Raw genomic sequence first — 108540 nt, 5'->3', positions numbered from 1 at the left:
ATAATCTTACCTTAGGACAGGGACATCTGGCTGCCTGGACAGTCACCTGAAGTTATTCTGTAATGTTGGTGCTACCAGAAGCAGACATTTCTCACTATCAACAAAAGATTTAAGTTGTTTAAACATTATAAATGCCATATTCTGTAGGTCTTTGAAGTTCGTGAATGTTATCTATTTAGATAGATCTGTTTAGCCTTGAAAACATACTAATATGATTTCAAGTTTGATTATTATAGATGTCTACTAATCTACTAGCATTACATTATAGTGAGTTTAATAAGCAAAGCAGACACCTCAAACAAGAGTAGAAACATTCATAGACTATAAAAAATTAACTTTGATTTGTACGACTGAATGAAAATTCATATCAATACAACTGACTTTGAGATTAATAGTTGTTTGGGGATGGAAATGGTCTCTATCTTTTTATTTCATTATTTCTATATTATGCTCCTCTTTTCCTTTAGAAAGAGATCTTTGAGTTTAACTCTTTTGTTTAGCTTTTTTTCTAGACTATGTACAATAATCATTTGTAAGCAACCCCCTTTAAATAATGACAAATATACATTTTAGGAAATGTGGGCATTATTTTTCCTAGATAGCTTCCTGGTTTCTGGGGGTGTTGGCATCGTTACTCTGAGAAATTTCTCATAGTGATCAAGCCCTGCTGGAATAATCTGTGAGACTACACTCTCTCAGCCAGCAGCCTTGAAGCTCTTCTGGATGCAGGACTCTTGAAGCAAATTCAAGAGAAGCATGCTGAGATGTTGGTTTACCTGGATCATTGATTTATATAGGTATCTGGTCCTTTTGTTCTGAAAATACATAAACTTTCAAAGGTAACATACGTATTTTCATTAATGTAAGTACAGACTGTGTGCTGTATGTAAGTTAGTCAAAGATGATTTTTTTTGCTTTGTGTTTGAGTAGGTAAAATATATATTGTGTCTTGTAGTTTTGCTAGGTTTATTTCTTTATGTCTGTAGCAAGGATTTCATCAGTTATTTCCTCAATCAAACATGACCATATTCAACCTTCAATGAGTCCATCGCCTCACTGGAACAAAAGATAAACCTCCTCCCCAAAGCACTACATCTTTTGGCTTCAATTTTGAAGTCAAGAAGTTTTTGAAATATATATGTTGGTTAATACATATTATTAATTAATTATAATTAATATAATATAATATAATATAATATAATATAATGTAATAGTAGGTTCCAATATCCAAAGCAGTTATGGCTTATACATCAGTAACCAAAAAATTTAGACAACCCAGTAGTTTATGGGATCTCTGTGTGTTCTTATCTTTGTGTGCCTTTTCCTCCTTTATATTAAGTTGTTTTTAAAAAGCCTTTATCATTTTTAAATGATTTTTCTATTACTGTCTATATCCTTTCTCTCCTAAGGCTATGTTCATTTTTAAACACACAGTAACCATTTAGAGGCTTTTCCCCCCATCTTGATCAATCTTTACTATGCATCAGCAATTTTGCTGTCTCCATGAGCAGAACCTTAAATCTGCTGTGTGACTTAGCTAATGACATGTTGGTTGAACTTGCAGTAGGCATCTCAAGTTTGCAGGTAGTGACTGAAAGACGTGTCTCCGTTTTGCAGTTGGCATTCGATTGTGGGACCAGGAAGCCAAGTTTGAGTCTGCTTTTCTGCGTTTTAACATTTTCTTCAGTTTTCTCAGGTTTTATGTGGATATTTGTGGCTGCACTCTAGGTAGACGTCTTTGTCCCAAGAGACTCCTTCAAAATAGCCACACAGAGACTTTTTACTAATTATAATTGGCCAGCTGATGCTGCAGGCTTCCTGCTAACTACCTCTTACATTCAAGTTAACACATGGTTCTTATCTAGCCCCTGCCTCCTGGTGGTGCCCATTGCAGATCACTGTCTCCATCTTGCTTCTCTTCACTTCTGTTGATGCTGTCTTTTTCTACTCTGCTTCCTCTTTCTTCACAAGTCCTGTATAACTTGTGAAGTTATGGACCAGTCATCTCTATATTAACCAGTGAGAGTAATATACATTTGCAGTATACTAAACATAGTTACACAGCATAAACTTTGGGAGCCATCTATTTGTGGGGCTGACTGTCATGCCGGTCAGTTCTGTCCCACCAGCCTGTTCCCTAATGATCACACTTTTGATGTGGGGTGCCCTTCTGTATAGGTTTTGCTTTTATTGGCTAGTGAATAAAGCCACTTCAGCCTATGGTAGGGAAGAACATAACCACAATGGAAGAGACATAGAGAGAGTAGACAGAGTCAAGGAAATATCGTATAGCTGCGAAGGAGATAGATACCTTACTGGCAGGCCACAGCCTCAAGACAAACCACAGAATAATAGAAATGGGCTAATTTAATATGTAAGAGTTAGGTAATAAAAAGCCTGATTTAATAGTCCAAATGGTGTCATAATTAATATAGTTGCTATTTGATTATTGGGGTCTGGGTGGCTGGGAACAAAAGAGCAGTCTTTGAATATACACTGAGACTTATTAATTATACATACTCAGCCATTAGCTTAGACTTGTTAATAACTAGCTCTTACATCGTGAATTAACCCATATCACTCATCTCTACTCTCTCATGTGACAGTTTCATATTTTTAACATGGCATACTTGTCTCTTGCTTTTGCATCCCACTGGCAACTCCTGGTGACTCCTTCCTTCTTCCCAACATCCTCTCAGTTGGGCTCTCCTACCTCACCTCTTCCTGCCTAGCTATTGTCCAGTCATCTCTATATTAAACCAAAGAGAGGAAGACATAGTCACAGTATACAAGAAAGATTACTTCTCAGCACACCTGTGCACCTGCAATGAGTGACATGAGCACCTGTTATGTTCCTTATCCTCCTTTGCCCCGACTTACAGATTTGTTTGTTCTGGCTCCCATTACCTTTAAAAATAATTATTTACGACTAGATCTTGGAACAGTAATGGAATCGTTCATTCATCTGAAGAAAGGACTATGATGTGGGATTCTCCTCTGTATGCTGTGAATATTTTTATTGCTACAGGTTCATAAAGAAGCTGCTTTGGTCTGTGGCAGAGCAGAATGTGGCTAGCTGGGAAAACTATACTGAATGCAGGGCAAGGCCAGTTTGGGCATGCTCTCCTCTATTGCATAGGATCATAGCAGGGTCCATCCTTGTGGACTCCTGGGAATCTCCCCAGTGCCAGGTTTCTTACCAGGACCATAATGGCTCCCTCAAAAAAATTCTCTTTCCTAGCTCCCTTCTCTGTCCTCCCCCCATCTCAACCATTGCTTTCCCTCAAGTTTTCCTTCCCCTTCTCTTCTCCCCTCCCCCTCCCACCTTCCCCCACCCCCATGCTTCCACTTTTGTCAGGCAATCTGTGTATTTCCCCTTTCCAGGTGGATATATGTATGTTTTTCTTAGGGTTCACCATGTTACTTCTCTTGAATCATGAACTATAGGCTCAATATCCTTTGCTTTACAGCTAATATCCATTTATGCATGAGTACATACCACGTTCATCTTTCTGAGTCTGGATTATCTCATTCAGGACTATCTCCTAGTCCCATCCATTTGCATGCAAATCTCAAGATGTCATTGTTTTGTTTGTTTTGTTTTGTTTTCCTCTGAGTAATACTCCAGTGTGAAAATGTGCCACATTTTCATTATCCATTGTTTGGGTGAGGGGCATCTAGGTTGTTTCCAGTTCATGGTTATTACAAATAATGCTGTTATAAACACAGCTGAACAGATGTCCTTGTTGTATGATTGGGCATTTTTATGCCCAGCTCTCTGGTACCAACTTCTGTTTTAATCAGTGTTCTGTTATTGTGTTCGACCTGATGATAGGGCAAGTCTGTTAAAGAAAGCATTGAGTTGGAACTTGCTACCTTGTGAGAAGTTTACCCCCTCATCATCTTGGCAGAGCCATGGAGACATGCAAACAGACATGGTGGTTGAGGAATGGTTTAGAGTTCACAGAATCTGTAGATAGCATAAAGAGTGAAACACTGGACCTAGATTTGGCTTTTGAAACCTTAAAATGACCAGTATGACACACTTCCTTTAATGAGGTCATACTTCTTTTTTTTCATAAAAGTTTATTAATTTATAAAAGTTTCCATTTCTGCCCCTCCTCCCAACACCCTCCCACTACCCCCACTCCCCCTCCTCCTCCCTCTCCATCCCTAAGAGCAGTCAGGGATTCCTGCCCTGTGGGAAGTTCAAGTTCCTCCCCCCTCCCTCCAGGTCCAGAAAGGTGAGCATCCAAACAGACTGGGTCCCAAAAATCCAGTATATGCAGAGGAAACAAGTCCCAGTGTCATTGTCAATGGCTTTTCAGAAAGACCTTGTGCCAGCCACATTCAGAGAATCCGGTCACATTCAGAGAATCTGGTTGGATCACGCTCTCATTCAGTCCCAGTCCAACTGGCCTTGGTGAACTCTCATTAGATCAGTCCCCTTGTATCAGTGGGTGAATGCACTCCTCACGGTCTTGCCTTTCTTGTTCATGTTCTCCCTCCGAGGTCATACTTCTTAATCCTTTTCAAATAGAACCACTCCCAATTGACTAAGTATTCAAATACTGGCATCTTTCTAGTCAATTCTTATTCAAACCACCAAACATGGTGAAATGACTAAGAAAAGAGTTGCTTGAAGCAGGTGGTCATGTTCCGTCCACAGTCAGAAAGCAGGAGACAGAAGAATTATTGTTTTCAGGCAATTTTCTTCCTTATAGCATTCAGGATCTCACCAAACAAATGCTCCCAACCACAATCAACAGGTTTCTGACCTCAGTGAATCAATATAACCTCTGCAAAGGAATGACCAGAAGCTTGCCTATTACATGATTCTACATCCCATTGAGTTAACAGTTGTATCTTAAGCTTTACTTCTCAACCCCTAGTCTACAGGAAACACAAACAGAATATAAAAGAATATTTGAAGTTTATTTTTAATGTGAATGTGTGTGTGTGTGTGTGTGTGTGTGTGTGTGTGTGTGTGTGTACCTAAGCATGGAGGTCAGAGGACACCCTTCAGAGGTAATTCCCTCTTTCTACTGTGAGTACACTGGGGTACAGTTTTTGGTCCTGTTGGAAATCACATTTCCTCCTAAAACCATCATGCTGGCTCCAGCTACATGACTTTAAATTGTAACATCCTTTCCCTTTCTCTACCTTACATTCACCTTGCAAGTAAAATAGGATCAAACTAGAAATTCCCACAACATAGTTCAAGATTCCAAGAGTTAAAAAGTCCCCAAGTAGTCATCTCATGTGAGACTCAGGCAGTTTCTTAACTGTGACTGTGACCTCCTACAACGTTAAAACAAGTGACAGCTTCTACCACACCTTGGCATGGAACGAGCAACTGATCCTAAAACAGAAGAAACACAACACACACAGCAAGGAAGGATCAGCCGAAAATACAGAAGACCAAACACTGCATCTCACAGCTCCAGTTTTGACATCTGGACCGTCTGTTGCACTGGTGCTTCAACTCTTGCAGCTTCACCCGAACACGACATCGTCTGCTAGCTCAGGGGGGCAGAGAAAGCACCCAACTGACCTTTCTCCATAGCCAATAACGCAGAACAATCCCACTCCTATGACATGTCAAACTAGATCCTCAGACTTCCCTTTCTACTTCCTGTGCATCTCTCTACCTGTCCTTCTGACTCCTGCTTACTCTCTATGGTTTAATCCTATGTTCACTTCCTGTGACCTGTTTTCTTGCTCCACTTATTGATGGATAGTTGACTTTATTTAACCCTGTTTACAATATTCAAGGAGAAAGCTCTTGGGTCAACGGTGCTTGTAGTACTTAGCCACATGACAACTACACACAAGTTTTCTGGTAAATAAAGCAATCTCAGGGGAAACAGTGTAATAAAAAAATCCTACAACATTCTTCACCTTCAGTAAATATTTCATGCTATAAAATATAGGTTATGAGGTAAATATATCTAACAAAGTTATTGCCAGAGACATGAGTAGAACATTTCTATGTAACATAAATGCATGGGGGATTAATCAAAATGGAATTTCAATTAAAGGCATTACACATTATTTTTAACTGTAAGTTTTCTCAACAAAGAAAATTTCCTGATATGAAGGTGTATTAAATAACCTACCATTCGTGTCCATAGTAATTACTGGTAGCTATTATTTTCTCATTTTCCATGTGTGTAATTTTGAGTTTCCTTTTTTTTTATAGGATTCCTCTACACTATAATCTTTTTGGTGTTAAATTGCTCCTAAAAAGCAACAAAGTCTTTGTAATAATCTGAGAAACATTGTTTTTTTTTCAGTGTGAATGTTGAGTATGAGTTAGGTAGAAACCACAAAATCTTGTGACATTACCTACAGTATGGAGGTTTCTGTGTTAACTATGGTGTTATGAATAGGTAAAGTCGTGCAATATTCTTTACCCAGTTTGATTTCTATTGTAGTGATCAATGCCAGGACAAAAAACTAATGAGGGGAGCGATGGAAGTCATTTCAGTTCACTGTCAGTATGTCGTCATCCAAGGCAGCCAGGCCAGGAGAACACAGCAGAAATGTAGAGATATTAGGGGAAGTAGAAACCATGGAGGAACGCTGCTTTCTGTCTTCTTCATGCCAGCTTGGGATCAGTCAGCATTTTCATACACCCAGGACATTCTGGCCAAGAGGGACACATGCAAGGTGCTCTGCCAGCATTCAGTGGACTAGATTTTCCCACATCAATTAGCATTAGTAAAATGATCCACAGGCAGGTCCTTGGGACAATCGGATCAAATAATCGACACAATTGAGAATCACACATATCGCTGTGCTGTGTGAAGTTGAGAGCAGAAGCAAATGAGGACATAAACATTTGCATTCTTTCTACTCAATAAATACTCTTTGGTGTTGGTGAAGATGGTTTCTCATATGGATGTGTAGAGTTTTGGGTTGATGAAGAATAGAAATATATTAAGGCTTTTTTGCATTATTTGTGTACACAGTTTTTCTCACTAGTATGAAGTCTCAGAGGGTACTTCCAAAAAAAAAATCAGACAAAAGCCTTGTCATGATCTTATCATTTGTAATGACCTAGGTCACCTAAGACCATCGGATACAAAGATATTTACATTATGATTCATAACAGTAGCAAAATGTTAGGCTATGAAGTAGCAAAGAAAATAATTTTTATGGGTGGAGACACCACAACATGAGGTTCTGTAGAAAGGATGTCAGCATTTGTAGTATGATTGATGGAGACAGAGACAGAGACCCACATTGGAACACTGGACTGAGCTCCCAAGGTCCAAATGAGGAGCAGAAGGAGGGAGAACGTGAGCAAGGAAGTCAGGACCATGAGTGGTGTGTCCACCCACTGAGACGGTGGGACTGATGAGAGCTCACCAAGGCCAGCTGGACTGGGAGTGATGGAGCATGTGATCAAACTGGACACTCTGAATGTGGCTGATAATGAAGGCTGAGAAGCCAAGGACAATGACACTGAGTTTTGATTGTACTACTTGAACTGGCCTTGTGGGAGCCTAGTTTGTTTGGATGCTCACCTTTCTAGACCTGGAGGGGGAATGACCTTGGACTTCCCACAGGGCAGGAAACCCTGACTGCTCTTAGGATTGGAGAGGGAGGGGGAGAGGGAGTGGGGAGAGTGGAAGGGTATCGGGAGGAGGGGAGGAAGTGGAAATTTTTATAAATAAATAAATAAATTTTTTTAAAAAAGAAAAAAGAATGTCAGCATTAGGAAAGTTGGGGTTCACTGGTTGAAGGTATGAGGAGTCCTTAAATCAATGTCACTCCATTAAAAGTTGTGTTGCTTCCCTCTGGGATAAATTCTAAGGTTGAAAAATGTTGGTTGAATGGTAAAGTACATCACTATGTTCTTTACATGCGTATAGGTTCCTTGTACTATAAACTCTTTTGTCTTGGGTAAAATTTGATGATTCCAAAGACCTTATCACATTCGCCCTATTTGTAGGGTTTCTATCCAGAATATTTTTTGATATCCTTTAGGGTCTGAAGAAGTACAAAACATTTTATAACATTTTGATATATGTATTCTTTCATGGAAGTTTGAACTACTTTGTCTTGAGAAACAGTAGAAAGCTTATTAAAGGGCTTTTTCATTTCTGGTGCTGGTGGCATTTCTCTCCAGTATGAACTATCAGGTGTTTCCAGAGTTCTTAGTAAGCGCAAATGGTCAGGCAGTGGTGGCAATGCCTTTAACCCAAGCACTCGGGAGGCAGATGCAGGTGGATCTCTGTGAGTTCGAGGCCAGCCTGCTCTATAGGAGCTAGATCCAGCGAGCTAGATCCAGGACAGGCTTCAAAGCTACAAGGAAATCCTGTCTCCAAAAACCAAAAAACAGTAGTAAGAAATCAGGAAGGTAATGTAGGACTGAGCAACATATGTCCATGACGCTTTCTGAAACTATCCTTCGTAACCCTGCCTGTCATCTAGCGTTTCAGGCACTTAAGACAGAAGAATCAGAAAATAAGGCAAACAAGAACAATTTATGGCAGTGTTATATCTAAACACGATGTAGAAAATGGACAGGGTGGGCTCTCCTAGGGTAGGGGCTGTAACGCTTAGCTATAATGAGGTGGCTTTGCTTTACTACAGTTTGGTTTAAGACACTGGGCTAAAATAGAAATGAAAATAGAGCCAAACTTTGGTGATACTTCATTTATGATCTAATAAATAAAGATTGCCTTAAGATTAGAGTTCCACTGGGCGGTGGTGGTGCATGCCTTTAATTCCAGCACTCGGGAGGCAGAGGCAGGTGAATCTCTGTGAGTTCGAGCCCAGCCTGGTCTACAAGAGCTAGTTCCAGGACAGGCTCCAAAGCTACAGAGAAACCCTATCAAAAAAAAAAAGATTAGAGTTCTAAGTTACACCTTTAATCCCAGCACCCACACTAGTTAGCCATAGAGGCCTGGTGGCATTGGGGCATGCCTTTAATCCCAGCAATTAGGAGGCAGAGGCAGAGGTTCTCTGATAGTTCAAGACTACCCTGAGGAAGGAACAATCATAGGACCAAACTAGTCCCTCTGAATGTGGTTGACAGTTGCATGGCTGGGACAGACTGAGGAGCCACTGGCAGTGGCACCAGGGTTTATCCCTCCTGTATGTACTGGCTTTTTGGGATCCTATTCTCTTTGAATGGATACCTTGCTCAGCCTAGATATAGTAGGGAGGGCCTTGGACCTTCCACAAGGCAATGTGCCTTACCCTCTGTGAGGATTAGATGATGTGGGATGGCAGACTGTGTGGAGGGGATGGGAGGAGGGGAGGGAGTGGAAACTTGAATTGGTAATCTTTTAAAAATCTAATAATTTTTTTAAAGACCCCGAGATATATGAGATTGATCCATTCTAAAAGAGAAACAGAGCTCACACCTCTGATTCCAGCCAGCACTTGGGATCACAGGCCTTTAATCCCAGCACTAACAAGGTGGAAGCAGGAGTGACATCTGGGCAGTCAGTCTGAGGACAGGATTACCCTTTGATCTGAGCCTTGGTAGAAATAAGAACTCTCTAGATTTTGGCTGCCTTGCTTCTCTGATATTTCAGCTTTTCCCCCTAATAGCTGACTCAGGATTTTTATTATTAAGACCTATTAGAATTCATATTACATCTAACCTAAGAAAATGCAGAAATAATTGGTGACTAATTAATATACTTTTGAATGAACAGTGATTCATTGACTATCTCAAACAAAGCTATCTTCATCTGAATTCTTATACTGAAAAGTCCTTAATTTAAATATTAAGTTCCTTAGTAAGTAGTTTAATGACCCAACTCAAAGATATAGAAAAAAAGGATGAGCCTAGTTTAAATACAGCATAGATGAGAACTAATGAATAATAAAAATTAGGATAGAATTTATGAAGTAAAAACTTTAACAAAAGAATTAAGCAAACAGTTGGTTCTTTAATAAGTTGAATGAGATTCCTCAATGCCTAACCAAAGTTAACAGAAAGGGGGTAAACGGGAGACTTGAGTGAAGAGAGACCCAGACTAAATTAATAAAACTCAGTACAGAAGAAAGTGGTTAAATCAGGTTCCATTGAAATCCAGAAGCTCATCAGGATAAACTTTGAAATATTATATTTCAACAAGTTAGGAAATATAGTAAAGAATAAATTACCGAAGACTTATGGATGACTCAAAAAATAGGAAAAAAATCACGCCGAGCAGACACATCACAACTATACTCATCAGACTCGATGTTCCTCTTTTCTACTTCCTGTGCATCTCTTTATCTGTCCTCCTGACTCCCGCTTACTCTCTTTACTTTTGTCCTATGTTCACTTCCTCTCTCCTGTTTTCTTGCTCTGCATTTTGACTTATGGTTGATTTTATTTAACCCTGTTTGTAACATTCAAGGAGAATGCTCTTGAGTTAAGTGGTGTGTGTGTGTGTGTGTGTGTGTGTGTGTGTGTGTGTGTGTGTAGGGTTGAGCCACAATATAACTACGAGCAGGTTTTCCAGTGAATAAGGCAATCTTAGGGTATACAATGTGATCAAGTATCTTGCAACACTCTTCACCTTCACTAAATATTTATGCTATAAGAAATAGGTTATAAGGTGTATATATTGGGCAATGTTACTGATAGAGCCATAAATAGGTTTCTACCTAATACAAATTCACCAGGGGTAAATCAGAATGGAATGTCAATAAAAGGCATTACACAATTTATATCTATAAGTTTTCTCAACAAAGAAAACTTCCTGATATGAAGGTGTGTCATATAACCTATCATTGGTGTTTGAAATAGTTTCCCTTAAATATGATTTTCTCATGTTCCATGTAATCAGATTCTATTTATTTATTTATTTATTTTGTTTTACAGGATTCCTCTCCAGTATGATCTTTTTGGTGTTAAATTGCTGATAAAAAGCAATAGTCTTTGTAATACTCTTTGGAACAGTGGTTTTTGTGTGTGTGTGTGTGTGTGATTGTTAAGGGTGAGGTAAGTTTCAAGAAACTTCAAAGCCTTGTGATACTATCACCAGTAGGGAAGCTTCAGTGTTAACTATTGTACTAAGAAGATGCAAAACCTTGCAACATTCTTTACCCAGTTTGATTTCTATAGTGGTGACCAAAAACTAATTAGGGGAGGATGGTGGGTTATTTCAGTACACTGGCAGAACATCTTCATTCATGGAAGGCAGACCAGAACAGAGCAGAAATCTAAAGGCATTGCGTGAACTAGAAACCATGGAGGAATGCTGTGTTCTGTCTTCTTCAGAACTTGGGATCAGTCAGCATTTTCATAAACCCAGGACATTCTGGTCAAGAGCGGCACATACAAGGTGCAGTGCCAACATCTAATAGTCTAGATTCTCCTACAGCAATTAGCATAAATAAAATGACCCACAGAGATTTCCTTGGAACAATCAGATCAAGGAATCTACACAATTATGATTTACACATATTGCTAGGCTGTGTGAAGTTGAGAGCAGAAGCATATAAGGACATCATCAGCATTTGCATTATTCCTAATTCGGTAAATATTATTTGGTGTTAGTGAAGATTAGAATATTATTGAAGTTTCTTCCATTATTTGGGAGTGTGAAATTATATGTTGATGAAAAATAATATTATTGAAGGCTTTTCAGAATTATTTGGGTATACAGATTTTCTCACAAGTGTGAGGTCTCAGAGGATATTTCCAATATGAAAGTCAGATAAAACCTTGCCATAATCTTATCATCTGTAGTGCCCCTTACCAGTATGAGCCCTACAATGCACATAAAGACATGAAGAAAACCTAAACACCTGGTCATATTCTACATTTGCATGTTCTCTTTCTTTGATGCTCAACAACGGGTGAATGATAAAGAAAAATCTTTTCAGCATTCCTCACATTTCTAGGGATGTTGCTTAGTATGAATATTTTTATTTATGGAAGCAATTATTAAGTTGTGGGTCAAAACCCCTTTTGGGGTCAAAGACCTTTTGCCATGAGTCACCTAAGTCTATCAGATACAAAGATATTTACATCATAATTCACAACAGTAGTAAATTATTAGGTTATGAAGTAGCAAAGAAAATATTTTATGGTTGGAGTCATCACCACATGAGGAATCCTGAAAAGCACTATCACACCTTACAGTCTTATTGTTTCCCTCTGGGATAAATTCTGAAATCAGAAAATGCTGGCTGAATGGTAAGGTATATCACTATAGTCTCCACATGTCTATGGATTTCTTGTACAATGGATTCTTTTGTCTTGGGTAAGGTTTGAATAATTACAAAGGCCTTATCACATACACCCTATTTGTAGTGTTTCTATTCATTCTAATCAGAATACATTTTGATATCTTTTAGGGCTTTGCCCTTCTCCATATTCATGTTTCTCTCCAATATAGTCTGTAGTTAGAACTGCTGTGTAAGTTCTAAAGGTTTGTCACATTCTTTACACTTGTAGGGTTTCTCTCCAAAATGAATTCTTTGGTATCTCTAAGGTTTTAGGTACCTATAATAGAAACACATATAAGAAGGACATCCCACATCATTTCTCCATTTCTGTTTTTTTATAAAGGAAGATTTTTACTTTCATATAGTAATATTACATATAACACAACAGTTATCAAGCAAGAATTACAGTTACAACATTTAGTCTCTTTGTATTAGGCAAAATTAAAGAAAATATTCTATCTTACCTTTGTGAGTTTAAAGTTTTATATCCAGTTTATCTTTCAATAAAATTAAGGCAAACTATAACTATCTGTCTTCAACTCCAAAGATCCTAGAAGAATATAATATTACCTAAGTAAACAAGAAGTGCATTGTAAGCAACTTCCAAAACTCTAGAATTGGCAGGGATATTTCACTGCCTGGACAGTCTTCCAAAGTTTTTCTATAACATTGGAACATCAATCTTGGGTCGATAGGCCTAGCATATCCGACACTTTTCTGTGAAGCAGGATATTTGGTGATCTGTCTTGTCTTGATTGGCAAAGTTCATCAGTTGCTTTCTTCTGTGTCCTGTAGAATGACTGGCAGACTCTTTCAAAAATCAGTCTATCAAGGTTCATTTTGGTGTTAAATCTATTAAATCTTAGATTCCTAAGGTCCAAGTGTAAATAAAATAAATTAACTCAAGCATGTTACTTCTACATATTCTGTAGGTGAAGAACCAGAGAGAAGTTGATCTCCACCAGGTTTTTTGTTTTTTTATACATAGCTTAAAAATCACATAGGCAAAAAATATATATCAACATGCATTTCAAAATCACATAAGGGAAGGTAGATGCTGATAAAGCAGCACTCCAGGAAAAGGAGATTCCACACAGAAAGGGCCAGCATCCAAGAGGGGAAAACCTGACATTTCAAACCATTAGAAAAAAAATCGCTAAACATCCCTGAACCCTGGACTCACCCACTCAGACATCTATTTGTCACTAAGCGTGGGCATGCTATCTTCCTATCTTTGAGAAATTCCTACGTGTTCTATTAGCAAAGGTAATAATTGTGGGGGATGATTTCACGTAGATTTGACTATTAGAAAACAGAGTGAATGTTATCACTCTAAGGCCTCATTGGAAGTTCATTCTGTTGACTGTACAGGAGGAAGTTACCCTGCTGAGGTATTTTGGGAAAGAATCCCATTTTCAAGGGAGAAATGCCATGATTTCACAAAAATTTTACAGAATTGACAGTGATTTATCCAAAAGACAAGTGTTCCTGAAGCTATGCAAAACTGGTCCCCCACAAGTTAAATACTTGTAGGTCTGTCTAAGAATCTGTCAGCTGTACATTTACTGCATAATACTTGGGGCTTCAACATTAGGCAGCCTGATGGACTGTCTTTTGGAAAGTTCAGCAGGTATTTTTCTGTGGGTCCTGCATGTCAATTTTATACAGCATACTGTAAAGCACTCCAGGCAAGAACAGTTTCTTGTCCAAATGGCTAACAAACTCCATAAGGAGTCTCTTTGATGCCCATTGTTCTCTTGAAGTAGAGTGGTACCACCAGAAGCAGACATGTCTCACTGCTGAGAAAAGTCTAAGTTCTTAAAACATTTAAAAGTCATATTCTGTCGGTCTTTGAAGGTTACCTATCGATCTGAAATATATCTTTGTATATCTAGAAAACCTAACATGACTACAACTTTGACTATTATAAATGACTATTAATCTGTAGTTTTAAATGAGCTGTATAAACATAATGCCTTAAATGAGAGTAGAAATATACATATAACAAAATTGACATTAAATTTGTATCAATAAACCAAAGTCCATACCATTGTAAAGTATTCATTTCTATATCATATCCCCTTCTTCTATAGAAAGATATTGAATGTGACCATTAACCATTTACAAACAACCCCCTTTAAATAAAAACAAACATTTATAATCATTAAGAAATTTGGGCATAGTTTTCTCCAAACTGTTTCCTGCTGGTGGTTGGGTAAAGTATTTTTAGGGTTCATAGAGACCTTTGGGGGGGGTCTTGTTCCATTAAACCACATTAGCCTAGAAGGAATACACAGGTTCCAATCTTCTGTGGAAACAAAGCAGAACCTCTTTTCCAAAGTAACATATTCTTAGACTGGAAATTTGAAGTCAACATATTTTAAAATATATATGTTGCTTTAGTTTTGTAGATCCCAGAATCAAATGTCTCTCTGCAGTCAAGGAAATAACAAAAATATACATAATCCCAACTCTTTATTTTCCATCTTTTCATGGCCCATTTTTTATTCTATTATTCCTTTAAAAACCTCAGCTTAATAACCTTAAATTTTTTTTATATATGACTCTACGTTTTATCTTCTCTGTTGTAAGCCCAGGCACATTTATCAAACAAACTTTGGCCCATTTAGAGGCTTTTTTTGTCTGAATGTCTTTACTGTGTAGCTGTAATCTGCTTATGATCAGGAACATTTTTTAAATGCTAAGCAAGGAGGACTAGGACCAATGCTGCGGCTTTGTCTGTTGGCTCCCTCCCACTAAACATGGCAGGGGTTTGTTCACTGTCTCTGGGAGCCTCAACTCCAGGGATGCAGTGGGTCTTTGTCCCCATTAAGTAAATAGTAGCATGCTGTTCGCAAATCCCATTTAAGTGCTCTGTAGCAGGACCTCTGAAATATCCAGAGCCATTTGAGCCATGAGCATCAACCAGGAAGTTATCTATTAATGAACTCACGCCTCTGCTCAAAGCCAGCAAACAGCATCTATCTGAAGAAAAATGCAGCTAACCAAGAAGCTGCAATTGACTTGCTTTTGTGGGTCTAGAAGCATTTGTTAAACTTTCCTCAGGTTTTTGTGGAAGTACTTTGACAAATGTTGGGAGCCATTAAGTAAACAGAAATTGCATTTATTTCCTGGTGGCCCAGGACTCAAATAACCACACAGAAACTACTTTAATTACAACACTGACCAATGGTTCAGGCTTATTTATAACTAAATCTTTTGTGTGTGTCTGTGTTTTGAAAGTATTTTTATTTTTGATTCTTTTTTAAATTGATATTTATTGAGCTCTACATTTTTCTCTGCTCCCCTCTCTGCCTCTTCCCTCCACCTTCAATCCTCCCCCAAGGTCCACATGCTCCCAATTTACTCAGGAGATCTTGTTTTTTTCTACTTTCTACTTCCCATGTAGATTAGATCTATGTAAGTCTCTCTTAGTGTCCTCACTGTTGTCTAAATTCTCTGAGATTGTGGTTTGTAGGATGGCTTACTTGCTTTATGTTTAAAAACCACCTGTGAGTGAGTACATGTGATAATTGTCTTTCTGGTCTGGGATACCTCACTCAAAATAATGTTTTCTAGTTCTATCCATTTACCTGCAAAATTCAAGATGTCGTTATTTTTTTCTGCAGTGTAGTACTCCATCGTATAAATGTACCACATTTTCCTTATTCATTCTTCAGTCAAGGGGCATTTAGGTTGTTTTCAGGTTCTGGCTATAACAAACAAAGCTGCTATGAACATAGTACAGCACATGTTTTTGTGGCACGATTGGGCATGCTTTGGATATATACCCAAAAGTGGTATTACTGGGTCTTGAGAAAGGTTGTTTCCTAATTTTCTAAGAAATTGCCACACTGACATCCAAAGAGGTTATACCAGCTTGTATTCCCACCAGCAATGCAGAAGTGTTCCCTTTACCCACAACCTCTCCAGCATAAGTTGTCATCAATGTTTTGATCTTGGTCATTCTTTCAGGTATAAGATGGAATCTCAGAGTTGTTTTGATTTGCATTTCTCTGATGACTAAGGATGTTGAACATACCCTGAAGTGTTTTTCAGCCATTTTAGATTCCTCTGTTGAGAGGTCTCTGTTTAGGTCTTTACTCCATTTTTTCACTGGATTATGTGTTCATTTGGTGTCCAATTTCTTGAGTTCTTTGTATATTTTGGAGATCATACCTCTGTCTGATGTGGAGTTAGTGAAGATCTTTTCCCATTCTGCTGTCGTTTTGTCTTGTTAACCATGTCCTTTGCTTTACAGAAGCTTTTCAGTTTCAGGAGGTCCCATTTATTGTTTCTCTCAGTGTCTGTGCTGCTGGGGTTATATTTAGGAAGTGGTTCTCTGTGCCAATGCATTCAAGTTACTTCCCACTTTCTCTTCTATAAGGCTCAGTGTGGCTGGCTTTATGTTGAGGTCTTTGATCCATTTGGACTTGAGTTTTGTGCATGTCGATAGATATGGATCTATTTTCATTCTTCTACATGTTGATATCCAGTTATGCCAGCACCACTTGTTAAATGTGCTCTCTTTTTTCCATTTGATATTTTTTGCTTCTTTGTCAAGTATCAGGTGTTCAAATATGTGTGGATTGATATCCAGGTCTTCTATTCAGTTCCATTGGTCCTCCTGTCTGTTCTTATGCCAATACCAGGCTGTTTTCAGTACTGTAGCTCTGTAGTAGAGTTTGAAGTCAGGGATTGTGATGCCCATAACTAACTCTTACATCTTAAATTAACCCATTTCTAATAACCTATGTATTGCCATGAGGCTGTAGCTTACTGGTAATGTTCTGGCATCTTTCTTTTTCAGGGGCTACATAGCACCTCCTCAACTCCACGCACTCTCTCACACTCTTGGTTTACTCTGCTTGGCTTTACTCTGCCAGGCCATTGACCAAAACAGCTTTATTCATCAAGCGGTAAGGGCAACACATATGCAGAAAGACATCCCATATCATCCCAATTGTAGGGTTTTTAGATAGAATATTTTTTATATGTTTTAGGAACTGAGAAAGTATAAAACATTTTATGCATATTGTAACGTTGGTATCATTTCTCTGAAGTTTGAACTACTTTGTCTTGAGAAACACTAGAAAGTTTATTAAAGGGTTTTTTTTTATTAGTGCCATGTTTGGCACTAATGACATTTCTTTCCAGAATGAATTATCAGGTGTTTCAAAAGTTTTTAGTAAGTACAAAAGACCTTGGCATATTCTTCACAGCCTTTCTCTCACAAATAAACTCTTAGAAGTTGTTCAAGACCAGAAGTCAGGGGAAAAGCCTTGCCATTCTCCACAGTCATACTATTTCTCTCCAATATGAATAGACTGGTGTTGAGAATGTGCTATGTAATTTACAAAGTGTTTGCCACATTCTTTACACTTGTAGGGTTTCACTCCAGAATGAATTCTTTGATGTCCCTCAAGGTTTCTGGTACAACTGAGCAGTCTGCCACTCTTCACATTTGTAAGGTTTCCATCCAGTGTGAGTTAATTTGTGCTGAGTAAGGTATGACTTTTTATAGAAGGCTTTCCCACAATCCTTATCATTGCAGGGTTTCTTTCTATTATGGATTATCAAGTGAGAATAAATAATCCAGAAAGTTCTAAAGAACTCACCACATATTTTACATTGCATGGTTTCTCTCCTATATGAATGTACTTGCTTCTGAAAGTAGTAATGGAAAACAGAAAGCTTTTCCACATACTTCTCAGTTAGAGGGTTTCTCTTCTATAGGAAGTCTCTTGTATACTTTAAGTAATGATACAGCATGGATGACCTTGCCACATACGTCAAAACGCTAGGGTTTCTCTCCTGTATGAATTCTCTTGTGTTCAGAAAGTCCTGATAGATGGATGAAGGGTATCCGACACACTCTTCACTTGTAGGGTCTCTCCTGTATGAATATTCATGTGTTTAGATAGTACTGATGGACCAGTAAAGGCCTGGTCACATACTTTACACTTGTATTTTTTCTTTCCTGTATGGGTACTCTTGTGTTTAGAAAGTCCAGAAGGACGAGTAAAGGTCTTGCCACATACATCACATTTGTGGGGTTTCTCTCCTGTATGAATTCTCTTGTGGACAGAAAGTCCAGATGGACTATTGAAGTCTTTTCCACATACTTCACACTTGTAGGGTTTCTCTCCTATATGAATCCTTTTGTGTACAGAAAGTTGTGATGGAATATAGAAGGCCTTATCACATATGTCACACTTGTAGGGTGTCTCTCCTTTATGAATTTTCTTGTGTACACAAAGTCCTGATGGACCTCTGAAGGCTTTGCCACATACTTTACACTTGAAGGGCTTTTCTCCTGTATGAACCATCTTATGTATAGAAAGTCCTGATGAATTACTGAAGGCCTTGTCACATAATTCACACTTGTAGGGTTTCTCTCCTGTGTGAATTTTCCTGTGGACAGAAAGTCCTGTTGGACGTTTAAAGGCTTTGCCACATACGTCACACTCGTAGGGTTTCTCTTCTGTATGGATTTTCTTGTGGACAGAAAGTCCTGAGGAAGTATTGAAGGCCTTGCCACATACTTCACATTTATACGGTTTCTCTCCTGTATGAATCCTTTTGTGTACAAAAAGATGTGATGGAATATAGAAGGCCTTACCACATACATCACACTTATAAGGTTTCTCTCCTGTATGAATTCTCATGTGTTCAGAAACTCGTGATGGAAAACTGAAGGTCTTACCACAAACATCACACTTGTAGGGTTTCTCTCCTGTATGACTGCTCTTGTGTTCAGATAGTACTGATAAACATTTGAAGGACTTCCCACATACTTCACACCTGTAGGGTTTCTCTTCTGTATGAATTCTCTTGTGTACAGTAAGTTGTGATGGAAAACAGAAGGCCTTGCCACATGCTTCACACTTGTAGGGTTTAATTCCTGTATGAATTCTCTTATGATCAGAAAGTCGTGATGGAGTACAGAAGGCCTTGCCACATAATTCACACTTGTAGGTTTTCTCCCCTGTATGAATCATCTTGTGTACAACAAGTCTTGATGGTATGCAGAAGGCCTTTCCACACACTTCACACATGTAGGGCTTTTCTCCAGTATGAATGCTTTTGTGTACAGAAAGTTGTGATGGAACATGAAAGGCCTTGCCACATACTTCACACTTGTAGGGTTTCTCTCCTGTATGGATTTTCTTGTGTATACAAAGTATTGATGGATGTTTGAAGGCTTTGCCACATACTTCACACTTGTAGGGTTTTATTCCTCTATGAATTCTCTTGTGTTCAGTAAGTCGTGATGGAAAACAGAAGGCCTCAGCACATATATTACAACTGTAGGGTTTCTCTCCTGTATGAATTCTCTTGTGTACACAAAGTAACGATGGAAAACGGAAGGCTTTCCCACATTCTTCACACTTATATGGCTTCATTCTTAAGTTAGTTTTCTGGTGACTAATAGGTTGTGAGTTCCAAGGAAGGGTTTTGTCACATTCTTTGCCTGTATAGTATTTGTTTCCTGGTGAGTAAAAGTTAAGAAATGAATGAAAACTGTGCAAAATTCTCTATATTTATGCTTATTTTTAAAACCAGAAATATTGATTCATACCTGTAATTTCCAATATAAATAATGCTACATTCAAATTTCTAAAGCTGTGTTCAGTGTAGCCTAATTTAAAAAACCATAAATTGAAATTATGTAACTTATAGTGAAAGATGAAGACCATGACGACATAGAACATAGAAAAATGAATATTAATCAATGTCAAACATGTAAGGAAGGCATGACATCAACAAGAAAACAAGACTATTATGCTATTGTAAATGAGCCACTTATAGAAATATAGAAACTTTATAACTAGATAAGCACAAAGTATAATATTAGTCAAAGTTGGAAACACATGTTTTTATAGTACATATATATCCTAAATTCAGACTTTTAGTTTTGGAAGGTATGAAAGTTAGGCTGCATAACTAGAAGCCTGTTGTTAACAATATTCAATAATATTTTTCAAGAATTGAAGACAGGAGGATCTCTGCACAGTTTATGAATAAATATCCACTGACCAACTTAGGAAAAATAGATCATGTTCACCTACAAATGTGAGAACTTAGTCACTTACTGTAAACATGAGCCGAGCTGATGGGAGAAGGACTAAGCATAAGAAAATCAAAGTACCATAAACATACTCTTCTCACAGCAAAAGATACAAAAGGAGATCCTTAAAACATTATGTCCATGAAAACACTGTGAGTCAGTGTTCGTGATAAAACCTGGCTTTCTGTTGGATCTCTGACCTCCCCTCGTTTCCTTTGTCCCCTCATTCCTACACACCTGTTTCCATGGCAGCTGCTCCATGTCTCTTCATGTCTGAATGTTCTTGTCTTTGCTCCAGAAATGTGACCAGGGCAGGCTTAGAGGAAGCAAGTCCTGTTTATGGGAAAAGAGAACATTATTAGTTTTTTCTCCGGGGACAGCATGCCATCTCCAGGAGTGTACGTATAAGGAATGAGAAGATATCATCAGGCACTGTAGAGGATTAGATGTTCATGAGTTTCCTGATGGGCACATCAGAATGCTTAGGAAGAACTTAGGATTTGCAGGTCTTTAGCTTCAAGTCCCTCAGTTACAAGGAAAAATATTAAAACTGAAGAGTGTGATATTCTTTTTATCATGAAAGCTTTACACTCATGCCATTTGCTTCATAACATTACCACCAATATAAAGGATACCTCTGTAAAAAGGATGGGAAGGTGCTATGAACATGAGAATAAATAAAATTATTCTAAAATATAGGACTATTCTCTTCAATTTTCCTTAAAACTTGTCCCATAAATTTCATTGTTGCAAGTACAAGCTCCCTTAAGATACTGCAGAGAGCAATCAAGTTTATGCTGACAGTTAATTAAGAGTTCACCATGGAAATTTCCCTCACCCACGTTGTAGAATTTTACTTTAAGCTGTGTTTCTTTTCTTCATGCTCTGAAACATTTGTTTAATGATGCCAATATATGTTACATTTGTTTGAGTAAATAAATTTCACTTGTAGTCAGGATGCTGAGTCAGCAACTAGCTGACAGGAAGTGGGAGGGAGAAGCCAGGTGGAGAAGGGTTTTTAAACAGGGGTGAGGAGAAGAATGAGGGCTTTTTATTAGACATAAGCAAGGAGAGGAGTTAGCTGCTATTCAGCCTCTCTAAGGAGAAGAGTTCCACTTGAGCCTTTGAATCTTGAGTTCTTTAGAAGGCCAGGGATTTCAAGAAGTTCCCTAATAGCTTTGAAAGACTCTCCCTCAGGCTGCAGCTCTTGTGACTTAACCACTGTTGGTAGTGGCAGAATTGCACTTCCTGATCAGAACAGCCATTGGTTAGGCAGCATCAATTAAAAGAAGGACAACACACCCAGGAACACAAGGTTGCTGAAATTCTCCAGCATCACATCCCTGTACAAATTCCACTGATCAGAGTCCAGGTATTCACACTCCTCTGCAGAGAAAACAATGGCCACATCCTTGAATGACAGCATTTCCTGAAACAAATAAGAAAAATGAATGCTAATTAAAACTGCCAGGAAAAACACAAATAACAAGAGGCATATGTACTTCTAGATATTAATCTAAAGGTCACCCAGAGTGAGAAGAGAGCTAGAAGCCCTTCTGACATAGGTATGCAATGTCCTTAACATAAGTCTGATGCAGTGCTGTGATGATACACAGGACTCATCATTAAGGAAAGTGAATGACAGAAGATCCTAGAAACTCCCATGAATATCCTACTTTTAAGAACCATACAGTGGAGAGCGAGTATCCACAAAAGAGTATTGTTGAGGCTGGAGAGATGGTTCGGTAGTAAAAAGCACTGACTGCTCTTCCAAAGCACCTGGAATTGTTTCCCAGCAGCCACATGGCTACTCACAACTATATGTAACTCCAGTTCCAGAGGATCAATCTCTTACACAAGGACACTAGCATTATCACCATGCATACAACATAAATACATACATACTTACATACATAATAAAATTTTGAAATAAAATGTGCATGTTTGTCCCATTCTTATAATACTCCACACATAATGCATATTTCTCACAGTAGATAACCATGGTAATGGAAAGGGTACTGTTCAACCCCATATGAACAATCAAAAATGATAAATAAAATGAAGATGCAGATCTGATTAAGCAACCCTGGGCTGAGGTTTGGCTTCCTGAGAATATACAGAATGATGCAAATGACTGTGTATCAAGGGGCATGAGTTCCCATCAAGGGGAAGATCAATAAACGAACAATTTGTAGATAAAATGTAATCACAAATATTTTAACAAATCTCTGATGAGGCAATTTAGCAATAAGTTCAGTCACTGCGGGGACTTACACTGACTCAACTTTCTCAGATGCCCTGGCAAAAAGACCAAGGGAATGAAGTAGAAGGCACAGCTTACAGAAAGCATTAGAGGAACCAGAATTGTTAGACATGAAGGATATAGTTCTTCAGTCGAAGAAAATGAGTGATGTCTGTTCACTGGAATGGATGTTGTCTAACACCATGGTGATCTTCTGTTAGTCTATGGATCCAACGTCACCCGAATCTCACCTCCACCCCAAATCCTCAGCATTGTTCAGGCTTCCATTCTGAGCTTTGTCTCTCAGTGAGTAAAGCCCTCCTTATGAAAGTGATCCCATGGAATTTGCATTCTCAGTCAATAGAACCCAAGATTATGCTTCTTACAAATCTGTCCTCCTCATGCCCTTACTCTAAACTCTGTTCCTCTGTGAACAGAACCCATTTTAGGGTAAAGGTCACAGGTGCCTCACCAGAGAAATGTACATTTCAATGGAGTTTCAATGTAGCCATGCCCAAAGCTTTGTTGCCATAATTTTAAATAGAAACCTTTTCCTAAAGGTTTTCAGTTAAAAGTTTAACTGTGTTTAAAGGTATAAAAAAAAATAAACTGCTTGGTCAAACCCAAGAAATTTTTGACTCAGTGCTAGCTAATGTAGTGCTGACCCTAGTTTCATTCTTAACTCCATGTTGATATTTTCTGTGACAGCAGTAAAGCTTGGAGGAACAATGACAATGTGCGGCAGGGTCCACACAGAAGTTAAGGAAGTTTTTCTTTCAGTAGAATTCAGGGGCAAACTGACAAAGAACTCACTTAAAAAGAATTCATGATCTTAAATGAGAGAGTGGGATAAATACAGGTTGTTCTCAGGACACGGTGACAGCATTTTACACTTATTGAAATATTTGTTAAGACCCCAAGGAACGAAATACTCAGAGCAATACCTCTTCCCCTTTATACTCATAGGAACTAGGGTAACAAGAGGCCACAAAGGAGGAGAGAAGAATCCTTGTCAATTATTTTTGCAAACCACAAGAAATAGAAACAAACAAAACAATACACAAACACACACAAAACGAACTAACAAAAAACAAATAACATTTTCCCCTCGCTAGACACATCTTGGCACGTCACAGCAAGGCTCAATATACTAAGCAACTGCCTGGCTTCAACAGGTCAGCAATGTTTGTTTAGTCTTCCTGAACAATTTGATTGGAACTCAAAGCCTTCTGGTCATGTGGGCCTTTTCTCCCAATGGGATGCAGAGTGTGGCCTCTATAACACCAAGGTCTAAGAAATGGTGGGCAGGGATCTGCTGCTACAGCTTGAGTCTTCTTGGCTACTGCAGAGCTCAGATTTTGGTGCTGTTGCCATTTGCTCATTCTTGTTACTTCATTTTGTCTTTCCCACAGAGTGGTAATAACTCGGCATGAATTGCTGAATGGTCCCTTCACAGGGAAAAGTTAAAATGTGCACACTTTTTAGTACCAGAAGAATTACAATTAGGACATAAGACAATTAAATCAACACTGTATAAGTTCCTAGAGTTATTAGTCCTGCAATATATGGACAATATTTTCTTCTGCTCGTCTGTCAAATCTATACTTAAATGAGTGCTTAATTTTCATGGTAAATAGACTAAAATAACAAAATGTATAATTTTGTGCTATTTCAACTGGGTAAACACTAATCTATCAATCACTACTAATAATTTGGCTCTGTGCTTTAAGGTGCTTTGTAGTAGGAGGAGCAGCGGGCTGCATCCCGCCACCCGGCTAACTTAACCCCTGAAATAACCACACAGAAATTGTATTAATTGAATCACTGTCTGGCTTATTATCTCTAGCCTCTTATTGGCTAACTCTCACATATTAGTTTAACCCATCTCCATTAATGTGTATTGCCGCCACTTGACTGTGGCTTACCAGCATCCATCTCGGGCAGGAGAACCATGGTGTCTGCCACACTGCCTTCTTCCTCTCAGAATTCAGTTCTGTTTCCGCCTATCTAAGTTATGCCCTACCAAAAGGCCAAGGCAGTTTCTTTATTTAACCAATGAAAGCAACACAAATACAGAAGGACCTCTTACACCATTTCCCCTTTTCTTTTCTGTTTAAACAAAAAAGAAGGACGAAAGACTTTCACTTTAACAAGGTAAAGCTACATAAAACAAAACAGTTATCAAGCAAGAATTACAGTTACAATATTTATATCTATTTTATCCTTTATTATAACAATGGAAAACTATAACTATCTATCTATTCTTCAACTCCATCAAAGACTCCAGAAGGATATAATATTACCCAAGTAAACAAGAAGTAAGCAACTTCCAAAATTCTAGAAATGACAGAGACATCTTGCTGCCTGGACAGTCACCCAAAGTTTTTCTGTATCATTGGGGAAATCCATCTTTAGCCTACAGGCCCATAGTATCCAGCAGACATTTCCATGAAGCAGGAAATTTTAAAGACAGTTCAGTCACTTTCTTCTGTATCTTGCAGAATGTCTCACAGACTCTTTCATTAATCAGGAACCCCAAAGGATCATCTTACCTTTAGGCAAGTTCAGCAGTCCTCTCTCTGTGGGTTCTTTGTGTCCAGTTTATGCAACAGTCCAGGCAAGAGCAATTTCTTGCCCAATAGGCTAGCAAACTCCATAAGGAGCCTCTTCGATGCCCATCTTCCTCTTGAAGTAGATTGGTGCTACCAGGAGCAGATGTGTCTCATTGTCATGAAAAGTTCTAAGTTATTAAAACATTTTAAATGCCATATTCTGTAGTCTTTGAAAGATATGAAGAATGCCTATCTGAAATATATCTCTATATATCTAGAAAATCAAACTAATATGATTACAAGCTTGACTATTATCGATGATTATCCATTAACAACCTGTATTTCCTAATTATACATTACATTTTTAAATGGACTACACAATCACAATGCCTTAATTAAGATCAGAAATACATATACATATAACAAAATTGACCTTAAATTTCTATCAATAAACCAAGATCTATACCAAAGCAAATTATTCATATCTATATCAGTGCATTCTGAAAGCTTTCCTACTAAGAAATATAACACCAGAAATCAAGCAGGTTATTAGCTGGTTAAATAATGTTGTTGGCTAGCTCATAGATTTAATCCCTTACTGGTAAAGAACCTCAGTGATTATAACACCACTAAACAAAATGCAGGATGATTATTTGTTCTGTATTAATAATTGGCAGGTTGCAATATCATCTTACTCAGGATCTATAGATAATCATCACAGTGGTGGTTTGAATAGGTATGGCTCCCATGGATTCTTGTGTTTGAACACTTGGCCCATGGGAAGTGGCACTGTCAGTGTGTCACTGTGGAGTCAGGCTTTGATATATCATTTATGCTCAAGCCAAACCCAATTCTTTCTGCCTGAGGATCAAAATGTAGAACTCTGAGCTCCTTCTCCAGCACCATGCCTGCCTGCATGCCACCCGCAATAATAATAATGGGCTAAAACTCTGGAACCATAACCTCACCCCAAATATGTTTTCCTTTGTAAGAACTGCCATGATCATAGAATCTATTCACAGCACAGAAACCATAACTAAGACAATCATTCTCCAAAGGATACCATTTTAATTTTTTTCAATATCCCATGGGTATTGCCAGAAATTACATCTAAAAATCTTACTGAGATGATTTTCAATGTTTTTATAAATGGCTTTTCAAAAGGACAAGGAGACCACTCTTTATATACAAATTCTGCATACTCACAGAAAATATTTTACCCATTCCTGAGTTGTACAGCTCAGCAGTCTAAAGTTGTTATTAACAATCACCTTTATTAAGTATTTTTCAACCACTGAGTATTTTGACTAACCTCATGTATAAATTAGCACATGATGCCATACTACGCCCACATTCCCAACAAATGGACTGTGGGTATTTTCCTTTGTTTAAAAAAAAAGAAAAGAGGGAAATGATGCGGGAGAATTGTCTGTATTCTGTCAATCATATTTTAATAAAACGCTGATTGGCCGGGCAGGCAGTATAGGTGGGAAAACCAGACAGGAAGTAGAGGTGATGCAATGAGAACAGGAGAATTCTGGGAAGCAAGGCGGTTCCTCAGCCACTCCTGCACAGATCACTGAAGAAGCAACATGTAAGCTGCCCCCGCTGGAAAAGGTACTGAGCCATTATGGCTACCATAGATAATGATAATGGATTAATATAAGTTACAAGGACTAATAAGAAGCCTGACCCAATGGGCCAATCAGTTTATAACCTTATGGAGTCCTGTGTGTAATTTCTCTTTGGGATTTGCCGGCTGTTGGGGTACCGGGCGGGACAGAAGCCCCAACAAGCCGGCCCCCGTCATGTTACATGCATTGAAATATCTCTCTATTCTCTATAAATTCTTAAATTAGGATTAATAAATTCATTCGAAAAGGTAAAGAAAAATAAAAAATTCATTTTAAACTTATAACAATAGGCTGATGGTTAAATCTATAAATAGGTCATTTTAATTTACTGCACTATACTACACACGTGATTCAACTCTTGTTCAGGAAAATGGGTCTACTAGAGAACACTATAAAAACATAGATGTCTTTAGATAGTAGTCAAGTGACTTGCCTCCACTTCGCTGATGACCTCATCAGGATAAAAACAACCATGTGGCTAGCAAGCATCTTTAGAAAGATTAAAGAACACATTTCATGTAATTACACTGTGATTTGAATCAAAATGACCACAGGATATAACCATCTAAGGCAGTACCTATAAAACTTCTTAGTCCATCTGTGCCGTTTATGTATTATTGTATTTTGTTTGTAGACTGATCAGAGAACAGCATGTCTCCAAGGTATTTTACATTAGAATAGATTTTTATATAACATTAAATTCCTCAGGTTATAATGATATATTCAAGCTAACAAAAAAAAATGACTGATAGATGTATGTCCAACAATTTATGTCTTTGTTAACTGTATGTGTAGCCACTTATTTCGTTGTTAACACAAAGCCATGTAACGCACAAAACAATCCCACACCAGTTTGGATTCAAAGAGTTATTTATTTGAGGGGAAAAAACTTGCAGAACACTGTCCTACATGACAGCCAGGAAAGAAGTCTAGTTGCTGGAGCAAGAGAGTGAGTAGAGGGCTGCCGCTGCTTTTACAAAAGAGAGAGAGAGAGAGAGAGACCACGCCCCAGTGGGCTGGTATCTCAGCGGCTATTGCCTGAAGGAGCAGAAGGAGCTCCCACAGCACCTCTCCCTTTTGTTTAAGTAAGAGAGTTCTAAACCTACTACAAAATTATATACAATAAGAATAAATATCCAATTCTAACTAGCTTAAGTCTTGTATAATAAATAACTTGGCCAAGTCATAAGAAGAAAGTAACTACATTTATCTAGTCTTCAACCCCATCAAAGATCTGAGAAGGAAAAAAATGTTACCCGAGTAATTAGGAAGTGCAATCAAACAACTTCCAAAACATGCAACAAATCACAGAAACAATTGGTTACCTGGGCAATCACCCAAAGTCATGTTTGCAGCATTGAAGCAATCAACTTTGGCTAAGGCCTAGAATAACTGACAGATTATTTTTAACAGGCAAGAAATTTTTCAAAACTGTCTTACCCTGTCTTGGCAAGATTTGACAGTTCTGTTTATCCATTTCTGGATACCGTGTATTTGTCAGTAGTTGAGGTATGGGCAGTTCCTTGCCCAGAGGCTGGTTTTTCCAAGAAGACAAGCTCCAAGTGGAGTGTCTTTGGTGCTCAACAATCTCTTGGGAATAGATCGGTGTTGCCAGGAGCGATTGTGTCTCACACCACAGAACTCTAAGATTAAATTAAATGCCATTTTCTACAGCTCTTTGAAGAGTTTGAAGATTATTTATACAGAATATAATCTCTATGTATATAAAGAACCTGATTAACCTAAATAGAAATATGACAAACATATATGACTATTGATTTATAATTCTCAATACCTATCTAACTTGAAGACTAAGAGAATAAACAACTGTGCAATAAATGAGGACAATGACCCCCAAATGTAAACAATGTACAAGTATACATTGTAATATGGTAACTATATATCAATATATAAACAATATATAAGTATCTTAATCAGAAGTAGAAATGCACACTGCAATATGGTAAATATATACATCAACACAATATATATATCTATACATAAAAATGTTTCAAACAGAGGTAGAAGCATGCATGCATACAATATTCAATATAATTTAATTTTGTATCCATACAAAAATCTATGCCAATGTAATTATCTAAAAACAATAACTCACAAATACCAATCTATTATCCCATCATCCAATTTTCCTTTTTTTTTTAAAGAAAAAAGATTCCTGAGCTTATAAAATTCTTCCCCCAACCCTCAACCGTATACTAATTATAATCAACCCCTAAACCCAAGGACAAACTTTACTGGGAGAGGGGACGTCGTCCTCTAGAATAACTTCCAGCTGTCACAGGGGCAACATTCTTTCTAGAGGATCCTGTGAAAGTAAAATGATGGTTAAATTTTAAGATTAATGTCTAGTAAGATTGCAAATAGTCTCTGAGTATTTTGTGGAGGTCTGGCCAGAATGTTGTACAAGATGTGCACCATTTCAGCTAACCAAGTTGGAACTGTCTTGTGCAGCTGGTACCCAAAACAGGCCTTGTAGTAGTGCTATCAGTATCATGATGTCATATCAACCAGGTGGAGTTGTTGTTATGGGGCCCCATCTTCTTCCTGGAAACTTTAAAGATTACTGCAGGAAAATCCATTGTTCATTGTAGAAAACTTAAACATTAATTTTTAATTATATAAACATATACAGACATACATATATTCAATGAAAGGTATGATAGACATATTCAATGAAAAGTATGATAGATATAAAGAAAACAAAGATGTTTTCTAAATTCCTTTTTTCTTTCTGTCCCATATCTTGGCTCTTGACATGAGACAGAAACTCTGGGTTTTTCTCTTAACAGCAGGCTTGGAATTAGAGGGACTGAGCCAGAGTCCAACTCCAAAACCAGCTGTATATACTTATGAATATAAATAAACAAAAAATATTTGTAAACATTATTACTTATGGAACCTATTCAATTTTCTTGGTGATCCACATTGGGTAGTAATTTTTTCCATCGTTCAGTATTCCAGTATCCAGGCTCCCTTAAATCTTTTGAAGATGAGTGCTGTCCTGAAAAAGGTACTGAGCCATGTGGCTAACATAGACTAAAATAATGGGCTAACATAAGTTATAAGAGCTATTACAAAGCCTGAGCTAATGGGCCAATCAGTTTTATAACTTATGGAGATCTCTGTGTGATTTTCTTTGGGGCTTGCTGGTTGTGGGGTACCGGGCAGGACAGAAACCCCAACAAGCCGGCCCTCATGTTACAGCCATGCCCAACTATGATGGTTATGAATCACAGCAATGACCTTCACAGCAAGATAACCCTGTGGGTGCAGTAGTGGCACCCGTGCCACCAACATATTTTTTAACTGGATTAAGATCTGCTCAACAAGAGGAGGAGGATCATTCCTGGTTCAGGAAACCTCGCTGACAACCTAGAGCTAGTGAAGTCAAGGAACTTGGAGGAGAATTTGCAACTACTAGTTTACTAATTCAGCATAATCCCGAACTATATTCTAAAGATTTGTGATTTTACTCACAGGTAAATATAGTAGCCACCCCTTTTCTTTACAACAGGTAGCGACCCATATAGGAAACCACAACCAAACACAATGAAGAATTGTGGGATGTGGACCGCACAGCTCCTACACCTAAGGCATAGCTATCTCTTCAGAAGACGGGGTAGAGAGCTGCTGTGAGAGCCAGAGGAGTTGGGGTTTTTGTTGTGAGACTGTCTCCTCAGGATGAGAGAAGTTATACCCACAGTCTCACCAAATGACTTCAAAGAAGAGCTGAAAAAAGATGATACCAATAAACACAGCAATGCAGAATGGGAGGAATGCGAGAGGGGCCTCAACATTACACAAAGAACTAGAGCCAATGAAGCAATGCTAAGAGAACCAGAAATCGTCTTCCCAAGGTAAGAGCACACTAATTGGTGGTGTGGGAGAATTGTCTATATTCTGTCAATCATTTTTAATAAAACACTGATTGGCCAGGCAGGCAGTATAGGCGGGAAAGCCAGACAGGAAGTAGGGGTGGAGCAAAGAGACTGGGAGTATTCTGGGAAGCAGAAAGCTCCTCCGCAGTTCTGCCCAGACCACCGGAGAGGAAAGATGTAAGCTGCCCAACTGAGAAAGGTACTGAGCCGTGTGGCTAATGTAGATAAGGATAATGGGGTAAGGTAAGTTATAAGAGCTAATAAGTAGGCTGACCTAATGGACCAATCAGCTTTATAACTTATAGAGATCTCTGTGTGATTGATTTTCTCTGGGACTTGCTGGCTGTGGGGTACCAGGTGGAATAGAAACCCCAACAAGCCGGACCTCATGTTACAAATGGCACCCAGATGTGGATAACTGAATCCACAGAAAGCCTGAGAAAGTTTGGGAAAGAATAGAGTAAAGCATGTTTTCTTGGTAGCAGCAATTTCTCAGGTCTGCTCTGCTTGCTAGAGGCAAGCAAGCACTCTCATCTAAGAGAGGCTTCCCGACTCAGCTTTAGCTGCAAAACCCTCCAGCTCTTTTAAGAGGTCCTGCCACGAAACACTTAAATGGTGTTGACGAAAAGCTGAATGCATGCTTTTCGGTTTTCAGTCGTAGCAGGAAAAAGCTGCGCTGTTTTAAAATGCCAGTTTTCTGGGCTGTCCTGCCAGGGCAAACTCTGACTCTTTTAGGCAGGCAGTCTGACTGAGTGTGATCTGTGAGCAGAATACTACAGCTTGCTTGCTAGCAAGGACCTTGAAACGCCATAGAGTTGTGGCAGTGAACACAGCTCTGGCTGGTATCTCAGTCATGAGGCTGGAAAGCAAAGGAATGAGCTGGATCTAGCTGTCAAAGCCACGGCTCTCCATATTGCTTAGTAAATTAAACGCTTATGTAGTCAAAAAAAGAGAGATATACAGTAAAGAGAGATTCAAAGAGGAAGAAAACCTCTAGCTGGTTTACAGTATGTTAAAAATATATGCAGGCTAAAGGTTAAAGTCATTAAAAATAAAAAAGAAGAAAAGGGAGACATAGGGTGTGGTGGTACACACCTTTAATCCCAATGCCTGGGAGGCAAAGGTATATTGACCTTTGTGACTTCAAGGGGCAGAGGTGGATTGACCTCTGTGACTTCAAGGTGTGGTAGTGCACACCTTTAATCCCAATGCCTGGGAGGCAGGGACAGACAGATCTCTGTGAGTTCAAGGACAGCCTGGTCTACAGAGTTATTTCAGGACAAAGATATATACAGAGAACCTGTCTCAAAAAGCCAAAAGTTAAAAGTAAAATAAAAGAAATAGAGGTTGAAATAAAGCTGCATAAAGATGGAAAATAAACAGAGAATCTTGATACTGTGTGTTACTATTCTCTCTTTGAATTGTTTGAATGCTGAGGAAGGAGCAACAGCTGCTAAAAGACTTCTGTTTATAAATGCTGCTGAACTAACCCAAGATAGGTATTTTGGCTTCAAAACTGAAGTCAAAAGGTATGTTACTTTGGAAAAGAGATTTTGCTTTTGTTTCCACAGAAAATGAGAGGCTGTGGATTCATTCTGATTTAAGAAAAATCAGCTTTGATCAAGGGAGGCCACCTGAGAAATCTCCAATAGGAACAGATGGCCTAGATGTCTGAGTTCTACATCCAGAACAGATTCAAGACTGCTGCCTGAGATGATCAAGACTCACAGGATACTCCAGTCAGGACTTGATTATAACTTTAAATTTTCTTTAGGTCCCCATAATATCATCAGCGCCCCCAACCAGCAGGAAGTAGCCTGAAATACTATGCCCACAAACTATGGGTATTTTCCTTTGTCAAAAAAAAAAGAGGGAAATGGTGTGGGAGAATTGTCTATATTCTGTCAATCATATTTTAATAAAACGCTGATTGGCCAGGCAGGCAGTATAGGCGGGAAAGCCAGACAGGAAGTAGGGGTGGAGCAAAGAGACTGGGAGTATTCTGGGAAGCAGGAAGCTCCCTCAGCAGTTCTGCCCAGACCACCGGAGAGGAAAGATGTAAGCTGCCCAGCTGAGAAAGGTACTGAGCCGTGTGGCTAATGTAGATAAGGATAATGGGGTAAGGTAAGTTATAAGAGCTAAGAAGTAGGCTGACCTAATGGGCCAATCAGCTTTATAACTTATAGAGATCTCTGTGTGATTGATTTTTCTTTGGGACTTGCCGGCTGTGGGGTACTGGGCGGGACAGAAACCCCAACAAGCTGGCCCTCATGTTACAAATTGGTTATTTCAATGCTGAACAGTTACATACATGAGTAAGACTGTACACTCCACGCAAATACATACATATGTGTAGGGCTGGGGTCTGCCCCTACTCCTGGGGTTCATCTTGAGGACAGTTTCTGGTCAGCAGGCTAAAACATTCTGTTTGTTCCTGTGCTCCCTCTGCACCACCTGGTGATTAGCTGTAGGGCATTGTTTACTCCATGTTTGGTGTGGTAATTTCCCACCTGCCTGGGGGGAAATCCTTGTGCAGAGGCAAGGTCTATAAGGCTTTCCTTGAGGTTAAATAAACAGCCTTTGGCTGATCTCCTTTTGAATGACCCGGGTCTCTTGTGTGTTCTTTCAATCTCCAGGCCCTTGCCCTTGCCCTGAGGTACAGTGGCTCCCGAATTGTATGGAGAGGGTAACACAGGATCGTGTGTTATGCATATGTGTGTATTCATATATGCATATGTAGTGTATATATATATATATATATGTGCATATGTAGCAACACATATGCATATGTAACAACAGTTAATGAAAGAGACTATGAATGTAAAGTTTAAACACTCAGTATACAGTTACTGATTGTACTTAGCGAATAGAACATGGACTTGAACCTGGAAACAGAAGAACTGACTTCTCTTCCATCTGGCATGTATTTAAATAGTTAGCACAAGAAAGAGAACAATTGAATACGGTTGTTGATAGTCAGTCAGACAAACTGACACACACTCTTACACTCAAAACACGTCATTTCAGTTGGACACTGTCCTTGGAGAAAACTGACCAAAATGTTTTACCGCGAAAGCAGAAAATGACGACAAACTGCTTTTCAGGTGTATTCCTTTGTTTCTGACTCTCAGCTAAACCGGTCCAAAAGACTCTTGTATCTTCTCTACACGGTCTCTGACAGATACACAGCCATCACCAGGAAACAGATCTCAGTACCCAAACACAAGGTCCCTTTAGAGTTCTCCCAGACATGTTGAACATGACAGGTTACTACCCGAGTTTGTAAAGACCAGTAACTCCATCCACATCATTCCTCACACTGACAGTAATCAGGTTAAAAGCCTGGGAGGAAAGGGCAGGACTGCACACCAAGGGAGACTGGACGCCTTCCCAGGGAAGAGGGAGGAATCCCATGTTCACAGTTTACAGCCTGGATGGTGGCAATACCACAGGTGACGGACATGTGGTAAACATGGTTGTCATTACCATTTGCTGAACCAGATTTCTTGTCTGGAAAAATTCAGGTAAAATTAGAAGAAAGAACCATGAGGTTATGATAGAAAATAATGATGAATATGCAAAGACAACAAACATTCCCTGCAAATCCAGAGAAATAGTCAAACAGGTAAAGGGGATATTCCTTCCCAGCACAGTAAATAGAAGCATCTAGTCATTCACACATGATGAACTAACAAAAGGATGTTAGTGAAAAAATGGGCCATTTCTCCCATCTGCTGTGGAATAATCCTCTTGTACACTGTAAAGATTTGTCACTAGAACTGGAATAAAATGCTGATTGGGCAGTAGCCAGGCAGGAGGTATGAAACAGGCAACCAACTGAAGATGAAGGGCGGAGTCTGTGGAGTCTGCCAGCAGACTCAGAAGGAGCAGAAGATTAATGTTCCACATTAACAAAGGTACTGCCATGTGGCAGAGGGCAAATAAGGAATATGGGCTAATTTAAAATGTAAGAGTTAATAAATAAGCCTGAGCTATGGGCAGAGAATATAAATCATATTCACACTGATTTGTTATTTGGGAACTGCCTGGGGGAGAGACACATCCGCCCACACCCCTCCTTTCAGAGATATTCAAGCCCCCTCCTGTCAATCATGAAGTCCACTTATCTCATCACACCAAGTCCTCTCTCACATCTTAAAAGGAGTCGAAATTTCTGACATCACAATCTCAAAAGGAATTGGATACAGTATTACTCAGTAAGTTCCACTCTGCAATGTGAAGTTCGTAATTATCTGGATTCAGCAAAGATACGTTCATACTAACTACAAGATATTTCTGTGGGTATATGGAGTGTACAGTGACGATTCTGATCACAAGAGCGTATATAACTTGTTTCTATTCCACCAGAGGCTTCCATAAATATTAAAATTCATTCCAAGGGAAAAGGAATTAACATCCCATACAGCAATTGCCCTCACAGTACTCTGTCCCTGGAAACTAGGAACTTTAGGAACAGAGAGGTGAATTTCCTAAATATGGAAGGGCATAGGTGTTCTATAAAGCATGGGTAGAGTCAGGCGGTGGTGGAACACGCCTTTAATCCCAGCACTATGGGAGGCAGAGGCAAGGGGATCTTTGTGAGTTCAAAGCCGACCTGATCTACAGAGTGAGTTCCAGAATAGCCAGAAAAAGCCTATCTCGAAAAAAAGGACAAAAACCAAAAAGACAAAAACAAAACAAAACAAACAAACAAACAACAACAAAACAAAAACAAGAGGGAGAAAGAGAAAAAGAAGAAAAAAATATTATAGGTGGGACTAGGTGTCCGCCATTTCTGGAAGTCCTGAGAAATCTGCCTTGTGACGGAGAGTCAGCTAAGGGGGAGCATGCTTCTCCAGCCAAGCAGGAAAGCGAGCTTCCTTCATCTCCTCAAGCACCAGAAGCACAGGTGGGCTCGGGCAGCAGGGGCGTCCTAGGAGACTGGGCACTCACAGCTCGTGGCTTTGGCGTGGCGTCCTCTCCCCTGTCAAACCCGCACCCAGGTGCAGCGGCCTAGATCAGCACAGCATCTCCAAGTCAGCTTCTCCCACCTCCCTGCTAAGCAGCCTCAATCAGCTCCCTCCATGCAGGACCCGCCACCTTGCACAGTCCCTCAGATCTGCAGGACGGCGCTGCACCCTGCACCAACCTCTATGTCAGAGATCCAAGCCCAGCGCTGAGAAGAACACCCGTGTAAGTTAGGGGAGAAGGTTAAGTTTGAAGATCGAAAGCGGAAGTTCGTTATCCACAGCTCCTTCTTGTGATGTCATGGTGGTCGGGACTACATTTCCCATAATTCAGCGCGAAGGACTTCCGGGAACCCACAGAAGCTGATTCACTGCACGTGGGCGAAGTTGGAAGGAAAACAGGCTTGAGCACAGGGACCCCCACAGGGGATCGGGCTGTTGCAGTCCTGCGATCTCAGTACCCGCTGTTAGCCTGTGAGCCCAGCCTTTCACAGTGATGTTTACCACTAGTTTTCCTACTTATTTCTGCTAATACCTGTCAGTTTAAAGCTCAGGTCTACGTAGTGTGGGATCTTAATTACAGCATGAAAACTCACATTGGTCTGTTTTACTTAAAAATAAGGAAGCAGGAAGCTAATGTAGGACCGAACATCATCTCTTCAAGATGCCTTTTGAAATCATCCTTGGTAATCCTGTCGCTCATGCAGCGACTCAGGTGCTTAAGACAGAAGAATCCCAAAACAAAGCCAACAAGGACAATGTATAGATGCGTTTTATCTAAACACAAGGTAAAGAATGAACAGAGTGGGCTAGCTTAGGGTAAGGGCTATGACACTTGACTATAATGAAGGTGGCTTTGGTTTAATACCCAGTAACAAAAGTAAATAGTCCTTGTCCTCCGGTGCTTACACACAGTGTGAGGCAGACGTGGATCAGACTCCACAGCTGGCATAGGGTTCATATGAACGCCGGAATCCACACAGTGAAGGGCATCGGTCAGGGCCACAGAGATGGTTAAAATCATTGAACAAAATGAAACCTACAGAACTCTGACGTTTACTAGCAGTGAAATTCCAGAATCCATCCAAAGAACTTTCTGTAAACCCCTTATCCGCGCTTTCACCCAGTGATTTGCGTGAGAAATATAAATTTTGTGTCACATCTACCACCACAACCTCACCTACTTCTCCCCGTCTTTTCACAAACTCGGGCACTTAGTCAGCACCTGGTGTTCCTGCAGTTCCTGCTGAGACAAAGATACAAGCACCATCCCAAGACGCTCCCACGATGGACTCTGACTCAGAGGGAAGCTCTTTCAGCGTGGAGAAACTGCTCAGCAAGCAGTGCCTCCCCTTGGACATTGGCTTGAGGAGTCTCTGTAGAATGGGGTCGTGACTGCTCTGTCCTGCCCCCTAGTGCTGCAGTGAAGGGCATGCAGCAACCTTAAAACAGCATTTCTGAGTATGGCTAGGTCTTCCAATGTGTGTATGTGTGTGTGTGTGTGTGTGTGTGTGTGTGTGTAAATGTGTGTTTGTGTATGTGTGTGTGCACATGTGTTTGTGTCTGTTACATGGAAACACAACTGGGAAGCTGTGGATTCATATGAGAATTGCTGATCCTTGAGGATTCAGCATTCATTCATACCTCTTCTGCTGTCTCCAATTCTTCCTAGTGGGATTGTCTGTTTAAGGGGAGGAGGAGAAGCTACCATGGTCCAGGTATGCAGAAGCTGAGTATGCAGGATCTAAAGGAGAGAGGATATTAGTGACTCATGTATACTTATGGAAAATACTAACAGGAGTTGAGTTCTTAGATGTAATGTTTGCTTAGACCCTGTTGACAATTTTATCTATCACCTCTAATAAAGTTTTTTTGTACAATATTCTGATTATTTAATTTCATCCCAACGAAGCATTCTACATTAGGTTTGATGTTTAGCAGAATCACTTCAAACTCTACACTTACAGGCTAAGAGATAGTTCAGTAGTTCAGAGTGTTGAATGGTTTCGCAGAGGATATGACTTTGTTTTCCAACACGCACATGGTGGTTCACAAGCACAAATAGCAGCGGTCTTGGATGATCAGAATCCTTCTTCTGGCATCTTTAGGCTTAGGCACAAAAGATGTGCACATGTGCAGGCACACACACATGCACACACACCAGCACGCGCGCGCGCGCGCGCGCGCACACACACACATACACACACACACCAGAACATAACAAACTAAGAAAAAAGTTTTTAAATCACTTTAAAAAAAGAAATTGATCTTTGAAAGTAGTATTTTCTCACTAATTGAGTATACACACAAAAACAAACCATTAATCACCTGCCAGAATCCATTTAAAAAGAGATATCCCTTCATAAGTGATAAGCAAAATCCCAGTGAAATAGACTCCTTGCTAGTGCAGTGCTCAAGGCCCTGTGTCCACCATACCCTGGGCGAGTACCACTTCCCCAGGTACATTCCAGGCCCCGTCATCACTGCATCCCTCTCAGGGAGGCATGTGAGCTGTGCAGACACATCCATACCTTCCTTGAAGACACACTGAGCTGGGTCAGGTGGCCATACATCAAATGGTGGCCCCGTAGAAGGTTGATCTCTGAACTTCGTTATATTCCTTTATACACACCCAAATATTTCCCTTTTCTTTTCCAGAAAAAAAAATATTTTGTGCTCCATTTTTGCACATAGGAGACTTTTTCTCTTTACCTTAATGATCATGTGTCTTCAGCTCTCCTCATACCTCTGTGATTATCCTTAGCTTGGATTGAACTGATTTACCTATGCATCTCCTACACACAGAATTAATACATGTTCATGAGCATGGGATCCTGGGAGCACTGTAGTTTACAGAAACAGGTTAAGGGTTGACATTACAACACCCATCTCAGCTATGAACATAGACAACTGCAAGTAATAGACATATTTTAAATTAGGCTTAAATTTCTTTTAGAATTTAAGTACCTTGGAACTTAAGTATTGGTGGAAATAAACACATGTTCCATTTTACTTCGTGACTCTCTATTAGTTGGCTTCTCACTTGTTCTAACAGAGCAATTTGGAGAGAAAGAAAGGGTTTACATAGCTAATAGATCACAGACCATCATTAAAATATGCCAGGGCAGGACTTAAACATACACTTGTAGACTAGAGCAAAAGAAGAAATGATAGAGGAATGTGCTTTTAGGTTCTATGCCTGACCCCTCACTGCTGTCATACAATCCTTTTGTACACTTTGAATAGGTATTACTCTCATTGGCTAATGAAAGTTGATTGGCCAGTAGCCAGGCAAAAAACTATAGGCAGATGATCATACTGAGGACACAGAGAGAAAGGCAGAGTCAGAGAGTCACAAGGAGATGCAGGAAAGCAAGATGAATGTGTCATGCTAATAAAGTTACCACCACGTGACAGAGCACAAATAAAGAATATGGGTTAATTTAAAATGTAGGAGCTAATTAATAACAAGCCTGAGCTATTGACCAAACATTTACAAATAATATAAGCCCCGATGTGGCAATTTGGAAGCAGCTTCCAGGATGGGAACACTGCATCTACACCCCAGCATTCTACCTCGGGTTCCTTGTTATACAGTCAAGTATCACTTTACCAGGGATGGAAACGCAAACAGGGGTCTAAGGCCTTACAAAGCAATCATTAACTGGTTCTCAGACTCATCTACAGGCTCCCTCAGCATCTCAGGTGCTGAGGGTTAGAATTTCTGCCTCAGTGTCAACTGAGAAAAAAGAGAAGAGGTGGCTTCCTGGAGATGAGACCATACTCACTTGGCATCTTCTACTTAGCTCTACCGAGAGTACAACAGAGGAATTATGACCAGTGGCTTTCTCCAACACCCACGTCTAGCCTTCTGAATAAATCTTAAATACAGCTACATTGGCTGCTTGCTAGTAATCAAAGCTATATTATTCAGATGAAGAAGAGGTCTACATGTTGAGAAACAGGACATACTAACTATTGTAAATATTCATACACCAAATCATGAGGTCTCCACTTTTATCAAGATAACATTGTAAGGCGTGGAAACCTCACATTGTCCAGGGATGGTGTTACTGGAACACGTCAATACTGTATTGTCAGTTCTATGCAGGTTCTCTTAATTAAAAAAATACATGTGCAAGGAATTCACAAGATAAATATCCCAAATAGTAACTGCACTTTATATCCAAGGAATAAAACACCTGAAAAGTCAATACTACACATTCTTCTCAGAGAAACAGTGTACTTTCCATTAAATGGACCACATTACATATTATAAGCCAAGAATTTATAAATAGAAAAAAAACCAGAAATATACTGGTAGTTTTCAATTAGTGAATCCTAGGTTAAACAGAAATGAAGAGGAACTAAGCTTAGAAAATTCAGAAATAATTCATCATTAATTAATATGCTTTTGAATGAACAGTGGTTCATTGAATATCTCAGAGAAAGCAGGTCTAAGTAGAATTTTTATACATCAAAACCATATTCTGAATTAGACAGCCTTTTCAACAAATAGTGTTGGTAAAAGTAGATAGCCAGTTGTGTAAAAATGAAATAATCACCCTGCAGGAAAATAAATTTGGAATGGAAAGACAGTTGTTTAACTTTGAAAACGCAAAATGAAGTGATATATTAATGAATGCCATACACACATACAGATACACATCCCCACACACCCACACGAACACACAAATAAGGAAACCACATATGTAGTTTGTACCTATTACAAAAGATAAACATCATTCACAATACAAAAGCTTACCCTGATACTGTGTCTGTGTTTGTTCATGTAGATGTGTGTAGGTACAGGGTGTTAAAGTAGATGTGTGTAGGTACAGGGTGTTAATGTAGATGTGTGTAGGCACAGGGTGTGAATGTAGATGTGTGTAGGTACAGGGTGTGAATGTAGATGTGTGTAGGTACAGGGTGTGAATGTAGATGTGTGTAGGTACAGGGTGTTAATGTAGATGTGTGTAGGCACAGGGTGTGAATGTAGATGTGTGTAGGTACAGGGTGTGAATGTAGATGTGTGTAGGTACAGGGTGTGAATGTAGATGTGTGTAGGTACAGGGTGTGAATGTAGATGTGTGTAGGTACAGGGTGTGAATGTAGATGTGTGTAGGTACAGGGTGCTCTCAGGATGTTCTCTCATTCCTATACCGTTCAGGATCCCAGGCAAACAGACACTTCTACCCATAGTCAACAGGTCTCCTGACCTCAACCAATGAAGATAACCCCAGCAAAGGAATGACCAGAGGCTTGCCTATCACGTGATTCTACATCTCATTGTGTTAACAATTGAGACTTAAGCTTTATGTCTCCGCTCCTTTTCTACGGGAAACACAAACGCAATTTTAAAAATATATTTTAAGTTTATTTTGTATTGTGTGTGCGTCTGCACACACATGCGTGCAGGAATGTGTGTGTGTGTACCCATGAATAGAGGTAGAGGACAACCTTGAGACATAATCCTTCTTTCTATTATGTGGGCACTGTGAATACAAATACAGATATAAAAATACAAAAGACCCAATTTGGGTCTTGTTGGCAATCTAATTCCCCCCAAGGCTGCCATGTTAGCTCCAGCTACAAAGCTTTAAATCATAGCATTCCTTCCCTTCCCCCCAACCTGACGTTCATTTCATGAGTATAACAGGATCCAGCTGAACAGGTCCACAGATTTTACAATTTCAGGAGTTTAAATAAACTCAGTCCACATCCTGAGACTCAAGGCAATTTCTTAAGTGAGATTCTACAACATAAAGACAAATGACACACTTCCACCACCGGGTAACACAGAACAAATATTTCCAGTCTAAAACAGAATAATCAGAGCATAGCAAGAAAGGAACAGACCAAAATCCAGGAGGCAAGCACCCAGTCTGAAAACTCCAGTTCTGACATCTGTGACTTCGGCTGCACAAGGGTTGACTTAGGTCAATCCCACCTTTCCAGCTTCACCTGAAACACACATGGCTTCTCTCCTAGTCATGCTCCGATCACTGCTTGCAGCTTTCCTTAGCAGGTCCTGGACTTACTGCCTTCCAACTCCTGGCATCTCCAGTATCTTGGGCCATGAAATAATTTGGTTTTGTAACAAGTTGATATCGTCAGACTTGTGTGTTCTGAACAATCGTGATATCTAAGACTGGATTCTTTCCAACACATTAAACAATGTCACACTAATTTCAATACCTCATGTTTTTCAACATTCCACTTTAACAGTATTGATTTCTTACATTAATTCCCTTTGCTATACAATTTGACTTTACGTGATGCATTCTACCATAATTTGCACTATGAGTTACACATGTTGGACAAAGTTTGTCGGGATCATACGTAGAAGGTCTCTACTTCATATGAATTCACGCGTCATTTACTAGAATGTTGTTTTCCAGTACAGAGGCTCTGAGGATGGCTAGGATCTAAAGAGGGGTGGAACTCTGTCCCTCCTTCTTTACTGCCTTAGTTTGATTTCAGCTCATGTGATGAACCACACACCAAACTACTGAGGGGAGAAGAGGGCTGATTTCAGTTCACTGGTTGCACTCCGACATCCACGGAAGCCAGAGCAGGGGAACACAGCAGAAATCCAAGGCAGTGAGTGGCGTAGGAGGAAGAGAGGTACACTACTTTTGGCTTGTGCCCTTTGGCTTCAGCTCAACCAGCTTTCTTCTACAACCAGGCCTTCCTGCTCAGGTGTGGCACAGCCAAGGTGCACCGGCGTCACCCCAGTTGGTCTAGATTCTCCAATATCAGTGACGATTCATGAAAGTACCCCCATAGACAGGGTCACAGCCAATCACAGCCAGATCGAGAGTCCTTCACATAGCGCTTGCAGGTGTGCAGTGAGAGCAGAAACCATTAGGCAGCTGCACTGCAGAGCTTCGCATTAACGCAAATACTTTGCTGCTGATGGTGATTAAATTTTTTTAAAGTTTTTCCACATCATTTGGGTGGGCAGAAAGATGCGAGGAAGATCGAAAGGCCTTGCCACACACTTCACACTAGTATAAAGTCTCTGGGGACACTTCGGGTGTGAAAGTCAGGTAAAGGGGTTTGCCACAATCTTAGCACTTGGAGTGCCCCTTACCAACATGAACCCTGTGATTCTTATAGACGAATACAAGCAAGCTAAACACATGGCTTTTACATTTACAGAGACTCTATCATGTGGGACTTACTTGATGTTCATCGAGGGCTGAATGAGCTTTCCAATGTCCTCCAGAGGTGTAAGGTGGCTGCTCAGCATGAGGGCTTTCCTCTTAAGGCATGAGCATCCTCTAAAGCACTGCCACGCACTCCACGGTTCTGCTGCTTCTCTCCAGGTAAACTCGGGTGGGAGAGCGTTGGCTGGCGGTAAAGCTCTTCGCGACGTTCTTCCCGCGTGCAAAGCTTGTCCTCCAGTATCTGCTTGTTTGCACTAGATACGGTCGGAAGGGTTCCAAAACATTACATCCCCCACACTAGTAGGGCTTCTGGTCGAAATGAACTTTTTCCTCTCTTAGGATCTGAGGAAGTAGAAAACATTTGATGAACATTTTATCAACATTTGTATCATTTCACTGAAGTTTGAATTACCTGGTGTTGAGAAATAGTATGAAGCTTATTAAATGGTTGGCAACATTTTTCACACCTGTGGCATTTCTCTCCAGTATGAATTATCAGGTGTTCCAAAAGTTCTTAGTGCAAAAGACTGTGTGCTTTCTCTCACAGATGAATCCTTTGATGTTGTTTAAGACTGGAAGACTGGTAGAAGGTTTTGCCACACTCTCCACACTTGTAACATTTCTCTCCAGTATGAATTCTCTGGTGTTTGGAACGTGCTGTGTATGTTCTGAAGTCTTTGCCACATTGTTTACACTTGTAGGGTTTCTCTCCAGAATGGATTCTTTTATGTTCCTTAAGGTTTTTAGTACAGTAAAATAGGTTTCCACATTCTTCACACTTGTAAGGTTTCTCCCCAGTGTGAGCTAATTTGTGTTGAGAAAGGTATGACTGAGTCGAGAATCCTTTGCCACATTCTTCACACTTGTACGGTTTCTCTCCAGAATGGACTCTCACGTGACTTGAAAGCTGTCAGGAAGTTCTAAAGACCTTGCTACACACTTCACACGTGTAGGGTTTTTCTCCAGAATGGATTCCCAAGTGAGTAGAAAGATGCGAGGAAGATTGGAAGGCCTTGCCACACACTTCACACTTGAAGGGTTTCTCCTGAGAGTGACTTTTTTGATGTTCCTTAAGCTTTGAGGAATAATAACACGTTTTGCCACATTCTTCGCATCTGTAGGATTTCTCTTCCGTGTGAAGTCGCCAGTGCACAGACAGTAATGACGGAGACTGAAGGTCTTACCACACTCCTCACACTTGTAGGGCTTCATTCCTGAATGAATTCTCTGGTGTTTAATAAGGTGTGAGTTCCAGTCAAAGGCTTTGCCACATTCTTTACACAGATAGCATTTTGTTCCTGGCGAGTAAAAATTGAAATACGAATCAAAGCAGAGCAACATTCCTTGTGTTTCTAACACTTATTTTCAAAATGGAGACATCTGCTCATAGCTACATTTTCTATATAAATCAGCTATATTCAAATGTCTGCACCTGTATTCAACAGAACCTGATTAAAGAACACGCTAGGTGTAAATCATGTAGCCTTGGACTGAAATAAGGTCCTGACAACACAGAACATAGAAACAAAGCAATATTAATCAAAGTCAAACATGAAAGGAAGGCATAACATCAACAATCAGGAAAACCCTTAGGAACATTATGCTAATGAAAACGGGTCCAGTGAAAATTATAGAAATATTAAGACTAGACAAATAAGAAGTATAATAGACTTGGAAAACACATGCACACACTACACACACATATATATCATAGCTACAGACATACTGGCTTTTAGTTTTGAAAGGTAAGGATGTTAGTCCATATGAGAAGCAGACTGACTGTCTATAACTTATTAAATAATGTATTTCAAATATTTAAGACAGGAAGCTTTATGTATATTTTATGTAGAGAATAAATACCTGAGACAATTTATGAAAAATAAGTCAAGTACACTTAGAAATGACAGTTTTAGGGTCACTGTAAACACAGCTGACCTGAACGGAGAAGAACAGAATGTGAGAGACTCAAAGCATCATAAGCAGCTGACAGACATATTCCATTGACAGCAAAAGACAGAAAGGGAGATCCTTAAAACATGATTTCCACTGGAACCTGCCTCTCAATGCACACAGCAAGACCTGGCTCTCTTCCGGATCTCTGGCCTCTCACCCTGGCCTCTGTCCCCTCATTCCTACACACCTGTTTGCGAGGCGGCTGCCCCTGGTCTCTTCACATCTGAAGGCTCTTGTCTTTGCTCCAGAAATGTGAGCAGATATGGCTTACAGGAAGCAAGACCTGTTTGTGGAAACAGAGGAACAACATTGTTAGTGTGTTCTCCCGAGAAATGGCCTGTCTTCTCCAGGACTGTGTGTGAAGGGAAGGAGATAACATGTGTTATGTGATGGGCACCCAGAATGCCTAGGGGGTGCTTAGGGTCTGCAGGTCCTGAGTTCCAGCCTGCTCATTTACAAGGAAAAGTAACTCTATGAACCTCATGGTTGGAAGCACAAGCTCGGACTAGATATTGTACAAAGAAAGCAAGCTTTATGTTGACAGTTAACTAAGAGTTCACCATGGAAGTGATCCTCACCCAGGAACACAAGATTGTTGTAAATCTCCAACATCACTTCCCTGTACAGATTCCACTGAGCAGGGCCCAGGCATTCCCACTCTTCTGCAGAGAAATAAATGGCCACATCCCAGAACGACAGCATATCCTAAAACAAAGAAAAAAGAAATAATACCACACATTGTGTTGATTAAAACTTCAGTAATTACATAAATACCAAGAGGCCTATGTGCCTCCACATGCAAATATAAGTAATATCCCTAAAATACGTCTGATGTACTAATGGAATGGTGCACGGGACTCATCTTTAAACAGAGTGAAGGGTCGAAGAGCCTAGACATGCCTATGGATATCAGACTTTTGAGAACCATAACACAGACACTGAATACATCTACCACCAGAATGTTGGGGCTGGAGATGTGGCTCAGCAGTTAAATGCACTGGCAGCTCTTTCTCTGTCCTGCCTGCCAGTTCCCAGATAAACACCCAGAGACTTATTATTAATTTTGAAAGCTCAGTCAATAGCTTAGGCTAATTTCTAACTAGCTCTTATAACCTAACTTAACCCATTCCTATTCATTTATGTGCTGCAACATAGTTCATGGCTTGCTCCCTCTTCTACCTAACCTGGTTCCTCTGCATTTAGCTGGCGACTCCACCTTTCTTCTTCCCAGTATCCTCCGTACCTGGAAATCCTGCCTAGCTATTGGCCATTCAGTTTTTCATTAATCAGACTGACACCTTTACACTATACAAAAAGATTATTCCACATTTCCCCCTTTTTGTCTAAACAAAAAGGAAATGTTTTAACTCTAACACAGTAAAACTATATACAATATGAACAGTTATCAAGTAAGAATTACATTCATAATGTGCAGCCATTAGTATTTGTCAAATTAGAGAAAATATTTCATTAGCTATCCTCTCTTGATAAATCTAAAGTTTTGGACCTAATCTATTTTCTATCCCATCTTGCATCACCAATCCATAACTCTGTTTTTCAACCTGAAAACATTTTTTAGATAAACAGTTTAAGCTTTTATGTCTCTCAACCTTATACACTTTAAAAAAAAGATATATTTATTTATTATCTATCACATTCTGCCTTTATGCCAGAAGAGGGCACCAGATCTCATTACAAATGTTTGAGACACCATGTGGTAGCTGGGCATTAAAATCAGGACCTCTAAAAGAACAGCCAGTGCTCTTAACCACTGAGCCATCTCTCCAGCCCTCAACCTTATACACTTTCTACCTCTTTTCTGAGTTTCTTTTCTGAATTTGGTAAGAAGGAAAACTGTAACTGTAACTATCTAGTCTTCAACTCCATCCAAAAAGATCAAGACCTCTAAATCCCACCTTAACACTTTCTGTCTGTCTGTCCTCAGTCCTCCAAAACTTCTATGGTTAATTTCGGTCAGCTAGTAAATAGCTCTGCCCTCTGATTCAAAGAATATTTTATTGACAATTTTGGAAGCATCAGAATGTATAATCATTTGTAGTGAGTCTTTCTGTCCCACCAGCCAGCTCCCAAATCATGACACAGAGACTTATTATTAATTATCAAAGTTCACCCAGTAGCTTTGGATTGTTACTAACAAGCTTTTACAACTTAAATTTATCCATTTTTATCAATCCACTTTTTTTGTTTTTTTGTTTTGTGGCCTTATTAACTTTACTCTGTACTGCCCATGCTGGTTCCTCTGGTCTAGCTGACCACTCCTCTTGACTCTGTTCTTCCCAGCATCCTCTCTGCTCCCAAATTCTGCCTAGCTATTGACCATTCAGCTTTTTATTAAACCAATCCGAGTGACACCTCTTCACAGTATACAAAAAGATTATTTCACAACACTCCATTTCCAATGTTCTCTTACTCATCCACATAAAGCTTATTGACCCAAAGGAACAGAAAGATAACACTGTCACATCTTAAGATTCCACAAAACCCAACTACTGCCCATGGAAATGCAGAGGATTTGTGCCTCCCCAGAAGATGAGATGTGACAGAATAAACCTTTGTGAGAACCCCGCCCCCCCATTGTTGATGAGTTTTTGCACAGAAGAAGATGGCAACCTAAAGAACAGTGCATTGAAATAAAAGAAAAAGGGGAGCTCCGTGGAGAAATTCTTGTTCAGATGTGTGCGGTTCAGTTTCCAGCCAGGCGAGGAGGATTGAAGGAAAAGTCACGGTGCTGCTGTGCTTGCTCCTGCCCCTTCACTTGCACTAGCCTGGCAGGATATGCTGGATAGCCTCCCATTTCCTAGCTCATTCCTCGGGATGTTAAAAGTAGAGCCGACAGCTAATGTATATCTCATTTCATCCTGACAAGATCCTAATTCTTACTAGTCTCCCTCAGAGAGCCAAAAAGAAGGGCATGGTGTCTTAAATAGTGGGGTCAAGCCACTGAGAAGAGGCTGCAGCTTAAGCGACAGGTTCCTGTAAGAGGGTCTTACAATTCCAGCTGGAGTGGTCACTGTGATTCTTAAAGCATAATATCAATAGGCACTATAAGGCCTATAACGGAAAATCAAACAACAAAACCACAAATATGCTCTGAATATAAGACCCATGCTAATGATCTGAATGAGGATTCAGACAAGTAAACAAAAGCTCAGAATAATAACTGAAAATGTAAGTAAGAAATTAGACATCAAACATATAATAATGTATGAAACACATGGGACATAGCTGAAAATGCTGTACTGAATGGCAAACAATAAAGACCCATCACCACACACTGCAGCAGATGGAAGCCTTGGCAAATTGAAAGGCTGCCAGGTTACAAGGGCATGAAGACATTTAAGACCTCCAAAGAACTGTGGGATGGCTCAACAGAGAAGGTATTTGAAACCCAGTCTGATGACCTCAAGTGGATTCAGAAAACACATAGAACAATGAAAGAAACAATTCTCCAAATGATCTGCACATGGACAACATGGCATGCACTTCTACACACAGGGAAAGTCTAATAAGCCTTGCACTGATAAACCCAAAGAGTTCAAGAACTGAAACTAGACAGTGGACCCAATTTTGCCATACTCCCTAGGCACAGGTCTCAGGCCTCTACTCTGATATCAGCTGCAAGGTAACCTTGAGATTGGCCTCTGTGTGGCTCCGGATGACTGCACCATTGCTGAGTTCACACATGACCGCTGGTCAGCCACTAGCTGATGCTCTCAAAGAACTTCTGGAGCTCCACCAGCGCCACCTTCGCCACCTGCCATGAACAAAGGACTTTACACTGCATGTGGGTCAACACTGCAAATCTTCCAAAGTACCCTAACTGGAGAAGATGCCCCAGTGGGAGCCTGGAGCATTTCCTGTCCCAGTTCCCCATTTGGTGAGATGTCTGAGTACCGTAATATTTATACTATGACATTCAAGGAATGTTTGTGTGGATAAACCAAACATATTCGAAAAACAGATCTCACTTGAAAAGCTTTGTAGCGCCTCACAGCCACTGGCCATGCGCTCTGCAGCAGAGTAGAAGTCATGAGACACTTGGATTTCCCTTTTATGCATCAGAGAATGTTTTAGAGGAGTCAGACAACCCTGACTACCAGGAACCTGGAAGACAGCAAAGATAGCAAAATAGAGCTCTTGATCAGCTCCAACAACTATGACTTTCCATTTTAAACACTCAGTATACAGTTACTGTCTGTTCCTAATGAAACAGTACACAGACTTTAACCTGGAAATGCTTGAGGTGTCGTCTCTTCCATCTGACTTGCTTTTCTATAGCTACCACAAACAAAACAATTGAATACAGTTATTTATAAACTGCCAGATAAACTATCACATACTTTTCAACTCAAAATACGTCACTGAGGTGTAAAACTGTCATTGGACTCACTGACAGAAACATTTTAACTCAGAAGCAGAAAATGACTTCAAATTATGCGTCTCAGGTTTATTCCTTACTTGTTTTTTTACTTTCATCAAAATCTGTCCAGGTAACATTTGTGTCTTCTCTGACACCCTCTGACATGTATGTACACAGCCATCACCAGGAACTGAATGACATTGACCAACACAAGGTTCCTTCAGAGTGTTCCCAGACTTGTCAAACATGACAGGCTACTACCAGAGTCTGTAAAGGCTAGTAACTCCATTCACATCATCACTCACACTGACAGTAAGCAGGATAAAAGCCTGGGAGGAAAGGGCAGGACTGCACACCAAGGAAGACTGGACACCTTTTCAGGGGAGAGGAAGTAATCCCACTTTCACAGTTTACTGCCTGGATGGTGGCAATACCACACCTGAAGGACAGGTGTGTCATTACCATTTGCTGGGCCAGATTACTGATCTGGCTGACTATAAAGAAGTATTACAGACACAATAGAATAGTAAGGATGAATAGTGTAAGGACTTGGGAAGGTATCAAGTTTTAAAGAAATGGGTGGGAATGTAAGCCACAGAGAGCTGCATCAGTCATGGACAACTGCAGAGTTGGAAATGGAGGAAGTCTCTGGTCAGAGCAGAAAATTTCAGATCAAACTGGAGTCATCATGAGGAGGTCATGACAAGAAATAACAAATGAATATGCAAAGTTAATTGATACTCCCTGCAACTGCAGAGGAAGAGTCAAACAAGGCAATGAGGAGAATCCTTCCCCACACAGTAAATGCAAACAAACACGTAATCACCAACACGTGATGCCATTAACCAAAGGACACTAGTGAAATCATTGTTAAACTTCTAATGCAGTCAGCAGAATTACTGTAAGCATGTGTGTAAGTTTTGAAAAATGCCAAGATGTCAGTTGGATGGATCTTTGTCAGGTCGCTGGTGCTCAGAAGAGAGAGGAACCAGTAGTCACGACATCCAACAAACTATGTTTTAAAAATCCCTTTTAAAACACAGGATCTCATGTAGCCTAGGCTCACCTTGAATTTTCCATAAGGCAGAGAATGACTTTGAACTGTGGGATTACGACCTCATCCCTGAATGCAGAGATGACAGGGATGAACCACAGAAGAGACTCAACTGCACCTTTCAATCACAGATCTGCTCAGTTCAAAACATACGTAAATATTTGGGGCCTGTAGGTATATGGGAGCATGTGGTTATATCATCTCTACATTGTAAGGAAGCTGTTTTGATGTAGAAGGCAGTGTGCTTTTCCCACTTCACATAAGTTACTATTTTCCTTACAGATTAGCAATATTAACTAGGAAGTGTCTATTATTCTATACATGGTTAGAATCTCTCTGAAAATTCCAGGAGCTTGGACAAGGAGGTTTGAAGCCCATATTTCCTAAGAGTAGACTTCAATGTCATAAGTCAGTCGACAACACACAACAGAAGGTTTGACTGGAAAGTGGCAAAATATGCAAACAGCCTCAAATTTGGAACTCCAATGAACCACAGCCTTCCAAACTGTGGAAGTTACATCTTCTAGTAACTAACATGGTAGGAAGATTTGGGTAAATCTTTCTAGCACTATTTAGGGAGCATCAGCGGACCAGGACGCCACATTCAGCGAGTGAGTTTAGACACTGCCAATAAAGAGATAGAATAAAAGGATGTCGTGGGCAGATGATGTACAGAGCCTGCCAGAGCAGCCATGCCGTCCCTCCGCCCCCCCATCTTTCAGACATACTCAATCCTCCTCCTGTCAATCATGTGGTCCATTACTCTCATCACATCAAGTCTTCTCTCACATCTGTAAGGGAGTCCAAACTTCTGACATCACACAGTCTCAGATAAACATGGATACAGAATTACTGTCTAGTGTTTTTCACTTTCCCGTATACAACTGGTAATTGCTCCGACTAAGCAGAGCTAGGATCACACCACTGACAGGATTATTCTGTGGGTACATGCGAGTGTTAGTCTGGAGTTTGGGTCAAAGGGGTGTACAGGGGGTTCCACTTCAGAGTAGCTGTCCTGAAAACTATCATTTATTCTAAAGAATTGGGACTAACATCCCTTTAACTAGCACAAAACAGTCAGTCTCTGTAAAAACTTTACCAACCCAAACCTGGAGTCCTAGGCCAGCTTTAAATGCAGGAGAGGTCAGAAACCCCACGTATTCTACAAGTCCTGAGAACTATGACTATAGCCATGAAGAAGAGGGTCAGCTAGGGTGGGTATGCTTCCCCAGCAAGGCTGAAAAGTGAGCTCCCTTCAGATCCTCAGGCACCAGCATTCACAGACCTTCTCTGCCATTGCAATCCTGTTTTTCTAACCTCCTTTCCTTGGCTACTGAGCCAGCCCTCCAGTCCCAGAACTGCAAGCAGACTCGGGTAGTAGGGGCGTCCTAGGAGACTGGACACTCATAGCACAGGGTTTTGGCTTGGTGCCCTCTCCCCTCAAACCTGCGCCCAGGTTCAGTCAGTGGCCCAGCCTAGGTCAACACAGCACCTCCAGGTCAGCTTCTCCCGCCCCCCTGCTAAGCAGCCCAAGTCAGCTCCCTCCACGCCGGTCCCGCCACCTTGCACAGTCCCTCAGATCTGCAGGACGGCGTTGCACCCTGCACCGACCTCCATGTCAGGGATCCAAGCCCAGTGCTGAGCAGACACCCGCCTAACTTTGGGGTAGAAGCTAAGTTTAAAGACTGAACACGGAAGTTCTGTATCCACAGCCCCTTCTTGTGATGTCACAATGGTAGGGACTACATTTCCCATAAGTCAGCACAAAAGACTTCCGGGAACCCATAGAAGATGATTTATACCGGGCCTGGGTTCAGCCCAACTACGTGCAGGTGAATTTTTGGAAGGAAAGAGGCTTGAGCACAGAGACAGCCACAGGAGATTCGGGCTGTTTTATTTCTGCGATCGCAGCACCCGGTGTTGTGCACATGTGTGTTTGTGTCTGTTACATGGAAACATGACTGGGAAAGTGCTGTGTCACGAGACATACTGACGATGCAGCGTTCATTGACACCTCTTCAGCCTGGTATAGGCATAAAAACAGACAGGAGGACCAATGAAACTGAATCAAAGCCCCAGATATTAACCGACACACCTTCGAGCACATGATTTTTGACAAAGAAGCAAAAAATATACAGTGGAAAAAAGAAAGCATATTTAACAAATGGTGCTGGCATAACGATATCAACCTGTAGAAGAATGAAAATAGACCCATATCCATCACCATGCACAAAACTCAAGTCCAAATGGATCAAAGACCTCAACATAAAGACAGCCACACTGAACCTGATAGAAGAGAAGGTAGGAAGTACACTTGAACCCATTGACACAGGAGACCACTTCCTTAATATAACCCCAGTATCACAGACACTGAGAGAAACAATTAATAAATGGGACCTCCTGAAACTGAAAAGCTTCTGTAAAGCAAAGGACATGGTCAACAAGACAAAATGACAGCCTACAGAATGGGAAAAGATCTTCACCAACCCCACATCAGACAGAGGACTGATCTCCACTTGACAAACAAATTTTAAACACAAAACAAAGCAAATAAAATAACTTTAGCTTACATGACCACGAGCAGAAAATGCTGTACTATCCTCAGGGATCCAACATGAGGATGTCCAGTCTAATCTATGCTTTTCTACAGAGCACCAAGGATAATCTAGAATTTGCATGAAATAAATAGAAATCAAATGTGCCCAAATCAAGAGTAGGGAAGTAAGATTATTCACTTTCACACATGACATTTTTCTATATTCAGTAAACACCCATTTATGAATAATAATTCAGAAATTTCAGGATATAAAAATTTACATAAAAAATATGAAATAATTTCAATTGTTTTCAGAATAGCAACATGTCTCACAATAAAATCAAGGAGATATCCCATACCTGGGAGTACCAAGAATAATACATTCAAATAAATTAAACTAAGATAGTGAAAAACTGGCAAGATGGAAATTATAAAATATTGATGAAAGAACCAAACAAGACACAAATGGATTGTAATACATATTATGTGCATGGACTGGAAGAATTTGGGGTTGAAATGCCCTCACTATCTAATCAGAGAAGTGTAATAAGCAGTTTTCCCCAGTTGTGAACACGGGTATAAAATCAAATCATGTCTGAGCAACATGTTCCAGTAGTGAATTCATGGCACAGTTCATGAGAATCCCTGCCCGTGTTTGGACTGGATTGAAAGTCACCGCAGTAGATGATTGTATTTGGTAGTGTGAGTTGGCTCCTAAGCCTGTGCTGGGCTAGGGCAGAGCCTACTGCTATGTGTGGTACTGTGCAAACTGATGAACTGTCCCAAGGTCATACCCGCACAGTAGGCCGTGGTTCCCCTTCTTCCTCGGGTTCATCAGCCACCACCAGCAAGGAGGGAGGGAGCAGAGGCGGGGAACAGGGTCGGCTGTGGGTGTGATGGAGAGAGCACTGCAGGAGCTGACTTCAGTGAGACAACACAACTTATTTCAGAGTATAGAAAACACACAGGATGGGGAAGCCTGGGGACAACCCTAGTTTGCATTAAGTGGCATACTCCTATCATAAAGCTGGGTTAGTGGCAGCATGGTTCTATGAATTAGCTAGAGCATGTTACTCAATTACCATGTGCTCCACAGGGTGGGAGGCGGGGAGGGGGAGCTTTGTCAGGGAACAATGTCAAAAGTCATCTTTGAGGTAAATCAGGCATTCAGACCTCTAGGGATGTCCTCTAAATAGGAGCAGGTAGAGGGCAGGATGCTTCGCTGGGGAATGAGTCCACCATGTTGCTAGAGCTTGAAGTAAGCTGCCAGGAGACTGCAACTTCTGACCAACAAGGTCTCCCAACAGTTAATCCACATCAGAAAAAAATTAATTCTGCAGTAGTTGGTATAAACACAGACTTATAGCTGGTGAAAATGCATGGATAGCAGATCGCTGTGTGCTTAGCTCTAACTGAGATACCTATGCCATATCTGACACTCAAGGCCTAGCAATCCTCAAGGTGGATACAGTGGAAGGGGTGTAAGAGCCAGAAACAGTAGGCATGTGCAGCAGCTCTGCGGTCCGTGCAGAGATTGTCTGGGTGGTCACAAGCGTAAACTCCCAGTGCTTGTGACTACAAGCACAAGATCTGCAGAAGAGTCAACAAAACACCCGTATTCGATAGTGCAGTGCTTCCAAAGCTCCTCGCCAAGCTGACGAGGTATTGGTAATGGATGGCAGGGGAGCTAGTGGAGCAGTCTGAGGAGCTTCCTGTCCTTCAGTCCTACATCTTGGCTCACAACCTTAGCAGTAAAAGGACTCTGCATTTTTAAGGAAACGTGATGGAGTTTGTAGAGAAAACAAAGGTAGGAATAGGGAGTAAGTTACAAGGAAGGAATGGGGAGGAGATTTGACCAAAACACCTTTTATACCTATATGAAATTTTGAAAAATAAAAAATACGTAAACTAAGTATAATACGACTTTTGAGAATATTCAAACCTGACCTAGTCATTGAGATTTCAGTCCATGATTTTGGGTGTTGCAAGCTCGCAGAGGGATAGTATCTGACTACAGGGGAATGATGAGCAGGCAAGGGAGCAGAAGCCCTCAGCGTCTCAGGAGCTGATGGCTTAGGATCTCTGCTTCAGTGTTAGCTCAGGGAAGAAAGAGTAGATGGTTCACTGGAGGCGAGATAAGATGGGGCCAAACTCACCCTGCATGTACTTCTTGGTTTTGCATGACTATAAGAGAGGAATTATGAACAGCTGACTTTTCTAACATCCCTTTCTTTCCTTCTGCATACATATTAAATATGACTGGATTGACACTTATTACCAGTTAAAGCAAGTAGTCAGAGTAAACGAAGAGGAGCTCCACATACGGACAAACGTGACATAACTATCGCAAGTATTTTTACATCAAATCACGAGGTCTCTGATTTTATAAAGATAACTGAAAAGCATGAAAGTTCACGTTCAAACACAATAAAAACGGGACACTTCAAGACTGCATTGTCATTTCTAGATAGCTTCCCTAAATTACAAAACATGTGCAAGGAATCCCAAGAGATAATTTCCAAATATTGTATACACTTAAACTATGACCACAGAATATTACAACTGAAAAATAGGGAATACCCATTCTTCTCAGAGGCACAGGAACTATCTTTAAAATGGACTTCAGTACAGGCCCAAAACCAAGTTTTTTATACATAGAAAAAAGTGAGGTAACCCTGTACATCCTATGGGAGGACCCTGGTTTAAAATAGAAATAAAAAGAGAGAAACCTTGGAAAATGCAGAAATTGGTGACTAAAGAATATACTTTTGAATGACTAATGGTTCATTGAAAAATTCAGAGAAGTCAGTCCCAGGTGTAACTGTTATACTGAAAACTTCTTAATTTAAATATTAGAGTTCTCTAGTAAGCAATCTAATCATGCAATTCAAATATGGGGAAAAATGGGGGCAGCAGTGACATAAGCCATTAGTCCCAGCACTTGGGAGGCAGACACATGCAGATCTCTGTGAGTTTGGGACCAGCCTGGTCTACAAAGTGAGTTCCAGGACAGCCAGATTTACACAGAGAAAACCTTTCTTGAGAAACCAAAACAAAAACAAAAGAAAAAAAGAAAAACTTAAATACAGAGTCAATGAGAACTAAAAAATAATAAAAGAACAATAAAAATAAGGATATAATTCATAAAGTATAGGCTTGAATATCAATATAAAGAATTAATCAGGCCTGGAGAGATGACTCAGAGGTTAAGAGCACTGGCTGTTCTTCTAGAGGTTCTGATTTCAATTCCCAGCTACCAATTATCACAATTGGTATCACAATTACAATCACCTATAATGAGATCTGGTGCCCTCTTCTGGCATGTAGGCTAAACAAATCTTAGAGAAAAAAAAGAATTAATCAAATAGTTGGTTCTTTTATAAGTTTAACAAGTTCAATCTTTAGCCAAACTCAACAAAGTGGGGATGAGGGAGAGAAAAAAAAATGAAAGAGAGAGAACCTAAATTAGTAAAGCTCTGGTTAAAACAGACTCCACTGAAATTCAAATTCAAATCATCAGGATAAACTTTGATGAACAGCATGGAGAGGAGGTAAAGAGTCTCATGACAAGATGTAGATTAATAGAAATGGGTTCATCTAAGTTATAAGAGCTAGCTGTGAACACGCCTAAGCTAAGACCAAGCATCCATAATTAATAACAAGTCTCTGTCATCCTCTGGGGGCTGGTGGTCCAAAGAAAGTCCAACAAGAAAGACCTACCACGAGGAAAAGCCAGTGCAGACTTCATCACTCCTCAGGAGACTGCATCCAAGCTGTGATGGGATACCAAGGTGGCACTGGTCTCTAAGGCAAAGCCTCAAAGGAATGTGGAGGCACTGGTATTGGTCTCCAGAGACAGAGACTAGGGGTTTAAAAAACAGTAACGAGGAAATGGTGAATGAGTTTAAATGCTTGTAATGGTCCCACAGTTCTTTGCCTATGGGATCGGATGAAGTCTTGATCTATGATTCCGCTGCAGTCTTTTTACCTGAACCGGCACTCACCTCCAGCAATAGGAAGTGACATAGCATGAGGATACATAGCCCTATGTACCACATTGGGCTAAGCGTACATAAATCCCCTTAACTCATGGATGGAAACTCTTCCCGTCACGAAGTCTGCACCGTCCTGATTGACACACACACACACAGTCCTACAAGCCATGCTTCACACTTTTAAAAGAGAGTTTACTGTTGACTATAGAATAGAGATGAAGTCCTCCAAATAAAAGACAGTTATCCTTCCATTGATGCTGGCTGGCCATCTGAGGGAACTCTAGATTTGACTCTGTTCAACAGTGTCTGAGACATCTGGGTGGGACCACCTGGCCATACAGACCAGTTCCCATATTGATTCATACTGTCTGTTGGCTCAAGACCAGATGTCATTGGCCCAAGACCTTCTGGGGTGGCTTTGATACCAGATACTGGAACTTCCAGCACCAGACCATATTACTGCAAAAACTGTTAAACCTGAAGACACCAAAGAAGCACCCACATTAGCTTCTCCAGAGGATGAACTTTTACCTGTGATGCTGCCTCCCTACCAGCTCCAAGGCAGTCACATGACCGCCTGGTTCTGCCACTCCAGTTACATCTGCTCTGATGCAATGCAACCTAATTCAGCTGACCAGCTCTGTCTGTCTCAGGTCCACTGTCTTCCAGGGGTGAGCCCATCCCAACGTGCCAACTAAGGGAAATGCCAGGCCCTCCCCTCATCCAAGACGATGACAGCTATGTTATCATTCCATATACTTGCCTGAAGAGGAGGAAAAGTTGCCCCATGATTGCATAGAAACTAAAAAAAAAAAATTTCTCTTCATGGCTGAACTTAAAGAACAAGACAGTCCCCAATTACTTATGGGAGCAGAAACTTCCAACAGAGGTACTAGCCCCTCACATCAAGAGACAGAGCAGCCATATACCAAGAAAGGGGACTGCTTACCTCAGGGGATGAAGAAGTTAAAACAGAGATCTTCAGCTTTTAGAAGTGTCTGTGCCCCCAGCTGTGGCACTGATCCACTGCCAGGCTCATAAAAAGAGTCAAGGGTGAGTGAGTTTGTGTCAGGAAAACAAACAGGCCAACCTGGCAGTCAGAGAGCCTGATGCCCCTGAAGACACAATCCTGATTTTAGTGTTGTGCGCTAAAACCCAGGATCCCCCGACTTCACAGAACCTGCCCCAGTACCCAGCTACCTCTCATTCCTTTTTGTTCTTTTAATTTCAATACAAAGCTTGTTTGCTTTCTTTGTGTTTCTTTCCTCCTTTCCCTCCCTCCCTCCCTCCCTCCCTCCCTCCCTCCCTCCCTCCCTCCCTCTTTCTTTCTTCTTCTTTCTTTCTTTCTTTCTTTCTTTCTTTCTTTCTTTCTCTCTCTCTCTCTCTCTCTCTCTCTCTCTCTCTCTCTCTCTCTCTCTCTCTTTCTTTCTTTCTTTCTTTCTTTCTTTCTTCTTTTTCTGACACAGGGTTTCTCTGCGTAGCTTTTCCAGGTGGTCCTGGAACTCACACTGTAGACCAGGCTGGTCTTGAACTCACAAAGAGCCACCTGTTTGCGCCACCATTTCCCCGCATGTCCAAGGCTTTCTTAAATTTCCCAGGTCCACCTTGAACTCACTCTGGAGTTAAGACGTGCCTTGGAATTGTCATCCGTGGGCCTCCGATCGTAAGAGGCAGCCACCTGGTGGCCAATACGCTTCTGCTCATATTTCATTTCAAAGGCTTAGCAGTGACTTTCCATGTGCATTTCTTATAATTATCTCAAAGTAAAAAGAGTCAAAAGGAGTGTTTTACTCTGGAGTAAGTTTCTATATCAAGCCGACCTGTGTGTGAAATCACAGGTTAAAGTGACCAAAGGTAACAAATAAATGTTTGAAAACTGAGGATATTAAGAGCAGCCTGACACCCAGCGTATCTCCCTCTAGCGGCAGAGACTGCAAGTTTCAATTCTTTCCCATGGTAACAGGCCTTCTGCGTCTCCTGGAATCTCTATGACACAGAGTCACAGTCTCTCACCCATTGTGACTTCATCCATTGCGACTTCACAAGCAAGGATAGTCGAGGCACCTTCTGACTTCTTCCTGCCGCATGTTCTACCCTCACGCGGTTCCCTCACCAATTTGGACTCGTTTCTTACTACCGTGCTTGGGTTGGATCTCTGAGTGCAGGTTGGTTCAGGGTACCGGGCAGCCCGTCCGGCCTGAGGGATCATGCAGCCGGTAAGTCCATCGTGGAAGGAGTGGGCACGGGGCCATGGGAAGCAGGAAGAAGCTCACTTTGGGTTTGCTCTTTGAACCTAGGCTGCACCGCGGGGTCAGGATTTAGGTCCGCGCCTGGGAAAGGGCGATGGGGTCGGTGGTGGGTCCCCTGCTGCTCCAGTCCTCCCAGGATCTCGCTCCCCGACAGGGCAGGTCGGCTGGCTGCCGGCCCCTGGGGCTGTGCCGGGAGCTCACTGTCCAGTTCCTCCGCGGAAGCCTGCTGCCACCAGCGGATTCACTCTGAATGGCTGTAGTCAGGATTCTCAGTGGTCTAGAGAAGAAAGTACAGTTTCTGGTCCCAGCTGCACTTTATAGGCGTGTAGTAGTCGTGTTTATAAAGTTTATAAACTCTTATATTCGAGAAAAACGAAGTAGAGAAAAGGAGCCTGCAGGAACAGTGTGGGTGAGTTGGATCTAAACTCGAGGAGAGCAGGCAGATTTGTCTAGGCGCCTCTCACAAAATATCTCCAAGGCACAGAGAGGAGGTGTGAGAGTTCTCATGACTTCCACTCTCCATTCTGCTGCTCCCGACCTGTGTCTAGGACCAGCTTCCATTGAAAAAGGCGGGAAATTACTTCGTGTTCTGACTAGGAAGGAGTGTGAATCTTCAGCTATTCTTAGGGAATCGCATTTTGATCCTCGTCCAGAAAGGATTTGCGTTTCTTTCACCTATAGAGTAAACTCAGTCTCAAGGGTCCTGAAATACTTCCTTTTAGAACCCACCTAAATGAGACCAAGGTTTCAGGCCGTCTGCCCTCCGCCCACAGACAGCCCACAGCGAGGAGAGTGGCCCGGGCATGGCAGACCGTTCCCGGAGTGAGCAGTGGTGGTCTGTGCTGGGCAGCAGTAGGGAGTGGTCTTTGCAGTTAATTCTTCCATTGGGGAGCTGCTCCTGTACCCTGAGAGGACGTCTCCGTCTTCACTCTGCCCAGGGCGCTTGCTGTTCTCTGAGCTGGGCATTGTCCCTGTTAACTGGCACCCGTCTCACAGGTGAAGAAGAGTGGAGGATGGGCTTCTCATGTCTCACTGCCGAGGAGCTTTTGGCAGTGTCTGATTTATTTATTTATTTATTTATAAAAAATACCGGGTTGTCTATTAAGCAACTTCGTTCTACTTGTGACTTGGGGTTCCCTTAGCCATCTCCATTGCTGTTTTCTTCTTCTTCTCCTCCCCTCCTCCCTATGATTATTTGCCTTCATGTATATACATCTGTGAACCACTTGCATGCCCGGTGTCCATTGAAGCCAGACAGGGGTGTCTGGTCCCCTGGAACTGGAGTTGGAGATAACTGTGAGCTGACAGTGGAGTGCTGGGAATCAAACTCAGGTTCTCTGTGTTCCTAACTACTGAGCTGTCTCAGCCTGTGGGTTTTTTTTTTTTTTGAAAGAGGAACTTTTGAGGATACTAATTGTTTATAAAGCATAGGGATCCCAAGGCTCTTCACTGCAGCTCTCCCCAACAGATCCGGAACAGGCCTTTCCTTCTGTGGCCTCCTCACCTTCCAATCTTAGTGAGCAACTGTCCGGGAGCCTTCAGTTCCCAGGCTCCCCTTGTGTATTCTCGCTGTTATTTTTCATCCATCAGTGGTGATGTGTGGTCCTTCAGTTTCCCCAGCAGCTGTGTCTGCTGTGAGAACCTAGTGAGGACTTTACAGAAACATCTGCTGGGTCAGGAGCCACTGTTCCTGAGCCCCGTGTGGATTTCTGGAGGGTTGTCTAGACTGGCATCTGTTGGAACTTTTAATTTGTATGGGTCACTGTTTATGACTCATGTAAGAGTAAAGACCATACTTCCTAAAATAATGTCTTCCACATTCCCTCTGTCTTGTTTTTATGAAGGAAGTCTTTACATACCACAGGCTAGCCCTGAACTCTATGTAGATGAGGCTTGCCTTGAACACTTGGTACTGTGTCTACATCTTCTATGAACTAAAACGATAGACCCGAGCCACCTTCCTGAAATCTGTTTCTCCTTCATTCTGTGGTGTGTCACGGGAATCTCTTCCATCCCCTTCACTGCTAGTTATGGTGTTGATTGGCTGATTGACCGGCCCTGTGTCTGTGCATACAGGTGGGACCACTGACCATGCTGTCCCTGTGCAAGCTAGAGGAACACCTGGGGATTTGTTTCTTTCCTTCCATCGCGTAGGACCCAGGGCATCAGACTGGTCAACAAGTGACTGTCCTGGGATAGAATTACTAGAACTGCTGAAATGTTTTAGGGTCGTGTCCACTAGGTTCTAGTCAGTTTTCACTGACCTTGATCCACCACTCAAATGTATAATGCTCTTCCAAGTCAGAATTCAGTGCCTTGTTCTGGACTGAAACAGGCTAGGAGTTGGAAGGCTGTTCCACTCGGTACCCTGAGGAACAAGCCCAAACATTGGAAGCTATCCTTCAAGCCTGCCTTGCTGCTCTACATGTGAGCAGGGAGCGAGCAAGCACAGCATACCTTTCCTCCCATCTACCACCCTGCTGGTAACCGAAGGTAGGCCTCTCACAGCTGAGTACCAAACTCCCCCTAGGCTGGGTTTCCAGCCCTCGCTGTTCTTTTCAATGGACCTGCCATTCGTTCACCATCTTCCTCGGTGCTGCAACCCAGCAGCATCTTGTGGATTCCTTACACATGGTTTGTTCCAGCCCATCTTGTCTTGGTCAGCACTCACACCACACATTTCCAGCGGGAGCATTTGGATCTTTCTGTCTTTCTGAGGGATTTGCAGTGTTTTCTTCTTATTCCATCAGGTAGCTCAATCAACTTTGAACCCATGAGTTAGGAAAAGAACATTGGAAAGAATAGATTGGTGATGTACGGGGAGTAGGATTGAGACTGAAAACAAGTAAGTGGATTTTGGCTTCATACATGGAACGTGAGCTTTACATGGATTTTATATTTTAAAGAAAATTACAATTGATAAATGGCTAAAAACATAGCTCCAAAAACATAAAAGGGGAAAAGTTAATACAGAAATGAACAGCTGTCACATTGTTATTTTTTATTTCATGCTTACCTCAATGGTGTCCATAGAAAGAGCCAAAGCCCCCTCCTCACCAAATACATGGTCTGCACAGCTGTGCACTTCTCCTGTTGTCAGCCACACAGACCTCCTGCTGCCTCTTCTAATGCATGGTCCCCATGTTCACTCCTGCACTAACAGGAGAAAATAATGTCTTACCATGTTTCTATGTCTGACTTCATGATAGCTTTCTTGTTTCAGTTATAAAAGCAGAGCTCAGTGCCATTTTGATGTAAATACTTTATTGTTTCTTTATATTCTCTTTTTTTCTAACTATAGGGTCACTTAAAATTGAATGAAATCCAACTTGTAAAATTCACTGAATTTTGACAATGTCATCAAAGAAAACAAACAAGAAGTGGTATACACATTTACATGGACTACTGTTCGGGTGCGTAAAAGAGGGTGTTCCTCGTGCTTTCTGGTCCCACTCATTTTGGTTACCCTTCCTTCCTTTCTTCCTTCTTTCCTTCCTTCCTTCCTTCCTTCCTTCCTTCCTTCCTTCCTGCCTGCCTGCCTGCCTGCCTTCCTTCTTTCCTTTCCTTTTCTTTTACTTTACTTTTTTTTCAGGACAGTTTCTCCTTGTAGCCTTGACTGTCCTGAAGCTCACTTCTTAGACCAGGCTGCCCTTGAACTCAGAGACCCCTGCCTCTGCCTCCCTAGTGTTGGGATTAAAGGCGCCCACCACCACCGGGCTTTGGTTACTTTTGCATCCTTTCACTTTAAGGCAGTACCTGTTCTTATCACTAACATTAATTTCTTTCCAACAGCAGAAAGATGGATTTTGTTTTTTTTAATCCATTTAGCCAGCCTGCTTAAAGTTATTACTTCAGAGTGTGCGTGGCTGCCGTCCTTTTGTTGTTCAGTTGTTGTTTTTTTGTTTTGTATTCTTAGTCACACCTTGTGTGTGAGGGATTAGACCTTCCTTCGTTTCCTTTCTACAGTCTCCTGCTAGCTTAGTCCTCTCTCCAGTCCAAAGTCCTGCTTCCAGGGCTCTCTTTTGGACTAATTTGATCAACGTGAATTCTATTTGCCCATTTGTATCCTAGAAAGTTTTTCCTTTTCCTTTTACTCTATGGATAGTTTTGCTGAGGATAGTAGTCTAGATTTTGATCTTTGGTCTCTTAGAAATTAGACTGAATTGTCCTAGGATCTTACATATTTCAAAATTTTCTGAAACTAAATGAACTTAAAGTAGTTTTATGATGGTAACCATCCTGATCCGCCAGTGTTCTGGGACTGGGTTGGCTCCTGGGACTGAATTTGCTCTTGGCTTCTGCTCCTGGTGGACCTTGTTTCCTCAGGCCTTCTCTGTCCTAGGTAGCTCTAGTTCGTTCAGTCCCACTCCTGTGAAATTTGTTGCCCAAGTTGGGCGGAGTTCCTTGCCTCAGGGCAACCTTGGCCTATGTTACCAGCTTTGACCTGTATCTGTAAATCCTGGTTTGAATTCCCTCCTGCAGAAGTCCCTGGGTTGGAGTTGGACCTGAAAAGGTTACCGGATCAGGTCTACTGCCTCATAGGTCCCAGGCTTGGGTGCGCCTGGAACCGCAGTGGACCTGCTTCCTCCCTCAGAAGTCCTGGACTCACCCTTGGACCAGAAGAAGTTCCAGGTTCCTGCCTATTCCCTTTGACATCCTAGATCAATGCCCAGACCCACAGAAGTCCTAGCTCAGGCCTACTCCCTCTGAGGTATTAGACTCATGCCTGGCCCCACAGAGATCTCTGGTTCCTGCCGATTCCCTCAGAGGTCCCAGGTTCACTCATGCCTAGACTGGCAGAGGTCCTGGCTCAGGCCTAGTTTCTGGGAGGTCCTAGACTCTTGCCCAGACCCACTGGGGTGTTGGCTTAGGTCTACTCCCTTGAAGGTCCCAGATTCACGACCGGACCCTCAGTAGTCTCTGGCTCTGGCTCACTCTCTCAGCTGTTACTCCCTTGTACCTGTTCTGGTGGAGATCATTGACTCTGGATCTGGTTGCTGGCTCAATCCTGATCCGCCAGTGTCCCAGGACTGAGTTGTCTCCAGGGGCTGGATTTGCTCCTGGCTTCTGTTCGGTCCCTACCGTTTCCTAGGTAACTGGTTCAGTCCCACTCCGGTTCTGGTAAGATCGCTGACTCTGAGTCAGGTCGCTGGTTCAATCCTGGTCTGTCCATGTCCCGGGACTGGGTTGACTTGTGTTTCTCTTTTCATTAAATAATGTTACACAAGCTCAACATAAGTCAAAGCCTTCTATGGACTCTGCCCTAATGTTCTCACTTACCTCCTTCTGTGGGAGACCCCACTCTCTTCACTGCTAGCAAACTCCAGGTCAGTGATTCCAGGCACCACTTGTTTACCACTGCAGAGGTGGTAGATCCTGGGAGATTTGAGTTGATAAATAAGTTGGCCTAGTGTCTCATGTGATAGACAGCCTTACTCTGAGCATCAGACAATTTATATTCTGAGGGTTAGGAGGAGTCACATGAGTAAACTAAACAATCAGCCTGACAATGTTATGTGGCCAACAAGTTCTTTTTCCATAAAGCTCATAAAGAAAAACCAATATCCAGTTTAATGAAAAATTGGAAGTAAACTCACTTCTATCTGCAACACATGGGAAGAACAAGAAAGCATAATCCAAGAACAATTCAAGAAATGTAATAATGTTTTTGAAGAAACTGAGATAAAAAACTTCTGTCTTGGTTTCTTGAAGTTTTTACACAAGCACTCGGAAATGTGATGGAACATCAGTCATGGTTTGTGTACCCACAGAATACCAACCATTTTTCTGATTCAATTCAAAACCATGGCAGCAGCTCCTACTCCTTCCTGGTAGTGTTAGTAAGCACATAAACCTGTGCCTGGCTAGGTCATTATATCTACGGGAAAGCCTAAGACCATCATTCTGGCTACAGATGCATTAATGAACTTGCCAGTTTCTTACCCACAGAGTAGACAACTTCTTAACTCTATCATGAAAACTAAATTCCCCAGCAAGTGTTGATTATGACAGAAACTTATAGTTATTTAATATGCATAGGATTCTTATGTCATATCAGAAAATCAAAGTTTTCCAATGAGGTGGGTACAATGGAAAGGTTAGAAGAGCCAGAGTTACTTGGTGTATGCAGCTAAGCGGTAATCGCAGGAAACGGCAGAGTTATCACATGCAGAAACTCAAAGCAGCGGTGTCTACATGTTCAAGAACTGCAGAAAAGTAAAAAAGAAACCACATGCATGGAATTGTGCAATGCTTATTAAGTACAAGACTTAGCTGAGGAGGTATTGGCAATGGATTGTACAGGACCAAGAGGCAGCCTGAGGAGCTTCCTGTCCTTCAGTCAGATGTCCTAGACCTCAGCTCAAATCCTTAGCCGTAAATGGACTCTGACTCCTGATAAAAGGATGTCGGAGTTTGTATAAAAACTGGTGGTAGGAATGAGCAGTAATTTTTATGGTAGAAATGGGGAAGGGATTTGATCAAAACATGATATATATGGATAGATGATACAATTTCTAAAAAATGAAATGAAGTCAATATGGCTTTTGACAAGATCCCCCACCTGACCCATTGCAGTTGTGATTTTAATCCATCACTTTGGCTGTTGAAAATACGCAGAATAATATCACTGAATATGAAGGCATAATGAGAGGAAAGAGAGAAGGCTTTCCCAGCATCTTCCCTGCTGATGGCTTAGGATCTTTGCTTCAGTGTCAACTCAGGGAAGAGAAAGGAGATCTCATTAGAGATGAGATGAGATGGGGCCAAACGTGCCTTTTATCCTATACTTGGTATTGCCATGACTACAATAGAGGAATTATGAACATTCATCTTTTTGCCTGTTTTTACCCATTTCTATATACACTTTAAATGCAACTGAATTGACTTTTCATTAGCAATTAAGGCAAAACAAAACAGAAGAAATGAAGAAAACCTCTACATATGTAGACACAGGACATAACTATTACAAATATGTATACACCCAATATTGAGGTCTCCAGTTGTATCTAGATAACACTGAGAGGTATAGAAGTTCACATTGTTCAGGCACAGTAATAACAGGACACTTCAATGCTGCACTGTCATTTCTAGATAAGGTCTCTCAATAAAAATATGTACAACAAATCCTAAGAGATAAAAATTGCAAATATTAATGGGATTTAAAAGATGTCCACAGAATAATACACCAGAGAAGTAAGGAATACATATTTTTCTCAGAATACATATTTTCTCAGAAACAAAATGAACTTTCTTTAAAATGGGCCACTTTAACACCACTAACAAAGCATGGAAAAATAAACCTGAAATAACTGCATAATCCCAATAGAGGACACATCTTTAAAATAAAAATTAAAAAAAGAGCCTGTGGTGATATGTTGTTTATGATCTAACAATCAAAGCTTGCCTGAAAATGAGACTTTGAAGCTAGGCACACAAGTCGGTCATAAGGGCAGTGGTGGCACACTCCCTTAATCCCGTCTGCCACACTAGTTAGCCATACAGGACAGACAGTGGTAGTACATGCCTTTAATCCCAACACTGTAGTAGGAGGCTGCTTGTTTGTTTTCTGGCCACCCAGACTTTTGAAATAATCACACAGAAACTGTGTTAATTAAATCACTGCTTGGCCTATTAGCTCTAATTTCTTATTGGCTAGCTCTTACATATTAATTCAACCCATTTGTATTAATCTGTGTATCGCCACGAGGTTGTGGCTTACTGGGTAAAGTTATGGCATCTGTCTCTGGCGGGGCTAAATGACTTCCCCTTGGCTCTGCCTTCTTTCTTCCAGCATTCAGTTTAATTTTCCTTGCCTAGCTATGCTCTTGTCTGCTCTGCTCTAGGTTCAAAGCCATTTCTTTATTAACTAATGGTATTCAGGGCATACAGAGGGGAATACCTCCCACGTCATACCATATTGGGTGCCAATTTGTTTTAGGAGGCCTCTTGTTAGTTCCTGACTGCTCATCCCTGAAATAACCACACAGAAACTGTATTAGTTAAATCACTGCTTGGCCAATTAGTTAAACGTATTTCTAGATAGCACTTAGATCTAGAATTAACCCACCTAATATTATTTTATATTTTACCACAATGCTTGTGGCCTACCGGCAAGGTTACAACATGTCTGTCTCTGGTGATGGCAGCCCCATGACTTCTCCTGAATCTGTCTTCCTTCTTCCAGCATTCAGTTTAGGTTTCCCCATCTACCTATGTTCTGCCTTGTGCAGGTCTAAGACATCTTCTTTATTAACCAATGGCAGTCACAGCATACGGAGGGAAATCCCACATCATAACACTTTGGAGGTTGAGGCAGATGGACCTCTGTGAGTTCAAGGCTGCCCTGGACTATATGAGGTCGAACAAGTATAAAAGAGATACAGAGCTCACTCCTCTGTTTCCAGTTCTTGTGATCACATGCCTTACTCCTAGCACTAGGAAGGTGGAGGCAGGAGTGCTGAACAGCAGGCAGTCAGTTAGTCTGAGGACAGGATCACCCCTTTGGTCTGAGCCATGGCAGAGATAAAAATCTCTTTATCGGTTGGCTGTTTTGCTTCTTTTATCTTTCAACTTTCCCCTATAATATTTGACTCAAGGTTTTTATTATTAAGGCCTATTAGAATTTGCGCTGCACCTAACCTAATAAAATGCAGAAATAATTGGTGACTCATTAATATCGCTTTGAATTACAATGGTTCATTGAATGTCTCAAGAGAATGCAGCCTTCATTTGAATTCTTATACTGAAGATTCCTAAATTCAAATACTAAGTTCTTTAGTAAACAATTTTATGGCCTGTCTAAAAGGCAGAAAAAAGGGTAAGCCTAAGTTTAAATGCAGCAAGGTTCAGAATTAATAAGTCATAAAATATATGATAGAATATGTGAAGTCAAGACTTGAATAATGAATGAGATATGGCAGAAGGAAGTGTTCCACTTTGCAGAATTTGGAAAATTACAATATGTACACCACACCATTGATTCTTATTTAGGTTTTCAATGGGCAACAGCTTTGAGCTCAGAAAAGGCTGATTCAGTAATCACACATTTATTAGAAGATAATGGCTGTCGTGGGTATACCTGCATAAATAAAGACAGGTAATGGTCCAGCATAGGTCTCCAAGAAAATAAAAGTTTTTTGTTTATTATAATATAAAGCATATTAAAAGTATACCAAACAATCTTACAGGTCAGGCAGTTATAGGAAGATCAAATCAAAATATAAAGGATTGTTAAACAAACAAAAAGGGATGGAAAATACCCCCCCAAATAGATTATATAACGCTTCATTAACTTTGAATTTTTTTAACGCTAATGAGAAAGGAACAACAGCAGCAGAGAGACATTGGATAATAGAAAAGTCTTCTGAACTATATCAGCCAATGTATTTTAAGGATGTGTTAACCTCACAGTGGAAGCCAGAAGATATGCTATGTTGAGGAAGAGATCTTTCTCTTTTTTCAACAGGAGAAGAAAAGTTATGAGTTTCACAATTAATAAAGATTAGGTTTGAAAAAGAAAAATCATTTGAGAAAGAGAAATGACAGCTCATCCACAGAGGTAACAAGCTAGTAAGGAAACCCCATAAGGGTTGGGACAGGGTTCGATTGTTGTCTTTCCAGAAAAGAATACTAATCTTTAGAAAGTCAAGAGACCCTGGATATCTAGATGCCCAACGAGGAAAAGATAAATATCCAGATGGGATCACCAAGCAAAGAAAATTATCACTTAGGAGGAAAGGTCATCTGAGGGTAAGCATCTCTGAATATTAAATAAAATAATAGTCATGACTCACTTAAAAATCAAGCTGGCTTTGGAGTTGGACAATGGCTCTGTCCTTCTTTAAATCCAAGCACGTTTTTAAAAGAAAAATTTAGAGTTTCTGTCTCATACTATAAGCCATCACATTTAGGGCAGAAAAAAGAAAGAATTTAGAAAAAAATTTACTTTATTCACACCTATTTTGTCTATTGTACCTTTCATTGAATATATGTCTGTATAAATAATGTTTAAGTTTTCCACAAGGAATAATGAATTTTCCTGCAGTAATCTTTGAAGTTTACAGGAAGAAGAGGGGGTCCCACAACAACTCTACCTGGTTGATGTGATGTCATGATGCTGATAGCACTACTATAAGACCTGTTTTGGGTACCAGCTACTCAACATGATATTAACTTGGTTAGAAATGGTGCACTTTTTCACAATGTTCTGGTCAGAACTCAAAATTGGAACTTCAGAAAAACCCTATCGAATACTCAGGGGTTATTTACAATTATACCTCACAGTAATCTTGAAACTTAACCATCATTTTACTTTCACAGGTTCCCATAGAAAGAACATCACCCCCATGATAGCTGGAAGTAATTCTAGACGACATCATCCCCTAACTCAACAAAGTTTGTCCTCAGGGTTAGGGACATCATTTAGGGGTTGTTTATAATTGGTATAGGGTTGGGGTGGAAATTATGTAGGCTCAGGGATATCTTTGAAAAAGAAAAAGGTAAATTGGATGGGATAATAGATTAGTGTGAACTTACTTACATTAATAGTACAGTGAGTAATAGAGTGAATACATATGAGATATAATTTACAGGCAATTTACATTGGTATAGATTCTTGTATATTGATACAAACTTAAATTATATTAAATAAGTTCCTATTTTTATCTACAATATTTGTATACTTAGGAAAAGTTATTTTGTCATATTGTATAAATACATGCTTCTACCTCTGCTTAAGACACTTTGTATATTGATACAATTTTAGGATATATTTATCATATTATAATATACATTTGTACCTCTGATCAAGATACTTATACATTATTTACATTTTGAGGCCATTCTACTAATTTGTTACACAGTTATTTAAAGGTTATTTAATATTCCAATATGAAGCCTTAGTCTTTAATTTATATAGGTATTAAGAATTATAGGTCATCCATGTTTGTCATACTCTTTGGATACATATAGATTGTATTCTACATAGACAGGTGATCTTCTACCACTTCAAAGAGTTGTAGAATAGGGCATTTAAATAACTTAGGGCTCTATTGTCATGAGACACGATTGTTCATGGTAGCACCAATCTATTTCCTAGAGAATGTCAAGCACTGAAGACACTACAATTGGAACTTGTTTTCTTCTTGGCAAAACTGGCTTTTGGGCAAGGAACTGCACATACATCAACCACTGACAAAATGCACGGTGTCTGAACAGGACAAGCAGGATACAAGAAAAAAGACTGTCAAATCTTGCCAAGACAGGGTAAGACAGTTTTGAAAAATTTCTTGTCTCTGATAATGGACTGTCAGTTACTCAACTGGCTGCTCCAACATTGCAAATGAGACTTTGGGTGATTGCGTAGGTAGCCAGTTTTCTCTGCTTTTGTTGCACATTTTGGAAGTTGCTTGATTGCACTTCCTGTATACTCAAGTAATATTATTTCCCTTCTCAGGTCTTTGATGGGATTGAAGATTAGATAGTTAAGGCGGACTGTGGTGGTGCACGCCTTTAATCCCAGCACTTGGGAGGCAGAGGCAGGTTGATCTCTGTGAGTTTGAGGCTAGACTGGTCTACAAGAGCTAGTTCCAGGACAGGCTCCAAAGCTACAGAGAAACCCTGTCTTGAAAAAAACAAAACAACAACAAAAATGACTATATAGTTGTAATTACTTTCCTCTCATAACTTCTCTAAGTTATTTATAAGACTTATACTTCTTAGGATAGGAAAATTATTGAAACATTTATCACATGTTTCTCCATTGACATTGTTTATGCTGGTTGTTATTTTAATTTTTATACCTGTTATTTGTTTTCATTGTATATAATTTTGTATCAAGCTTAGAACTCTCTTATTTAAACGAAATGGAGAGGTGCTTTTAGAAATCCTACAGCCAGTAGCCTTTAAGTTACCCACCCACCTGGGCGTGATCTCTTATACTATAAATGCTGATGTAAAGCACGTGTTCTCTCTCCCTTCCAGCTGCTATATTCAGTTCCTATTCCCTGTTTGTGCAGAGGACTGTGATCTGTGAGTCTACCCCTAAATAAATAACCTTTTATTATACTCAATTCTGAGCAAGTGTGGGATTTCTTTTTAGCATCTATCTTCATTTTAACATTTGTATTATTTTACAGAAGTCTGAACTACCTTGTTTGCAGAAACAATAGAAACCTTATTAAAGGTTTTTTTCCCCCACATTTTTGACACTAATGACATTTGTAGTCTAATATTAAATTAAGCCATCTCTATTAATCCATGTATCATTGTGAGGTTGTGGCTTACCAATAATGTTCTGGTATCTTTCTTCTTTGCTGGCTTCTTGGCTTCTCCTTGATGCTACATACTCTATCTTTTCGGATGTACTGCCTATGCTAATTTGCTAAGTCATGGACCCAAATAGCTTTAGTAATCAGTCAATAAAAGCCACAAATACACAGCAGGATATGCCACAGTGTCACCCCTATCTGAAGGGTTTCTATCCAGAATAATTTTTGATATATTTTAGGTTATATAGAAGTATAAAACATAATATTTCATGAACATTTGTATTATTTCACTGCAATTTGAACTACCTTGTCCTGAGAAACACTTGAAAGATTAAAAAGAATTTTTTATTTTTAACATTTTTGGCAGTAGTGGCATTTCTCTTGAGCATGAATTATTAGGTGTTTCAAAAGTTCTAAGTAAGTGCAAAAGACTTGGCACACTCTTCACAGGGTTTCTCTCACAAGTGTATTCTTTGATGTTGTTTAAGACCAAAGACTGCTGAAAGGTTTTGCCATTCTCTACACTCACAATGTTCCTCTCCAATATAAATAATCTGGTGCCGAGAACATGCTATAAAAGTTCTAAATTCTTTGTCACAGTCTTTACACTTGTAGGGTTTCTCTCCAGAATGTATTGTTTGATGTTCCTTAAGTTTTCAGGTATAGTTAAACAGTTTTTCACATTCTTTACATTTGGAAGGTTTCTTCCAGTATGAGTGAATTTGTGCTGAGTCAGGTATGACATTTTATATAAGGCTTTTTTCACATTCTTCAAACTAGTGGGATTTCTTTCCAGAATGGATTATTAAGTGAGCAGAAAGAATCTGTGACATTTTAAAGATCTTGTCACACATTTCATATTTGTAGGGTTTCTCTCCTATATGAATGTCTTGTGTTCTGAAAGTAATGATGGAAAGTGGAAGACTTTGCCACGTACTTCTTAGTTTTAGGGTTTTTTTTTCCTGTATGAATGCTCATGTATATAGGCAGTCCTGATGAGTGAAGGATGTGCCATACATTAAACACATGTATGATTTCTCTCCTATATGAAAGCTCTTCTGTACAGAAAGTCATGATGGAATATAGAGGCCTTTCTACATAGTGGTATGATTTCTTGCCTGTATGAATTCTCTCAAATACTTTAAATAATGATGAAGCATGGAACCATGACACATACTTCCCACTTCCAGGGTTCTATCCTGTATGATTTCTTTTGTGTCTAGAGAGTGCTGATGGAGGATTGGAAGCCTTGCAACACTTTGCAATTTTAACGTCTCTCTCCTGTATGAATGCTCACAGATTTAGAAAGTCATGAAATATCAGTAAAGGCCTGACCACATAGTTCACATTTGTAGGGTTTCTCTTCTATATGAATCCTCTTGTGTACAGAAAGTTGTGATGGAATATAGAAAGCTTTGTCACATACTTGACACTAGAAGGGGTTCACTCCTTTATGACTGTTCTAGTGTTCAGAAACTTGTGATGCAACATAGAAGTCCTTGACACATACCTGACACTTGGAGGGTTTCTCTCATGTATGAATTTTTTTGTGTGCCGAGAGTCCTGATCGACTCTTGTAGGCTTTGTTACATACTTGACACTCGTAGGGTTTCTCTCCTGTATGAACCCTCGTGTGCACGGAAAGTCCTGCTCGACTGTTGTAGGCCTTGCCACATACTTCACACTTGTAGGGTTTCTCTCCTATATGAATCCACATATGTGCAGAAAGTCCTGATCGCCGACTGTAGGCTTTGCCACACACTTCACACTTGTAGGGCTTCTCTCCTGTATGAATCCTCTTGTGTACAGACAGTACTGGTTTACTTTTGAAGGCCTTGTCACACACTTCACACTTGAACGATCTCTCTTCTGTATGAATTCTCTTGTGGTCAGAAAGTCGTGATGGGAAATAGAAGGCCTTCCCACACACTTCACACTTGTAGGGTTTGACTCCTGTATGAAATCTTTGGTGTTCAGAAAGTCGTGATGGAACACAGAAGGCCTTCCCACAAACTTCACACTTGTAGGGTTTGACTCCTGTATGAATTTTCTGGTGTTCAGAAAATTGTGATGGAACACAGAAGGCCTTCCCACACACTTCACACTTGTAGGGTTTCTCTTCTGTATGAATCCTCTTGTGTACAGAAAGTTGTGATGAAACATAGAAAGTTTTGCCACACACCTCACACTGGTAGGGTGTCTCTCCTGTATGAATCCTCTCGTGTATAGTAAGTTGTGATGGAAAATAGAAGGCCTTGCCACATACCTCACACTGGTAGGGTTTCACTCCTGTATGGATTTTATTGTGTAGAGAAAGTTTTGATGGAAAACAGAAGGCCTTGCCACATACCTCACACTTGTAGGGCTTCTCTCCTGTATGAATCTTACTGTGTATAGAAAGTTGTGATGGATAATTGAAGGTCTTGCCACATGCTTCACACTTGTAGGGCTTTTCTGCTCTATGAATTCTCATGTGTTCAGAAAGTCGTGAGGGTAAACAGAAAGATTTGCCACATACTTCACACTTGTAGGGTTTCACTCGTATATGAATTCTTTTGTGTAGAGAAAGTCGTGATGGAAAATAGAAGGCCTTCCCACATATTTCACACTTGTAGGGTTTCACTTGCATATGAATTCTTTTGTGTAGAGAAAGTCGTGTTGAAAAATAGAAGGCCTTCCCGCATACTTCACACTTGTAGGGTTTCTGCCCTGTATGAACAATTTTGTGTTTTGAAAGTAACGATGGAGCATGGAAGGCCTTGCCACATACTTCACAACTGTAGGCTTTTTCTCCCATATGTATTCTCCTGTGCACACAAAGTAAGGATGGAGAACGGAAAGTCTTAGCACATTCTTCACACTTATATGGCTTCTTTCTTAGATTAATTTTCTGGTGGCTAATAGGTTGTGAGTTCCAAGGAGGAGCTTTGCCACATTCTTTGCCGGTAGAGTGTTTGTTTCCTGGTGAGTAAAAGTTGAGAAATGAATGAAACCTGAGCAAAATTCTCTATATTTATGTTTATTTTTAAAAATAGAAACATTGGCTCAGACCTGTATTTTTCAATATTAATAATGTTAAATTCAATATTCTAAAGATATATTCAATGCATCCTAATTAAAACCACCATGATAGGTAGAAATTACATAACTAGAAGTGAACGACAAAGACCAGGACAACATAGAACATAGAAACAAATGAATATGAATCAATGTCAAATATGTAGGGAAGGCATAACATCAACCATTAAGAAAAAACTATGATGGTAATTTAAATGAGACACTTAAATACATATAAAAATTTTATGTCCAGATGAGCACAAAGTATACATGTAGTCCAAGTTGGAAGACAATAATTTAATAGTTCATATACATCCTAAATGCTTAGATTTCAAAGGTATGAAAATTTAGTTGAATAAGTAGAAAATTGTGCATTTCAATATTAAAAAATATATTTCAAGGATTGAAGACAGGAGGATTTATGCACATCTCATGAATGAGGATCTACTGACCAACTTATAAAAAACACATAGTGTTTATGTAGAAATTACAGAGCTCAGTCAGTTACTGTAAACATGAGCTGACCTGATAGGAGAAGGACAAAGCATGACAGAATCAATGCATCAGGAACATTTTCTTCTCACAGCAGAATACAAAAGGAGATCCTTTAAACCGTATGTTTATCACAACATTGTGAGTCAATGTTGCTGACAAAGCCTGGCTTTCTGCTGGATCTCTGGCCTCTCACCTTGGCCTCTGTCCCCTCATTCCTACATACCTGTTTCCATGGCAGCTGCTGCTTGTCTCTTCATGTCTGAAGGTCCTTGTCCTTGCTCCAGAAATGTGACCAGTGAAGGCTTAGAGGAGGTAAGTCCTGTTTATGGGAAAAGAGAACATCATTATTAGTGTGTTCTCCTGGGGATCACATGTCCTGTCTAGGACTGTATATATAAGGAATGAGAGGTCACAATCAATGATGATAGAGGATTAGTTCTTCATGGATTTCCTGATGGGGCCATCAGAATGCTTAGGAGGAATTTAGGATGTGCAGGTCCTGAGTTTCATTTCCCTCAGTAACAAAGAAAAATATTAAAATCAAAGAGTATGATATTCTTTTTAACATGGATGCTTCCCACTCATGCCACTAACTTTATGTCATTATCCCTAATATAAAGGATACCCCTAAAAACGATGGGAAAGTATTATGAACATGAAAAGAAATTAAATCTTTTTTAAAAAGAAAAAAAATTCTAAGGTATATGAATATTCTCCTTAAGTTCCCTAAAATTTGCCTTATAAATTTCACTGTTTAGCACAAGTACCCTTGAGATACCATAGAAAGAAATAAGTTTATGCTGACAGTTAATTAAGAGTTCACCATGGAAGTTTCCCTCACACATGTGGTAGAATATTTCTTCAATGTGTGTTGATTTTGTTCATCCCCTGGAACATTTGATTAAGGATGGAAAGATATGTTACATTTGTTTGACTAAATAAAATTCACCTGTGCTCAGGAGGTTGCGTCAGCAACGAGCTGACTGGAAGAGGTAGGAAGGAGCCAGGTGGAGAAGGGCTTTTAAGTCCGGGTGTGGAGAAGAATGAGAGCTTTTTCATGGACACAGCAAGGAGAGGAGGTGAGATATTTGCTATTCTTTCCCTCTGCGGAGAGGAAGTCCACCTCAGTCTCTGAGTTTTAAGTTCTTTAGGAGGACAGAGATTTATGTAAGTTCCCTGCATAGCTTTGAAAGAGGCGGTGCAGCAGGGAACAGAATTCCCTCAGGCTGCGGCTCCTGTGGCACAACCACTGCTGATAACGCTGGAGCTGCAGTTCCTGCTTAGGAGAGTCAGGGCTTAAAAGGCAGCAACAATTTAAAAATGGGACAACACACCCAGGAACACAAGGTTGCTGAAATTCTCCAACATCACATCCCTGTACAGATTCCACTGATCAGAGTCCAGCCATTCACACTCCTCTTCAGAGAAATCAATGGCCACATCACTGAATGACACCATTTCCTGAAATGAAGAAAATGAATAAATACTATATATTATACCAAAACAATAATAAAAGCACAAATAACAGGAGGCATATGTATTCTGGATATAAATCTAAAGGTCACCAAGAGTGAGAAGAGAGCTAGAAGCCCTTCTGATATAGGTAAAAATATCCCTGAACAAGTCTGATGTAGTACTGTGATGCTGCACAGGATTCATCATTAAGGACAGGGAATGGCAGAAGATCCAAGAAACTCCAGGGATATTTTAGTCATAAGAACCATAAAATCAAGAATGAGTGTATCTCCAAAAGAGGACTGTTCAGGCTGGAGAGATGGTTTAGTAGTAAAAAGCACTGACTGCTCTTCCAAAGGTCCTGGGGTGGATTCTCAGGAGGCAGGATTCTCATGGCTGCTCACAACTGTCTGTAACTCCAGTTCCAGAGGAGCAGACAATGCCTTATACAAGGACACTAGCATTACAACCACACACACAACATGAATAAATAAATAAAGAAATCTTGAGATAAAATAAGGATTTTGTCTCCTTGTTAATATCATAATACAGCAAACATAACACAGATTTCTAACATTACAGAGCTATGGAGATGCAGAGGGTATTTCTCAGCCCATATGCAACCACAAATGATATATACAGTGAGGGTGCAGATCTGATCCAGCAACTCTGGGCTGAGCTTTGTCTCCTGAGCATGCACAGAGTGATGCAAATGTCTGCACCAAGGGACTTGAGTTTCTGCCACCAAGAGGCAGAAAAATAAATGAACAATTTGTAGACAAAATGGAATTACAAATATTTTTAACAAATTTCTAATTAGGCAATTTAGCAATAAGTTCAGTGGCTGTGGGGACTTAACACTGACTCAACTTTCTCAGATGCCTTCATGAAAGGACAAAGGGAATGATGCAGAAGGCACAGCTCGAAGGAAATGACTGATGCTTATTCACTGGGAAGCCTGGAGTGGAGGTTTCCTTACACAATGGAGATCTTCTCCTACTTTTTGGATCCATCACCTGAATCTTGACACAACCCCAGACCCCAGGCATCGTACAGACCCTAAATCTGAGCCTTGTCTCTCAGTGAATAAAGCCAATCCTTATGAAAGTGGTCCCCTGTAATTTGCATTCTCAGAGAATAAAACCTAAGCTTATGTTTATTACTAACCAGTCCTCCTTACACCTTTACCCTGAACTCTGTTCCTCTGTGAATAAGAACCCACTCTCAGGGTAAAGGTCACAGGTGTCTCACCAAAGTGATGCACATTGAAAAGGAGTTCCAGCGTAGACACGGTTAAAGCTTTGCTGTCACCATTTTGAGATGGAATCCCAAAGTTTAACTGTGCTTTAATTTGTAAGGAAAATAAACTGCATAATCTAACTCGAGAAAGTTTTGAACCAGTGCTGGCTAAAGTGGTGTTGGCCTGAGTCTCATTCTTAACTCCATGTGGACACTTTTTGTACCAGCAATAAAGCTTGGAGGAACAAACACAACGTGGGACTTGGTCCTAGGAGAAGGTAAGGAAGTTTTTCTTTCAGTAGATATTTGGGCAAACTGAAAAAAGGACTCACTTAAAGGGTTCATGATCTTTAATGAGAGATTGGGAGAAATACAGGTTCTTCTCAGGACCCTGTGACAGTGTTTTATATACTTACTGAAATATTTGTCCAGATCCAGAGGGATGAAATATTCAGAGCAATACCTCCTCCACTGTATTCTCGTAAGAACTAATATCACGAGACCCCATGGAGGAGAAGAAAAAAATCCTTGTCAATCATTTTTGTAAACAACAAGAATGGGAGTCAAAGAAAATAAAACAAAATGCACACACATACACACATGTATACAAAAAAACCAAGCAAACAAAAAATAACATTTTTCCTTTCATGGACAAAACAAATCGTATGTACATACTCATGTATACAAAATAAATAAGCAAACAAAAAATAACATTTTTCTCTTGCTGGACACATCTTGGGAGGTCACAGCAAGGCTCAATATATTAACTAGCTATTTGGCTTCCAGGCCAGCCATGTTTGTTTAGTCTTTTTAAGCAATTTGATTGAAAGCCAAAGTCCCCTGGCCACGTGTCCCTTTTCTCCTACTGGGATAGAGAGAGAGGCCTCTGTAACACCCCAGGTCTAAGAAAGGGTTGGCAGGGCATTGTAAGTACACCATAGGCCAACTTGGCTGCCCCAGAATTTAGATTTTGTTTTTGTTTTCTGCTTATACGTGTTAGTTTATTTTGCTTTTCCTGAATAGTGGTAATAACTTAATATAGATTGATTCATGGTCCATTCATGGAGATAAATTGAAATGGTAAAAAATTAAAAGTTCTAGTTGCAAAACATTAAATTAGGACATAAAACACTTAAGCTGACAATGTTTAAATTCCCTGAGCTACTACTCCTGCAATATATGGATGATATTCTCTTCTCCTGCTCATCTGGATTAAATCTATATAAAATGAGGGCTTAACTTTCAGAGTAAATAAACTAAAATGGAAAAATTTATAATTTCTGCTATTTAAAACAAATAAATGCTAATCTATCACTCCCAATGATTTGGCTCTGCTCTTTAAGTAGCTTTCTGAAAACTTTGCTACCAGGAAATAGAACACCTGAAGCAGAGCAGGTTATTAGCTTCCTATGTACTGCTGTTGGGTAGTTTATAGATTCAGTCCCTTATTGGTAAAGAACCTCAGTGATTATCACACCACAAAGAAAATGCAGGATGGATATTTGTTCTGTACTAATAATTGGCAGGGTGCAGTATCATCTGACTCAGGATCTATAATCACTGTGGTGGTTTGAGCAGGTATGGCCCCCGTGGATTCTTGTGTTGAATGCTTGGCCCATGGGAAGTGGCAGTATTAAGAGGTGCGGCACTGTCAGTGTGTCACTGTGGAGTCAGGCTTTGAGGTCTCACACGCTCAAGCCTAAGGATCATCACCTCTCAGCTCCTTCTCCAGCACCATGTCTGTCTGCATGCCATTCGCCATGATGATAATGGATCAAAACTTCTGAACCATAAACTCACCCCAATTAAACATATTCCTTTCTAAGAATTGTCATGGTCACGGGGTCTATTCACAGCAACAGATACCGTAACTAGGACAATCACTATCCAAAGGATAACTATCTAAGATTTTTTCAAAAAAATACTCCATAGGTTTTGCCTGAAATTACATCTAAAAATCTTATAGTTATTACATTTAATACTTCTATATATGACTTTCTGAAAAAAAAACCAAGGGGGCCTAAATTTTATACACAAATTCTGCCCACCCCACAGAAAATACTTCACCCGTTCCTGGATTATGCAGTTCAACAACAAAAGTCGCTACTGTCAATCAACTTTGATGAAGTGTTTTCCAACACTGACTATTTTGACTAACCTCATGTATAAATTGGCACATGGAGCATAGAACTCTCTCTCTCTTCTCTATAAATTCTTAATCTCAGGATCAATAAATTTATTGGTATGGTGAAAAAAACCGTAACAAAAATTTAGCTTGATGCTTGTAAAAATATGCTGATAGTTAAGCCTATTAATAAGAAATTTTCATTCACTACAGTATACTACACATATGATTCAACTCTTGTTTAAGAATATAGATCTATAAAAAAACACTGCAAAAATAGAAAGTTTTAAATAGTAGCGACATGGTTTGCGTCCATCTGGACTGATGACCTCATCAGGATGAAAACAACCATGTGTTCAGAAGTCATCTGTAGAAAAATTGAAGAACACACACCGTATGACTTCACCATCGTTTGGATTAAGATGACCATGATGTATAAAACCAACTACGCAGTCCTATAAACTTCCTAGTACACTGTCCCCTTTAGGTTTTATTGTAATTTTTTATAGACCAAACTGTCAACAGCAGGTCTCTAATGCATTTTAGATTAGAATAGATTTTATATACCATTAAATTCCTAAGGTTATAATGATTATTCAAGTTGACAAAAAACTGACTGAGAGATGTATGTCTAACAATTTATGTCTTTGTTAAGTGAACGTTTAACCACTTATTTCTTTGCTAACACTAGACTTCTAAAATTTTTAAAATAAAAAAACAAGATATGTTGTATAAGTGAGGCTTAAATTCCTAAGGTCTACTCAGGCTAACAGAAACCAACTTAAAGATATATGAGTAGCATTTTTGTCTTTAAAAACTTTATATTTTAAAGTTTTACTTCAATGCTAAGAGATCTTCAATTCAAAATTTGAAGGCTCAAGCTTAACAGGGATAAAACTGTAAAATCCTCATCTTACAGAGGCTACTAATTTATTATGAATTGTGATAATTAGAACATTCAAGTTAATGGTCAGTCACCTTAGAGATGACTCAGTGCTTCCATGTGCACAAAACTATGTTTGTAGTTGAGCTTATCAACAATGTAATTCATTAACGAGAACAAGTTTTAGTTCCATACATGTTTCCAAATAGAGAAGTAAATACAAGGAAAGTTTGTGTAAATTCAGGCACACTTAATAGATGATCCTCAAAATCCTTAGAGATCCATTGAACATGACATTTAAAATATTTATTAATTGACACAGAGGCCATCTGGATTAGACTTCCTGCTCTAATTTCTCCTTCTCAGATCTCTGATGTTGAAGGAAAACTGTAGATTGATCCACTTAACAGCAACATTAACAAAATAAATGAATAAATACCATGCCCCTTCATTTTGGATTTTTGAGACACGGTTTCTCTTTAGCTTTGGAGCCAGTCCTGGAACTAGCTCTTGTAGACCAGACTGGCCATGAACTCAGAGACCTACTTACCTCTGTCTTCCAAGTGCTATGATTAAAGGCGTGCACCACCACCACAGTCTTGCTAATATTAATGTTCTTTCCTGGCACAAAAATTTGAAATAACAAAGTAATCAGATTTGAGATAGAAATTAAAAAACTAATAAGGAGTAAAAGGAATTTATAAAAATTTAAAAGTATTTCCTCTGGGCAATATGATGCTTAAGACATGCAAAGATAATGGCATGTTTGACAAATTTCCTTAGAGGCCAAAAAGGCTGAACAGAAATTACAAGTTTAGAAGTTAAATTTTCTTCAAATTTTCACCTCTAGTTATTTTTGATACAGCCTGAGAATCTGTTCCATCAGACAGTCTTTAGGATGCAGTGAAGACGAACACCTGCCAGCTAGTTTTTCCTCCAAGGAATAGTAATGCATTGGAGATTGTTCACTTTTTTTAAAATCATTTATAATAGCTGCTGGATATATACTTTAATGTTTACTTGAAAAAAATATTTTCTGCTTCAGAATTTTTTATTGTTTTCACAACTTCTATGTATTCTGTTATCTAATAGGAGAGAATGCCTGAGCTCCAAATGGATTGTCATAAATATTAAAGACTTATAAGTGATCAGACACTGGCAAGGGAGGAGATTAAAGAAGGCTCACAAACACCTACTGTCTAACAAAGGAATCATTTTCTATAGTATAAAGGCATTATTTTATTCCAAGCTTCTAGTGTACATCTAATAATGAAGAGATGACAGCTTAATCTGGAAACTACGTCTCTCTACGTATGGAACCTTCTCTGCGGTCAGTTTTGCAGAGATCTGTGATAAAATTCACTATGCAGTTATTAAGAGACCATGGATGCCAGCCCAAAAGATTATACCCAGCAAAACTTTCAATCACCATAGAAGGACAAAACAAGATATTCCATGACAAATCTAGGTTTCACCAATACCTAGCCACAAACCCAGACCCACATAAAATACAAGAATTAAAATTCCAACCCAAGGAAGTTAGCTACACTTAAAAAAACACAGACAATTGATGGAGTCATAGCAGCAAATACCAAAGAAGGGAAAAATGCACAAATTAACATCACCAATAATGAAAGCTATATTAACAGGAGATAACAATCCCTGGTCATTAATATCTCTTAATGTAAATCGAATCAACTCACCTATAAAAAGGCGCAGGCTAAAAGATTGGATATAAAAACAGAATTTATCCTTCTGCATACAAGAAACACATCTCAACCTCAAAGACAGACATTGTCTCAGAGTAAAGAGTTGGGAAAAAAATATATCAATCAAATTAGGAAACAACCTTCCTCAAGACCCAGTAATACCACTTTTGTGAATATATCCAAAGGATGCTCACTCGTGTTACAAAGGACACGTGCTCAACTATGTTCATAGTAGCCTTGTTTGCCATATCCAGAACCTGGAAACAACCTGAATGGCCCTCGACCAAAGAATGGATAAGGAAAATGTGGTACATTTACACAATGGAGTACTACACAGCAGAAAAAAATAATGACAGCTTGAATTTTGCAGGAAAATGGATAGAGCTAGAAACCATTATTTTGAGTGAGGTAACCCAGACCCAGAAAGACAATTATTACATGTACTCATTTTTAGGTGGTTCTTAAACATAAAGCAAAGAAAGCCAGCCTACAAACCAGAGAATTTAGACAACAATACGGACACTAAGAGAGACTTACATGGATCTAATCTACATGGGAAGTAGAAAGTAGAAAAAGACAAGATTTCCTGAGTAAATTGGGAGCATGGGGACCTTGGGGGAGGGTTGAAGGGGGTAGGGGAGGCAGGGAGAGGAGCAGAGAAAAATATAGAGCTCAATAAATATCAACAAAAATGTATAAAAAACAAAAAATACCCTAAAAATAAAATAGGTATTAAATCCAGGCCTCTTCCTCGTGATACTACTGCTTTACCACTAAGTGGGCCCCTCTCTCTTTGGTCCTTTGTCATTTGGGACATAGAGTTGTGAGCTTTCTGTCTCAAGCCCCGGAGTATCTGAGATTACAGAACATTTCCAGGAAACGTAGTTTCAAAAAAATAATCCTAAAGAGTTTGTGTGTCCCAACGTAGCTTTTTGCTCCGTTATTTTGAAGTAAAATTGTGTCAGTGTGAACTTTTCCTCCTGCCCTAATTTCCTAAGTACACCTGAGCTTTTTAAGTCACGACATATTGATCAGAGTAAGCAATAAAAGCAATGCACATTGCCGTTAAAAGCTGAACTCACTTGGTAAGGGGATTTCAACAGCAGCTTCATCTCAGGGATGGTCTGCAGGCAGTAAACTGTACGTAGCGTGCTCTTAGGTTTGGGGCAGTCCTTCGCATAGCCTTGTGGGAAATGTAGTCTCTCACCGCAACGTCAACTAGACAGGACTCTGCTGTCTGTGCTTCCGGATTCATTCTGCATTTTTGTGTTTCTCCAAACTCTGCACCTTTCTCAAAGTTGGGAGAGTGTGGCTTGTGTTCCGCGTTCGCCATGGAGGTTGGTCAAGGGTGCAGCGTAGCCTTGCGGGCCCGAGGGCCTGTGCGGAGTGGGCAGGTCCGGCCTGGAGGGAGCGGAGGAGGGGTGGGTGGGAGGCGGGGAGAAGCTGCTTGGTGCGAGCTGTGCAGACGCAGGGCTTGGCCAGAGGGCTGGGAAGCGCTGGGGAGTGGGCGTGCTGATGGTGCGGGAGCCAATGCTCTGCTGGGGACCTGGCGGCTGCAGGAGTCAACCGTGTGCTTCAGTGACTGGAGAGCTGGCCCGCTCGTGCAAGAAGGGAGAACGTGGAAGGAATGTCCAGGATTGCTAGAGCAGGGTGGCTTGGCCGACTGCTTGTGCCCGAGGCCATGGTGGGAGCTCACCTTCCAGCTTGGCTAGGGAAGCATGGCCTTATCACCTCTCCTACTGCTGTTGTCAGATTTCTCAGGACGTCTACATCTACAGCGAGTAGGGTTTTCTGGTTCCTCCTGTACTCTGTAGCCGGCCTGGAAATCTTGGTTTGAGTTGACAAAAGTTCATAAAGCTCCTCGATTCCAGGACAGAGTTTTGTGGGAGAGTTTGATATATGGGATGTTCGTCTCGTTTTCTTCAGAATAAATGGTTAGTTTTCAGGATGGCTCACTTTGGATAGGAATCTGTTCTGTGAATACCCGCCTTGGCCGGATCCTCCCACACACTCACGTGAGGCGGGAAAAATCTCATAAGCGTGGCACGTTCCAACTGATCCTACATTGCAGGGTAAAAAAATATTAGAAAACAATACCACATCCAATCCCACCAGAGACAGTGATGTCAGCAATTCGGACTCCTTTCCTGAAAGGAGAGGTTAGTTGGTGTGTGGATTGTTAATGGAGTGACCATGAATGTCTCTGGGCTGGAGAAACAGTCTCGTACATCTTACAGGCTATCTACAGTGCTCTCTAACCGCAAGCTTTTCTTCCATCCTTGCGATGTCTAGGAACTCTGAAAGCCATGAGTCTGAGTTGTCTTGAGGGGGCAGGGAGATGCCCAAGTATTTATACAGTGTCAGAAAGATTAAAAGATGAAGTTGATCTGTGGTGATTTGTAAACACTGACCACTCACCCTGTTTTGGTTTTTGTTTATTTTTCTAGACAGGACTTCTCTGTGTAACAGCTCTGGCTGTCCTGGAAGTAGCTACAGGCTAGGCTGGTCTTGAGATCTCCCTGCCTCTGCCTCCAGACCGCTGGATGTGTGCCACCACATCTGCTTCACTCTATTGTGCTGCTGTATATTTTGCCACCTTTAATCCCAGCACTCAGGAAGCAGAGGCAGGAGGATCTCTGAGTTCCAGGACAGCCAAGGTTCCACAGAGAAACCCTGTCTCAACAAAACAAACAAAAAGAAATTTTTTTGCCACACTTCAGTCAAATTGAGTATTCCTGTATTGGAGACTGTCTTACAACATTAAAGTCTACTCCTAAAAAGCACAGGCTTTAAACAACATCATAAACACTAATATTTTCTATGTATTATCTAACTATAATTGACAGAGACACTCCTAATTAACATCACTAATCTACAGAAAACTAATAATACGCCTTTTTACACTGTTTAAGTTGTGAAAAGTTCATGTTCTTGTACCTCAGATCTTGTTTCTTGCAATGCAGAGGTGATACAGCAATGTGCTCATTTATATTATAGCTCATACACATAAATATTTAATATATACATGTAGGCAGATGTTTCTTGTCTCATATCTGCTCAGTCCCAAATGTCAGGCTGCTGCTTCCCAAATTACCACACGGAGGCTTAATATTACTTATAAATGCTTGAACAATAACTAAGGCTTATTATTAACTAGCTCTTTCATTCGAAGTTAACCCACATTCCTCGTTTATGCTCTGCCACCTTGGTACCTTTTCTCAGTACTGCGTGCTCATCTCGCTCTCTCTGTGTGTGCCCGGCGTCTGACCAGTGTCTTCCTGACTCTGTCCTTCTCCTTCCCATCATCCTTAGTTTTGTTGCCCCACCTATGCTTCCTGCCTGCCCACTGGCCAACCAGCCTTTTATTAAACTGATTCGAGTGACAAAATATTACGATGTACAAGAGGATTATTCCACAGCATATATCCATGCATGCACATATATTTATCATATACCAAACCTCTTTTAAACATTGCTTTCTTCTGTCTCTGATTCTTACTGGCGTTTAGTTTTTGATTTTGTTTTTATTTTTGTCTCAGAGAGAGGATCTGCTACAGCCCAGTCTTACTGCCTTCCCCTCCCACATAGTAGTGTTACTGGCTTACGTCCCCTCCTCTCACTTCCTCTTTTTTCCCCCCACTTGCAATGTTTCATGAATCCTTTAGACCCTCTTTAGAGTTCTTTTGGTCTGCCTTCACAGTCCTCTTGCTTGAGGAAGTCCTTCATGTTAGCGCTGGCTTCCTTCCACATGCCCTTGTCTGGGCTTGGTCTCCTGTATATGTTTGCCCGTTCACTTTGCCATTCTAGGAGCCATCGCTTCTCTTTTCCTACTGCATTCCACTGTTGGTTTGTTGATGTCCTTGCTTATTTTGTAGCCATTTTCTTGATGTGTCCATCTGTGTTCTCCTTCAGATACCAGAGGTAGATTCTTCGGTAAATTCTCCCAGCATCCAGTTTAGTGTCCCCCACCTAGCTAAGTTCTATAGGCCCAAAGCAGTTTCTTTATTCATTAACCAATAAAAGCAACACATAGACAGAAGGACCTCTCACACTAGTTATATTTGTAGGTTTTTGAAGAATATGCACAGTGCTTTTCCTAGTGTCCACTTTACTTGGGTCCCAACTGAGTAACAGTGCTGTTGTTATCCATGATCCTTCCTAACAACTTTGCACATTTTACATGAGAGTAAATTCCAAGACTAGGCTTCAGATAGATGAGGGAATTCTTGTAACTTTGCATTTTATGGTCTCCATCAGAAAGTCTTTTGACAGGGTTTAGAGGATCCTACAGAGAGGGGAAGGTGGAGACTCTACATATGTTCATAAGTACACACACATATGTCCAGTGCCACAAAGAGCAGAATCTGTTTATTTATTTAATTTATTTATTAAAAAAAAAACTGATCCAAATTCTTACTTCCTCATCTCCTCCCATTTCCTCCACACACCCTCCCACCCCAGCCCCTCTAATACTAAGAGAGGGTAAGGCACTTTGCTTTGTCGAAGGTCCCAGGCCCTCCCTACTATATCTAGACTGAGCAAGGTGTGCATCCAAAGAGAATGGGATCCCAAAAAGCCAGTACATGTAGCAGAGATAAATCCCAGTGCTACTGTCAGTGGCCCCTCAGTCTGAAAGAGCAGAATCTTGTCTATGATAATGTAGATAGCATTATTATTTCAGACCTGGAAAGTAGCATAGAATCTCAACCATAGACAGACTCCAGAGAACTTGATCTCACTGAACTGAAGAGATATGAGTGTTTTCAATGGTCCAGTGATATGAGGAAGAGATGCACAGACAGTACTGATCAGTGGGTGCACAATGCAGTTAGGTCGGAGCAGGACGCTTAGGATATTATTGCATAGAATCTTCAAAATTATTTAAGGACCATGCAAGGTATATATCTAGCTAGTATTATCTAACAAAGTATACAGCTAACATTATATAACCCTTCATTAATATGCACATCTCTCATTTTTAAAAGTTAAAATAAACAGTAAGAGTATTACTGACCTCATAGATCATTTTGAACATTATACACTAAGATAAGACAAACAGGGGAGCTGAAATGTAGAAAATTTAAAAGTAAGAGAAAAAGAAGGTAGTATCATGAATTGATAACACTAGACCTTGGAAGAGCAATGCAATTGGATCATGAGTTCAAAATCTGCTTTAGGAGCATTGCAGATGCATGAATACCAGACAGAGAGGGAGAAACAAAAGAAAGTATTTGTATTACATTTAGCGTATTTAGAATATTCAAATGTTGTTTTTACTGTTAAATTGTCCTATTTAATTAATTTATGATATTTATTTTTATTTCAGGAACTTCTGTCATTCACAGATGTGGCCATTAATTTCTCTGCAGAGGAGTGTGAATGTCTGGACTCTGCTCAGTGGACTCTGTACAGGGATGTGATGCTGGAGAATTACAGCAACCTGGTGTTCCTGGGTGAGGATCGCGTCAACAGTGAACTGTTTATGCACGTCAGCATGTGACTTCCTCCATTTGTAGGATATGTTATGGGAGTTTGTGCTTTTGATTGATTAGCTTTGTTTTGTTTTTTCTTTCTTTCTTTTTCCTCCCTTCCTTCCTCCCTCCCTCCCTCTCTCTCTCTTTCTTTCTCTCTCTTTCTCTTCCTTCCTTCCTTCCTTCCTTCCTTCCTTCCTTCCTTCCTTCCTTCCTTCCTTCCTTCCTTCCTTTCTTTCTTTCTTTCTTTCTTTCTTTTAGACAGGGTTTTTCTATGTAGCACTGACTCTCCTGGAGGTTGCTTTGTAAATCAGGATGGTCTCTGCCTCCCAAGCGCTGGGATTAAAGGTGTGTGCCGCCACCCTTGCAGCTGGTCGATTAGCTTCTTACACCATTTTTAAAGGAAAAATTAGGGGAACTGTCAATATAGCTAAGAAACATTTTCTTTTTGTTTTTTATCAGGTTTGTTTTCCTAGTGTGCACCCTGGGGTAGCAATGTTAGAAGCTCAGCGGCATGAGACATGGAGCCCATGTGTTAAAGAAAATGTCCCACCCTTCATCATTAATACTTTAATACTTTTCCTGTAATGAGGTTCAGGATCTGTACGTTGTAAATTGCTCCTAAGCATCCTGTATTTCATGGAACACTTAAACATAGGATTTTCCATAATTGTGTATCATCTCTTTCTGTATAAGCACAGAACTGGGGTTCATGTGTTAATTTCTAGAAGAAAACAGCCAAGCATCTTGTTCCCTTTTCCAAACAGGTCTTGCTTTCTCTAAGCCGTATCTGGTCACATTTCTGGAGCAAGGTACAGAGCCTTGGAGTGTGAAGAGACAGTCAGCAACTGCCAGCCATGCAGGTGTGTAGGAATGGGCACAGTAGGGCTGACAAATGACCAGTCTGTGTAAAGTGTGTATTGAGAAGTTGTGTTTTGCTGGAAACTTCTTACTGTGATAGGCTTTTCCTGTATGATGTTTACCATGATAATCCTCCTCTCCAGGAAGCTTTGGATGTTTTAGTAGAGATTGCCAAAGTCCTTTATCATTATTACTCGTTTTGTTGTATCTCTGTGTAGTGTCTGTCTGTATTCACATCTGCATGTGTATGGGTGCATGTGTGCATACAGGTTCACATGTACATATGCTTCAGGAGGAGCAACGTTGATGTTGAGAATCTTTCCTGATCGCTCTCCTACCTAATTCATTAAGTCAGGGTTTCTTAGACAAACTCAGAGCTTGTCCCCTTAGCCAGTTTGCTCTAGGTATTTCCCTGTCTTCATTGTCCAGCCCTGGAACCACAAGCCAGACACCATGCCAATCCCACATTTACAAACATTCTGGGTATCCGAACCCCAGTCTTCATACTTGTGTGACAGGCATGGTAACACTGAACCGTCTTCCCGGTCCCAGTCCTTTCATTTTGCCCTGGAAAGTCTAGATTATTATAGGATTTTCTTTGCTTTCTATGAACTAGAAAACATCTACACATTTCTAAAAGCCTTAGTAGCACAGTAACACCACAGATTAGCATCTCTAATTTCATTTACAGGATCATAAGCTGAACTAGTTTCATCAGAGCTCTCATGTGTGTGCACGTGTGTACACATGACACTGCCAGTTTTGAGGGCAAGGGACACTAGAGCTGATTTTCTCCTTCTGCTGTGTGGGTTGTGGGGATGGAGAAGAGGTGTTCAGACAGAATTGGGGGTCAATGCTCTTTAACTTCTGAGTCATCTTACTGGTCTGATAATGTATTCCTATGAAGGTTGGGTGTATTTTTATACTTTTTTTTCGCCACACACTCAATGTTTTAAATTTAAAATGCCATGCTTTTGTACGTATGTAGTCATAGCTGAAAACTATACATCTAGATAAACTTTGTTAGTAGATCTTTGATACTCTTTCCAATTTTTACGGGTCCCAACCTCATCCTTTTTTTTCTAATTTTGCAACTTTATTTTCTGTGTTTGATTTTTTTCTTTTAGTCTAGACTCCTTTACATTTATGATAATATGCTCAGCTGTACCCAGGATGTTCTTCTAGATGACACTACTAGGTACTTATTGTATTCTTTAGGACAATGTAAGAAAGTAAGATATCTATGCTTTAGGTCTATTGAGAGTGAAACCGTTATCATTGCCTATAAAAATATCATTCCTGATTTCAAGCCATGTGTATTTTCTCTCTTCGTTGGATACCCAATAGTTGTAGCCCTCTAAGTGGGTGTTCCCAAAAATTGTGCAACTTTTTTATTTATTGACAGACATGTTCCCCTTAGCTGGACTTATGCCACTTGTAAGTAAATGAGAAAGTTTGTCATAATTTGAGTTTTTTTAAAAGTATTTATACTATTGTTGGTAAAACATAGCACTCTCTTAAATATATACTGTATACTGTTTAAAAGTGTTACGTAGCAAATCTTTACAAGACTTTATAGCTTTGAAACATCAAACTGTATGCTCAAAAAAATTTTGTATTACTTCCTCCAACCAATCTATCACAATCACCATTGGCTTCCTATTTGGCATGTGTTTTAACTGTGAGTTTTCATGTAAGACCAAAAATACAGTATTTATATAATGGGTTTATTTCCTTTGGTACAATGCCCTTTCAGAATTTTTTATTTAGGTCTTATGTCAAGTTTGGCTATTTAAGGTAAGTAGTTTTCCATTATTTGTTTGTTCCACATTGTCTTCATATTCTCAGTTCAGTGGTAGATTAGTGTTACAACTATATTTTCTAAATGATGCTACTAGGGATATAGGTATGCAAATGTCTATACTTTCCCATTATGATGTCTCTATGTGTTAAAATATAGTCACAGTCTTAAAGTATTCATATTAAAATTCAGCAGCATAATTATGAAATATGATGGTATGCTTATGCTTGTACTGATCCTGCAACCCTTTTCCAACAGGATCAAAACCCCATAAATGTAAAGAATGCGGGAAGGCCTTTGATAGAAACTCCGTCCTTATTCAGCACCAGAGAATTCACACTGGAGAGAGACCCTATGCGTGTGAAGATTGTGGGAAATCTTTCAACTATTCTTCTAGCCTTAAACAGCACCAAAGAATCCACACCGGAGAGAAACCGTACAAATGTGAAGTATGTGGCAAAGCCTTTAGCTGTTCATCATATCTGGGTAAGCATCAAAGAATCCACACTGGAGAGAAACGCTACCGATGTGAAGAATGTGGTAAGCCTTTCACTAATTGTTCAGGCCTTGTTGTTCACCGAAGAGTCCATACTGGAGAGAAACCCTACAAATGTGAGGAGTGTGGCAAGGCCTTTAGCGTTCGCACAACGCTTTCTAAACACCAGATAATTCACACTGGAGAGAAGCCTTACAAGTGTGAGGAGTGTGGAAAGACTTTTAATGTTCACTCGACACTTTCCAAACACCAGAGAATTCACACCGGAGAGAAACCTTACAAGTGTGAAGAGTGTGGCATGGCTTTCAATGTTCGCTGCATTCTTTCTAAGCACCAGAGAACCCATACTGGAGAGAAACCCTACAAATGTAAGGAATGTGGCAAAGCTTTTAACTGTTCGTCCAGCCTTCACCAGCACCAACAGATACATAGAGGAGAGAAACTCTACAAATGTGATGATTGTGACCAGGCGTTTAGCTGTTCTTCTTACCTGTACAAGCATCGGCGAATCCACAGTGGTATGAAACCCTACAAATGCAAGGAATGTGGCAAAGCCTTTTACTGCTCTGTAAACCTTATTTACCATCAAAGAATTCATACTGGAGAGAAACCATATAAATGTGATGAGTGTGGAAAAGCCTTTAGCATTTGCTCAACGTTTATGAAACATCAGCGAATACATAGTGGAGAAAAACCTTATAAGTGCAAAGAATGTGACAAAGCCTTTAATAATTGTTATAATCTAATTCAACACCAAAGAATCCATACTGGAGAAAAACCCTTCAAATGCAAAGACTGTGGCAAAGCCTTCAATTATACTTCAAGCCTTGCTCAGCATGAAAGAATTCACACTGGAGAAAAACCCTACAAATGTGAAGAATGTGGCAAGGCCTTTAATTCTTCTTCAAACCTTAAACATCACTGGAGACTCCACACTGGAGAGAAGCCCTACAAATGTGAACAGTGTGGCAAAGCCTTTAAAAATTGTTCAGGCTTTACTCGGCACTACAGAACTCATATCAGAGAAAATTCAGATTAGTATAAACACGGTCTCAAAGCCTTCAATAGTTGTTTATTGATACTACACTAGAGAATTCTTATGAGAGAGAAACCCTACAAATGAAAGGAATAAGGGAAGACCTTTAATAACCCTTATTCAACATCCAACATTTCATACTGGAGAGACCTAATAATGGTGAAGAAGATGACTCTCTTGAACATTCTGTATTTATGCAACATCAAAGTTTAGATTTCAGAGAATCCCTACAAATGGCAATAATGTGGGAAGTCCTCTTTAAACACGAGTGAATTCTAATCAAACTTCTTATATGCATAGTGACTTGGGAAGGAACAGTCAGATATATAACACTGAGAGAAGCAAACAGTAAAAAGCACTATGGAAGTAGTGTTGCAAGACTTCCCTCATCATGTAGACCTTAAGAGGTTTAAGGAAATGAGTGTAGACAAACTTCATGAATTGTGTGCATAAAATTTAACACAGCATGGACTATTGCTTATAATTCATAGGGGACTTTGTTGTGATAGAAAAAGTCATTATAGACTTTGGGATCATATAGATAATTCAAGTCTATGAGGATATCAATATGTTATAAATACAAGTTATAACATAAGCTCAATTTTGAAAACTATAGGATCACAACTTGTTCGGTAATTTTATCAGAAGAACATGACTGAGTCCTGAGACTTGAGCATCTGTTTCTTTTTTTCAGAAATCATATAATACATTATTGGAATATGAAGTTTAGTGACTTTTATAAATAAAACTAAGCAGCTCTTAAATGCATTGTCAATGTTGTGTATAGAATTACATTCTGCTATAGACATAAAAGTATCTACCTTAGTGAGGTGTATGGCTAAGCTTGGTTGTCCTCTTGACATATCTAGGAAGAAGGAGCGTCAATTAAGAATCATCTCCATCAGATTAACTTATGACCAGGACTGTTACATTTTCTTAAGCACAATGATATAGGAGGTCTCAGTCCATGGAGGACTATACCAGCCCTTGGCTATGAGCCGGGGCTGTGTATGAACCGTATCGGAATGAGACTGAGAGTAAGCCAAGTAGGTAGCATTCCTTCATGATCTTTTCTCAGGTCCCTGCCTCAGATTTCTTCAATGATGGACTGTAATGGGTAAACTGAAATGAACCCTTTCTTCTCCAAATTGCTTTCTGGTCATGGGGTTTATCAAAGTAACAGAAACAACTAGGACCTAAGGAATCTAGGTAACATTTTAATTATAACTACTGAGGATTAGTGGGATAGTTAGTCTGTTTGCAATGTTAATGTGCTTCAGGTAATTTGTAGCATATTATCATTTATGTTATATCATTATTTACCCATTTATCAATTAGTTTTATATCATGCATTTTATAGAAATAAAATTATGCCCTTTTGACTCTTGTATTTTATATCAACTTCTATCAAAGATTTTTACTATAGAACCTCTTCAGCATAACGGTATTCTCACTGCTAGGAGTCATTCACATCAGCTGAAATATGCAATTATGATATATATGCTGGGACTGAGAGAATTTGAGGGGACTGCTCAAATAGAAGATGTCTTAGGATTTCTATTGTCATGAAGAGACACCATTACTACAGCACCTCTTACCAAGAACAACATTCAGTTGTGGTGGCTCACTTACAGTTCAGAGGCTCAGTCCATTGTCATGGTAGGACATGCAGTGTGCAGGCAGACATGGTGCTGGAGAGGCAGCAGAAATGTCTACATCTTGCAGGCAACCGGAAATGGATGGTCTCAGCGGGTTTGGCTTGAGCATATATGTGACTTGAAAGCACATCTCCGCAGTAACATCCTTCCTCCAACAAGGCTAAAGTGCCATGTTCCTTGGGAGCCATTTTCTTTCAAACCGCCACAGAGGCTAATTTTGAAATAGTTGACTTCTCATTATCAAGCAGTCAACCACACATTCTGAGACACACGGACACCCCTGATCTTCATAGAGCTCATTTCTCTGAAATAATTTGCTTTTCAGTCTTTAGTTTGTTTGCTTGTTTTTTTGTTTGTTTTGTTTTTGAGACAGGGTTTCTCTGTGGCTTTGGAGCCTGTCCTGGAACTAACTCTTGTAGACCAGGCTGACCTCGAACTCACAAAGATCTGCCTGTCTCTGTCTCCCAAGTGCTGGGATTAAAGTTATGCACCACCACCACCCGGCTGCTTTTCAGTTATTTTATGCTGATTCTAATATTGTTATTCTTGCTTCACATAATACATTGTTTATAAAAGAAGGAAGGTTTAGTTTACCAATTACGTGCTTTTAGTAATGTCTAATATTATTAATCATTTTCAGAAATTGCCTTTAAATTATGATACTAAATGAATATACTAAGATACACATTCATTTATTATTACATCTTATTTCTTTAAACATATCCCTCTTCATTTTGGTAAAATACAGCTTAGTAGTTGGTGTTTATTGAGCTACTGTGTTGAGGTGGACACTGGGAAAGCTTCATATATGTTATTGTTAGAAACAACAGAAACAAAATAATCTTCCCTAGCATGCAGAAAAACTCAGAATGGGATTCTTGGTTTTTTGAAAAAGAAAACTGATGGTGTGATGAAAATAACTGTGTTGTCTCTTCAGAGCGGGCACTGAGCCTCTGGAGAGCATGTTCCATTTGCTAGTATCTCATTCTTGGGTTTTACATTTAACTTCCAGCTACATGCTCAACACAGCCATTGTCCTTTATGGCGAATGCTATGACTCTTGCTTGTTTTCTCTTCTCCCCACTCAACTTCATCTTCTCAGAAATTTTCATTTGTGCTGTGTACTCTCATTTTCCCTATTGTAAGGGTATTTTTTTAGGTACTCATGGCATTCTTCATTTTAAGTGCTTGTTCCTAATTGATCCAAAGTAACCATAGTTGTGTATGCTGGAGAATATGGTCTTGATATATTGGTCAATTGTGTAATAAATGGAATTTGCAGATCTGGCTCCTCAATCATTTATGATTTTTATGGTAAGAATAGCAGGGATCCTTCAGGCTATTGGGTTATGGATCACAAGTTATGAGCTGTCAGTAAGTATCCTGTAGTGATATTGAGTGCTTCCCATATGAATTAGATATTAATATGTCTCATTTGGAGAAATAATTCCCATATATGTCCAATTTTGAGCCAAATTATTTGAGTAGTTTTGATATGTTTTTTGACATTATCATCTGAATTAACCATTGAGGGACTCATTTCGGACAAACATTCATCATCGAATTCTAGAACAATTTGAATGCACATACTCCTACTACACATTGCATAGATTTCAGCTATTTTTATCAGGCAATCAGTAGGGAAAGACTCATGAGTGAAGCCTCTCTAGAAGCCCAAAATTACAGATTCTTTTCTCTCTTCCCTAGTCCTCGTTTACCCTTTGCAGTCTGGAATCCTCCGCTGACGGTGTTTTTCTTTGTGGGAAGGAATACTGCCTTTGTAGCGTTCTTTACTGTAGAGTTTGGCTTAAAGCACATACTTCCCGTGTTTTCAGCTTCCATTGCTTTCTTTTTGAGTGAGGTACCACATATACCGAACTTGTTTCAAACTTGCTGTGTACCTAAGGATGACCTCAGACCTCTGATGGTCCTGTCTCAAGTACCCAAGTGCTGGGATTTCCAATGTGTAAGACCATACTTGCTTTTATGCAAGCACCTTTAATTTGAATTTCCAAATACTCAGACCATGAACACTTTTCCACATATGATCTGTTTGCGTTTCACATGTGAAGAATGGTCTTTTCAGAACATTTGCCCCCTTTTTAAAATTCGTGATTTGCTTTTTCTTATGAATTCTTTTGTAGTACTTCATGATATCCTCAATATTAAACTTCTGTCTGATATAGTTGGTCAACAATTGTTCCCATTTTTTTAATCTCTTACTCTCTCCGGTGTTTCTACTGTTGTTTTCTTTGCTCGGCAGAAGCTTCTTACTTTCATGTGATCACATTTGTCAGTGTCAGTGATAATTTCTTATGTTACTGGAATCTGGTTACCTATCTGTTAACTTAGAAATTTAAAATCTTTGACCGTGGATCTTTCTCAGCAGGTTTAGAGATGTGGATCTACTCGTATTCTCCTTTATATGGAATCCAGGTTTTCCACATTATTTATTTGAAAAGGTATTTAGGGGCTTGAAAGATGGCTCAGTGGTTAATGGCACTGGCAGCTCTTCCAGAGGTCCTGAGTTCAATTCCCAACAATCACATGGTGGCTCACAACCATATGAAGTGAGATCTGATACCCTCTTCTAATGTGCAGGCATACATGCAGGAAGAATAAATAAATTTTTAAAAGCAGCATTTTCTTCAGTATATATTTTTGTTAGTTTTGCCCAAAACTGGGACTGTTACCATTTGGTTTGTTTCTTGATCACACAGATGCATCCCCCCGCCCCCCGCCATCTCTCTCTGTGTTTGTTTTCTATGAGACAGGGTTTATGTAGTTCTGGCTCTCCTTTGTAGACCAGGCTGGCCTCACACTGAGATCCATCTGCCTCTGCCTCCCAAGTGCTGGGATTAAAGGTGTGCACCTCCACTGCCCAGGCCTAGATGTTATATTTTATTCCAATCTGTTTAGTGATATGGCTTTCAGTTTTCTCTGTGGCTGTGTAATCTATGTCGAGGTTGGACATTGTGTTACTTCCAACAATGCTTCTTATAGTAGATATTGCTTTACTTATTTAGAGACTTTTGTGCTTCCTTGTGAATTTCTAAGTCGTGGCCTTTTCTATTTCTGTAGTCACTGTCATTGGAGTTTCTCCATCCCCTCTTACAACCAGTTTCTGAACTTCTCAAGTAATTCCTCCATTGCTTTATCTATCTAGTTTTCAATTTTTGGTGCTTTTTAGAGATGTCTAAAGAGCTACAAGTGATGATATATTTTTACATTTCTTGACTTAGGGAGTCTTCCATGTTCAACTTTGTCATTTGAATATTTTGTCATTTGATGTTTTAACATTTTCAAGAATTTGGTCAGATCTTCCTTCTTCCTCTGTTGAATATTAAAGACTTTATTCATATTTTGGTTTCTGGTGTTTGATTCCTGATTCCTCTGCTAATAAGATCCCCACATCACTCATATATTCTTGATGGGTCTTGAGGTTATTATTCCACTGGGGATTCTGGGCAGGATATTCAACATCTGTGGCCCAAACCCTGGTAGAAATGGAATGGTCCCTCCCAAATGACCATGACAGCCTGCCTATTCATAATCATCCTGCCCTAGGAAGAGTGTCCTGGATCAACATCTAGTTCAGTTTGTATTCCCGGGAACAATTCTGAAGCCTTTGTATTCAGGGTATCATGAGTTGGGGGTAGTGAGAGAAGTTCAAAGCAGCTACCCTCGATTATCAGAACGCTTTCTGAGGCGCAATGCCAGGGTCAGGAAAAAGACTGGAACTGAACATACCAGGTCAAGACTAATGTGGCGGGAAATCCTACCAGACAGATGTCGCTTGTCCACTCAGGGCGCATTATTCTCCGCCCTCAAGGTGAATTCTGTCAGGGAAAGGCATAGCCTGAAGAACCTTTTAAACACCATGGAATAACGTTTAGAAGGGCATAGACTGATCTTAACACTTCTATTCAGATGGCAGATGCTCTGAATCGGGGCTCAGCCTTGTATCTATCTACTATATTTTAATTGCTAAACACTTATGCAATAGCACTTAGGTAGGGCAGTGTGATAGAACCTTCTTCCGAAATTACAACCTTAAATCAGGCCTAGAGCTTCTATCAATCTGATAAACTGTAGGGGATTCTCCTCTGAACTCTACTCAGAATGAAATTCCCCTTTGTGCTTGCTGGATGGCCTCCGTATTCCAGCTTCCCCACTGCGAATGGCCATCATTATTAAAAGACTTGATCTCCCGAAATGTGCCTCTGAGTATCTGTATACAGAACCTGGGAAGAATGTTCAACGTTTAAAACATTCTGTAGCAGGCGAGTTTTAAAACACAACATACAGACCGAAGTAAGCAGTAACCCTAATAGTCATTGCTGTCAAAGGCTCGACTCACATTCAAACAGCTCATTTTGAGAACCCGAGATTTAAAAGTGGCAGCCTGACTCTCTGTGGCTGTCCACGTGCAGACGATGCTAATTTCTACCTACCCTCTTGTGCAAACAGACTATACTAAGCCAGAAACTTTACAAATCACCTTTCTGCGCTTCCAGAAACTCGTTCGCACTGAATTGTGGGAAATGTAGTCTCGCCCGCGGCGACGTCACAAACAGGGACCCTGGGAAGGGCGCTTCCGCGTTCCTTCTGCGCCTGTGCGTCTCCGCTCTAGGCCGGCTTCTCCAAAGTTGGTCCAGTGTCTGGGGCCCTGTTGGCGCCCTGGTAGCATCTCTGACATGGAGGTTGGTCCAGGATGTAGTGCAACCGGAGGGACGGGGTGGGGGCGGGTCCGGGTTGAAGGGTGCACTCCTGGCGTTGGTGGGAGAAGGGAAGACTGAGTGGGAGGTGCTGTGCCCACCTAGGCTGGGCCATTGGTTCTGGGTGCAGGTTAGCGTTGGGGGAGAGAGAATCCTGGGGATGGTGCAGGGAGCGGCCGCTCCGTTGGGATGCGGCTGCCTTAGTCTGCCCTGCACTCTTGGGACAGGGAGCTGACTCGGTAGCCCAGGAGTGGAGAAAGGTGACAGGTGTAGCATCGCCCTGGCAGGGTGCATCTGATGACAGTTTGGCCCTGAGGAGCTTGCCATTTCTAACAAACACCGTCTTGATGGCTGCTATTCTTGTGAAGTTCTTGGTCTATGTGGACTGAGTGGAATTGCGCTCATAGCCTGCTAGAGTTTTCTCTGGGGGCTACTGGTGTGATAGTTCGTTTTGTCAACCTGACACAATCTAGCGTCACAGGGAAGAGATTCTCAATGATAAGTTGTCTAGATCAGGTTACCCTTGGGGATTGCCTTGATTAGTTAGTTGATGTGGGGTGACCTCGCCCCACGGTGAACCTCACCATTCCCTGACTTTGGGTCCTGGACTGTATAGTTGAAGAAATCGAGCTGAACCCTAGGAAGCGTGTGTACATTCTTTCTCTCGCCATTTTTCTACTGATGTGACTAGCTGCTTCAAGTTATTACTGCCTTGACATCTTGGCAGTGATGGGTTCTAGTCCAGAACTCTGAGCTTTTTACCTCTAGGATTTTGTGTGTGTGTGTGTGTGTGTGTGGGGACTATTTTATCTCATCAACTGGAAATGAGATTAAAACAGGATGTTAGTTCCTATCCATTATTCTAATTAAAAATCCTTTTAGGATTCATACGTGATCACTGTATTTACATTATTTCTATTTCTTCTTCTTCTCTTCAATTTCTACTGTTTCCTCCACTTTCTCTTAAATCTATGACCTATTCTTAATTATTGTTTTAAACACACACACACACACATACACACACACACACACACACGTACACATAAGCACAGCCTGACAAGTTCATTTGGTGTTGCTTGTATGTCTTTAGGTCTGATTGCTTAGGATTATATGACCTATCAGAAACTCATCCCTGGAAGAGATCCAACACTCACTTTGACACTGGGCATGCATAATGTGATGTGTACATACATGCAGGCAAACACCTAGACACATAATGGAAAAATAAATAAAACTTTTTTAAAAAGATGAAAATGTTCCCATCCACTGAAGAGATGGCAGGGCAGTTTAAGCATGCCTGCTGCTCTTGCAGAGATCCTGAGTTCAGTTCCTAGCATCCAGGTTGGACAGTTGCCAACACTAAGTCCAGCTCCAGGGGATCTAGTGCCTCTGGCCTCTGTGAACACTGCACTCATGTGCAATTAAAAATAAATGCTTTTTTTTTTTAAATGGATTCATTTTCCTGCTGGGGCACTTGGCCAATAATATAGACTACAGTGGTAGAAGTTGCTCCCAATGAATGATTGAGGGGTTTGGGAGTGAATGTGTGCACAGCTCTAGGCTTTTGAGGTACTGTACACACACACACACACACACACACACACACACACACACACCCCATGGCCATTCAAAACTGATTTGAAAAATATTATCTTTAGCAATTATATAAATAACCACTACCTTTTGGATTACTTTTCTGGTGGCTGTGACAGACTACCTCACAAAAGCAATTTCAGTAAGAAAGGAATCACTTTTGCTTAAATTTCCTTAAAGTTTGGGGTCCAGTCCATCCTGTCTGGAAAGTCATGGTGGCACGGAAGTGAGGCAGCTGCTCACATCACAGCTGCAGTCAGGAGCCGAGGAGAGATGGACGCTGCTGCTCTTGCTTTCCCAGCCGAGCCTGGGACCCCAGCCCATGGGACCCCAGCCCGTGGGACCCCAGCCCGTGGGACCCCAGCCCGTGGGACCCCAGCCCATGGGACGGTGCTCCCTTCATTCCCATTGGGTCTTCCACCTCGATTAGTGCCATCTAGAAACTCCGTCACAGGCGTACTACGACATGCTAGAGCCCCTTGACTTGGCAGTATTGATCATTACATCCTTTTACTTGATAAAACTGTGATTGAATTTTAACCTTATGGCTCTGTGCTCTTGTGGAATTAGCTTAAGATACAAACCTTGCATAGCTATAGAATATTTTCTATATCATATTCTTACATTATATCTTTGTTTCTACCTTTCATACTTTGAAATGTTTTGTTAAAAACTTAGGCACAGGCACAGATTTGCCCAGGTCTACTCAGAGTTATGCCTATAATCCGGTCATCTGGGAAAGTGAGGCCAGAGGGTTCCCATGAATTTGACATCACCCAGGGCTATGTAGTGAGTTCCAGGCCTGCCTGGGCAACATTGGGAGACCTTGTCTCAAACTAAAGAAGAAAGCAGTAAAGGAGATTTCATGCAGAATGTCTGCAGTTGGGTCTGGGGTTTTTACCGTCTGATCTTTCATGTTGTTCACATTTTGACCCCATTGCCACATTGCTGGAACTTTCCACGTTCCCTCAGCATCCCGGCCACTTATGCTTCTAATGAGTGTCCCAGTGCCGATCGTGGCTTTCCTTTCTTCTTCCCTTTGGATCTGCTTCTGCATTCCCTCTTCCTAGCCCCCATTCCAGTTCTCTGCTTGCTCCTGGTTTTCCTGTTTCACTTAGGTTTCCTTCCCACAGTCCTGGTCACAATGACTTCAGTTACTGGTGAAGCTCTCTTACTTCCAGACTGTTTCAGTTCAGTTGAGATATTAGGTAGATCTGCAATCCTGAATCCTATTGACTGGTTGGAAATCCATTATATCAGATATTATGTAATCTATTGTGTTCAAGTCTTTTTAAAAGTAATATTTATTTAATCTGTGAGTTTCATATTTGTATTCAATGCATTTTTGTTAAATCTACCCCCACTCCAACAGTTCCAGGCATCTCCCAAAATGTTCCTGTCCCAATTTTTTGTCCTGGTGGTTTTTGTTTATTTTTTTAAAACTCACTGAGTTCACTTAGTGTTGCTCTAGTGTGCACGAGTGTGGGGACATTCTCTAGATCATGGGCACTAACTGACCACAGCTCCAAGGAAAAATGAAATTTCTTTTACAGTGGCCAGCAACTCCAGCAGCTCCTCAGGTAGGGCTGGGGCCTGTGAGCCCCCTCCTTCCCCTTTTACAATTTTGACTGACTTATCTTTTGTAAGTGTTGTTCAGGTATATCTGCATGCATGCACACGCGCATGCATACACACACACACACACACACACACACACACGCGCGCGCGCGCTCCCATTCTTTTATGCTTTGTTTTGTGTTTTTGAGACAGGTTCTTTTGTAGTTCATGTTGTTCTCATACTTGCTATGTAACTGACACTGACTTTAACTTCTATTTCTCCTGACTCCTGTGTGCTGGCATTACAGGCGTGGAGCACCTTGCTCGCTTTTCTGTCCTGTAGTTTTACTCCTCTGTGCCCTATGAAGATGGTCAGCTGTCACTTTGTTCTCTTTCTTTGTGACTTATCCTTAAAACATAACTTATTGTTAAGACAGGACCTAATTGCTTCTCTAATTAGTTTAGGAAGTGGCAAAATTCTCCTGGGGATGAACTTAACATTTGGGATGTAGGAAGGAAATTTGGAGGGGTGTGTGTGTGTGTGTGTGTGTGTGTGTGTGTGTGTGTGTGTGTGAATTTATAAGTAATTATGAGTGAAAGGTGCTTAGCATTTTTGTTTTTGATATTAAGTCTGAAATAGTGCATCATTGCTCACCATCATTGAACAAGTTATGGTGCCGTGTGTTTTGTTGGTGTCTTTCTGTTGTATTTCTAAAGTTGCCCCATAATCAGAGATTTAGTATTGAGAAGAAAGTCATCTAATAGGCTTAAAAGCATGAAGTGAAATGTTAAGGTCAGAAATACATAATAAGAAAATATTGCTTACATTTTGGCTGTGTTAGTAGTTAAGAATATTCACTGATGTCCAGAGGTGTTTATGATCATTCTACTTAGTGATAAGAAATAGAACTTGTTTCACCCATGCGGTAGTGGGCAGTGCAACCAAAAACTGCTGCCTACCTCCTGATGACTTCCCTTAATCTGTTGGGGACCTCCACTCAAAGCTGATTCTTTGATTTTGCTGTAGAAAGGATTTCTGGAGGCAGAGCGGGAGTTTATTAAAAACAGAGCGTTGGCCCATCAGGGAAGGAAAGTCACTTCAGAAAGCATGGGGTGGACTTCTCAAAGGAGTATCTGTACAATAGCCTTATGCAGCATTTTGGGGGCTCTCAAGCTAGAACTCAGGGGTTACCAAGGAACCTCCACTGAGAAAATGCCTCCATAAGGTCCGGCTGTGGTCTGTGAGCCAGGATCCTGGATGTATTGACTGCTGGTGCTTTGTTACCTCAGACGAGCAGTTATTGAATCACTCAAGGTTTTTGACAGAGAAATGTTTGGAATTCTCTCTTCTTGGTTGGATTTGTGATTGGAAAGACCACAGGGTCTTCCGACTCTCCTTTCTCCACAAAGGAATGAAGGACCAGTAGGTTTCCCAGTCAGCGACCTCGCTGGGAAAAGGCCGGGAAAAAAACAATACAACACGAATTCTGTGTGGAGTTCTAACACTTTAATCTACCATAAGTCATCTCTTACCTTCTAGGATTAATAATTATATTTTTGTATAAAAATTTTTGATTGGAGTGACTTTGGAGAAAAGAATGTAACCTGAATGATTTAAGCTGGTATTAGCAAGTTTGAGTTGTCCTTCAATCAATTATTGACCTTGACTCTAAGCAGACCAATTCTGGTGCTTATATCCACAGTGATGGCCTTGACATTGGACTAGGACATGACAAAGGTGTGAGTAGTATTGCTGATTTTTAGTTAACAAATAAAATTCTGTATGGTCTGAATTTAGACCACTGTAACCCATGATGGCTTCTATTAATAAATTCCTGCTAATACAGAAGGACAAGGCAGATGTAGCCAACTTAATCAAGTGCCCTTAATCAAATATAGAAAATTGTCTAAATCTAATATTTTGTACCTAAGTCCTGCCCAAGATCAAGGATTGTTGAAGCAGTGAAGCTTGGTAAATACATCAGACTTAATTTGGTGAAGCCCATGTTCTTTTCTCAAAGATATGTGCATGACTAACCTTTTTACTATTTTCATTTGTGAACACCATCGTCTCATGTGCAATAAATGCAACCTTATTGAAAATTCAGTCTTCTTTTGCAAGGGTCATGTGTCCTCTGTATAGGAAGCTCTGGCTAAGAACTGGTTCTTTGGCATCATCTCATCCAGGGAAACCACGATGACTTTGGCAGTACTCATTTTGTTGCTGTGGAAAAGAGAGAGAGGAAATGGATCACATAGGCTCTAGGAAATAGGGACTGTGTAGAACTGAGCATTCTTAAGTGAGATGGGATGCTTGGAGTGACAAATATCATTTGGTGGACCTGTGGACCACACTGGGGTCAGTGATAAGAATCTGTAGCCGCCAGTATGCTTCTCCACAGCTCCGCTACTAAAGAGGATTGTTGAGGAGGAATATGAATTCAAAGAAAGAATAATTGCCTGTATATGAGGATGTCATGCTGAAACATATTATTTCTGCATGGTATTCTGCAAATGAAAAGAAAAAAGAAAGAAGAATTCAAACCCAAGCAAGAAAACATGGAAGGAAACATAGTAGAAATGGCATTGTATATCAGGGAAACGGGCATCTAGTCTGTTGTGAGCTATGGAGATGAGAAGGGCTAGGGCCAGAATACCAGGCCTGACTCAGATCATGTGTGTTCTGTCTCCCTTAACTCAGCTATCTCTGAGTTTGTATCTTAGTTTTTTCTATTGCTATGATAAGACACGGTGACCATGGCAGCTTATAGAACAAAGACTTTATTTGAAGCTTACAGTTTCAGAGGGTTAGAGTCTATGACTATCAGGGGAGGGAGCATGGCAGCAGGCAGGCAGGCATGGTGCTCGAGCAGTAGCTGAGAGATAACATTTTGAGAGACAACCAAGAGGCAGAGAAAGAAGGGGGAGACACTGGAAACAGCATGGGTCTTTCCAAACCTCAAAGTCCACCCCTAGTAACACATTCTTCTAAAAAGGCTGCACCTGCTAATCTTTCCCCAACACTTGCACCAACTAGGGACCAGCTATTCAGACATAAGAACCTTTAGGGGACAGACCTTCACAGTTTGTCTAGCCCTGTGTACATAAACTGCACAGTGTCCTCATCATTACAACATGAAACAGATATTTCCAGAAGGCATGATGGAGGTGGAGTCCATAAAAGGCAGCACCATACCTTACAGTTCCTTAGTTACTTACTCTATTTTTATAGCCGGAACACTGGAAGCGGTGGATGACACGGTAGATAGTCTGACGTGGTGAGCGCTCATTGTTGACTTTCCCCACCGTCAGCTCCAGAGTCCATGGGTCTGGGTCTGGCTGAACTTCAGTTTAACCTTGGGTCTCTTTATCGTGGGAGGTAGATGCCTTGCTAGCCCCGAGGATAGCACAGATGGCCGCACAGAGCGCTCGGTGAGCCTTTCCACATCTCCCTAGCACATACACGAATGTTTGTCTAAATGCAGCAGCAGGGTGAGAAGTGGGGGGAGAAAAATGAGATAAAACTTGAAAATGATACCTGATGTATTTAAACTATTTAAAAAGCATTGCACTTTTATTTTTCAAATGTATAAATTTGTTAAATGCCCTCCAGCTCCTTTTTACCTATGAATTCTCCCTTTTTGTTGCCCCCTTGGGTGCTCAAGTGTCCGTTGGCGTGTTGTCATTTGCCTCGGTACTGACGTGGGTGCCCTGTCAGAGGCTCAGCCCTTCCCTGGAGTTGCCGCATCAGGATCTGCCTGTTCACTTCATTTCACGTGTAACAGTTCAGAAGCGTGGCTCTAACTCAGTGTAACTCTCCCCTACGAGAAATGGGTGCAACACCAGCATAGTGTGTGAAGTACATATTGTATTCCTGCTCTGTTCTGTATATCATGAAACATAATATCCATATGGGTTTGTTAGGGCATATGCCATTCTCTTCCCAGGAAGATGGATAATGTATAAGATGTATAAAAGTTTCTCATTTGCATATACAACTACTCTTTCATCTTACGTAAAATTAAAAATGTTTCCAGTCACCTATTATTTATGTATTGATATTAAGCTCCCAATTATATATTTAACTAAATTAACATATACTGTTAATTTATTTTCATTTCAGGGACTGCTCTCCTTCAAGGATGTGGCCATTGATTTCTCTGCAGAGGAGTGTGAATGCCTGGACCTTGCTCAGTGGAATCTGTACAGGGATGTGATGTTGGAGAATTTCAGCAACCTTGTGTTCCTGGGTGAGGATCACTTCCAGATTGAATTCCTAATTCCCTGTAAACATGTGACTTCCTCCATTTGTAGAATAGCTCATGGGAACTTGTGCTTTCCAACAACGAGCTTCATATTTTGCACGATAACAGTTATTTCACAATTTTATGCATGCATGTAATGTACATTGACTGTACCCACCCTTATCCTCTGACCCGTTCCTCTGAGCCCTGTTGATGGATGCCGTCTGATGAAGGTCTTGTGCAGTTATCGTCACTGCTTTGAGTTTATGTGTACAACAGCCGTGTACTGTCTAGAATTCAGTTCTCTTTCCAGCTCGCCATGCTCTTATTTTCCAACCTCTCCCATGAAATTTACCGAGCCGTAGAAGGATTGCTGCAGATGCCCACTTAGAGTTAAAATCTCAGCAGGCAGCTATTCATAGTAGTGCTTTGGCCAGTTATGAGTCTCTACATCAGCCACTACCAACTGCAAGCTACAACTGCTCTGATTAACACTGAGGGCAGCACTGATGTCTGCGTACAAACACAAATATTTAGAAGTCAGTTGGACATCACGTGCATATAGTAAAACAGCAGCTGTGGGGCCTAGGGCCCCCGCAGCCGCAGCGTTTAGCTAGTTTTACAGTACCAGGCATGGGTGATTATACACAATAGTCATGCCCCATTTCTGTCACTGGACACATCTTGCCTGGGTGGTGGATACTATGTAGCAGATTTTTTATAGGGACAGTCAGCTCCTCAATAAGGACATAGAGATTTCTTATTAAATATGAAAGCTTGACCAATAGCTCATGCTTGTTTCTAACTAGCTCTTATAACTTAAATTAACCCATTTCTGTTCATTTATTTTTTTGCCTCGTGGCTTTATTACCTCATCTGTACTGCCCATCCTGCGTACTCTGTGTCTCTTGGTGTCTCCACCTTTCTTCTTTCCAGAACTCTCTCCGTGTTGCCAGAAGTCCCACCTGACCTCTTCCTGCCTAGCTAATGATAATGACCATTCAGCTCTTTATTAAAGCAGTCACAGTGACACATCTTCACACAGTGTAAAGGAATATTCCACAGCAATATTACAGTTCTCAGGGTTCACAGACGCTGACTTTTCTATCCGCAAAGCCTTCACATCACCTCCCATCCTGCGAAAGCTGGCCAGCCAGAAGAAAGCTTCCAGCTCTGTTAAAACTTGGAGTATCTTTGTCCCGCGACTGGCGTGTGTGCTGTCTTCAGTAACTGGGTCTTTCGGGCATCCAAGAGGAATGGAACAAGTTCACAATGCTTTTGGTGGTCTCTGGCACATCCCGAGCAAAAATTCGTGAAAGGCATCCTACCCCTGTAATGGAACTTAAGGAAAGTGCACTGTATCTTTTGAGAGCTGTAGTGTCCACCCATGCAGGGTACGTTCCTTGAGCCTTTAAGTTATAATTTACAGTAGTTTACAGAGTTCTAGCCTTCCGTGTGGCTTTCTCGTGTGTACTTTTAGCTAATCTTCTCCCCCCAGGTACTGGCCTTCCCCCCAGGCACATCCATCTCCACTTAAATATCCCCACCCCAGTAATTCCTGACTCTGCTTTCATATCAGTATGTTGTACCACCAGCTTCTGTTCAGACATGCCCTCTTCAGTGACCCTGCCCTACCTTCTAGTCTGCTGTACTCCAAAGAAAACACAGAGATCTGGAATTCAAAGCTAAGGTCCATAGGTGAGAGGGTATGTTTGACATTTGTCATTCTGGCTCTCATTTACCTCACTCACCATTTGCCTGCAAACTGCAAAATTTCATGCCTCTCTATATCCGAATGAAATTCTGTTGTGTGTGTATAGAATACATTTTCACTATCTGTTTATTATTCTTTGGATATGTAAGCTGATTCAGTTTCCTAGCTGCTGTGAACGGAGCGGCGATGAGCATGGATATGAAAGTATCTCTGAAGTCAAAGAGGGAGCCTTTTGAGTGTGTGTCCAAGAGTGATGTAGCTGGATTGCATGGGAGTTAGGAAGTGTTACTTTCACCTTTTCAAGAATCCTCCACCTTCACTTCCATAATGGCTGCACCAGTTTACACTCCCACCACATTTATGGTGTTCTTTCTGTACGTATTTGCAAAAATTTGTCATCCTTTGTCTTCTTAATGATAGCCTTTTCAGGTCAGGTGAGTTGGAGTCTCAAAGTAGTTTTAATCTTCATTTTCTTGATGACTAAGGATGACAAACACTTGTAAAAATATCAGCTTTGGGTTCATGTCTTTTGAGATCTGTGTTCAGCTTCAGGGCCCATTACTTGATTGGATTGTTTCTTTTCTCTATGTTTCCTTATTGAAGGCTGTTATTCACGGTATTTCCTGCCACATGCATAGCTTCTGGATATCTCCTCCCATTCCTTAAGCTGCCTTTTCACTCAAGAACAGTGTCCTTTGCTTTCAGAAGGTTTTTTTTTTTAAATCAATGGAGGCCCTGTTCTTCAGTTGTTGACCTTACTTCTTCAGTGACCAGAGTCCTCTTCAGAGAGACCGTATTTATTCCTGAGTTGAAGTCACTATTTTTTCCTCAAGCCCTTCCAGAGTTTCTGGTCTCTCATTGAAACCCTTAGTTTATTTTGGAGCTGATTTTATTTAGTTTAGTTCTTATACACATAGATAGCCAATATTTCCTATACCATTGTGGAGAGCCATGTTTTCACTGTGAATTTTTGGCAAGTTTGTCTAATATCAATTGGGCTGTAGTTTGATGAGGTTATATCTGGGTCTGCTAATCTATTTCATCCCCTGTGTCTGCTCTGTTTGCACCAGTACATACTGCTGATCTTACTGTGGTTCCGTATTAGGAGTTGAAGATATGTCTGATTACATTTCGTACAGTATTTATTTTACTCAGTATTACATTGGGTACATTTTAAACATTTTCTGTGAGGAACGGGATCATGTTTTTTTTATTGGAATTGCATGGAATATGTAGATTACTTTTAGTAGAATGGTCATTTTCAG

General features: G+C 40.4%; 4 protein-coding genes across 4 annotated transcripts in view; 2 read left to right on the top strand and 2 right to left on the bottom strand.

Moving 5' to 3' along the window:
* Positions 1-17827: 17827 nt before the first annotated feature.
* Positions 17828-51821, bottom strand: LOC125414928 (uncharacterized). Its single transcript, XM_087897037.1, is given in 11 exon segments — positions 17828-18089; positions 18091-19681; positions 20498-20593; positions 21563-21689; positions 35737-35854; positions 42742-42980; positions 43271-43896; positions 43899-44024; positions 44867-44962; positions 45258-45384; positions 51726-51821. Coding segments are annotated over 11 exon segments (3342 nt in total). The 5' UTR covers positions 51732-51821; the 3' UTR covers positions 17828-17899.
* A 16195-nt stretch (positions 51822-68016) lies between these two features.
* LOC125414905 (uncharacterized) lies at positions 68017-83335 on the bottom strand. The gene is made up of 6 exons (XM_085676965.2): positions 83209-83335; positions 80968-81038; positions 77826-77897; positions 76050-76176; positions 74939-75034; positions 68017-74124 (listed from the first exon to the last, which is right to left on the bottom strand). Exons 4-6 carry the CDS (start codon positions 76171-76173, stop codon positions 72695-72697), a joined length of 1650 nt encoding a protein of 549 aa, XP_085533091.2. The 5' UTR covers positions 76174-76176; positions 77826-77897; positions 80968-81038; positions 83209-83335; the 3' UTR covers positions 68017-72694.
* LOC146891537 (uncharacterized) lies at positions 83331-94732 on the top strand. Its single transcript, XM_048457018.3, has 4 exons — positions 83331-83463; positions 87453-87579; positions 88365-88460; positions 90518-94732. Exons 1-4 carry the CDS (start codon positions 83458-83460, stop codon positions 91792-91794), a joined length of 1506 nt encoding a protein of 501 aa, XP_048312975.2. The 5' UTR covers positions 83331-83457; the 3' UTR covers positions 91795-94732.
* Positions 94733-98037: 3305 nt separating this feature from the next.
* LOC125414902 (uncharacterized) overlaps positions 98038-108540 on the top strand; it is a 16912-nt gene continuing 6409 nt past the window's right edge. Inside the window, exons 1-2 of the mRNA XM_048457017.3 lie at positions 98038-98152; positions 105441-105567. Of these exons, the coding sequence (XP_048312974.3) occupies positions 98147-98152; positions 105441-105567 (133 nt within the window). The 5' untranslated portion in view covers positions 98038-98146. The remainder of the gene's footprint in view (positions 98153-105440; positions 105568-108540) is intronic.

This window comes from Myodes glareolus, chromosome 15, assembly GCF_982192425.1.
Source record: "Myodes glareolus chromosome 15, mMyoGla1.1, whole genome shotgun sequence".
NCBI classification, from domain to species: domain Eukaryota; kingdom Metazoa; phylum Chordata; class Mammalia; order Rodentia; family Cricetidae; genus Myodes; species Myodes glareolus.
Note: the sequence above shows the minus strand (reverse complement) of the source record. Positions and strands in the feature narration are given on the sequence as shown.

Excerpts from the sequence above, each read along its gene's own strand:
- LOC146891537 (XM_048457018.3), top strand. Across the intron at positions 87,580-88,364 it reads CAGCAACCTGGTGTTCCTGG|GTCTTGCTTTCTCTAAGCCG; the intron begins GTGAGGATCGCG and ends TTTTCCAAACAG. Across the intron at positions 88,461-90,517 it reads AGCAACTGCCAGCCATGCAG|GATCAAAACCCCATAAATGT; the intron begins GTGTGTAGGAAT and ends CTTTTCCAACAG.
- LOC125414905 (XM_085676965.2), bottom strand. The coding sequence starts at position 76,173 with ATGGTGTCATTCAGTGATGTGGCCATTGATTTCTCTGAAGAGGAGTGT. Across the intron at positions 75,035-76,049 it reads CAGCAACCTTGTGTTCCTGG|GACTTACCTCCTCTAAGCCT; the intron begins GTGTGTTGTCCC and ends TCCCATAAACAG. Across the intron at positions 74,125-74,938 it reads AGCAGCTGCCATGGAAACAG|GAAACAAACACTCTACCGGC; the intron begins GTATGTAGGAAT and ends TTTACTCACCAG.